A 144,179-nucleotide genomic window follows, 5' to 3' on the forward strand; every position below is an offset into this window, starting at 1 on the left:
AGATGGGGTATGTAGTCCCCCTAGGGGTGTTTCCCTTCTCCAGGAGTGGCTTCTCTCTTCATCCACAAACAGGAACAGCAGCTACACACACCATGGGACAGCTTTGCACTTTTTAGTGTGTGGAGCTCAATGTAGGGGGAGATGGGGTTTGTAGTCCACTCAGCTGTGCTTCTCCAGGCAGGGCTTCTCTCTTCATCTGCAAACAGGAACAGTGCTAAACATGCTACTGAACATCGTTGTGCTTCTGAAAGCATGGAGCGCAATGCATGGGGAGATTGGGATAGTAGTCCCCCAGTGGTGCATCCCTTCTCCAGGCATGGCTTTTCCCATTCTCCACAAACTGGAACAGTTTTTTTTAAGTCAATATGTTATTTTAAACTAATTCTTTTTTTATGACACCATTTTTTACTATTAAGTTTATTTATGTTTTTCTTCTTCGGTATTCAACTGTTGTCAATGAAGATAGCAGTTAGGGGACTGGAGCTCTGCGTTTCAAGTAAAGGCTTTTCTTTTTCAGTTTTAAACTAATAGTATTAGGTCAACCACTTCTAAGGTGAGGTTAGTGAAGTTTAGTAGATTCATTTATATAGCTTTTTGGTTAGTCAAGTTTAGTAAATCCTTAAATTAAGTTTTATAAGTATGTTACAGCTTACAGTATTGTCTAGTGAGCATTTTAAGGTATTTTATTATGGTTACATAATTCTAGTTATGTTATTGAGGATGTGAATACATGTATTTCTGACTTTGGACATTATTTGTTTTATGAGTGGGAATTTATGTTTTTTGGTTACAAGTGAAGTTTTGCTATTATAATTCTTTTGGTTGAGTAGGTTCAGAGGAAAATCGTTTGGAGCATAATTTACCCTATGTTTTCAAATACATTATTTTTCGTTCCCTACAGCTTTTTGTTTTAATCTATTTTCAGGTTTTGACGGAATTCCTAGAATTTCATATTCTTTTTTCCAATGGATTGTTTTTATTTTAAGCTGGAGTACATTTTAGCATTTTTGCAGATTTTTTCATTTTGTATGTCTGCAAGTGGATTAGGATTTGTGCTTAAGTATTATCATTTTTTTAAATTTGATATCTGGTGTGTGTATGGTAGTTTCTAATTCAGATATTTCTGTGTGTTAAATTATATGTTGCCATAGTGTGGTAGAATCAAGCAGTTATTTGTATTATGTATATTGCATTTTAGACTGATGGTAGTCTTATGTTTTTAATATTTGAATATGATCTAATTTTACCCATTAAAATGTTTATTGCTCTTTGATATTATGTGTATGTTTGTGGATTGCAGAGGAATATAATATTTTTAGGAGTTAGAAAATCTTACTTTATTTGATAAAATTCTGAATTATTATTTGGTGTTGTTTTTTTGATGTTTAAATGTTTTTAGAATGGTAAAAATAAAAAGAATTATAATTTTAATTACTTTGACAAATATTAGTTGTAGAGATATTCATTATGACTGCTTCATTGTTTAAAAAAATATTTTTATATGGTTTTCCAATATGTTAACGGTGGAATAGGCTACAGTAATGTTAGAGCTATGATTTCTAGAAGCATAGTCATGGGTTGTAAGGAAAGCATAGAACTTTGGCAGCTAACATCTACATTTGAAGATTTTATTTGGAAAGTTTAGAGCACAGCTATTGGGCTTGGGCTAGCTTTTAGCACAGTTTCTGACAGCAATGCTCTTTTTTAAAAATTTCAATAAATTGATGGTGGGTAGGGTGGTGCCTTCCAAAAGAGCCCTGGGAGGAGATATGCCATCCTTCCACTGCATTATTAGTTTTTCCTTCCTGGGTTAGAGCACTCCTACCCCAGAGCCAACAACAATGACATCACACCAACACAAGACCTCTGCAACTCCCTCGCCACGTTCTTCCACCGCAAGATCGCAGATATACACGACAGCTTTGGGCCCCAGACTCCGCCTCCAGTCACCGAACCAACGATCCCGACCACCACCCTCTGCGCCTGGACCCCCATCAGCACTGAAGACACCACTCACGTCATGAACACCATCCACTCCGGCCCCCCCTCGTACCCATGCCCCCATCATATCTTCAACAAAGTCGACATCATCATCGCACCCCACCTCCGTAACATCATTAACAACTCCTTCACGTCAGCCACCTTCCCTGAGAGCTGGAAACGCGCAGAAATCAACACCCTTCTGAAGAAACCCACAGCGGACCCCAATGACCTCAAAATCTTCCGTCCCATCTCTCTTCTTCCCTTCCCGGCGAAAGTCATCGAGAAGACCGTCAATAAGCAGCTGACTGCATTCCTCGAGACAAACAACTCGCTCGACCCGTCCCAGTCCGGATTTTGTGCCAACCACAGCACAGAGACCGCCCTCATCGCAGCCACCGACGACATCAGGACCATGATGGACAACGGAGAAACAACCGCTCTCATCCTCCTAGACCTCTCGGCAGCCTTTGATACCATATGCCATCGCACCCTAATAACCCGCCACTACAACACTGGGATTCAAGGAAAGGCCCTGGACTGGATCACCTCGTTCCTCTCAGACAGAACCCAGAGAGTCCCCCTCCCTCCCTTCCACTCAGCGGCCATCGAGATCATCTGCGGCGTACCCCAAGGCTCCTCGCTCAGCCCAACCCTCTTTAATATCTACATGAGCCCCCTCGCCGCCATCGCATGCAAACACAACATCAAACTCATCTCCTACGCCAACGACACCCAGCTGATACTCTCTCTCACCAAAGACCCAGCCACCGCCAACACCAACCTCCAAGAAGGAATGAAAGACGTTTCAGAATGGATGAAGCTCAGCTGCCTGAAGCTGAACTCAGACAAAACAGAGGTCCTCATCCTCGGACAATCCCCTTCCGCCTGGGATGACTCCTGGTGGCCCGCAGCGCTTGACTCCGCGCCGACACCCTCGGACCACGCCCGCAATCTGGGATTCATCCTGGACTCCTCCCTCATGATGACCAAGCAAGTCAACGACGTCTCGTCCTCTTGCTTCAACACCCTGTGCATGCTCCAAAAGATCTTCAGATGGATCCCCATCGAAACCAGAAAGACCGTCACCCAGACCCTCGTCACCAGCCGACTGGACTACGAAAACGCCCTATACGCTGGAACCACCGCCAAACTCCAGAAACGACTACAATGCATACAGAACGCCTCCGCACGACTCATCCTCGACATCCCTCGCCACAACCACATATCGGCCCACCGGAGAAACCTGCACTGGCTCCCCGTCAACAAGAGGATCATGTTCAAGCTCCTCACCCATGCACACAAGGCACTCCACAACATGGGCCCCGAATACCTCAACAACCGCCTCTCGTTCTACACTCCCACCCGCCAGCTCCGCTCCGCCAGCCTCACCCTCGCCTTTCAAAATCCATAACAATTGTTCTGTGTAATTAGTAATATGTGTTTTTGTTTATTTGGCAAGAGGGCTGTGAGAAGTTGGCCTGATAGGTAGTGTTTCCAATTCTGGAACCACTGGTTATCAGTCCAAACAAACCCCAAAGATGTCAGGTTGTAAGTCAACCTTGTAGACAAGCTATCCTAATGGTAGCATGGACTAAGCAGCCTAAAAGGCTTAACTTAAGAGGTCGTGTTAAGCGAGCTTGTTTTACCACATACAATCCTGTAATCAAATGAAAGGACACCACACAAGTATATATTATAAAAATATATGTATTTATTTCTAAATTACTCCCCAGTACTCTTTATGAGGAAAGGGGCACAAGCGTTAAATCAAAAGCACTGTTACACATATAAAGTTGCACGTTTATGGATGAGGGCGGGTGGCCACTCAGACCATATATTAAAAAAGTGGTATAAGTAACACTTATCGAACAATGGTTAGGCCTAGGGCCTAGAGATTCGCTGGGAGCAGTCAGGACAAGCAATGAAGAAGTCGGGAGTAGCCCACAGGAGACGGGTGCAGCACGGAAAGTGCGGCGCGCACCAATGCACTGTCAATGGTGCGTAAAAGTCAGTTAAAGTGAATTAAAAGATACTTCCGCTGAACCTAGGAACACAAAACTTTAGACACAGACCCTAGAGGTGTGTACCAGTGTAAAGACACCGGCGTTGCAAAGTTACCTCACCCACAGGCCGTGGGTGCACAGGGTCGAAGTGGCGTCGGGTTCTGTCACGCAGGTTCTTGGTGCTTGGAGCTGTTGCAGCTGCAGGCGCTGTGAAGCAGAAGTGTCCGGTGCGATCCAAGGGTGGATCGATGTAGAAAAGTACCTGAAAGCAGAGGGGACAGAGTCTGGGTCACTCAGCAGTGACCAGGGTGGAACCAGGACGGAACCAGGCAATGTCGGGCGCAATCAGGCGGTTGTCGATAGGCTTCTCTCCGCTGTCACGTGGGCTCTGGGGCATCTGCGACGTCCAGGAGCAGGTCACGATCTGTCCCACGTAGGCTCTCGCCGTCAGCACCGTCGGCTTGAAGATTGTAGCAAACAGCACTTGGCAAAAGCAATCCACGCGGAACCGGGAGATTGCTTATCACTCGAACCAGGAGGGTCAGAGTGGGTGCTCCTTTTCACAGGAGCTGGTGCAGATCTGGAGCAACCAGAAAAGCAAGTCGGATTTCAAAGTTCGTCGGCACAGGGGCCACAAGCCAGCTGGCAAGTGACCGGGCCAACGCGTCGAGTGCACACAAGCAGAAGGGCCCCACGCAGCACTCAGCGAGTGTGGAGGGGTGAGCTTTGGTGCCAGTGGAGCTCGGGTCTGGGGCTTCTCAAACCCCGGTGTACAGCTTCGAGGGTCACTCGTGGGCCGCACGGTCAGCGTCTCGTGGCCTTTTCAAGATGGCGTGCCCCACGCTTCCGGTCGCCTCCACGGGTCTCAGCTCTGCAGGGACTGTGGATCGGGCAGGTAGAAGGCAGGCAAGCTTGATCTCGTCGATCTCTGTCGCTCGAGTTCCGGCGGGAACTGCAACAAAGCAAGGGTCGAGGGCTGGATGGTGCCTGTTTGCACAGGGTGGTCACTCCTTGACCACAAGGGAGATTCTTCAGTCTTCTCACGTCGTGTAGAAAGTCGAAGGGTCCAGATTTCGTTTCTTATGTTTCTTCAGGATGATCTGAGGTCCGTTGGGACTGCTCCCCCTCTTATTCGAATCTAGGGGGTTGGACATCCTGCTAGGTCCCCTCCTATGGGTGGGACCCAGGAAGGGGGTGGTTACACCCCTCTCCTTTGATCCTGGCCGCGCTGGGACAGGGGCTGGGAGGCCCCAGAACCGGTTTGGCCGGATCCTGCAAGGGGCAGCCTTGTGCTCCCCAGGCAGTGTCTGGTTTCATTGAAACCTCCCTACTCCAATCCACTATCTCCTGTCTGGGGTGGTTTGACACCGCCCTGTGACAGGAAACTCTTTGTCCAGGCCTCCTCTGCCGGGTTTCGGTCAGCAGCAGGAGGTCAGACCCGTGTCTGTGGCAGGGGCATCCATTTTGTGGATCTGAGGCTCATTTTAAATCAACCGCGTTTCAGTAAAGTAACATGTCTTCTCCCTCTAGGAGGGTGGAATGCTACCCCCGTCGCCAGAACTGGCGAGGGGGTAGTATTCCAATTCGTATGACACCTTACACGACATGTTTTGATAAAGCCAAACCAAAGTTGCTATATAACCGCGAGGATTATAAGGCGCTTAAGAGTATATGGTATGGCGTTATCCCGGATCAGCTTAGGGAGTTGTTCCCGACAGCTGCAGACAGGCTCAGCTCATGCCAGAGCACCATCTCACATAAAACCACGCACTCTGCCTCCAGGATTGATGAGGCCTTCCATAGGAGTGGCTTACAGGCTATATATGTGTCCAGATATAGGTTTAGATATAGGTATACTATATCTAAGCAAGGGGTGATTACACCCACTTGCCCCAGCTGAGTGATCAGCCAGTTGTGTCAATTTAAGAACCAGCCAGGGGTGGCAAAAGCTATGCTTCAGCCCCTGGTAGGCCTTGGTGGCACCTATGCCCTGGGCACCTATAGTGCATGGTACAGGGGCTGACAAGGAGTCCATTTCCAATTGTGGTATGTACCTATAGCACATGTATTACAAATTTAGAGAGAGAACAGCAGGCTGGGGGTCTGATTAGCAGGCCCACAGCCTCAGTAAGTCGAAAACCAGTGAAGCAAAAAGCAAAAATTGGGGTGACCATAGGATAGCAGACCCTACTCTCCTACATAACCCCCCCCCCCAAACGCAGGGACATTAAACTTAGCCTTGACCAGATAAGTCTTCATGTTCTAAGTGGAAGTACCTGGAGAGACCATCTGCATTACCATGGTCAGTCCCTGGGCGGTGCTCCACTGTAAAGTCCATCCCCTGTAGGGAAATGGACCACCTGAGCAGTTTGGGATTTTCACCCTTCATCTGATTTAGCCACAAGAGGGGCTTATGGTCTGTCTGAATTAGGAAGTGAGTGCCAAACAAGTATGGCCTCAACTTCTTCAGGGCCCAAACCACAGCAAAGGCCTCCCTCTCAATAGCTGACCAACGTTTCTCCCTGGGGGTCAGCCTTCTGCTAATAAAAGCAATGGGCTGGTCTTGACCATCTTGACTAAGTTGTGAAAGCACAGCTCCCACCCCCAACTCAGAAGCATCTGTCTGTACAATGAACTGTTTGGAGTAGTCAGGACTCTTCAGGATAGGTGCAGAGCACATGGCCTTCTTCAGGTCATCAAATGCCTTTTGACAGCTAACTGTCCACTGAACCTTTTTGGGCATCTTCTTGGATGTCAAGTCATTCAATGGTGTCACAATGGACCCATAGTTCTTTACAAATTTTCTGTAATACCCAGTCAGGCCCAAGAAGGCTCTGACTTGTGTCTGGGTAGTTGGAGGAGCCCAGTCCTGTATGGTCTGGATCTTGCTCTCCAGTGGTTGAACTTGACCCCCACCTACTAGGTGGCCCAAGTACACAACCTTGCTCTGCCCTATCTGGCACTTAGTAGCCTTGATAGTCAGGCCTGCCTTTTGCAGGGCCTCCAGAACCTTCTTCAGGTGGATCAGGTGATCCTCCCAGGTGGAGCTAAAGACAGCAATATCATCTAGATATGCTGCGCAAAAGTCATCCAACCCAGCAAGGACTTGGTTCACCAACCTTTGGAAAGTGGCAGGTGCATTCTTCAAACCAAAGGGCATTACCACAAACTGATAATGTCCACTAGGGGTAGAGAATGCTGTTTTGGCTTTTGACTCTTCAGCTAGTCTGATTTGCCAGTAGCCAGCTGTCAAATCAAATGTGCTCAGAAACTTGGCAGAAGCCAATTTATCAATGAGCTCATCTGCTCTTGGAATGGGATGAGCATCTGTCCTAGTGACAGCATTGAGACCTCTGTAGTCCACACAAAACCTCATTTCTCTCTTCCCATCTTTGGTATGAGGTTTTGGCACAAGGACCACTGGGCTAGCCCATGGGCTCTCTGATGGCTCAATCACTCCAAGCTCCAACATCTTTTGCACCTCAGCCTTTATACAATCCCTGACATGGTCAGGTTGCCTGTAGATCTTATTCTTCACAGGCAGATGGTCACCAGTATCCACCTCATGGGTGCACCAGTTAGTCTGACTGGGTGTGAGTGAAAACAAATGTCTGTGGGCCTGCAACACCTGTCTGCAGTCCACCTGTTGCTGCTCAGTGAGGCTGCCTGCCAAGGCTACTCCATCAACTGAACCATCATCAGGGTTCTGGGAAAGCAGGTCTGGGAGAGGGTCACTCTCTTCCTCCTGTTCCCCATCTGTGGCCATGAGGAGACTCATGTCCTCCCTGTCAACAAATGCTTTCAAACGATTGACATGGAGCACCCTGTGGGGGCTCCTAGGGGTGCCAAAGTCAACCAAGTAGGTGACTTCTCCCTTCTTTTCAATGATAGGGTAGGGTCCAGTCCATTGGTCCTGGAGAGCTGCTGGCCCCACTGGGTCCAACACCCACACCTTCTGCCCTGGCTGGTACTCAACCAGAACAGCCTTTTGGTCATGCCAGGCTTTCTGTAATTCCTGACTTGCCTCAAGGTTTTTGGATGCTCTCTCCATGTATTCAGCCATCCTGGAGCGGAGACCAAGTACATAGTCCACAACGTCTAGTTTAGGCTTTTTGAGAGGTAACTCCCATCCTTCCTTCACCAAACTCAATGGACCTCTTACAGGGTGGCCAAACAAAAGTTCAAAAGGGCTGTAGCCAACCCCCTTCTGTGGGACCTCTCTGTAAGCAAAGAGCAAGCAGGGTAAAAGGATGTCCCATTTCCGCCTAAGCTTCTCTGGTAAACCTTTTATCATTCCCTTTAGGGTCTTGTTGAACCTTTCCACAAGCCCATTGCACTGTGGATGGTAGGGTGTGGTAAACTTATAGTTTACTCCACACTCTTTCCACATTGCTTTTAAGTATCCAGACATAAAGTTGGTACCTCTGTCTGAAAGAACCTCCTTTGGAAAGCCCACTCTTGAGAAAACTGCAATGAGGGCTTTTGCCACCACAGGAGCTGTGGTGGTCCTCAGGGGAATTGCATGATCCACTACCACCAGTATAAATCTGTGCCCAGATGCTGTTGGAGGATCCATGGGACCCACAATGTCTATTCCAACCCTTTCAAAGGGTACCCCCACCACAGGTAGTGGTATCAGGGGGGCCTTTGTTGTGCCACCTGACTTACCACTGGCTTGGCAAGTGACACAGGAGCGACAAAACTCCTTGACATTTTCTGACATGTGAGGCCAGTGAAAGTGTGGAACAAGCCTGTCCCAAGTCTTATTCTGGCCTAAGTGTCCTGCAAGGGGAATATCATGGGCCAAGGTAAGAAGGAAGCCCCTAAACTTCAAAGGTATAACCAACCTCCTGGTTGTGCCAGGCTTGGGGTCTCTAGCCTCTGAATAAAGGAGTCCTTCATCCCAATACACTTTATGGGTACCTTGAGCATTCCCTGCAGCCTCAGCAGCAGCTTGCTGTCTGAGGGGTTCAAGTGAAGGGCAATCTAATTGGGCCTGCCCCAGGTCTGCCCTTGAGGGTCCCCCTGTCCCCAGAAACTCAACCTGATCAGGTTCAAGCTCCTCTGAGACAGTCTCCTCTTGGACTGCAGAATCAGTTTCCTGTGAAACCTGATCCTCAACCTGGGGCAAGTGGGAAGGCACAGCCTTAACCCTCTTGCTCCTTCTCTTGGGTTGTGGTTGGTCTATTGTTTCAAGATCCACCACTGGTTCAGGAAGGCACTTCTTAGCCTGAGACCTTGTCACTGCAAGGACATGAGCTGAAATCCCTAGCATTTCTGCATGAGTCCTGTACTCCACTTCTGACCAAACTGAGCTTTCAAGATCATTGCCTAACAGACAGTCTACTGGGAGGTCTGCACTCACAACAACTTTCTTTAGGCCATCTACCCCTCCCCAGGAGAAGTTCACAACAGCCACACTATGGGAAGTAGTGGAGTTGCTTGCATTGGTCACTAGGTAACTTTCACCTAGTACAATTTGTCCAGGGTCCACAAAGCCAGGTGCCACCATTGTGACACTGGCACAAGTGTCCCTGTAGGCCTGAGCCAGTTTCTCATTAATTAAGGGAGTCTGCCTATATTTGCCCAGGTTACTGGGGCTTACTGCAGTGGGCAAAGATATGTCCACATCATATAGGAGAACTGCCTGTGTGGGGATTCTGACTAGGCCAGATTCCACCTCAGTACCCAGGGTCAACCCTACTAAACCCTTTGGCTGTGTACCACCACTGCTGACTGTACTAGGGGGTGCAGTTGCTTTAGGAGCTGCAGTGGTGGGGACTGGATTTTTCTTAGTGCATTCACTGCCCCAGTGTGAAACTGATTTGCAGGTATTACACCAAGGTTTCTTTGGGCCATCGTTCTTCTTTTTCTTGTTTCCATTTTGGGAACCCCCCTCCTTATTGCTAGTTTGGGGGCCTGAAGACTTCTGGTCCTTTTCTTTATCTTTCTGATTCCCACCCTTCTGGTCTGTTTTCTTCTGGTCACCTTGGTTCTGGTTTTTCTGCTTAATCCTTGTTCTGACCCATTTGTCTGCCTTCTTTCCCAATTCTTGGGGAGAGGTCAAATCAGAGTCAACAAGGTATTGATGCAACAGCTGGTTCTGACAGTTATTAAGGATCTGTTCTCTCATCATAAGATTGTACAATCCTGTATAGTCTGAAACTTTACTTCCCTGCAGCCAACCCTCCAGAGCCTTAGTGGCACAATCTACAAAATCAGTCCAGTCCTGAGTCTGTGCTTTTTGGGTGTCTCTGAACAACAACCTGTATTGCTCAGTGGTTAGGCCAAACCCTTCAATAAGAGCACTCTTCAGAACAGAGTAGTTTTTGGCATCCTCAGGTCTAACAGTGAGGAGCCTGTCCCTCCCTTTCTCAGAAAAGGAGTACCATAAAATTGCTGCCCACTGATCCTCAGGGACCTGCTGTACCATGCAGGCCCTCTCAAGAGCAGTCATCCATTTGTGGATATCATCCCCTTCCTTGTAGGGGGGCACAATTTTTGTCAGGTTTCTATTGTCATAGGCCCTGTCTTTTTCTTTAGAAACTTTGCTGCCACCAGTGGCATCTAAGCCACACAATTTTCTCTCTCTTGCTAAAGCAAGTTTAGCTTGAGCCAAGGCTACCTCTTCCCTTTCTATTTGGAGTTGGACAGCCCTCATCCTGGCCCTATGCTCTTTTCTCTGGGAGGAAGTCATTCCTCTTTGAGATTCTCTTGAGGCACTAGAAAGGTGAGAGTCCCTTGACAGAGATCTCTCCCTTCTATTACCTGGGAGAATTTGGTTATGAGATCTGGAGTGGTGCTGGCCCTCTCCATTCCCATGTAGGTCCAAGTTGGCCTGGTTAAGCCTGGCAACCTGTACCTGGTTTCCCCCCTGATCCTGATCTTCAGGCTCATCTAAATCAGAGCCTTCTTCTTCTTCTTCCTCCACTACATCATCTTGAAGATCCTCATTCTCAGGGGAGTTTATCCCTTCCTCTGTTTCTAAGGGAGTCTGACTCACCTTATCTAGGTCATCCTTTTCTAGGAGAGCTACTAGGGAAGGAATGGTAGGGCCTCTGCCCTTTTTTAGCCCCCTGGCTGTGCACAAGGCACTCAGGTCTTTGTGGCTAAGGTTGTCATATCTGGATGTTGTCCCTATAGGATCAACTATTACAGGAGCAGAGCCTGAAGCTCTACCTGTATCAGACATGACTGCTAGTGAGGTGTAAGTGGTGCACTTACCTACACTAAGTGGTTTCCTACTGTACCTTGCTAGTGAGTTGTAGTCAGGGTGTGCTAATCCCTTTAATCTACAACTACTAAGTTCAGTAGAACTTAATATGCTAAGCTTTTGATTTATATGTACCTAGAGGTACTTGATGTGATCTTTCAATTTGATAAAGATTGCAATGGTAAAACAAACAGCAAGCTCAAATCCGCACCGCTGCACACCAATGTGAGAAGTTGGCCTGATAGGTAGTGTTTCCAATTCTGGAACCACTGGTTATCAGTCCAAACAAACCCCAAAGATGTCAGGTTGTAAGTCAACCTTGTAGACAAGCTATCCTAATGGTAGCATGGACTAAGCAGCCTAAAAGGCTTAACTTAAGAGGTCGTGTTAAGCGAGCTTGTTTTACCACATACAATCCTGTAATCAAATGAAAGGACACCACACAAGTATATATTATAAAAATATATGTATTTATTTCTAAATTACTCCCCAGTACTCTTTATGAGGAAAGGGGCACAAGCGTTAAATCAAAAGCACTGTTACACATATAAAGTTGCACGTTTATGGATGAGGGCGGGTGGCCACTCAGACCATATATTAAAAAAGTGGTATAAGTAACACTTATCGAACAATGGTTAGGCCTAGGGCCTAGAGATTCGCTGGGAGCAGTCAGGACAAGCAATGAAGAAGTCGGGAGTAGCCCACAGGAGACGGGTGCAGCACGGAAAGTGCGGCGCGCACCAATGCACTGTCAATGGTGCGTAAAAGTCAGTTAAAGTGAATTAAAAGATACTTCCGCTGAACCTAGGAACACAAAACTTTAGAAACAGACCCTAGAGGTGTGTACCAGTGTAAAGACACCGGCGTTGCAAAGTTACCTCACCCACAGGCCGTGGGTGCACAGGGTCGAAGTGGCGTCGGGTTCTGTCACGCAGGTTCTTGGTGCTTGGAGCTGTTGCAGCTGCAGGCGCTGTGAAGCAGAAGTGTCCGGTGCGATCCAAGGGTGGATCGATGTAGAAAAGTACCTGAAAGCAGAGGGGACAGAGTCTGGGTCACTCAGCAGTGACCAGGGTGGAACCAGGACGGAACCAGGCAATGTCGGGCGCAATCAGGCGGTTGTCGATAGGCTTCTCTCCGCTGTCACGTGGGCTCTGGGGCATCTGCGACGTCCAGGAGCAGGTCACGATCTGTCCCACGTAGGCTCTCGCCGTCAGCACCGTCGGCTTGAAGATTGTAGCAAACAGCACTTGGCAAAAGCAATCCACGCGGAACCGGGAGATTGCTTATCACTCGAACCAGGAGGGTCAGAGTGGGTGCTCCTTTTCACAGGAGCTGGTGCAGATCTGGAGCAACCAGAAAAGCAAGTCGGATTTCAAAGTTCGTCGGCACAGGGGCCACAAGCCAGCTGGCAAGTGACCGGGCCAACGCGTCGAGCGCACACAAGCAGAAGGGCCCCACGCAGCACTCAGCGAGTGTGGAGGGGTGAGCTTTGGTGCCAGTGGAGCTCGGGTCTGGGGCTTCTCAAACCCCGGTGTACAGCTTCGAGGGTCACTCGTGGGCCGCACGGTCAGCGTCTCGTGGCCTTTTCAAGATGGCGTGCCCCACGCTTCCGGTCGCCTCCACGGGTCTCAGCTCTGCAGGGACTGTGGATCGGGCAGGTAGAAGGCAGGCAAGCTTGATCTCGTCGATCTCTGTCGCTCGAGTTCCGGCGGGAACTGCAACAAAGCAAGGGTCGAGGGCTGGATGGTGCCTGTTTGCACAGGGTGGTCACTCCTTGACCACAAGGGAGATTCTTCAGTCTTCTCACGTCGTGTAGAAAGTCGAAGGGTCCAGATTTCGTTTCTTATGTTTCTTCAGGATGATCTGAGGTCCGTTGGGACTGCTCCCCCTCTTATTCGAATCTAGGGGGTTGGACATCCTGCTAGGTCCCCTCCTATGGGTGGGACCCAGGAAGGGGGTGGTTACACCCCTCTCCTTTGATCCTGGCCGCGCTGGGACAGGGGCTGGGAGGCCCCAGAACCGGTTTGGCCGGATCCTGCAAGGGGCAGCCTTGTGCTCCCCAGGCAGTGTCTGGTTTCATTGAAACCTCCCTACTCCAATCCACTATCTCCTGTCTGGGGTGGTTTGACACCGCCCTGTGACAGGAAACTCTTTGTCCAGGCCTCCTCTGCCGGGTTTCGGTCAGCAGCAGGAGGTCAGACCCGTGTCTGTGGCAGGGGCATCCATTTTGTGGATCTGAGGCTCATTTTAAATCAACCGCGTTTCAGTAAAGTAACATGTCTTCTCCCTCTAGGAGGGTGGAATGCTACCCCCGTCGCCAGAACTGGCGAGGGGGTAGTATTCCAATTCGTATGACACCTTACACGACATGTTTTGATAAAGCCAAACCAAAGTTGCTATATAACCGCGAGGATTATAAGGCGCTTAAGAGTATATGGTATGGCGTTATCCCGGATCAGCTTAGGGAGTTGTTCCCGACAGCTGCAGACAGGCTCAGCTCATGCCAGAGCACCATCTCACATAAAACCACGCACTCTGCCTCCAGGATTGATGAGGCCTTCCATAGGAGTGGCTTACAGGCTATATATGTGTCCAGATATAGGTTTAGATATAGGTATACTATATCTAAGCAAGGGGTGATTACACCCACTTGCCCCAGCTGAGTGATCAGCCAGTTGTGTCAATTTAAGAACCAGCCAGGGGTGGCAAAAGCTATGCTTCAGCCCCTGGTAGGCCTTGGTGGCACCTATGCCCTGGGCACCTATAGTGCATGGTACAGGGGCTGACAAGGAGTCCATTTCCAATTGTGGTATGTACCTATAGCACATGTATTACAAATTTAGAGAGAGAACAGCAGGCTGGGGGTCTGATTAGCAGGCCCACAGCCTCAGTAAGTCGAAAACCAGTGAAGCAAAAAGCAAAAATTGGGGTGACCATAGGATAGCAGACCCTACTCTCCTACAAGGGCATAAATTAGTGGAAAGTTTGTTTTTTGGTCCTGGCCGTGGATAGTGTATAACTTCATTAACAAGAGAGTGCATTGTGTTAGTGATAGTACATTCTTAATTGTGCTGAAAACTATAATCCTGTTTTCACAGCTTTCCTTATCATATACAAATGAAGTTCTCTTTTTTGTGAGTTTCTTTTAGTTGGTCATGAATATTTATTCAATAAAATCTTTTTGGTGCAATCATGGCTTGTGTTTTGGTTCTCTGGGTTCTATTAATCTCTTGGAGGACAATAGTCCCATTATTACTACATTAGTATAACGTTTGTTAGGATTGTTTTTTTTATGTTGATGTTGCTGCTCACAAAACAGCCTTTAAGATCATTAATTTTGTTTCTTAAGTTGTTTTATGAAAACATATATATGAATAAGAAGTATGTTGTTATGTATTTTACACCATCTAAAAACTGTTTAAAAGTTTTTGGATCCATAAAATACTTTCATTTCATACATGACCTGTGTATTGTCTTAAACACCTCCGGTAAATATATACTAGAAATGTGTTTGTAGACTATATTATCCATGTCACTTGCTACCTTTTATGTTTTTAGGTCGAGTTATTTATAACTCAAGACCTATTACTACTGAACGAGAGTCTCTTGAACCAAGCGGATTTCGTTAAATGCATGTTGATCACTCATGCATGAAGCTTCCCCAGGCGCGCGCTTGGCCTCGCACACCACCATCAAAGGCTTCTGCTCCCCCTCACTCCCTTTCCTCCCTCCCACTCGCTGGCCACATTGAGAGCTTTTGTAAAAGGGGCTTGCTTAAAGCTTGAAGGCAATCTGCTTCCCAGCCCCCCTTCCTTTGATGTCCGCCGCTCGTGGCCTCTGCCTGTAGCCTCTCCGTCCTTCACAGCTGGTTAACACTGCAACTTTGAGATATTTGGTTTTGGGTTACCCTGTCCTCTTTGGCTACACCCAGCATTATGTACACCCCTTTCACCACCCTCTTGTTTTCAAAGCTTTGTAAAGACACAAACCTGATATGCTGTCACTTTGCAAAATAAGAAAAGATTACTACAACATTCTTTGTTTCATAAGTCCGAAGTGACCATTTAAGATCAAATAAAGACTTCCAAATAGTGAAACAAGACAGTTCATCAAGGTTTATGGGAATTTGTGTTGAGGTGATCCTGTGTTCAGTGATTTTTCAGATGGAGAGATTTTTTCCAGTAGCTCGCAGGAAATTAATTGTCACGAGAATAGGCCCTCATAACTAAAAACTGGTATTCCAGTCTTACCTCAGAGTTGCTGATATCACTTGATTGTGTCTTCCACGTCAGCTGTCCGCTTGCAGCAGACATACATTGTGTAAACATTTTCCTATGAAAAGTTTTCCTTTGACGACTTTCAATTTAATGGTACTCACGTGAGTATGATCTTTAGAATGTATACTGTTCAGTTTTTCAGTTTTCATGTACTGTGTTATGACCAGCTTTGCAGCATGAGTAGTCCGAAAAAAACATTATTTAATGTGACATACACAAGAAGAAACGTGTCCAGCATCAGTCCTTGACATCGCACCCTGTGGTATTTTTTGTGCCTTTCGGTCATAATGGAGGGCATTGGCATAGGTTTATCAGCATGAACCAAGACTGAAGATCACATCTTGCAATTCGAACAGTTTGTGGGACAGTTATTTTGTGAATTCATACTGTCTGGAGTTCTGAGACAGTGTTAAAATGACTAAACCTGTTTAATTCCACTCGCGGCTTTAGTTCAGGGTAAAATAAAAGCACTATGTTTACGTTATGCTCCAAATGGCACACTGAGTATGCCACCAGTGTTTGTCTATGGGCCATCCTAAACAAAGAGCGCAAGGTTACAATAAATTCCGCGAGAGCTTTAAAGGGGCTTGCTTAAAATTTGAAGGCAATTTGCTTCCCCGCCCCCCTGGTGTTTCTGGCTTTTTTCGCTCTCTAATCAGTTTTTTTTCCACTGCCACCCTTCCTTTGATGTCCGCCGCGCGTGGCCTCTGCCTGTCGCCTCTCCGTCCTTCACAGCCCCTCTCTGTAGTGGAATCTCAAACCCCTCCTTCGTGAGCTACAAAAGGCAATTAAAATATCTTCTCAATCAGCACATCAGGCTTTAAAGTCCATCATACAACCTGAATCCCAACTGAAACCTCCACCTTGAGTTTCACTACATTGTTTATCCCTCTCCAGGAATTGCAGTGATTTGACTTTGAAAATACTCTATTCTATAACTTTTAATCTGTAACTAATGTGACTTCAAAAAAGACTGCACTCTGTAACCAATTTTTATCCAACACTACCTTTGACAATATTTGAAAATCAAATGTTTTTAAAGCGCTCTGATACACTCGGGTCTTGCCAGCGCTATATGAAAAACTCTTTAAATAAAGAAGTTTGATACCCATAGGAAGGTCTATGTTCAAAACCAGAGGTAGTTTCAAAGCCTTGGGGACTTCATTCAGGCAGACAAAGTGCTCCTTAGGCTTCAGATAATACAGTCCAAATGAACATCTGACAGTGCTAAGGTAACACTACAATACTACCAAATGGTTAACCACCACAGCATCACTCAGCGCCACCCCAGCATCACTCAATAACAGAAAAACAGTGTTCCTTAGGCAAATTATTTCAACTAAACTTCTCAGTTAAAGACTTGTCACAAAAGTGACCATCAATTATGTTTTTTCAAGAGAACATACAAATAGTATATCATTTGTCTTTATTCAATCATATTCATCTTAAATCATAGGAATATGTATGTACTACATCATATTACCATCCACTTACGGCAACACAATAGTGTACTGTTTACTCAATTTTTTGAAAATATACAGTACCATAGGACACTTTTGTAAAGAAAATGGACAGTATTTACATATCTTCCGTATATACAATAATTTTGCACAAAATACATATACAAAATTACAACTCAATCAATGTTGATGCTATTTACAAAAAAGTGTTGTTGCGTCGACGTTTCGGTCTCATATAAAACAATATAACGAGACCATCATCAGGACAAAGGTTGCACCATGGACCTATAGTGAAACAATGTAAATAGAAATATAACTCTTTCTGTACATACTCTTGAAAACAAAGTCTAGGTTGTCTGCCCACACCAAACCAAGTGGTGAACATATAAATCAATAAAAAGTGCCAACAACTTGTGCCAAGGGACTAAAATGTCCTATTTACAGATATATATATATATTTACATAGTGGCAATGTCCCAAAACGACATGCGCCCACACTTTTAGTAACACAGTGAGAAAGAATATATAAAAAAGATATATATCAGGAAAATACTCACAACAGATCAAAAGCAATGGCGCTAGTTCTATTGGGAATAGAGCAAAACAAAAATAATTTTAAAATGTCTGAATTGTCTAGAACAGGTATGCATAGAAGTAACCACAAGGTAAGTTTACTAAGGAATGGCATTATTGAAAACTACCAATTCGTACCTTGAATGGACGCGAGGAAAGCAACAGGCTCAAAGGCAGTTTGCAATGAATCTTAATCTGCTCCGGCTAAACTGTACCAAGACAGAACAACGAGGAACAGTGAGACACGTGTTGTAGCGGTAATATTGCCATATAAGAATCAAAAGGAACCAGAATAGAACTTACTTGTGCATGAATCATTCGCCACTCGTACTCCAGCAATGGTCGGCAAAACGCGAGCAGATTGCAGCGTTTTCCCAGAATACCTAGTATAGACCCGCGATCATGTGATGAGACGTGCAGCGTCAAGTCGCCATATTGGGTCGGCGGGTACTGCCTGACTCTCCATAGGGATCTTATTGAGAGTCAGGCAAGTTGTCAGAAGGTCAGAAAAAAGACCACTATTAACAGCAGGAAACCTCTATTAAGAAAGTACTTATGGTCAAATGTAGTCGACATTAGTTGGCACAAAGAAACAATAACAAAGGTTGTTAGACCAAAGCTAACTGAGAGTAGGTAAGCCAAAGGTCAAAGAGGCTGACCGTGCAGTAAACAATGTACAACCAATGTACAGAAAATGTAACTAGCATCCCATATCTCTTCTAGGATTCATCACATTAAAGCAGAACATTAACGGAAAGTTGCCAAGACTTGCCATTCCACAAAAGAATTTAGTCCCTTAACCACAGTGTTAGCTGACCAAATCCGCCTATTTTCTTTCTGTGTGAGCAGGCGGTCAACGCACATCTGCGTTTTGATTTTTTTACACTTTCCAGAACAAACCATTGCATATCAGATGGAGAGTGTTGTTTCGGTAAATAGTGTTCAACCAAAGGCGCTGTTTCTATTTTACATCTGATTCTTGATTGATGTTGTGTAATTCTCTTCCTTACCTCTTGTGTGGTTTTTCCTATATAAAACAGGGAACACGGACATTTAATGCAGTATATGACATTTTTTGTTAGGCAATTGGTGTGATTTCTCAGAGTCCAGTTTTTTCCGTTTATGCAACAGGTCTTAGTTATTGTTGTTGTTTGGCAAGTGACACATGTGCCACAGGGATAATGTCCCACTATAGGTGGTAGACCCCAGATGTTTTGAATGGTATTTACAGTTGGTTCTTTATAGGCTTTGACTTAGTGATCCCTCAGGTTACGTGCCCTTTTGAATGCAAACCGTGGTAGTGGTAGTTGTGGTTCAATCTTTTGGATGAGATGCCAATTTTTTGTTATAATTTTCTTGATGCGGTTTGATTCCGATCCAAAAGTAGTGACACATGTTACTATTCCATTCACAGGATCATGTTTGGTATTTTCTTCTAGTAATGCCTGTCTGTCATAGTACCACGCTCTTTTCATTGAGCGCTTTATTAGTCTGGAGGGGTAGCCTCTCAATGATAGTTTGGTTTGTAACACCTTGGCTTCTGTAAAGTAATGACTGCGTTTGGTGCAGTTACGTTTTGTCCTTAAAAACTGTCCGAACGGCAGATTATCACGTAAGTTACGTGGGTGATGGCTAGTGTATTTTAGCAACGTATTACACGCTGTAGGTTTAGTAAAGAGACTAGTTGCTAGTTGTCCCTCATCATCCCATATTTTTAGATCTAGAAAGTGAATCGATTCCTTATCATATTCTATGGTGAATTGTAAATTACTGTTTTGTAAATTCAACCACATATGAAAATCCTGTAGCTTAGATAACGGACCATCCCAGATCAGGCAAACGTCATCTATATAACTTAGATACTCTAAAATATGATTCTCAAATGGGTTATTGTTGTAGATAACCTTTTCCTCAAATGCAGCGACAAATAGATTGGCTTTATCAGGGGCAAAAATTGCCCCCATTGAAACGCCCTTTATTTGTCCATAAAAAGAGCCATTGAAGATGAAATAATTATCATTAAGTGCAATTTTGGCACACTCAGTTATGAATTCGGTCGGGACTTGGTGTGGGCATGGCCTGTTATTTAGCATATCTGTGATTACATCAAGAGCCTCTGTTTGTGGTATGTTGAGACACAGACTTCCGATGTCCATGGTAACTAGGACATTGGTTTCTCTGTCATATTTTTTGCCCTCTAGACGATTAATTACACTTGTACTGTCTCTAGTGTAGGATTTGGTAAGTAATACGTCAGATTTTATAAAATTTTCAACGTATTCAGCATCACTCAGCACCACCACAGCACCACTCAGCATCACCACAGCACCACTCAGCACCACCACAACATCACTCAGCGCCACCCCAGCATCACTCAGCATCACCACAACCACTCAGCATCACCACATCATCACTCAGCGCTACCCCAGCATCACTCAGCACCACCACATTATCACTCAGCACCACCACATTATCACTCAGCACCACCACAGCACCACTCAACACCACCACATCATCACTCAGCACCACCACAGCATCACTCGGCACCACCACAGCACCATACAGCACCACCACAGCATCACTCAGTGCCACCCCAGCATCACTCAGCACCACCACAGCACCACTCAGCATCACCACATCATCACTCAGCGCTACCCCAGCATCACTCAGCGCCACCCTAGGATCACCCAGCACCACCCCAGCACCACTCAGCACCACCACAGCACCACTCAGCGCCACCCCAGCATCACTCAGCACCACCACAGCACCACTCAGCATCACCACATCATCACTCAGTGTCACCCCAGCATCACTAAGCACCACTCAGCACCACCGCAGCACCACTCAGCACCACCACCGTATCACTCACTGCCACTCCAGCATCACTCAGCACCACAACAGCACCACTCAGGACCACCATAGCATCACTCAGCACCAACACAGCACCACTCAGCATCACCACATCATCACTCAGCGCTACCCCAGCATCACTCAGCACCACCACATTATCACTCAGCACCACCACAGCACCACTCAGCATCACTCAGCACTACCACAGCACCACCACAGCACCACTCAGCACCACCACAGCACCACTTAGCACCACCATAGCAACACTCAGCACCACCACAGCACCACTCAGCACCACCCAAGCATCACTCAGCGCCACCCCAGCATCACTCAGCACCAGTACAGCACCACTCAGCACCACCACAGCACCACTCAGCACCACCACAGCATCAGTCAGAGCCACCCCAGCATCACTCAGCACCACCACAGCACCACTCAGCATCACCACATCATCACTCAGCGCTACCCCAGCATCACTCAGCGCCACCACATTATCACTCAGCACCACCACATTATCACTCAGCACCACCACAGCACCACTCAGCATCACCACAGCATCACTCAGCACCACCACAGCATCACTCAGCACCACCACAGCATCACTCTGGATCACCACAACCACTCAGCATCACCACATCATCACTCAGCGCTACCCCAGCATCACTCAGCACCACCACATTATCACTCAGCACCACTACATTATCACTCAGCACTACCACAGCACCACTCAGCATCACTCAGCACCACCACAGCACCACCACAGCACCACTCAGCACCACCACAGCACCACTTAGCACCACCACAGCAACACTCAGCACCACCACAACACCACTCAGCACCACCCCAGCATCACTCAGCGCCACCCCAGCATCACTCAGCACCAGCACAGCACCACTCAGCACCACCACAGCACCACTCAGCACCACCACAGCACCACTCAGCACCACCACAGCATCACTCAGCACCACCACAGCAACACTCAGCACCACCACAGCACCACTCAGCACCAGACCAGCATCACTCAGCGCCACCCCAGCATCACTCAGCACCAGCACAGTACACTCAGCACCACCACAGCACCACTCAGCACCACCACAGCCTCAGTCAGCGCCACCCCAGCATCACTCAGCACCACCACAGCACCACTCAGCATCACCACATTATCACTCAGCACTACCACAGCACCACTCAGCATCACTCAGCACCACCACAGCACCACCACAGCACCACTCAGCACCACCACAGCACCACTTAGCACCACCACAGCAACACTCAGCACCACCACAGCACCACTCAGCACCACCCCAGCATCACTCAGCGCCACCCCAGCATCACTCAGCACCAGCACAGCACCACTCAGCACCATCACAGCACCACTCAGCACCACCACAGCACCACTCAGCACCACCACAGCATCACTCAGCACCACCACAGCAACACTCAGCACCACCACAGCACCACTCAGCACCAGACCAGCATCACTCAGCGCCACCCCAGCATCACTCAGCACCAGCACAGTACACTCAGCACCACCACAGCACCACTCAGCACCACCACAGCCTCAGTCAGCGCCACCCCAGCATCACTCAGCACCACCACAGCACCACTCAGCATCACCACATCATCACTCAGCGCTACCCCAGCATCACTCAGCGCCACCACATTATCACTCAGCACCACCACATTATCACTCAGCACCACCACAGCACCGCTCAGCATCACCACAGCATCACTCAGCACCACCACAGCATCACTCAGCACCACCACAGCATCACTCTGGAACACTACAGCATCACTCTGGAACACCACAGCATCACTATGCGCCACCACAGCATTATTATGCGTCACCACAGCATCCCTCAGGGCCTCCACAGCATCACTCAGGGCCTCCACAGCATCACTCAGGGCCTCCACAGCATCACTCAGGGCCTCCACAGCATCACTCACGGCCTCCACAGCATCACTCAGGGCCACCACAGCATCACTCAGGGGCACCACAACATCACTATGCGCTACCACCGCATCACTGAACGCCACAGCTTCACTCGTTGCCACCACAACATCACTCCGCTCCATCACAGCATCAATCTGTGCAACCATTCAACAACAACTGGTATGTCCTCTCAATGTTTCAAGCTTTATTACAAATATCACAAAAAGATGTTAATATTTCACTTCTGTTCTTGCATTTTCGTCACAATAAAATACACTGAACATAATCTTTACAAAAGTTATTTACAAAAGTTTAAGCTATTGCCATTATAAATTACAATCACTTTTATTCAAGTATTCATTGTTTAAAAAAAATTAAAAGCCATTGTTATTTGTAATATCAATACATCTAAGTCACATAAATACAACACATGTTGCATTACAAATGCTATAGGTGTCACATTTGCGAAAGTTATAACTATTGGCATTGTAAATGACAAAGCTATTAATTTAGCTATTTTCAAAACCAACACATAAATAATCAATTAGAGTTGATTTAGAATGATCAATTACATAATGCCAATCCAATTCTACAGAGGATGTCAACCACATCCTGTTTTTTTGTACTGCGTATGAGTTGGCAAGGAAACGATGGATAAAGCCTTTGTGTAATGCTTTGGGTATACGATCATATGTTGATGCACATAGGATTATCAAAACAGATACTAGACAACCTGTTGTGTTCTGTGTCAGTAGGTTCTGATTGTCAGTCAGTTTTTCCCGTAAGAGATTGGGTCTGGACTTATAAATAACTTGGCCTTGTGTATTTATTATGTATTTGTTAGGGTTGTTCTGACCGCTATTGATTGTACATTGATGAGTTGCTTCAGTAGATTAATATCTTCTGGATTTGTATACAACAGCCTTTTATACTAACATTTTTATGTGCCTTTTTAAATAACTTATGAATTTTATTGCATCTCCTGTAAACCCCATTGGTTACCTTGTATTTAATCTGTTTTTCACCATTGTAATATGAGTTCTTTTTTGTTGTATGTATCTTTTATGGCTATAATGTGCCGAAACAAAGATTAAAATAAATAAATAAATAAATAAATAAATAATGGCATTTTCATGGCAGTTCTCGCTTGAAATAGTACTGCTTATTGGGGAATGGATTATTTCTACTTATCCTTGTGTAGACATGATAAGTAGGCATTTGTTAACGGCATATCCTGCAAGTGTGTACATTAAATATTCTGTACAAGCATGAGTATAGGAACGTGTGTGCAAATATTTCACAACTCTGTAGAGGTAGATTACGGAAGGACATACTTAAATAAAGGGATCCTGTTGAATCAAAATACATTTCTTCTTCATCGTCAACAAAATGTCCGGTCTAGAGGCAGAGGGACTAGAAGAAACAGTTGCCTGGAGAAAGTTAAATTGCCACCCATTTTTAAATTGGAGGGAGGAGGTAAAGGTGCTAACCCAGGGAATACTTGAAAATTGTGGGTCTTTGTTATTTGTCTCAGGTTGGAAGCTGGCACGCCAGGCCCGAACACAAAAGTGGTCATTGACTGTACAAAAGATATCCACAATTCCTCATTCAAAATAACATGAAATGAGCTCAAACAGCAAGCTGAAGGTCTCTTCAAATGAGCTACTGCATCAGAAACTGCTTTTAGATCCTGAAATAATACCAACACACTGTATACCAATGTTTTAAAAGCAGCAAATCCTGATTTTCATGGAAAACATTATTTATTTATTCAGTGTTTTGCATAGCGGGAATTTGACCTCATACGGTATTAGAGCGCTTCACAGTAAAAACGTGAATACTTTTTCTTTAGTACATTCCTATGAAAAACCCTACCACAATTAGTACAATGAACATACTACATTGGTCAAATTATTTGTACAAGATTATGTTCCAGAGACCATGGATTGGTCACTAACACAATGTTTATGTTTAATTAGGAATACAGGCATCACAATTTCCTGATACTCTTACAAGGGTCAGATTGAGTAGTCTTGAATAATTTTCTGATTAAAATCAATGGAGAAAAGACATGTATTAACAGTTGCAACCAAAAATAAAATGTTACTGCAAGGATTTAATATTTCTGGTCTTGAATGTGATCGATATTTCATGGAGTCGGACACCCAATCAGTGCTAGTAAAGACATATTGAAATATGTTAAACTGACTGAGAAGCATATGTATGTACATAGACATGTGAGTGACCCATAAAAGGACCTCATAATGATCTGAACTGAGGCAAATGATAATAGGATTTAGCCATTGCCATTGTTCTAAAGCAATATGTGAAATGCTTCTCTACACATCCAGAAAGAGTATTCCCATTATTTGAACACAAAAACAACAGGTCAATGTAGCAATTTGTACAATTGTAAATCTGAGCAATAACAAATGTAAAATATCTTCAACATCAACATATGTTTATGTGAACTTTTACCCTCCAAACATGATCCATTCAAAAATGCATTTTTCTAAAGAAATAGGAGCAGGCAAATTTAGACATAAAGACATTTTTCCAGCTAATGCAGAAAAAATTATGATACAGACATCTGCTGAAAGTCATATGACAACACAACGGAAGACTGGGGCAGACACACCAGAGCGAGCACAACTCCAGCGCAAAATAATTCAGCAATATATTTGAAGCAAAAATACATTCAGTGAAGAAGAGGGTGGCACACAACTCTCACCACAAAATAGAGCAAGGGACCAATCCAATGTCACCTGTACAGAGCAAGATGAGGCTGAGGATGAAGTGTCCTACAGACTGCATGAGATCAGTAGCGGCCGGTGGTGGGAGTGCTGCGGGGCGGTGAGGCTGACTGGCGGTGGAGCAGGGTGGGGGGTAGTAAACTATGGAATACATCCCAACTGAGGTATGTAAACAAATAAATAAATAAAACGAATTTCATTGCGCACGCTGCATTGCCAAATGTCATACAGCACACACAACAAAATTAATTTTTTTGCTTACTAACCTCCATTGAGCCGTATTCCATAGTTTACTACCCCCCACCCTGCTCCTACCCTTCCGCAACCCACCACCCCCGCAGCACTCCACCACAGGCCGCTACTGCAAGCTCACTTGTGTTATCAACAGCCACTCAGACAGCAAGACCTAGCCAGGTCATCCCAATACCAATCAATACTATGCTAAGGCTATGTACAGCCCAGCACAACTGTAATAGAGGGTGAGTTTTGGGTGTATAGAAGGTAAAATGCTTGACCAATTTGCAGATATGCACACTGGCTTGTAGACATTAATTCAAGTGGCACAAAGCCAAACCACATTGTTCTTACAGCAACATAAATAGCACAGGGTGGTCTTAAAAAATAATCACAAAACCACAGAAAGAGGTTGCTCAAAAATGTATTCTAGTTGCCCCATGAAATTACTCCACACTCAGAGTATGAAGAAAGAATGTTTTCATCCAGCCCAGAGGTCAGCACACCTTAAATTCTACCCTGGTATACGAGTACTCCAGGGACACAGGAGGACATTGCTACATTCATGGTTGGGGGACAGTACTGATGATGACTCAGAAAGAGACACAGAAAGAAAAGTATCTGTTCACATTGTCCGGTGGTTTAAGGGGAGTGGGAGTGTGCTTACCTGTCTGCAAAAAGGGAATATCTATGTTATAGGTTGTTTTATAACGCGCTCAATTACTCAGGAGTATCCTGGCGAGGGGTGGAGTTATGAAGAGGCAAAACTACAGAAGTAGAAAGAAAATTACAACACCATTTTGAAAAGATGGATCTTAATTGCTTTTTTAAAGAGATTAAAGTCCTGATTAGCACGAAGAGCCAAAGGTAGAGAATTCCAGGCAGCTGCTGCTTTCACAGCAATAGACTGTCCACCAAGACAGGCCCGTTCGAATCATGGAAAAGCCAGCCTATATTGTGTGGCAGAGCGGAGGGTGTGGGTAGGGAGGTATAACGACAAACGTTTCCTCAGGTAAAGTGGGCCCTGCTCATAAACAGCTCTGTGTGCAAAGGTAAGTGACTTAAATATAATCCGTTGAGAGACTGGAAGCCAATGCAGGCTATGCAGATGGCAACGGATGCTAGTCTTTTTTGAGATGTTAAAAAGGAGTCTGGCAGCCAAATTTTTTATTATCTGAAGGCGATTAGTCAGGTATGCCGGGATGCCGATGAACAGGGCATTAGCATAATCGAGGCGAGAGAGAATAAGAGCTCTCGTCACTGTTTCTTTCGCCACTCTGGGGAGAAGAGGAAAAAATTTGAGAGTGCCAAAGCAACCGCATGTGAGTTTCTTATAATGTTCCTCAAATTTTAAGTCTTCCCCGAACCATACCCCCAAGTTTTTAGCCGGATTGCCCACAGAGCTGGGACATGGAATATCCAAAGGCCACAGGGATTCTCTAAAATGTGGGGGGAACTACCCATAGAGTAGAATTTCAGATTTGTCTTCCTTACATTTTATCTGGGCAGATGCCAGCCAATTGAAGACTGAGGAAAGACAGGTCTGGGCGGATGAAGTGTCCAAATCCGTGGCCGACCAAGTGAACAGCAACTGTCTGTCATCAGCGTAGGCATGAGAGGTTTCCACAAAAGTGTTCAGTTGCCGGAAAGCAATCTTCTCTCACACCATGGCCAATACAGGCAACAGAGTGATTGGCCGGTAGTTAGCAGGAACTGCCGGGTCCAAGCCTGGTTTCTTCAGCAGAGGCAGAAGTTTGGCCTGCTTCCAGCAGTCGGGGACTGTCGCCGTCCTAAAGGAGAGACTAATGATTTCAGTTACCTCGTGACAGAGCACCTCCGCCACCCCTCCAAGAACACGAGCGGGGCAGGGATCAGTAGATGATCCAGATTTCATGGTTTTTAGAACTGCAACTGCAGATGGTGGGGAAAAATCCCTAAGGTATTGAATAGTGGAAGAAGAAGGTGGAGAATGTGCTAAGGCTAAAAATCTGTGACTGAGACAGGTGGTGCGCAGACTAGCCTGGATCCCTGTGCTATTTTATTTTCAAAGAATAAGGACAAATCCTCGCACCAATCCGCAGAGGATGGCACTATTGGTTGCTCAGCACAGGGGGAAAGGAAGCTGTTGACAATAGCGAAAATTTCCCTACTGTTATTGTTGGCCTTAGAGATCCTACCCGCATAGTATTTACTCTTAGCCATCCTAATGCTGGCATAATACTCCCTTTGAGCTGTACGTAATATCCCCTTAGCAGTAGGGCAATAAGAGCCCGCCAGCATTTTTCCAGTTTCTTACAGCCGAGCTTCAGCTCTCTTAGAGCATGCGAGAACCAGGGCTTAAAGGGGACGGAACGTTTTTAGAGCTAACGCTCCGTTTAGCGGAGGTCTCCACCCCGAGCAAATCCAGGTGTTAACGAGCTGCACCGCAGTGGTCAGCTCAGGGCCTAACGCCGAGCGACCCAGATGAAGAGCATTAGACAGGGCAGGCAGATTGATCTTCTGATGGCAGGTGTTAGACATACTATTAGAAGGGGTTTTTTCTAAAGACCAGGAAAACCTGATCAGCATATGATCGGACCAGGTAAGTATTTCAGGGTCAGATATTGTTAGAGGAAAATTGGAGCACACCACATCCAAGATATGATCCCCCGAGTGTGTGGGCAACAAGACTCATTGAGTTAGTTGGGCTAATCTAAAAGATTTTGACAGATTTATTGAATCAGGTAGCTCACCCGCATCCACGTGGATATTAAAATTGCTCAGAAGAAGAAATCTAGAGAACCTCAGGGCTCGGGGCACAATAACATCCGCCAGTGCCTTGAGGAACGGTCCAGAAGGGCCTGGGGGCCAGTAAACCAGTGTGCCTCCCAGCGTGAAATAAGGTGAGAGGGTGAGAGAGAGAAATGAAGAACCTCCCCATCACCTAGCTCAGTGGAGGATTCGCTGTGAAAGGACCAAATGTCTTTAAAAAGGATAGCTGCCCCCCCTCTCCCCGTTGTTCGATCAGCCCTGATGATTTTGAAACCCCTTGGGATGGCGAGCTCTATGATGGGGGCACTGGTGTTATTAAGCCATGTTTCTGTTATAAACAAAATATCAATGTGGCCATCGGACAGGAGTTCAAAAATATCAGCGGCATGTTTACTCATAGAGCGCGCATTTCCGAGAGCAGCTCTAATTGTTAATGAAGTATTTAAATCGTGAGTAAGAGCAGCCCAAGTTTGTGGAGAGCCAAAATCATATGCAGGTCAGAAGCTAGGGACACCATCTGAAACATCCCATGAGCCAGTGTCCCTGCACTCAGTAATTTTGAGAGCTAATAGCTCCTCTCGAGAATACTTTATAGCATCATCCATCAAGACAGGGATAATTTGGGCAGCATGGCCGGGGCTAAACGCGCCCGGAGCACGGACGGGCGCAGACGGGCAGACCTTTGGCTTACCTTCGGCGCGCCAGCGGCGCGACCGCTGCTCGTTCGTCGGGGCATGGTCAATTTATGGGTGCACCTACCTTCCCCAGCTAGAACGCTGCCACTGGTCCAGCTGGGGTCCCGGACTACACACAAGATGGCCACCCACCGACCACTCAATCGGCACAACAGCCTTGGTGGAACAGGACAGGGAAGGCACACCTCAGCACCACAAATGTAAAAACAGGTAAGCGTTTTACAAATTTAAAGATTTATCAGAGCAGTGAGCTAAAAAAAAAAGCGAAGGCACCTCTGCGCAAGACTTAGGCACAGGAAGATTAAAATGCAATTTTAAATTGATCAAAGTGATAAAAACGTAAATGCAGCCTCAGCACAACCAACGGGTCCGTGTGGGACCTGCCACCACCCACACTAGCCGCAAGTGTCTCAAAGTGAGGCTCAATTTATGGGTGCACCTCCCTCCCCCAGCTAGAACGCTGCCACTGGTCCAGCTGGGGTACAGGACTACACACAAGATGGCCGCCCGCCCTCCACTCAATCGGCACAACAGCCGAGGTGGAACGGGGCAGGGAAGGCACACCTCAAAACCACAAATGTAAAAACAGGTAAGCATTTTACAAATCCAAAGATTTATCAGAGTAGTGAGCTAAAAAATAAGCGAAGGTGCCTCTGCGCAGGACTTAGGCACAGGAAGATTAAAATGCAATTTTAAGTTGATCAAAGTGAATGTAAATGCAGCCTCAGCATAACAAACGGGTCCGCGTGGGAGCTGCCACCACCCACTCTAGCCGCAAGTGTCTCAAAGTGAGGCTCTATTTATGGGTGCATCTCTCACCCCCAGCTAGAACGCTGCCACTGGTCCAGCCAGGATCCGGGACTACACACAAGATGGCCACCCGCCCTCCACTCAATCGGCACAACAGCCGAGGTGGAACGGGGCAGGGAAGGCACACCTCAGAACCACAAATGTAAAAACAGGTAAGCGTTTTACAAATCCAAAGATTTGTCAGAGCAGTGAGCTAAATAATAAGCCAAGGTGCCTCTGCGCAGGACTTAGGCACAGGAAGATTAAAATGCAATTTTAAATTGATCAAAGTGATAAGAATGTAAATGCAGCCTCAGCACAACAAATGGGTCCGCGTGGGAGCTGCCACCACCCACTCTAGCCGCAAGTCTCTCAAAGTGAGGCTCAAATTATGGGTGCATCTCTCACCCCCAGCTAGAACGCTGCCACTGGTCCAGCCGGGATCCGGGACTACACACAAGATGGCCACCCGCCCTCCACTCAATCGGCACAACAGCCGAGGTGGAACGGGGCAGGGAAGGCACACCTCAAAACCACAAATGTAAAAACAGGTAAGCATTTAACAAATCCAAAGATTTATCAGAGTAGTGAGCTAAAAAATAAGTGAAGGTGCCTCTGCGCAGGACTTAGGCACAGGAAGATTAAAATGCAATTTTAAATCGATCAAAGTGATAAGAATGTAAATGCAGCCTCAGCACAACAAATGGGTCCGCGTGGGAGTTGCCACCACCCACACTAGCCGTCTATGTAAATCAGGCAAACCAGAAGAGGGTGAGGTGACTGCATAACCCAAAAAAGTTAGCACTGAAATATAATGCCTCAACCAAATTAATTTAACAGTGGTTCCTGTGGATGATCAACATGCAATAAACAGTAATAAACAGCACAATGGCAATAAATAATACACTTACTGAAGATGTGTTCTATGTCTTGTGAAAGGGCAAAAGGGGGGAGTAACACAAGATGAAGGAGGACCAATATACTTAATTAGTAAAAACTTGTACAAAGTGATCAGGTTCATACAGTAATGATGAACAATAGTTGTTACGGAGTATGTATGTTGGTCCTCCTTGATCTTATGTTACTCCCCCCTTTTGCCCTTTCACAAAGACATAGAAACATCCAAAGGAGTATTTCCTGTGTCCACCTTAAAATTATGTCTATATTGTTTAGCTGCGCGAATCCACTTTTAACATCTATCATTTTGGTCACCTCTGATCTTGTGAAAAATCCCCCCTTTTGCCTCTCCACATAGACATTGAAAACATCTTCCGATGTATGTCCTTTGTTTACCTTGCAATTTTGTCCATAATGTTTAGTTGCGCAATTTTGTTTTTAATATCTCTCATTATTATCCACCATTCATTGGCCTTTGACACTAATTTAGAATGCCGCCATACTCCATAGTAGTGGGCATTACCAGGCCTCTCAGACCGGATCACAGAGCAGCACTACACTTGTGCGCTCTTCTGGTATCTCTAGAGATGTCTTCCATGCTGCACCCATCTTGTCCGGCAGAGCGTGCTTTAAGTCTACATATCACAACCGAAGCATGTGGACCTGCCTTGTCATTCCACAAGGGTAGACAGATGGAAGAGGTTCTCTATCATCGCCAGCGCTTGCATCTTTAAAGCTGACCTAGGAGGCTTTCTACATTGATGAGTAATTCCTCACTCACCCGAATTGGGTAAGAGATCAACTGCAATTCTAACCACAGGGCTGCCACTTGCAGCTTCATTTAGTGTACTTACCTGATATCATCACTTTCAGATAATGTACCTTCGGACATGGATTGCTGTCCGTCCACAATTTGAATAAGGCACTATAGCAGCAAGCCTAACAGACTGTAAGTACCCCTCCCCTCACTAGGGTAAGTCTTAAATTCACCGGGAATGGTCCCAATGTATTTTACAACATTGTGCTCTGGCTCAATTATAACATTTTCCTATTTTTCCACTTCTCTTCCATACAGTGTGGCTAGGCCCTATGTGAGTACCCTCCTCTTTATTTCACTTCAGTAAGGTGTACACTGCACACTCTGACAGTGATTCCCCTTCTCAGGTAACAGCACCTACCATATAGGAGCATTTTTATCCCCTCTTTTAGCCTTCTTTTATGTTTTCTCCATAACCTCTGTACTGATGCTTTGGTTATCATTTTTTCAGGTGTCCTGCCATTGTTTGGTTCTGAAGAGACCCCCTATTGACAGTTGGGTTGAAACGTCGACAACAACCTAAAGCAAACCATTTCCCAGCCCCTATCATTGTATTAGGAGGCTGTGATCACTCATTGTATATTATTGCTATGGTTGCCTTTGTAAATTTTCTTGAAACCTTGTTCTATTTAACAAAAAGTCATTACCTTGATATGTAGGTTCCACTTTCACTTGGGACACCATGCAATGGATTTTGAATAATATGAATATGCATTTACATAAACAACTTTATTTCATTAAATAATACGTGATATATGTTCTTTTTTTCTCTCTCTGAAATCTCTCTTGCCTTCATTTATTACCATTGTGCTGTTTATTACTGTTTATTGCATGTTGATTGTCCACTGAAACCACTGTTCCTTTGTAAAACTATTTTTACCCTGGTTTTATGTTAGTAGGGTGGCCATTGTGTCCTTATACACGACTCAACAAAACTAACATCTCACCAAACATGTTTCATATTTTTCTTTATTTGTGATTTACCAATGTCACGTTTAGGTACACATTGGATACTAATAAAGATATCTTTGAAATTAAAAATTAAAGAGCCTGGTTACATACTCACGCCTAGTAATTTGTTTCTAATATTGATTCTTTAAATGGTTGAAAACATTTGGATTCTAATGGCTAACAAATTACACTATGTATTGGCAACACATCCTGGTGTCCAATTTTCTATATATGGCTTAGTTCTTCAAAAGCATTTCCGTTTTGTACAAACAATATACAATGATGTATTCCTAATACTTGATTAATTTTATTACAGTAAATATAACATCTTATTTCCTTATATGCGGTGACTGTTAACACATTGTAATTACATTAACATTACTTTTCACAGTAAGGTGGAGTGGTGTGGCTCACTGGTTAGAGGCGACAGACCCGAGAGCAGAGGATGGCCTGGGACCAGGGTTCAATTCCCGACGCAGCAGGGTTGTGGATCAGGATCAACGGACTCGAAAATTCTCATCTTGGTGCCTACTCTAACCAGGGATCACACTCTGCAACTCTAGGCATTAGCTTGCCTCATCTCCACAACGGCCCCCCACATACGCCGGGGATGCCTGGTTTCACCTTGGAGATACCCAGTAGGGACCTTCTCACAGGGAAAGCCAGGACGGGTTCCCCAGCGGTCTACTGAGATACTCCTTCGGGAGTCGATTCTAGCGCATTACAAAACCACAATTAATTAATTAATTAATCTTCTATAGCTCAGTATGGCTGAGGTAATTAATTTAGTTATCCTGAAAGCTGGCGCATCTCATGATATAACCTACACTGTGCAACTATTGTTTTTTCAAGTCAAGTCAAGAAAACATTACTTGGTTAATGAAGACCATACAACTTACAGACACGATAAAACAACATACATTTATTAAAACATGACACATAAAAACAATGAAAAAGCCATCTCTTTAAAATATGTTCAAATGATTACAGCCAGTGTTAGTGTCCCACCCCCCAATGTCAATTCAAGTAGTTTTTTTCTGCTTCTTTCTGCTTCTTACAGCTCCTATTAAAAATCTAGCCACATTAAATGTTAGGCAATGTTTGCAAATATAAAAAAGCCAAACTTACTTGTGCAAATTGGTCTTAGGTCTCTATAGTGATCACAAAGCATGATAAAGTGCATACAGTCTTGCGCCGAAAAGCAGTCACAACTAAACCGGCCTGTGTTGCTAACTTTATTCCACCCCTGGGTGTCAGTGAATAGGCAGTGCACTAGATTTAACCTGAATCTTGTTAGTAAAAAGCGACTATTATTTATTAGATTCTACTATTTGTCATGACCTATGTTCCCTTAAGGATGCGCGTGTGCGCATGCGCTCAACCTTGCCTATTCTTGCACCCAGACTGTTTCTGAAAACACCCTGGCTGGTCACTTCCAGCAGCAAAAGGGAAAATAAAAACACATTCTGCCGTCGCCATGTGGCAAGTGTTTTCACACCTGCCGTGTGGCATCTACGAAATGTCCTTTTATTGTCCCTTTCAGCAGGTGTGAAAACCCCTCTTTCTTGTGTGGCAGCTGCACTGCATGAGGCCCAGGACATGCACCAAAGTGAAAGGGGCTGTTGCTTCATTTAATTTAAGAATGGAGCATTTCAGGAGGCCAATCCAGGGCCATGTGAAATAAACTTGTTGAACTAGATTATTTTGTTTACAGACCTGTCAAATACATTTTTACTTAGCTTCTTTTTCGTTCATTTTCGTATAGGAGACCTCATTCAAATACATGATTTCGGGATGCCTATGGAGCAAGTCTGGTTTTAGGGTTATGCTGTGTGTTCAGCAGTTTTCAGGCAACAATAAAATGTCAAGATAACTCTGGTGATTAATGTTCCTGCTGGAGAGAGATGTATCTTTATCTAGTGGCAGTTTTGACTTATCATAAAGTAGTGTAGAGGGTTAATATGCCTGCTGCAAAGAACGTGTACCATGCAAATCTCAGAACTGTATTTATATGAATAGCTCAAATGGTTACTGCTTTTGTCACAGAGATCCTTTTGTTACTTCCAGTTCATAAGTTACAATCATAATGTAGTACAGTGACCCATGAATTGTTATCAAATAGCTGCCAGAAAACTGCTATAGGTTAGAACGTTAGGCTTTTTCCCCGGGGTTTCTTTATCCTAATGCTACTAAAAAGGGTTTATTTGGGCAGAAATGTACTTATTGGTAATTCTAACCCCAACCACTGGGGCCAATCCCAACAACTAGATATGTTTTAAATCCTGAATTTGTCCTTCTCCAGACCAAATACTCTTAAAATATACTGGCTACTAGTATCGATGACATGTGATTCCTATATCCTTTTCTCCTGGTTGTCTTATGTAACATTTTCTAGACTGATTTTCACACATATGATTAATTGTCTATGTATAATGTATGTGTGTGATGTAAAGTGCTCTGATACCACACACTGGTATGAGTAGTGCTATACAATAAAGTGTGTGTGGTAGAGGGGCACTTGAGAGATGAAAAACACTGTTGGACGGTGGTAGTGAGGGAATCCACAGAGAAGGAGGTCATTTGGAGGTCGCTAAAAAAGAGTGCTGCATGTGCACCACCACAGGCGCTATGGTAGTAGTGTGTTGCTCATCGTGGAGACATACCTTATATATCAGTAGCTCAATGTTTGATAGTGATGCTTTTTAAAGATTATTGTTTGGTTTGCCTCATTCCCATTAATAAGTCAATTGGTGATTTCTTTTTTTTACCAAAATGTACGTAAACCCTTTGCAAATGGTTTAATAGTGGCCCCTTAATGATATGTGAATTATTTGAATATATGATTTTTTTAAAACAAAATATGTGAATTTTTTTATTTTAAAATGTAATCACTTTTTTTTATATCAATGTAACATAATTACTGTACTTGGCATTGATCCAGGCCAGGCCCTGCACTAGGGCTGGAAAAGCAGAGCTCCAAGATCTGTTTGTGCTGTGTGCCTCTGTTTGGAAGGGGAGGGAGGTGTGATCAGTCAATGTTGAAAAATGTGTGTTCGGCCTGGAAGCTGAATCTTGTTTCCCAAAGCTGTCGCCCAGAAGAACAGGAGTCTAGTCCATGTCAGTCAAGAACTCCTGATTCCTGCCCTAGTCCTGCTTTTAGCTGATATCACCAATGAGCAAATAAAGACAGTTGTACAGTATTTAAGGCCACATGGCAATAGTTGAGTAGGTCTGATAAGGCAGGGCAAGCTTAGAGCACCCCTACTATGGCTAATCCCCTGTCTATGCTCTGGTCCCAGCCTCTCTTGAGTCCCCCCCCCCCCCTCACCCAGTTACTCCCTTCTCCCACTGCCAGGAGCATCTCATTCATGCACTACCTTCCCTCCACTCCTTGGAGTCCATCATACTCAAGGGCATCATAGAGGGGGTAGGGAGAGTATTCATGTGTGTGGTCTTCGAAAGAGCTTCAGTGTCTTGTGGCAGCACCAGACCTGCAGAGGGCATGCTGGAGAGATCTCTATTCTCAGAATAGTGAGCTGTATTAAGGAGAATTTGGAACTCAGGATATTAAGCAAGCCTACCATCCTTCTGAGGTCGATAGACTGAGCACCAAAGAGTTGGGTAACAGTTCCACATGATGTAACTTTTAGCTGTATGCTTTTCTTTGTGTCATAGAAATGAATAGCCAGGCATATTCATGTGAAATAGAGTTCTGATAATCAGTCTGCTCTCACTAGATGGCGGGTGTCAGCACCGGACGTAGAGTTTGGAAGGCTGAGGCGCAGTGAGGGGCATGTCAGCCCAGGGGCAAGAGTATAAGTACTTATAGAATGGCTTGCAGGGATCACAGAGAAGATCATGTCAGTACAGTGGAGAACTCAGAGTGAATTGGGACATCTGACCTGGGCGCTGGAGGGCCCAGTGAAGGAACATTAGCACAGTTGGAGGGAGTTACAGTTCTATGAAGAGGGGAAACTCAGTACATGGACCCTGAAGGCTGATTTGCACTCCGACACACTGCCTTTCAAGTATTCCATCTCGTGAAATGCAGGGCATGCATATCTCCACAGGGAGGCTTACTCGGGTAGAGGTACATTCCGAGGCCTGGCACATGCTGAGGGTGCCTGCAGGTGCATTGTGGCCAACGGGAACAGGATTGCAACCTAGGCCCCACATACCTACAATGTTTGAAAGCTGGCAACCTAGGGTCAGGAGGTGGAAGAGTCTAGGCCATGCCGTTATAAGAGCAGCTACTCAGACTGGAGGGAGGTCATCAGAAACGTTCACTCACTGGGTTTGTGTAGGGGCATGTCATGAGGTAGAAAAGAAAAGAGGACAAGGAGACAGGGTGGAAGTTGATAGATGAGATGAAAAGGCAATGGAAATCAAAACAAACAGAAGTTTGGAACACAATAAAGCTGGATAGAAAGAGGTTGGGAGTAGTAAAAGGTTGGGAGGAATGAAAGTAAAGATGGGAGAGTAAAGCAAAGGAGAAAAGATAAGAACAGGACTGGAAAGAAAGAAAAGGTGCAGGATAGAAAAGTGGAATAATAGGAAGGACAGAACAATTGAAAGATGGAGAGAGAGGATTTGGAGGTGAGGGCGATGGAAAGGGGAGATTTGAGTGCAGAGCGAAAAGGACTAATGGAGAAGATGAACTAAGTTAGTGACACAGTAAAAAGGAAGAAGTGAATATGGAACAAATGCTGTGGAACAGAAAGAAAGAAAAGGGTGTGAAACACAGAAAGGAGAGGAAAAGGAAAGGAAGGATGATAAGAACAAACAAACGACGATAGGTAAAAAGAGGGGAGGGAAAAAAATTAAAGGCACAATTAGAAGACTATCAGGGCAACACCAGACCCTCTAGGCCAATTGGTTAATCCCATGGGGAACGAAATTACTTAGTACAATAGTTAAGTGGCTTTGCACATGATTGCTGGGTAAGAGCTGTCATCCGAGTGGGGGTAGGGGGGTTGTTTTGTAGTTGTGTTCTTCTAATGCAACAAATTGAAAACTTGAGTAAAACAGATGAAAACAAAAAGGGGGATAGGTAGACAAAGGTCAAAACTAAGGCGGTCAGAAATAATGAACGAGATGAGTAAGAGAGAACAGTCATGATTTAGATTTGATAGATAAAGGGTAGAATGAGAGATAGAGGACAGTGAGATTAGAGAGAGTTTGGGGAGAGTGAATGGTACAATATAGATTGAAGAGAGGAGGCAGGATGTGGGAGAAGTAGAGGAGAGCGGATAGGGAGAAAGAAAATCGGGGAAGATAAAGAGGCGCAATGAGACAAGAAAAAAACTTTAAAAAAGGGAGAAACAAAGTAAGGACAAGCAAGATAGAGTGGAAGTGAATAGGGATAAGAAAAGGTGCACTGAGAAGATACAAGATTTAATGGTGAGAGTATAAGATTTAGTGTCACCAGGGTTCAGAGATGCAAGGAGCCCACTGAGCCCCTGTAATGGGTGTCTTTTAATACAAACTCAAAAGTGAGGGGAGGTAACTTTTTTTCTGGCTTGGATTGGGCCCATGGTACCCTTGCTATGCCACTGATTTTGGTAGCTGACATGCAGCACATACATGGATATTAAGTTGTTGCTTGTCTTCAGTGCACGCAACCTTAATAGTTGTGCACGAAGCACCTTTATTGCTGCATCTAAAGGAAAACAGTTAGAGGAAACATTGATCATGACACACATGCACAGGAGCATGATTCATTGTGTTATCATTACGGCGCCTTTGGTACCACACTATACGGTGACACAAGATACCGCTGCTGACATCAAGTGGAAAGTTCTTGAAAGTGCTAAGATTCTTTTTCGTGGTGGGAACCTCTTTCTGATCCTCCAGAGACTTGAATGAAAATGGATTAGTACATGTAATTCGACCACTGTAGAACAGAACTCTACGGAAGAGTGGGGAAGCTTTATTTCTCATCACCATTAAATGGACCACATCCATTAAGAATATTAACCCCTGCACATGCACAAAGTCCAGATGCCTCCTGCCCCTATATATTCACCTATAGGCATTTGTTGCTCTGAGTTCGCCCCCATTGGTGGGGCGTAACACACCCCATTCGTCTCTTCCGTAGTGTTCCTTCACAGCCACACCCCCGACAGCTTTTTTAGATGCACTGGGTTGGCATGCAACATTATTCTCCCTGGCCCAGGAGTCAGCATCCCGCACGCCCGTCCCAGCAGTGTGGATCGAGCACTTGCTGGCTTAAGCACAAAGCACAGAGGAGCGATCCTTGGCCTTGCTCCCCCATCCTTGACGGCTTCATGCCTAGGAAGTGTTGAGTTAGAATGCACCTCCGTGCCAGATACAGAGGAGTATTTCTACCTCCCACGACCCTCCACGCATTGCACTTCGGCACAGGACTATCGTGGCCCAACTTGCAAGCGCCCAATGGTGCTGACACCCCTCCTTGCATATATTTCCGGTAAGTTACCCAGGGGTGGCTGACTAATTGTACTGGTGTTTGCTCATTGCTGCAGATATAATTACACAAGAATCTGCTTATTTCTTTCTCCTTCCCTGCAGTTTTGTTCATTGGCATGCTCTGACGTGCAAGTCCTTAAAGAAGAGTATAATTAGGTGATCATATTCCTCCATGAGTAGCATGCTCCCCATGCATGCATTGCCCATCTGATTCAGGCTCCTTCTTAGAGCCTATTCCTCTGTGGTGAGCATGATCACTTTGCATGCCTTGCCCATTCATTAGGGTTCACTCCAACTGCAATTTGCTTTCATGTTTGTTAACCCCTGCCCCCTCATTGGTCATTAGTTTTTTTCTGTTTCACACAGGATGCCCCATTATTCTCAGTCCTGATGAGACCCCTACTTCCGGTTGTGGGTCGAAGCGCCATCCAGAGCATACACTGACAAACTTGCTTATTTCCTGCTCACTATTGACATTATTTATCAATCGGAGGAGTTGCCTGTTGGTTAACAACAATTTTCTTTCTTTCTGTATATATAATTTACTTTTTTGTGTTTTCTTTATTTGTTTGTTTGTGTTCTGTTCCTTACCACTTGTAGCTTAATTATATGTATCTGTATGAAGACTAGATCGACCAATGACATTAAATGGGGTTCTAGGTTGACTATGATTTACACTTAAAAAACAATAGAAAAATAACTTAATTTCTTTTGTGTTCATTGTGATAATTTTTTTGTGTGTGGCTTGTCTCTGCCAGTGTTTAATTCAGTTTTGGTGAGTGTCTTTTCCAAATCTTTTTTTTTCATATTTATCATAATTTAATTTACTGTCGAAACGGCCCAAACAATGCCACCTCAGCAACATGTGTTCCTGAACAATGCAAGCACTACCTCGCTTGAATATGCGTGGTTAAGGCATATGCACAGTCTAGGGGGCACATTAGGATGGCGGGCCCTGACGCAAAAAGGGACCGCCCACCATAATGGCGGGGGTCCCGTAGGGACCATTAGGATGCACCCGCCACACTGGTGGGCGCATGCTACATTTTTAAAATTGCGGCGGGCAGTGCTGAAAACACCGCCCCCGCAATGCTAAAAATGCACATCATGCAGTTCAATGCACAACGTGACAGGCACTGCGTGGTGCCTGCCACGTTGCATATTGAAATGCAAGGGGGTACCATAGGTACCCCCCCATGTTCACCCCCCACCCTCCAGAATCCCTGGGGGCCCGCAACAGGCCCCGCAAGTGATTCCCGCCTGCCTTTCCATGGGGGCAGGCATATCCCCTCCATAATGCTAATATGGATGGTGGTGTCTCCCGGACACCACCACCATGTTAGCACCTTTTCCGCCTGGTCGACTCTTCGACTGGGCGGGGGGAGCCCAGCAGACGGAAAGACCGTCTGCCGGGCTCTCCCCGCCATGGTAATGTGGCAGGGGGAGAATTCAGAGTGGGCGGAGGTTTTCTGCGGGTGGATTGCCACCGCCATACGGGCGGTGGCGATCCGCCCATAATCATAATGGACCCCTAAATGTCCGAAATGGGACGGCCCAATAAGGGAAAGAATCGGGAGAGGATGCAATGAGGTAAGTGGGGCTGGGGTCGTATTTTGGGGGGTAGTTTTCATGCTTAAAGTAGTTTTTAGGGCTTAGGGGGTCAGGGTAATTTTTATGGCTCAGTGGGTAGGGGTAGTTTTTAGGGCTGGGGGGCTGGAAAGTTTTTAGGGCGAGAGGTGGTTGGTTTTAAGGAGGCAGGGGGTAGTTTTAGGTCTCAGGAAGAGGAGGCGGGATTATTTATTTGGCCTGGGGGCAATTTTAGCGTTGCATAGGAAAAAGACTTTTAGCAATTGATTCTCTTTTTCTGCCAAAAACGTGCACGCATGGCATTGCTTTTAATGGCGCCACGTACACGTTTGCGATTCCCTTGAGGGAGCGAGCTTTGAAACCATCTGTTTGTAATTAACAGATGGTACGTGCTCACTCCCTCAAGGGAAACAGGCGCAGGCCCCCTCCGGCGCAGGCCCCCTCCTCTCTCACCTCCCCCTGCTGCCTCCCCATGACCTCTCCTCAGCACAAGGCGCACATGCTAGTATTTCTCTGTATCAGGCCAGACTGGGATATAAACAAAAACTGTTTTAGAGACTCCTCTTGATTTAAGAGATTGATATTCCTGACCCTCGCTCTGACTTTTCTGATCTGTAGGCTTGTCGCTCATCTTCGGGCACGATGACGTAGCAAGGGAGCCGAGATCGTAAATCAAACAAGGAACATGGCTTTCCACCTCCTGTTTTTGTATTTAGTAAAAAGCAGCTATAATTGGGAGTTTGGCTAAAGTTCTGGAGAAGAATATCAAAAACTGTTCTGAAATATCTGACCCTGTTTGTGAGAGAACAACCGCTGTTCCACGCGCCAAGTTTCAGACAGATCTTAAAGGGAATTTTGATTTAAGCTCAACATCTGCGGAATGCCCCTACAATTGCCCTACGGCGGGAACTTAGGGGCCGATTAGGATCGCGGACGGACCTGCGTCCGTCCGCGACTCCTGAGGTGGAGGGAACGTCCGCAGGGGCTGCGGCGTTCCCTCCAGTGCAATTAGGATGTGACCGCCACCCTGGTGGTCACATCCTCAATATTTAACATTGCGGACACTTCCACCGGTCCGGAGGATGCAGAAAAAATGCAATCCTAATCGGCCCCTTAATTTGATCAAATTCGGTACACATCATAAGACATATCTGTTTCTGGGCTGACAGATTCTTTACTTTTGCTTTCCAGGTTGTTGGCTTTTGTCTGCGATGTCTGGCTAAATATCACGCTCCCCTAAATGCGCGTGGTATCAGCCATTGAACATTATATTTTGTATTCTGCACCTGCTTTGAATTCAATTTCAGAGTGATGAATCTTCTCCATTGCCCCTTCCTTGTATGTGCTTCCACAGACTCCAAAATTGTGCAGAAATCTAATCCCATTTACAACATTTACCATAAGTAAAACCAAAAAAACGTTGCAACGTCATAAACCTGCGAAGTTTGCCAACCTGACCAAATTACCTAGTGAAAAGAAAATGTTTTTACGGTATTTTATTACCACAAAACCTACATGGATGGTAGAAATTGTCCATAAAAAGTAGGAGGCATATTATCAAGGACCGATGTTAAAATTATCGCCGGTTTATCGGCAGGAAACTGCTGATAAAACGGCGATAATGAGCTTGATAATACGCCCTTGTTAATTTCCATAGAAGCCCATGTTAACATCAGAACATGGGCTTCTATGGGAATTAACAAGGGCGTATAATCAATCCCATTATCGACGTTTTATCAGCAGTTTCCTGCCGATAAAACGGCGATAATTTTAACACCAGTCCTTGATAATATGCCCCTAGGTATGTTGTTTTTTTCGTGTACCAAAATCACTTTTGCAGTATTTTGCACCTTCTAGTTTGTATTTCGCATAGTTTGCACAGGGGCCGAACTTTGACAATTGTCACTTCTGAAATCCCACCAATGTGCGTCAGAGATTTCCACCCCCTAGTTTTCAGTTCAGGAGATTTTGCATTTTTTAGTCATACAAATAGGCGACAGATTTGTACTGCTTTTGCAGACAGCTGCTGTTCTAAAACCTGTGCTGACTCTGCCCTGTCATCAGAGAGTCATCTACATAAACAGTTATCTAATTCATTACTTTTAATAAAGAGACCACGTCAGATGTCCTGGAATGCACTCTCGTGAGACGCTCTTTAATGGCGTGTTCAGACTACTCACCATCCTGTCCTCGTGCAAATTCTTTACTTTCTGAATAAAATGTGTCTTATTATTTTTATTTTTATTTATGCGATTTTATATAGCGTGAACTTTACCCGAAGGTGTCAGAGCGCTTTACATAAGAACCAGTTGAGAAACATAAGGATTTAGGATTACATGTGTTACATAAAGGATACAAACAGAAAAAATTGCAAATGTACAAGACGTGAATTCAGTGTATACATCTAGTTTGAGATGTACAACGATGCTTCATAGTTTACAATGCAATGTGTATTTAGTAAATATATTTACCCCCTTTTTTTACTTTTAAAAGTTGCTTAATTTGGAATTTAGAGCTAAAGAGCACGCACTTTATTTAAACTACGTTAAACATGGCTTGCGGAATGCTTGCATTCTGATATAGTTTGTACAATTCTTGAAGGTATATTTAAGGACCAAGAGTGGATGAGAAATAATTTGGATTTTGGGTCTTTTACAGGTGTGTGTTGTGGTTATGGATGACTTATGTCTGGGTGAGGGTGTGGTTATGGGCTCTGAAGCCCTTGAGAGGGGAAACATCCTTTACAACGTAACTGGTACAACGCGGTACCGTTACGACGCTGCTTTAACAACGAAAGTCGTTACAACGACTTTCGATGGAGGGCGCTCTAGGATAGGGGATAGCTTAATTTACTATCCAACACCTTCCCTACTATCCACGGGGATTGGTGTTGGAATAGTAAATTAAAATATTCACTATCAGCGCCCCCCCAACGCAAGTCGTTGTAACGACTTGCGTTGTTAAAACTGCGTCGTAAAGGGACGCGTTGTAACGGTACGCGTTGTACCGTCATACATCCCTTGAGAGAGAGTTAAAGGGGGTAGTGTGAGGCACACCTGATTTTCAGGATTCCATGACGATTGTGGGAATGCTTTAGGAGGGGAGTTGCTAAAGTAAGGGTAACATAAGCATGTGGTGGTGTTTTGTCTACTTTTCTGTGGGGGATTGTCACAGTTTTTCAGTCTGTAACTTAGGGTTAGGGGCATACTTAAAGGACATTTTGCCACTGACAATCAGCATCTTTGTTGTCAATAATGTTTATCCACTTGACTTTAAAAAAACCATAACGGAGTCAGCATAGCCAATAGGTCCTGCCTTTGGGACCTTATAAGTATTTAGTTATGCAGCACAATATCCTTGGTGCAACAACACCAACTGTTGCATGGATAAACACTTATAAGCTCCCAAAGGCGAGACCTATTGGCTATGCCAATGCTTGCTTAGCATAGCATCGTCATGTGTCAAACGTGATGATAGTAGTGTTGCGGTTAAGACACAGAAAGAACATACTGAGACATATTTTACTTTGCATACACTATTGACTTTACTGGATGAGAGAAGTGGCTATTATGAGGGTGGTTTTTGTTGACTATGGTACCTGCATTAGCTACATAATGTGATTTACATTTTTTGAGTGTTCAACAAAATACTTCACACGTAACTAATAAACAATACACTTTAATGGCACATGTGTATGATCAAAAGCACCGCCAGTTGTTGTTTCAATCTTCACTGTGAGAATATCAATTACAAAATATAAAAATTTCCAGATATAGATTCTTTTTTTTATCCAGTCATAAGCACTATACTTTGTGACCTCACTGACAGTACTGGTAGAGTATACACATGGAAACCACGAATAAAGTTATACATCAGTGAATATCACGTGTGTACATGTGTGTGTGTGTTTGCGTGTGCTCGTGTGTGTGGGTGTGTGTGTGTAAATGCTTCCTCGTATTTATATATCTAGATATATCTATACCTCTTGCTAGCTATATGCACACACACAACCACAGACTCTATATTATTAGAAATAATATTTTGTGGAAATGCAGTGTGTTCTAACCGATTTTCTTGATTGAAAACAGCATTGGAGACGCTTTCATCACTTCATGGGCGAGCTTGCTGAACGGCGAAGGCACAGACCCGCGTGTAAGCAAAGTTTATAATTAGAAGGCGCTTTCAAAACTATTTATCAAGAGATCAAGGGTTTCCTGTGAGATTCCTTGCAAAACGTCTGCCACAGACCTGCAATTTGTCAAAAGCGGATGAGGGACCAACCCTTCTGCATTTGCGGGCATTTGGTTTTAGCCCAGGGTGAAGCCAAACAAAAGGATATTGTTGGTCTGTATGCATAGCGTAGACTTATTGTGTCTCAGCCAATCTATTTTATGACATCAAGTAACCATTTGGTGCTGTCTATTCGCGAATAAAGTGCAGTGATAAATCATTTTCAATATTTATTTAAATTGAAAATCACATTTTGGGCAATTTCTTGCATTTGTCTGCTTTCTGAAGGGCTTGTGATGATGGATTGCAATAGAAGTGCAGTTTGTTTTCAAACTTTAATGTCAGCTAAATGAACAAATGCATGTCAAGTGATGGGCGCAATACCAAATACACAATTTTATCATATTTAGGGCGCTGTATGCAAAAACTGTGAATATTTTTTCATAAGCCAAGATTCTCAGGGGGCTACCTAATGAAAAGTGTGTATATACTGCGAGGTTTATCTAAGATAGAGATTGTACTAGTGAAATATTAGTCACCCCAAGTTATTATTGTATGAAAGCTTCCAAACATCTTCGACAGAGTTCAATACACACTGCACAAATATATCGATTTTCAGTAATATGTTTTGCACATAGAAGCTTCTCACAATGTTCTATTGTGTACTGATTTACATGTTTATTTTTTTATTTCTTTAAAATCAGTCTGTATTTCTGCCTCCCCGAAGCCTTCAAGTGCCAGCAAAGTAATGCATTCCTCAGTGTAACTGAGGGATGGAAAGATTGATCTTCCCTTTCCTCATTTCTAAGTGTAGATTTAGAAGAAGTCCAGAGGTTGATTTATCTAGAACCAGTCCCCAAGTAATTTAGCCTCATGCTTGCACCACGTATCACAGACATTTGGAAATCTATGAGACAGGCAACACTCACCTTTCCTCACTCCCACAGGGAAAACTCCCTAGTGCATGTCCATAGACCCAGGCCAGCTTTAGGTCTAGGAAAAATAGGGAGCTGCTTAAAGCACCAAAAGCAAAGTGCTAGATTACACCTAGAAGCCACTAGTGGGGCCTCTATTCCACGAGGAGGTGAGGCCAGATATCACTTTGCTCTGGGCGGCTAACACAATTGCACTGGTTTTGCGAAGATCTTATCAACCACTGCCTCATCTCACATTTACCATAGCCCAGCAAGAGCTAGGTGAGAGGAATTACTAGGCATCTTTAGAAATATGTTGAACAGTACGACTCAGACCACTCTCAAAGAGGACACCACATTTCCTTGCGCAGAGACCAACCAGCAGTGCTGATATTTCCTGATCTCCCAGTAGTTTATGATATGGTAATGAAATGTTTGCAACATTGGATGTGAATTTCAGGGACCTCACTCAAGAGGATCGTAATCTTCTTACTTTATCATCAGCAACAATTAAGGATAGAGACCTTCCTGTCTGCCACTAATAAAGGTGTGCTGCAGTTACCCTGGTTCTTCATTATCCCCATTAGGTTTTAACATACTTTGTGGGTCTGGCACCAATGATTGATGAGGATTTAATGTAATTCAATATGTCTACTGGCAACGCCCAGTGACATCCAAATATATTGCTGATTACATTTGAGAATGTTCAAGGCTGTCAAAAAACTGCAAAGTAATCACTGATTACATTGAGGGGCCGATTCCGATTCGGGAGAAAAAAACGGCGTACGACTCGTATTCGTAGCCGTCTCCGTATGAATGGAAAAAGACCGTCCGAACTGCGTAGTGCGATCTGTATCCCGAAAATACGTCCGAATATCAGCGAACCGTACGAACCATAATGTGTGGTTCCGTAGTTTGAGGGTCCGAGGTTTGGTGGTTCCGAACCCGTTCAGTAAAGGTCGTCGGAAATAGACGATTTCGGTATCAGCGGACCGCAAATCACGAGTGCAGTATGTACGAGTGTTTTCGCATTAATCGATCAAAGAGAACACTATGTATTTAGGGATTTCGTTTGAACCTTCAGGTTCCATTTTGTGAACGGCAGCCATTTTGTGTGGTTGCCCTCACATAGGCCAATGACTACGTCTGAACGAGTCCTTGGGACACGTACACCTTAGCTGACTTTTGAGTGACCTGGCCGAACTGACTCCCTTGCCCGAGGCTGACCTCGCTGAGCCAGTTCCTTGTTAAGCAGCTGGTCAGATAAAGATCAAAGAGCAGGACATGCTGAAGTTTATAGTACACTGCACCCACTTTCTATCTTGCTTCCAATCTGTTTCTTCTCCTTCCTTTATGACATAATCACTGATTTGGGTTGAGGTTTTATGATGGGTTTGTCCGGCCTGATCGAACAGGAAAATGGAATGTGCTTGGTCATTTCTGGTGGGCTGGACCACGGAAAAGGGGATTGTCATCATACGATATGTTTGAAATGTCGCTCTATGATTGGTCAGTTTTTATGTAACCAATGCTAGTCTGGAATGTTGCCTGATGCCTGATTTTTGGCATAAAAGACCATGCTCCGCTCATTGAATTTGTGCAGTCTCTAGCGAACCACCCGTGTTGTGCTTCGTAGATCTCTGTTCCTGGTTGCAGCCAATAAACGTTGGTCTTTGACGTCATCAAGAAGCGTCCCGTGTCTCTGTTTGCCAAGGCAGGGGAACTCGAAGGCATCAGGCGTTTTCCCTGGCGCCACTGGGTTCTAAAAACCCAGTCCTTCAAATGAAAGACCCGTACCAAATGGCGCGGAACCCAAACCGTACGATTTGTAAACATGCCGTACGACCAAACAAGTACGATCCAGACCGGGGACCGAGTACGCAATTTGTACGGGCAAACGTAGTCGTGCTTGAAGCATGATTCATATGGAAAACATTGCGAATGAGCGAGCCTCACAAACAAATACGAACCTCACACCAATCAATAAAGCGTACGTGAACCCCCCACCCCGAAAACGGCACATATGAGCGAGTCGCACCAACAAATACGAACCGCACACCAAACAATAAAGCGTACACGAACCCCCACCCCGAAAACGGCATGTATGAGCGAGCTGCACCAACAAATACGAACCGCACACCCCTCAATAAAGCATACGCAAACCCCCACCCCGAAAACGGAGCGTATGAGCGAGCCGCACCAACAAATACGAACCGCACACCAAACAATAAAGCGTACACGAACCCCCACCCCGAAAACAGCACGTATGAGCGAGCCGCACCAACTAATACGAACCGCACACCCCTCAATAAAGCGTACATGAACCCCCACCCCGAAAACGTCACATATCAGCCAGCCACACCAACAAATATGTTCCGCACACCAATCAATAAAGCGTACATGAGCCCCCACCCCGAAAACGGCACGTATGAGCGAGCCGCACCAACAAATACGAACGCACACCCCTCAAAAAAGCGTACGCAAACCCCCACCCGAAAACGTCACGTATCAGCCAGCCGCACCAACAAATACGAACCGCACACCAATCAATAAAGCGTACACGAACCCCCACCCCAAAAACAGCACGTATGAGCTTGCCGCACCAACAAATACGAACCGCACACCACTCAATGAAGCTTACGCGAACACCCCACAAACGTCCCGTATGAGCCAGCAGCACCAACAAATATGAAACGCTCACCCCCCACTAATAAAGCACGCAAACCCCTAAATTAGCACAAGGAGGGTGCAAACGAGTCACACAACACCACAAAACATGTCTCCTGTGTATACACCATTTTAAAACAATGTCCTGGCCACATCCAAACAGGCAAACAGAGGGCCCAAGTCACACCCACCCCTTATAACACACCCACCAAAAATTCAAAACAAGCCACACCCACAAATGGACCAATAAAAGGGCCCACACATACAACCCATCATCCATTGCAACATACCGATTTGCGCAAAGACGCTGACAGGACACCAACAACTGCACCCATACACCTTCACACATACACCCTATCTTATTCACACCCACACCACCCCCTACACAATCAGACCCACACACCCTCATCCATACACACCATCACCCCCTCAATCACGTACACCCCACACCATGACCACACCAAAGAATCCAAAGTTCACTAATCCGGAGATGGAGATCCTTACAGATGAAGTCATCAGAATTGAGCCACAGCTGTTTGGTGCATTGGTCAGCCAGACCAGCATTGCAGATAAAACACGCCTGTGGGAGAAGATCGTCGATAAGGTCAATGCTGTTGCACCCATCAGGCACACCAGGAGGGATTGCCAGACCAGGTGGTACGATCTGCGGAGGATGTTCAAGAGGAAGATGGACGAAGACTATGACAATCCACACTACACTGGAGGTGGTGGTCCCCGTAGACCTGCACAATACCATCCCTGGGAGGAGAAAGTCATGGCCCTGCTACCACCGGTGGTAGTACACAGAATCGAAGGAGCTGTGGAGCCTGGTGAGTATACAAACAACTTATTTAACATGGGGGGACTCCCAGCAGTGCCTAACAGTATAGGGGTGGTAAGTGGGTGTGTGGCTATGTCTCCCAGCAGTGCCTAGCAGTATGGGGGTGGTATGTGGGTGGGTGCAGAGGACTCCCAGCAGTGCCTAACAGTATGGGGGTGGTATGTGGGTGGGTGCAGAGGACTCCAAGCCGTGCCTAACAGTAAGGGGGTGGTATGTGGGTGGGTGCTGAAGACTCCCAACAGTGCCTAAGAGTATGGGGGTGGTATGTGGATGGGTGCAAAGGACTCCCAGCAGTGCCTAACAGTATAGGGGCGGTATGTGGGTGTGTGGCTATGACTCACAGTAGTGCCTAACAGTATGGGGGTGGGTGCAAGAGGAGTGCCAGAAGGCTGAAAGGGGGAGGGTGAGAGAGTGCAAGGTGTAGGGTAGGAGGCTGCAATCATCCCATATGGCCCAGGTACACACCAATGCACCATGCCAATGCACAGGGAGTGTGAAAGTACTGACAAGATAGCTGACACTGGGCCCTGGTGTAGGCAGCACAAGGCCCTCCTGTGACCAGTGCAAACACTAACACCAGGACAAGGTCAGATATCCTGCACAGCAACTCACAACCAACATCATTGCAGCATGCTTCATGGGGGGACCGACACACCACGGGGGACGTCCACTTGCAAATCACACTCAAACTACTAGCATGGCCTGTCACACACACCCCTTTGTAGTGTAGTTCTTCTATTCCCAATAGGCTCTGGAATAATATATCCTGTAGCTTAGACGTAGGACTGAGGTCTACTAGGTCTCTACCGGCTATATTAGACTTAATTGTGAGTGCCAGCTAGCTCAGAGGTCACTGGAAACTTTCTCGAATAAACAAGAAGGGATTAGTTTCTGACAACCGCATAAAACATGACAACTTTGTTTGCCAAGAATAAGAAATCAAATCTCTAGAGTCATGGAAACCATAGATAACTATTTCATTCAGTCAATCGTGCATGCTTAGTTTCACCAGAGATGCAAGATAAATAGAGAGACTGGCGTTTTCAATAAAAAGGTATTTATTGAACAGTCTTCTTTCTCAAGCATTGAAAATTAACTGCTACAATAGTAAGGCTTACTATGAAGTACAATGCATATAATACGAACAGTCTTATGAAGTAGTACTGTAAAAGCATGATATGGTTTCTAAGCCATAAAAGTGCATAAAATGTATAAAATACATAAAATACATAAAATACATTCAGTGATAAAAGGATGACTAAAATACTCAACTGGTGTTTCTAGAATACGCCTACCCCGGTGTACCTAACTTAAGTCTGGTAAGAGGGAGGGATTATAAGAGGAGGAGTTTAAGTCTATGAGTTCTCTGCCAGAGGTCTAATCAGCTCCGTACCTTTGTTATAGAATGAAGGGGGTCTTGTATCTCGTTCTCGGGACTCGATTTCCCAGATACCCGCAAGGGTAGCCTGGGAACACTGGAGCTGGATTTCTCGGCCGGAGAAATGACAGAGTCTCGCAGTGCATCTGCTGGAGGGTCGACTTCCTTCTGCACTTGCTGCTGCAGGGCGTCGGGCAAGTAGATAGTCGATCTGCTCCAAACCACTGTGTGTTTGTTTAGGCAAATCAAGGCATATTTATACTTTGAAGGTGCAGAGTTTGACGCATGTTTGGACTTAATAACGTCACTCAAAGGCTCATTTCTAGGAAAACGCAGGGAGTTCTAGGAGAACTTAATATTCAAGCAGGGGGAAGTCCCGAACTGCTGAAGGCGGGTTTTTCCAAGAAAACGTTGTTAATTCTTGGAGTTTAGTGGAAGTATCCATGCCGTATTTGGGCTGCATGGTCTAGGCCAAATATGGTAATAATTTATATGCCTATATAAGGGAATGATAAAGTATACCTATATAAGGGCATGAATCGGGAAATTCATACTAGGGTCCGAGATTCATTTACAACACCCACTCCAAGGATATTAAGTTCAATAAAGCTAACCTAGCAAGCACTGAACATATCTAAAGCTAGTGTTTACAATCTGTCAGACGACGTCTTCCTCAGGGTCTGTCGTGAAGTAATAAGGGCCCACCTCTCGATACCTCCAATTCCGAATGTAATTATTACACAGAATCTTGGAGTGATCAAGCGGGGGGAAAAGGGAATTGGGAAGGGGACTGCAGGGAAGGAGATCTGAAAAGGAAAAATTAGTAACAAAATATTCCGAAATCCAAAGTTGACTAAAGACCTTTGAACCAAGACTGAGAATTTTCTAGAACACAAGCTTATAATCAAACTCTCTAAGAATCCAATAAACTTCTTGCACATATGTATTCATGAATCACATTCTTATTCACTATGTTGTTTATTCTCATTCTCTTGTGAATTGCGACAGATTCTTCTTCAAAAGAAATAACACCACACTTTAGTAAATAAACTCCTTTACCAAAGTTTGAAGAGCAACCTAATAAAATATCACAATGTTGTCTTTCACATAAGCTCCAGCAAAAATCACCTTTTGGCCTTTTCGCCAAAAATCCCAAGAAAGAATTGCGCCTAGATAATTTGCGATTGAAATGAATTTACGCGCCTTCAAATAGCTTTGCGCTCCTCAGAAAACATTTAACAACCATTGCCAGCAATGAGATGCTTTTCACAATTTTAAAGAAAAAACGTAAAGAGATTTAGACTTTCTGTGCTTTTAATCATCTATTGTAAATTAGCAGCTTTAATTGTCACCTTTAAAACAAGAAAGTAAACTTTTAACATTTTGCGCTATGAACTCTGATTTCTTATTCCCTACCTGTAGAGTACGACCTACTCTACTTCTCTGAAGGACTAGACGTCCCCTCAGAATGCTCAAAACGACTCTTCTGCTCTGGAATCCTGAAAACGGAGCAAGCTGGAAACTGCCACGCCCCCTGGGACGAACTCCGAAAGCCTCCGGTGATCTCCCACTCCAAAAGGCTGGATCTGCCAAAAACAAGAAGGGGAGCAAGAAGAACCCACAGCCACTCCCTAGAAACGACCAGAATAGTGAGCGCAGGAGACAGGGCGCGGTCACGTAGGTTAGCGTGCCTACGGCGCTTACGCATGCGACCAGGCTACAAAAGCTCGCGCATTAGGCGGACGCTTTCCACATGCCAAACCTCACGCATTAGGCGGAACAGCATTAGACAGCAGTTAAAGGACAGGCAGCCTGCACAGATCTTCTAACATGGATGCAAGACAGATGTACAAGCAGGTCTAAAACACATCAACCACCAACGCCCTCCCAAGGATGACTGATGCATTTTGCCACACGGGTACCCCCGAATGCTGAGTGGGGCGGGCCCTAGACCACAAGCCACCCTAGCCCTGACAGTACTCCCCCCTCCCAAGAGTGGTCTAGGGCCCGGCTTCAGAGGGTGAAGGAGGTGAAAACGGCGTAACAAGCGAGGGGCATGAACATTGTCAGCCGGCTCCCAGGAATCATTTTCAGCACCGTACCCCTTCCAGGAGACAAGATACCACAACTTGGAGCCCCGACGTTTAGAATCCAAAATGTTCTGCACCTCATATTCCCAACTACCATGAACTAAAATCGGTGCTGGACGGGGAGCCAGGTTCTGATTAGCAGGTTTAAGAAGGGAAGTATGAAACACCGGATGAATGCGTAGAGACCTGGGCAACAACAGTTTGAATGTCACAGGGTTCACCTGACGCAGAACTGGATAAGGACCGATGAACTTAGGTTGAAACATACTCTTGTGTTTAAAGTTCAAGTTCTTTGTGGACAGCCAAACTTTGTCTCCAGGGGCATACCTTGGACCTGAACGATGTCTTTTATCATACTGCTCTTTATATTTCCTTTTGCTTTGTAACAAGCGATCTTGAATCTGACGATGGATAGTTTGCATAAGTTGTACAGAGTCTCTAACTGCCGGCACACCATTCCCATCATTGGGTAGAGTCAACGGAATGGTGTTAGGTACATAGCCATAAAGCGCCTCAAACGGAGAGGATCCGGTTGATGAATGAGGCGAAGTATTGTATGCAAATTCAGCAATCCAAAGTAAATCTAACCAGGATTTCTTAGAGTCCGTAACATAACATCTCAAGTATTGTTTCAAAGTTTGATTCAGTCTTTCAGTCTGCCCATCAGTTTGAGGGTGATAACTGGTGGACATATTGGAAGTGATCTGTAGATTTTTACACCATTGTTGCCAGAACTTGGAAGAGAACTGAGAACCACGATCTGAAAGCAAAACTGAAGGCAGGCCATGTAAGCGCACCACATGTTGCAAGAATAACTGTGCTAATTGTCCAGCAGAAGGTAATTGCTTACAAGCAATGAAATGTGCATATTTGGTTAAACTGTCCACAACTACTAGAATCACAGTATGCTGATTGATTGGTGGCAAGTCAGTAATGAAATCCAACGAAATATGCTTCCATGGTTCAGTTGGTGTTGGTAGAACCTGCAGAAAACCTTTTGGTTTAGTGTGATCGGATTTAAATCTTGCGCAGACTTCACAATCATTAGCCATCTTCATTACATCTTTTTGCAGCGTTGGCCACCAAAACATCTTTTGTATTTTCTCCACAGTTTTTCTGGGGCCTGGATGTCCTGCCATAGGATGTGAATGTAACCAGTTGAACACAGTTTCCTGTAATTGCAAAGAGGGCAGATATACTTGTTTTCCATGGAAAGGTATCCCTTCTTTGATAGTTTGATCAACGTTGGGGTTCAACCATGATTTCCACTGAGAAGGAGGAAAACTTTCATGAATATTCTCCAGAAATTGGTCTGCCGAGAGCACACTGATTACTTTGCCAGGATCGATTATAGGTTGAGGTGTTCCTTCAAAGCGATGCAAAGAAGAGTCTTTTCTGGACAAGGCATCAGCTTTCTTATTGTCTTGACCTGGACGAAAAGTTATTATGAAATCATACTCGGCAAAGAACATCATCCACCTGAGTTGTCGCGGGGTTAACATTCTAGCTGAACTCATGAACTGTAGATTTCTATGATCAGTATAAACTGTCACAGTAAATTTTGCTCCCATTATGTAATGTCTCCATTCTTTGAAGGCTTCTAGTATAGCAAGTAGTTCTTTTTCAGCTATAACATAGTTTTGCTCTGCGGGATTTAATTTTCGAGACATGTAAGCAACCGGATGCATTTGACCAGTAGTGTGATGCCTTTGAGAAAGAATGGCTGCAATGGCTACATCAGAGGCGTCAGCTTCAATGATAAAAGGTTCTTCTACGTTGGGATGCATGAGAACGGGTGCTTCAGTAAAGGCCTTTTTTAGCTTCTGGAAAGCATTTTCAGCTTCTGAGGACCATTCAAATTTCACCTTCTTCCTCAACAAACGTGTGATGGGAGCTACCACAGCAGAAAAGTGATCAATGAAGCGACGGTAAAAATTCGCAAAGCCCAAGAAGCATTGTATGTCTCGAACTGATGTCGGAGTGGGCCAATCAGCAACGGCTTTAATCTTCCTGTCAGTCATTTTCATTCCAGTTGGAGTGAGGAGAACTCCCAAAAATTCAACTTCTCGGACATGAAAATCACATTTAGATAGTTTACAATACAAGTTATGCGACTGAAGAGTACTCAAAACCTTTTTGACGTGACCTTCATGTTCAGCTTCAGAATCGTAATAGATCAAAATATCGTCTATATAGACAATAACAAAAAGATCCAAAAATTCTTTCAAGGCATCATTCAGAAAAAACTGCAAAGCCGCTGGTGCATTGCACAGCCCGAATGGCATTACCAAGTACTCAAATAGTCCATATCGAGTTTTGAAAGCAGTCTTCCATTCATCACCTTGCCTGATACGAACCAAATGGTAGGCCCCTCTAAGATCCAATTTAGTGTAAATTTCAGCCTTTTTAACTTGGTCCAACAGAACAGGGATGAGTGGTAATGGATATTTATTTTTGACAGTGATTTTATTCAATGCCATATAGTCGATACAGGTCCTTAATTCCCCATTTGCTTTTGGAATGAAGAACAACGGAGATGCTGCCGGAGACTTGGAGGGGCGGATGAAACCATTCTCTAAATATTGATCAAGATACTGTCTTAAATGTTGGTTTTCTTTTTCAGACAGAGCATAGATGCGGCAATTTGGGACACTAGAACCTGGTACGAGATCAATTTGACAGTCATAGCTACGATGAGGAGGAAGGAGGGCTGCCTTAACTTCACTGAAGACCTCTGCGTATTCCTTGTACATTTTAGGTAAAAGTGTTTCTTTTTCTTCTGCTGTGGCCAATTGACTTAGAGTTGGTTTTGAGGTGTTTAAACAGGAAGTATGGCAAAAGTCAGACAGGAAAACCAGTTCTCTCTTCCGCCAATCTATGGTTGGGTTATGTAAACAAAGCCAAGGCATTCCAAGAATAAAACCATATTGAGGTGCTTGGATAACGTCAAATTGAAGCTCTTCCTTATGTATTTGTTGCTTAGCATCTTCACAGAACATAACGACCTTAGAAGTTTGCATGGTTACTGGTCCTCCAGCTAATATTTTTCCATCCACTGCTTGGACAATTTCTGGAGTCTCTTTTTGTTCACAGATGATTCCTAGGCGTTGGGCAGTTTCTAAATCTACAAAATTACCTGTAGCTCCAGAATCAACTAAAACTTCCATTTGGCATGTTTCACGAATTAACCTGATTTGCACGGCTAATCTAAAATGTGCTTTGTAGTTAGAGACACATGAGTTCACAGAAGGGAAGGCAATGGTTCCCAAGAGATCTCCCTTCAAACATCTTGGGCCAGTTAGTTTTCCGATTTTTGATCTGTTTTTTCCAGAGCTGCTGACTTACTAGGGTTAGGAAATCTTCCTTTAGGCTTAGTCAAACAGTCCTTCACGAAATGACCTTTTCGACCACAATAAAGGCATTGTCCATTCTTCCGACGATTGTCTTTTTCTTCTTTTGACAAAGGTTGTCTTAAAGTTCCAATTTCCATTGGCTCAGAACTAGTTTCAGAGTTTGTGAATTGAGGTCTAGATTTGACTTCAGATCTCCAATTAGGTTTGTCTGTCCTTTTTTTATCTGATCTTCGTTCAGAGAGTCTGTGATCTAAACGCAGAGTTAGATTAATCAATTCAGAACAAATAGTTGGTTGAGGATCAATTTGCGCCAAAACATCTTTTAGATCATCTTTTAAACCTTGATAAAAGAGAGCTGCTCTTTTTTCCTCTGGCCAAGAAGTTTCGGCGATCAATCTGTTGAAGTGAGACAAATAAGAAACTAGGTCCCTATTACCTTGTTTTAACTGAAGTAGTTCTCGATCTGCAGATAAAGTTACAGTACGTCGATCGAAAACCTTTTCAAATTCTTCCACAAACCGTTTCCAGTTGTATAACAGGGTGTCATCTTGTCTGACCAAAGGAACTGCCCAGTTTGCGGCATCTCCGGTCAAATAAGAAATTAAAAATGCAATTTTAGACTGTGGGGTTGGAAACGCAGCTGGTCTACAAGCAAAATGCAATTCAATCTGGGTCAAAAAGATTTGCACCTTGGAAGAGTCCCCAGAAAAACGTTCAGGAGCTGCTAAAGGAATCTGGGGGGGCACTGTAACGGCTATGTTCGTAGTTCCCCTACTAGCACCAGTATCTTGAACCTCTTCAGGAAGAGGAGTACTCTGTAATTGAATATTATCTACCTTAGCTGCTAACAAAGCAGTTGCATTCATGGTTTCCTTTAAGTCTGCTTGCATACGCATGATTGCTGACATTATGTCATTGATGGTGGTCATTATGACTTCACGTACAGACCAGGAGGAAAATAATTTGTGGGCTCACTATTCTGTCAGACGACGTCTTCCTCAGGGTCTGTCGTGAAGTAATAAGGGCCCACCTCTCGATACCTCCAATTCCGAATGTAATTATTACACAGAATCTTGGAGTGATCAAGCGGGGGGAAAAGGGAATTGGGAAGGGGACTGCAGGGAAGGAGATCTGAAAAGGAAAAATTAGTAACAAAATATTCCGAAATCCAAAGTTGACTAAAGACCTTTGAACCAAGACTGAGAATTTTCTAGAACACAAGCTTATAATCAAACTCTCTAAGAATCCAATAAACTTCTTGCACATATGTATTCATGAATCACATTCTTATTCACTATGTTGTTTATTCTCATTCTCTTGTGAATTGCGACAGATTCTTCTTCAAAAGAAATAACACCACACTTTAGTAAATAAACTCCTTTACCAAAGTTTGAAGAGCAACCTAATAAAATATCACAATGTTGTCTTTCACATAAGCTCCAGCAAAAATCACCTTTTGGCCTTTTCGCCAAAAATCCCAAGAAAGAATTGCGCCTAGATAATTTGCGATTGAAATTAATTTACGCGCCTTCAAATAGCTTTGCGCTCCTCAGAAAACATTTAACAACCATTGCCAGCAATGAGATGCTTTTCACAATTTTAAAGAAAAAACGTAAAGAGATTTAGACTTTCTGTGCTTTTAATCATCTATTGTAAATTAGCAGCTTTAATTGTCACCTTTAAAACAAGAAAGTAAACTTTTAACATTTTGCGCTATGAACTCTGATTTCTTATTCCCTACCTGTAGAGTACGACCTACTCTACTTCTCTGAAGGACTAGACGTCCCCTCAGAATGCTCAAAACGACTCTTCTGCTCTGGAATCCTGAAAACGGAGCAAGCTGGAAACTGCCACGCCCCCTGGGACGAACTCCGAAAGCCTCCGGTGATCTCCCACTCCAAAAGGCTGGATCTGCCAAAAACAAGAAGGGGAGCAAGAAGAACCCACAGCCACTCCCTAGAAACGACCAGAATAGTGAGCGCAGGAGACAGGGCGCGGTCACGTAGGTTAGCGTGCCTACGGCGCTTACGCATGCGACCAGGCTACAAAAGCTCACGCATTAGGCGGACGCTTTCCACATGCCAAACCTCACGCATTAGGCGGAACAGCATTAGACAGCAGTTAAAGGACAGGCAGCCTGCACAGATCTTCTAACATGGATGCAAGACAGATGTACAAGCAGGTCTAAAACACATCAACCACCAACGCCCTCCCAAGGATGACTGATGCATTTTGCCACACGGGTACCCCCGAATGCTGAGTGGGGCGGGCCCTAGACCACAAGCCACCCTAGCCCTGACACAATCCCACCCCAATACAAAGAATGCATTTTAACTGGGTATGCAGAAAAAATATTTTTTTCATTTCTACAGTACACAATATACTTAAGGGAAACATTTCTAAGCATACAGTCTATTAGTCGAATTTATGCAATTTGAAAAGAATCATGGGATTACATTTATAAAAACGTCTCTTAAATACAGAAAAGTCGAGATCATTTCATAACATAACATGTCATAGCAATCTTTCTATTAATAGGGATGAGGCCTAAATAATTCTTTTAGTCAGTTTTCAAAGATAACTTGTTCTCTAGGAATAGTTCTACTTTAAGCAGATTAGTCTGTCCAAAAGTTCAATATTTTGAAAAGAGAGAAAAACTACAACTTTGTTGTGAAAATAGAGTTCCAAAAGTTAGAAGTCATTGTTTTGAAAAAACGAAGGCCGAATTTCAGAGTTCAGAGAACACTGTGTGCATGACTCAAAAGTTATTCTCGGTGTCAGGAGAAAACATCAAGCCGTCTAGGCTGGCAAAGAAATCGTCTACCGCAGTAGGTGAAAGTGGAACCACTTGATTCAGCAGATCAAATGCGCTTAGATGAGAGGCATTGCCATCAGCTCTTGTTGCCGCGTTAGCAATGGTCATATCAGATGGTACCTGTGTGCCTGGTGTTTCTCGTACCTCACCCCCAGTTAGACTTACTGGTGAGATCTCAATGAATGCCGTCATCAGGATCTGTAGCCGTTGGGGGCAACACAATGCATGAGCCGTTACAGGACCTAGCAAGGTGTCGACATCCGATGGCAGGACTGATGGAAGTGTAAGACAAATGTCTAACACACATTCCTCTCCGCAAAGCAGGCATCGTAGAACAGGTAAGATGCAATCTTGCCAGATTGGTCTGAACGATAGAAGCCATGTCGTATTCAGATCTCTTAAACGAGCCAAGCCGAGAATCTGTGTTATCCTCTCACTATACCTCTGGGCACGGACCGTCTGTTCCACGAGGTTCTGGGTATCACCGGTTACTGGACTTGCCATATTGGAGCAGAAGAAATCAAAACAGTGTTCCTCCTATGAATCCCAAGATGAGAGGCAGGCCGCCGAACACAGAGTGCACAAAATTTGGGAAAATGCCGAGGACTGCTTCAAATAGTGCTAACAGTCCCAGGAAAAATTGTCTTAAATACATGTGCGATGCCACTGGTATCATACATGTTTAAGATTTGACTTAACATTTCTGCGAAACGTACAGGGCAGTTTGTTGATAATAATGCATGTATCTCTGCAGATGTCCTTGCAACTTGCAGATCATATGTTTCTTTTGATGATGTCAGTGGCACAGATTTTTGCAAAAGAATAGACTTTAGTCTGCTTAAAGTATCAATTTGTATAGAAGAGATATTCAAGGAAGGACATATAGCCGTCTGACTGTCTGACTTGGGAGCTGGATACAATACTTGCATGCAACAAGTGACCATGGACGACACACTAACCAGATAAACTTTTCCTGGCACCATTCCATAGCAGCTGTGATCATGTGAAAGATAAAAAAAGTTGGCCTTTGCTGAATGACAATATTAAATTGAACCGTAGTTTATATTAATTTCTGTCTGTAACCTGCTTGCAAATAAACAGATCCCACTAGTCATAATGAAATGTTGCTCCATGGTGCACGGCTGGTGCACAGAGGGTTAAATTAAGTTGTCTGAAATTCAGCTGAAACCAGGAAAGAAAGGCTGGTGAACTTGTGCGTGCCCATTCTGCTGAAGCTCCAAATTGTTTAATGATTCACTAGCTTTTACCTATGTACCAGAGGCAGTTCAGTCAGTTCAGCGAGCCTTTTCCAGGAATCGCTCGCTGACCTAGAATGTGACAAGTTTGGCCTGTCCTTGCCTTGTTGTCCTAAAGAGGCAAAGTGTGTGCCCAGCACAGATAGCAAGTGCGTCATTGTGTGGGAAAACAGAAAACACGGGCCTCTGTATGTACATTTCAAGATAACCGGTCAAGGCAAGGCTGACACGGGCCTCTGCCGATAGTAGATCAACATTGCATATGTACATTTCAAGATAACCGGCCAAGGCAAGGCTGAAAGGTCAGGAGATGGTGGTTTAAAGATTAACCTGTAGCTGCATGGTCAGATGTGTCGCAAATAATGTAAAATGTGAACGTAGACATATTTTTGAAATGCACCTTGATACTGTAATGTACACGTGGATCTAATTCTAGCATGGTCACACCATGATGTAATAGTTAATGAACAACCTGTCAAGAGATTGTGAACATATATAAAGGCTGAATTCTCTCTGTGAAAAGCAGATCACTTTGCACTCCTGCAAATTGTCTCAAGCTGCAGCTTTATTGGCAATAAAGCCACTATTCTTTGAAACCTTGTATGTGCCCTTCTTCATTGTCCCTATTAATAAATTTTGAACTTTTACAGATGGTGCCAGTGACTCGTGGGAAACTGATGGTCTCTGCAGGGGATACAGAACTGCTGTCTTTGGAGTCTTCAGGAGCCTTAAGGTCTCGGTGCATTCTGCGCAGCTACTGAGAGGACTTGTTTCCTGACACGCCCAGATGACAAGGCTCCCGTTGATAAGCCTTTGACAAAAGACACCACCAGCTTCCCTTGAGCCATCAGGTGATTTTGTTGCCACAGCAAAGAAGGACGCATACAACGGCATACTGAATGGTCTAATGATCAGGTAGGCAGTGCTTAATTGCACTGAACTCAATATTATCAATTGAATAGTGTTTTTTTCTAAAATACATCAGAAAGTACAAACTGAGATTCATTAGGGATCTCTAGGGGAGGTCTGAGGGCGCCTTTAAGATAGGTGCCTGAGGAGGACTGTCCAACCTGTGAAAGATCATAAGGGTCCCAAGGACAGGGGAGGGACCGTGGGAGGTTGCCTCAAAGGGACCGTGGGTGGTTACCTTAAATAAGAGCATGCTTCTGAAAAGACGTCTAAAAAAATAAAAGTACATATGCATATTGGTAAAATAGGTTGTACAATTGTATATTGCAAAAGTGTTAAAATAGAGTGTAAAATAGTGTATTTTTAGAAAAGAAATAAAAAGTGATAAAGGAAGAACAATAATTAAAGTTAGTAAATAAATAAAATTAAAAATGTTTAGCAAATTATTTCTGAGCACAACTAAAGGCCGCAGGGCAGCCTTAGATGTCACTCAACCAACACCTCCTCGTGGCACACCAGCATGGTATGTGTCACGGAAAAAAGGGTACCATACAGCTATTCATCTAGATCAATGGACTCATTATACTAGGAAGAATCCTGATCTACAGTGGCCAGAATATGGGACATTTAACAGAGATAAAATGCTTTATTTAGAAGATTGTTTAAGGGAACGTGAAAAGAAAGGGAAGAAGGTACGTTTATTACAATGGGATGCATTTCATGCATGGCGGTCATATGCCGCTAACAGATGGCCAGGGGAACCTAGGACAACGAAAGGGAAAGCTTTGGCACATGATAGGGAGAAGGCAAAAGAAAGATGTGTAACAAGTTGTAGGGAAAAAGAAATGGAAATGGACAAATGCCTTACAGTTCACAAGCCTATACCAGATGTGTACCCCACTCTACCTAATGCTCCCTTAGAACAGGAAGATACTGAAGATCCTGTAATAGAGGCATTATTAACAACTCCACCACCATACAGCCCACAAACAATGCAAATTACATCAGCACCACAGACACACACACCTCAATATACATCACCAACTAGTAAGACAGTACCTATATCACTACAAGAAACGCCTCTCTCTACCTCTGGTAGACAAGGGTTAAGGCCAAAAATAACAGAAAAAGAACAGAAAATGATACACGAGTGGGTGATAGACATTATGAAAAATGGTACTTCTACATGGCGTACTGCAAAAAGTCGCTTCCCCACAGATTTCACGCCTGCGCTTCAACGCAGTGCTTTGGAAAAATTAGACAAGAAAAGTTACAACTGGTTTAAAGACTGGGAAAAATATTGGCCTGAGGAAGACGGCTACCCCCAACCTGACAGATTGTCCCGTGCTCATAGCAACACAATATCAGCAGCAATAGATGATGTAGGGGCATCAAGCACAGATATATTAGAGGCTGTCCAGATATTAGCTGAATGGATAGATACTCTTCTGATACTACAACAAAAATGTACAAAAAGGAAAAAAAGTAAAGAGGAGGAAGATAGTACTCTTTCCACTTCTATAGCCATGCCATTAAGAGAAGTACCAGGAAGTCAGGTAGGGAAGCCCACTATTAAAGTTCACACACCATGGTCAAATGTTGAGTTACATAGATTTGCACTTCAGTTTCCAGACATTAGACAAGACAGAGAAGAATGGTACAGACAGACAGAAATAATACTAAGAGTTGGCACTCTCACATTGGATGACATAGAACAAATGTTTTCTATAATATTGCCACCAGACATTTGGGGAAAAATAAGGAGAGAGGATGATGAAGTCTTAAAAATACAATGGGAAAATATTACTAAAGCAAAAAGGGAACAAGGACAGGACATATCGGATGATATTAGAGACTTACCAGCAAAAATAATGGCTAAAGTAAATACACTGGTACCCAGAAAACAAATAGACTGGTCAAAATTAAATGCATGCATTCAAGACACTGAAGAAACAGTATCTGGGTTTTTCGCTAGAATACAGAAAGTCTTCACAGCTTCAAGTGGTTTAGATACTGAAAAGGAAGCAACACAAAGTGCACTTGTCTCTTGTTTTGTAAATAATTTAAAACCATCAATTAAAAAAGGGATTCTAGAGTACAACCCTACTTGATCATGCAAACCACTAACAGAAGTTTTACAATTGGCACAGTATTACGAAATGCTAGGTAAAAAGGAGTTGGAAAGTAAAAATAATAAATTAAAAGAGTTAAAAACTAAAGTTTTGATTCAACAGGCAAACCAATATAGCGGCAGAGGACAAAGAGGCAGGGGTAGAGCAAGAGGCCGTGGGGGCCCACAAAGGTCATTTTCTACTCCCCCTACACAGCATACCACCACAAATGAACAAGCACACACACAAGGATGCTTTAATTGTGGGGGTCAGGATCACTGGAGAGCTCAATGCCCACACCCCGTCAAGCAGTCACAAAGAGGGGGTGGGATGGGAAGATCAAGAGGCCGGGGAAGGAGCATGGGAAGAGCTGGATATCAACAGCAAGGACGTGACTCACAACATGGCCCTACAGAGTATTCCCCCAACACAAATTTCTTTGATAATGAACAAATACCAAAAATGCAGGTGCATCACCCTTATGATGGAATATATCAGGAAGGGCCCCAAGGGGACTGGGACTATTATGCACAATAGGGGGGCCCGAGAGAGTTAATACAGAGGATGGTAATCCCTGTAGATCCCACTGGACCATATGTGAGGGGTAAGATTGAAGGTACACCTGTGGAATTACTAATAGATACAGGGGCCACCAATTCCTCCTTAACCAAGAAAAAGTTTCCAGATGTTCCTCTCTCGGGAAAAATAAATAAGTCAGTGGGATTCACCAACATACTTGTAACAAGCCCAATTTCAGCACCCTTGAAATACAGTATAGGCCCAATTCAGGACACGCATTCATTCCTTATATCAGACAAATGTGCATTTAATTTGTTGGGATTGGATTTGTTAAAAAAGATGAATGCCACTATTAAGTGCACTGCAGACGGAGTTTTCTTGGAAGTAGATGGACCAATGACAGAAGAAATGGGCAACTGTTTCCTATCAATAGGAATACAAAATATTGCCGCACAAATAATGGATCAAATAGATTCAAGGATATGGGCAAAAGACAAAAATGACACAGGGAAAATGAACATCACACCTGTCACTATTACAGTCAAACAGAATGTAAAATTACCAAGAATACCACAGTACAAAATTGCTCCAGAGGGTCTAAAGGGATTGCAGGATATAATAGCTGACTTACTAAAAGAAGGGATTGTTAAAGAAATATCAGGCAGTCCTTGTAACAGCCCTATTCTTCCGGTCTTAAAAAAGAGTGATGGAAATACTAATGAAAAAAGTTACAGATTAATAGTTGATCTAAGAGAAATTAATAAAATAGTGGTGCCACAGTTCCCGGTTGTCCCAAATGTAGTATCAATATTGTCAACACTGTCACCAGAAATGGCGTATTTTTCTGTAGTGGATTTGAAGAATGCCTTCTTCTCAATCCCAATAGATGAGGGTAGCATGTACCTCTTTTCATTCTCTATAGGCGGGAGAAGTTTTTGCTTCTGTAGGGCCCCTCAAGGGTTCACAGAAAGCCCAAGCATTTACAACCAGGCCTTAAAGAGAGAACTAGACACATTCAATTTATCACCTAACTCTGTGCTAATACAATATATTGATGACCTGCTACTTGGTAGCATCTCTGAGGCACAATGTACAACTGACACCATTAATTTGTTAAATTTCTTAGCTGAACGTGGTCACAAAGTTTCACCAGAAAAGATTCAATTTGTTCAACAGGAAGTATCCTACCTAGGACACATCCTGTCGAAAGGGCAGAGAAGATTGGATGATAAGCGCATTAAATTGATTCTACAGACACCAGTGCCACGCACCCAAAAACAGGTGCGAGCCTTTTTAGGTATGGCCAGTTATTGTCGACATTGGATTGCTAACTTCTCCTTGATTTCGAAACCTTTATTGGCCCTGACCCACAAGGACACGCCCGAACCCCTTCAGTGGTTGCCAGAACATGAACAAAGCTTCCTTGCCATTCGGCAAGCTCTCTGCTCTGCTCCTGCTTTAGGCCTACCAGACTATTCTAAGTCTTTCCAACTCTATGTTCATGAGTCTGACGGGAGTGCTCTTGGGGTTCTATGCCAGCAGTTTGGTGACCACAAAAGACCATGCGCATATTTCTCTGCCACCTTGGATACTGTAGCCAAGGCTTTACCTTCCTGTATACGTTCTGTTGCAGCAACCGCCTTAGCACTACAACGTGCAGAAAGCATAATTATGGGACATGAAGTTGATGTCTATGTTCCACATGCCGTAGAGCTGATACTAAATAAGACACGTACGCAGCACCTCACAAATGCCAGGCTCACGCAGTATGAGATCTGTTTATTTGCAGCACATGTGACACTTCACAAATGCAATGTGCTTAACCCTGCCACTCTGTTACCTATTCCCACTGATGATCTAGTGGACTCAGACCATGATTGTATTTTGTTAACTGAAGAGCAAACAAAAGGGAGAATAGACATGACGGACATAGCCTATGCAGATGCAGAGGGAGAATTGTGGGTGGATGGTTCCTGCCTTAGAACAGAGGATGGAAATACATCAGCAGCCTATGCAGTTGTAACAAATAAAACTGTAGTTGAGTCCTGTAAGATACCTGAGTTGTCTGCACAAGCAGCAGAACTTGTGGCACTCACACGAGCTTGTGAATTATCTGAAGGAAGGTGTGTTAACATATATACAGACAGCCAATATGCCTTTAATGTGGCACATTCCTTTGGAAGACTCTGGAAGGAAAGAGGTTTCATTACCTCACAAGGCACAAAGATACAGCACGGAGTGCTTATCACCAAATTACTTAACTCCCTGGCACTTCCAAGGAAATTGGCCATAGTTAAATGCAGCGCTCACAGAAAGGTTACAGATAAGGTAGGCCAGGGAAATGCATTTGCTGACATAACAGCAAAACAAACAGCAAGAAATAATTCAGCACTAGTACTAACTGTCCAAGAATTACCAGATGAAGTGAAGTCACTAGATCTAACAAGTGAAGGTATAAGACTAATGCAACAAGGAGCAACCACAGAAGAACAGATGAGTTGGTCAAAGAACGGGGCATTTGTCCAAGGATGTTGGATGAATGGCGCCAAGGATAAATATATGTTACCAGACAGGATGGTCTACTCTATGTGTTTGGCCATGCATGGCCCAGCACATATATGCAGGGATGCAATTGTTAATTGCATGGACAAGTTCTGGGTGAACAAGAACATAAGAAAAATAGCACAGGAGATATGTCAAACATGTATGGTATGTGCACAGTACAATGTGGGTAAGACTGCTCCAGTGCCCAAAGGCCACTTTCAGAAGCCAACAATGCCATTTGAAGCCCTGCAAATAGACTATGTGGAGATGCCCCCTACAAATAAGTATAGGTATATCCTGGTGGTGGTGTGCATGTATTCAAAGTGGATAGAGGCATATCCGGTGAAACACAATGATGCCATCTCAACAGCCAAGTGCTTGATAAAGGAACTGATCCCACGTTTTGGGGTCCCAAAAACAATATTTTCAGACAATGGCAGTCACTTCTGTAATGAACTAATAAAGGTTACATGCAAAGCCTTGGGAATACAGCAGAAGCTACACTGCGCCTACCATCCAGAGGCCGCTGGCGCAGTGGAAAGAAAAAATGGCGTGCTCAAAGCCAAAATAGCAAAAATATGTGCTGACACAAAATTGACCTGGATGGATGCCTTACCTATTGCCCTAATGAGCATGAGGAGCACACCAGATGCCAAGACCAAGCTCAGCGCGCACAAAATAGTCACTGGGTTGCCAATGGTGGCTTGGGGAGTTCCAGACAAAAATGCTCTGCCTATGATGACAAATGAACTGTTGAATGATTACTGCATGTCACTTACACGTACTCTTGCTTCTATCAACCAGCACGTGAAGGGAGCCCTTCCAGAGCCGCTGCAGGTCGAGGGGCACAAGTTCAAGCCCGGTGACTGGGTGCTAATTAAAGCATTCCAGAGGTCCAACTGTCTCCAAGCTCGCTGGAAGGGACCACAACAGGTGCTGCTCGCAACAAAGACAGCGGTGAAGTGCACAAACAACAAATCTTGGATTCACGCCAGCCACGTCAAGAGGGCACCTCCTGAGACTGCATCCAGCCAAGACCCAGGTCAGCAGCACATGCCAACACCAGAACTGATCAAAGAAGAAAAAAGGTACAATTTGAGATCTACAAAGAAGAAGGAGATGAAATGTCAGTAATTCTGGTACCTGATCTTCTGCAGGAAATAGATGAAGTACTACTATTAGATATTATCCTAACAGATATTTTGAAGACGATTTTTGACTTTGAGAATAGCAGTGAAGAAGACAACGAAGTCGCACTCAGTTACCTTGAGGAAGTATTTAGTCAGCTAGAATACCAACTAATGCAAGATTTGAATCGTCTAGCATTACAAGAAGCCTTGAATAGAGTACTTGCTGACTGAGAAAAATAAACTAGGGTATATTGCACACTACCACCAGGAATAACAGCCTGTCTGCATAACAGGAAGAGACTACAATAATTCATCAGGGAAGTTCTTAGTAAAAAGTGGGCCAGTACAACGTTGAGTAGATGAACTGATCCAGGAGGTATTTGCGAGTCCTCCTGTAACTGCATAGTGCCCGTGCCACTGCAGTAATTAGTAGATGAACTGATCCAGAAGGTATTTGCGGGTCCTTCTGTCACTGCGAGCACCCGTGCAGCTGCAGCAACCAGCAAAGGACTTGAACGGATCCAGAAGGAATTTGCGGGTCCTTCTGTCACTGCGAGCACCCGTGCTGCTGCAGCAACCAGCAAAAGACTTTTTCCAGATCATCAGGACAACCAGCTTCAGAAAGATACATTTGGAGTGAGGTATAGTGGACACTCCTGCAAAAAAAAATGTGGTTGCACTAACAAGTGATATCTATGATCAAAGGGTCGTGTTTTACAAGAATTACATGCATATCTTTGGGAGGAGAGAAGTACAAAGAAATACTCAGAGACCATCTGAAATATTAATGAATAGCTGTTCGCAATATATTTTATACTACAGCCTCACCTTATATGTGTTTATGCTTTTTGTGTGTTTAGCCTATACTATAGTAAAGATTCATAGTGATAATTCACAACATAGTGTCATCAATAGCACTACATCCAATTAAAGAAAGTATAAGAATAGATAGATAGATATGGATAGGGAAGATACAGTTCTAAAAATGAAGAAAAAATGGTACAAGTCTAAAATGTGCATATCTGGGGTGATATTATGTCTGTTATTATTAGCATTAATTACTGTATATCTATTAGATGTGTTCTATCCCATGGAAAAGTTGATCTCAACACCAACAACACCTGCTACAATACCTGCATACACTTTGTCACCTGAAGAAATAGCCCACAGAGAAGATATGCACCACAATTCCTTTGTGACTTTGATGCATCATACCAATAAGATATTAACAAGGGGAGATTGCTGGATATGTTTGCAATTCCCAGCTTCTGTAGACCAAAGTTTGCCCCTGGTTCAAGTCCCACTACCGTTTGCAGCATCCTGTTATGCCATTTACATAACAATAGTAAAAATAGAACTGATAGCTGTTTTGCAGAACTTAAAGAAAAGTACTGCTGGTGCAGGGGCAACTATGGCCCCACCTGCAGGAACATTATATAACAAATATATGGCAGATATTCTGACACTAGGGAACTGCACAGAAGTGATAGAACAAAATGTAACATTTCCCCTGTCTGACATCTTTACTCCGCTCTTTCCAAATAAGAATACAAGCATTAAGATAGCAGGCCCATCAAAAGAGGCAAATAAGAATATACCATTTTTAAAGTTAAAATTAAGAAAACACAACGCAATAGGGAGTATATGTATTAAGAGTAATGGGACCTATCAGGTGGGAAATAGCACAAATTGTAACATGACATTTGAAATGACGGCCGGAAATATTAGCATTCCACTTTACGTAGGTGACTCAATTTATTTCATTTGTGGAGAGAAGGCTTATACATGGCTTCCAACAAACTGGGGTGGTTGTTGTCACCTAGGTTTTGTATTACCTGCTATAGCAATAAAAGACACAAAAGAAGTTCGAAGGGACATGCAAAGACATGCACCACGGCGAGGCAGGAGAAGTGTGGATGTGGATCAAAGAGATACAGCATCACAGATAGCGGTTGACATATTTAAAGGAGTGATACCATGGATTGGTCCAGCTATCAAGTCCAGGGATATACGTAGATTATCCAGGCTACTAGAAGCAACAATAAATGAAACAACAAGTATACTTGAAAATATTACAGTAGAGCTTCAAGCTGTGAGATTAGTTTCGTTACAAAATAGAATGATTCTCGACATGATGCTAGCAGAAAGGGGAGGAGTCTGTGCAATTATAGGGGCGTCCTGTTGCACCTATGTCCCGGACTCCTCTGTTACTGTCAGGGAAGCAATAAAAAGATTGCATCATATAGGTGTAGAAGCACATCAGGATTCTGGTACATGGGATATAGGAGGTTCACTTTGGAGTTGGTTGAGCGCATGGGGTTGGAAGATAGGAATGGTGTTCATAACAATTTTCCTACTAATAATAGGCTGTTGTCTATTAGTTAATTGCCTGCCAATGTGCTGTCAACTATTGGGACAGCTGACAAAATGCCAAGTGAGGAAATTAAAGGAAAAAGAAAGAATGCTGATGCAAACAGTCACTACTGAGTTAATGAACATAGACATTTCTGACAGTGATAAGAACGAACAATATAATTATTAAATTGTGATATGCTGCGTGATGAAATTATTTTAAACTGAGGTTCAAAGGGTTGGTTTGTAAAAGATAAAAAAAGTTGGCCTTTGCTGAATGACAATATTAAATTGAACCGTAGTTTATATTAATTTCTGTCTGTAACCTGCTTGCAAATAAACAGATCCCACTAGTCATAATGAAATGTTGCTCCATGGTGCACGGCTGGTGCACAGAGGGTAAATTAAGTTGTCTGAAATTCAGCTGAAACCAGGAAAGAAAGGCAGGTGAACTTGTGCGTGCCCATTCTGCTGAAGCTCCAAATTGTTTAATGATTCACTAGCTTTTACCTATGTACCAGAGGCAGTTCAGTCAGTTCAGCGAGCCTTTTCCAGGAATCGCTCGCTGACCTAGAATGTGACAAGTTTGGCCTGTCCTTGCCTTGTTGTCCTAAAGAGGCAAAGTGTGTGCCCAGCACAGATAGCAAGTGCGTCATTGTGTGGGAAAACAGAAAACACGGGCCTCTGTATGTACATTTCAAGATAACCAGTCAAGGCAAGGCTGACACGGGCCTCTGCCGATAGTAGATCAACATTGCATATGTACATTTCAAGATAACCGACCAAGGCAAGGCTGAAAAGTCAGGAGATGGTGGTTTAAAGATTAACCTGTAGCTGCATGGTCAGATGTGTTGCAAATAATGTAAAATGTGAACGTAGACATATTTTTGAAATGCACCTTGATACTGTAATGTACACGTGGATCTAATTCTAGCATGGTCACACCATGATGTAATAGTTAATGAACAACCTGTCAAGAGATTGTGAGCATATATAAAGGCTGAATTCTCTCTGTGAAAAGCAGATCACTTTGCACTCCTGCAAATTGTCTCAAGCTGCAGCTTTATTGGCAATAAAGCCACTATTCTTTGAAACCTTGTATGTGCCCTTCTTCATTGTCCCTATTAATAAATTTTGAACTTTTACAGGTCTGAACGATAGAAGCCATGTCGTATTCAGATCTCTTAAACGAGCCAAGCCGAGAATCTGTGTTATCCTCTCACTATACCTCTGGGCACGGACCGTCTGTTCCACGAGGTTCTGGGTATCACCGGTTACTGGACTTGCCATATTGGAGCAGAAGAAATCAAAACAGTGTTCCTCCTATGAGTCCCAAGATGAGAGGCAGGCCGCCGAACACAGAGTGCACGAAATTTGGGAAAATGCCGAGGACTGCTTCAAATAGTGCTAACAGTCCCAGGAAAAATTGTCTTAAATACATGTGCGATGCCACTGGTATCATACATGTTTAAGATTTGACTTAACATTTCTGCGAAACGTACAGGGCAGTTTGTTGATAATAATGCATGTATCTCTGCAGATGTCCTTGCAACTTGCAGATCATATGTTTCTTTTGATGATGTCAGTGGCACAGATTTTTGCAAAAGAATAGACTTTAGTCTGCTTAAAGTATCAATTTGTATAGAAGAGATATTCAAGGAAGGACATATAGCCGTCTGACTGTCTGACTTGGGAGCTGGATACAATACTTGCATGCAACAAGTGACCATGGACGACACACTAACCAGATAAACTTTTCCTGGCACCATTCCACAGCAGCTGTGATAATTTAACATAACGTAACTGTCATTGGATAGCTGCCTGGAAACGGGTTCTATCAGTGTGGAGGAAGTACCGTGCAGGCGACATGAAAGGTTATTCACAGAACCATTGCAGGCTCCGTGTAAATTAATACCCTGGCACATAAGTATACCACTTAGTGAATTTTTACAATTTTTCCCACTAAGGAAAACTTCTTTCCCCTTATTCCAACAACTGTGTGTATATGGTAAAGTCCATGTTGACTTAATGTATTCTTTACCCAACCTTTCATACAGGCCTTCTGGTAGACAATACTGAAACTGGAAAATCGTCACTTGAATCATGATGGTGCCATGAATTATCCATTCTATTACAGGTTTCTCAGAAACTGTCAATGGTAATCTTTCCAGTTTTTCAATGCTCAGCACCGTATAGTCTGCTCCTCATTGTGCCAAAGAGATTTGTTTATCTGTAAGGTTAAACCCACTAAACAAAGAAGTTGTGTTGATAAGCCTCCATGGCACGTAGCCTGAATGCAGATTTTGCAATGTCCAGCCTAACTGCATTATAGAACGTAATTGAGACTGGCCATGTTGTAACATTAGCAAGTCTTTTTCCATTATGTCAATTGCAGAGGATACAATGCTGTCCAATGCATAGGACAGAGTAGTTAACCCATTGTCCACTACAGAGAGAGCATTCTCCAAGTTAATACGATCAATTTCTCATATTCTTTCTTCAGTTTCTAATTGTGTATTTTCCGAGCCTCGTTGTACGCAGCATATATACTTGTGTATATGAAACATTTGTGCTGTGATTTGCGAGGTCCCAATAAGAAATCTCGCAAATCATTGCTTTCTTTAAGTAAAGTCAAGTGTTGTTTAATTTCTGGAAGTGTAGAAGTTTTCAGCCATTCAAGGCATAGTTTCTCTACACTATATGTTGTTACTATCCCTGGATGTTGTCTCTGGGAGTATCTTGGATCTGGCCTGTTAAGAATTAAATCCTGTGTTTTGTTCAGGAATCTATCTTTACAGTTATTGGTGTCTGTGGGCCAGTTTAACCATTTTTTCCAATTAGGACTAGTTCTGTTCAATTTGAAAACATATTGTACGTCTATCTCTCCTTCTGTAGTTTTGTTTAGTTTTCCCGGCTTTAAGATGGTAACCAGGAGTGCCTCTCTCATTGAGTGCGGCATGCAGCCCTCCACACATATGTCGTCAAAGAGGGCCGAAAGGTGTGGTAGCAGTTGATCCTTGAAGGCTTTGTAGAAGCCTGCCGTTAGGCCGTCAGCTCCTGGAGCACTGTCCGATTTCATACTGGCTAGCGCGTCTAAAATTTCGTCCTTCTCAATCGGTTGCATAAGAAATTACCTGTCATGGTCGGCCAGTGAAGGGATGTCTATATGACTTAGGTAGTCATCTATTTCCTCTTCCATATCCTCCACTTTCGAGGAATACAAATCCGAGTAGTAAGACCTGAAAGTCTCAGCAATTCCTCGCTCATCTGTGGTGGGAAGTCCCGCAGCGGTGTGAACCATAGTAATGTGTTGGCGCCGCCGCGACCCCTTGATAAGGTTGGCCAACACTGCGCTCGGTCGCTCCCCCTCCCCATACACCCGAGCCGTGGAGTACTTGCTCATGTGGCAGATCTCTCTGTCCGCTACCTCGTGATACTCCTCTAGTAATGTCTTAATTTCAGCGCTCACAGCGTCGTCTGTGAAGAGGCATTGTCTGCGCTCCAATTCTTGTAGCTTTTCCTCCAGGTCAGCCAGTTTCTTCCTAATTGCTTTAAGTATGCCCGAGTGCTTTGACATCGCTATTCCTCTAATATAAACCTTAAAGGCCTCCCACACTACTTGGAAGCTCTCAACTGAGCCTATATTCTTCTAAAAAAACAAGTCTATGGCCTCGGCCAGCTCTCCCTTAAATACTGGGTCTAGTAATGAGTTTGGTGGGAACCTCCAGATAAAGGGTGGTATGAGTTTGCCTGGTATGTTAATTTCCGTAAGAACCGGTGAGTGATCAAACAGGGTTCTAGGCAGGACCCTGCAGTCCCTCACTCGGCTTAGGAGGGGGGAGGAAGCCAGCAGGTAATCTATCCTAGTGTGGATATTATGGTATGCAGAGAAGTGCGTGTACCCTCCCTGTTGCGGCTTTCTGGACCGCCATACGTCTGCCAGATCGAGGCAGGTGATTGCGCTCTGCAGCTCTAAGGCAGCAGCCGCAGGTTGTCGGGGGCCAGATGATCTGTCTAATGTCGGGTCCATAGTGAGGTTGATATCGCCTCCCCACAACAGCTGATTACCCTGGTCCAATCGCCTAATCTTGACCGTGAGAGTCTAGTAGAAGTCTGGAGAGTCAAAATTAGGCCCATATGTGTTGACAACTATAAAGTCCGTAGCTGGGCCATGACATCTAGATATGACAAACCTCCCATCGGGGTCCGCTTCAAGCGTATGGATCTGCAGTTTGGATTTCGGGTTAACCCACGTCAAGACCCCTCTAGCGTTAGTGGTGAACCCCGCCACTGAGATGTTGCCCTCCAATCCTCTGCAACGGAGCATGCGGTTATGTGTCGGAAGGTGTGTCTCCTGAAGCAAAGCTACGTCAACATGCTCGCGCTGCAGATAGCTGACGACCTTTCTGACCGTGCGGTGGTCGTTCAGGCCGCAAACATTCCAAGTAAGGACAGTCAGTCTAGGTGTGTGTATTAGTCTCCCGTGCATGCTGGTGTCAGCCATTACGCCTTGCGGTTGGATAGGTAGCGAGCATATGTATAACTATGTAAGACATGGTAAAAATGTGCAAAGTCATATTAGGCAATTCCCCCAACATAACAATACAAACTTCTGCAAAACGCAATATCCCTGTTAGAGAACTACTCAAAGCCCCACCACCCCCCTCCCACAGCAGACCAACCCCAACTTGGTCCAGCATGCTAACGTCCTCCTCCCAATTCTTCCAATTTCCCGAGAAGGGATCAACAGTGCACACAGCACGGGGGCTGAGGTTGGCTGAGGTTGGCAGATGGGACGGCCGTTACTCCCGGCAGTGGCTACGCAGGTACCACCCCTGCCACCAACGCCAAAAGAGGTGGGGCCGGTGTAAGCCATCAGGGCACTTATAGGTCACTATAATGAGTTTACCGATCTGCGCACCTCCCATTCAAAACCCTTCAAGTTCGGGCGAATACCAGAGCTGCACTGGGCCTCTGCTCACATATGAAAGTTAACCTGGCGTGCATGCTCTAAGCGCAGCAGGAACATGCTAATCAAAACAGTCTCCCCAATATCTCGAAACCTCGGGATTCCTCAGCATTTCTCTCAGAGGTGTAGGCTGGAAAGACACGTGTGTCAGAGTGTTCCATGTGTCCGCGCCAGGTCCCAAGATTACGGCGTGGCACGCCGCTAACAGCCTAGTGTTCCATAAGCAGCAAATCCACTGGTCAGTGCAACCATTCTAGTCCTGCTTTCCAGCTGCCCGCCGGTGTCCTCCTCGCCATTCTGACTCCTAGGGCTACCCCTGCGTTCCTTTGTCAATACTTTCAATGCCTTGTGTAGGTAGGATCCATAAAAATATGAGAGTTTCCTTGTCGATAGATTCTCAGTTTCGCTGGATAAAGCATGGCATAGTCCAAGCCTAGGTCACGGAGCTGTCTCTTATACGGGGCAAAGTGTCTGCGTTCTTCTTGCACCTTCACAGTAAAGTCCGGGTACAGAGAGATGTCGGAGCCCTCGTATTGCAGTGTCCCTTTCTCACGGGCTATCCGCAAGGCCGTGTCTCTATCTCTGTAATTTATGAGCTTGGCTATGATTGGCCTCGGGGTGCTCCCAGCTTCAGGCACGGGCCCAGCGTGCTGTGTGCCCGTTCCACTATGAACATTGGTGAGAACGCCTCCGCTCCCAGCAGCGTTGGCAATAGCTTCTCGACGAACAGCTCCATCTTACCTGTTTGTGTGGTCTCCTGCACCCCGTGATTTGTATGTTCGATCTTCGAGAGCGGGCCTCCAAGTCCTCCGACTTGTCTTGTATGACCTGCAGTATCCTGTCGTGCTGCTTTTGGACTTTGTCCTGTTCCGTTTTTGCCTCTTCGACCTCAGTTATGCGCCTCTCCGCCATGTCTATTCTCTCAGCATGCTTGTCAACTCTTTCGGTCATACGGTCCATCCGATAAGATACAGCATCTATTTTGGAGCCTAACGATGCTATGCTATCTTGGAGGCCCTTTTACATCGATACCAACAGTGTTTTAATGTCTGCATAGAACGTGCCATCAGCACCTCTCGTCTGTGGGTCCGGCTACATTACCTGCACCTCCGGGGCTCTAGTACGTCGCTGCTCGAATGGTAACTTGGTTTGGGTTTTATCGCCCTTGCCCATTCTGCTCCCAGGTCCCAGTGTGGCCCCCTCCACACCCTTTCGCTACATTTCGGTGATGTATCGCTGAGGGACCTGGCCGCCCGCACTCCCAGTACTCAGCCGCCGCTGTCCGGGACCTGAACTCCAGTACCGGCTCCAGAGCAATGGGCATAGGCCAACCTTTCTCCCTGGGCCGCAGACACCACAAGAGCTGCACCGCTAGTTTCCAACACCGTCCCGCCACTTAGTTCGCAACAGCGTTCGCCACTGCTGAATATGGAGGCAGGCCCCACTCCCCGCCCATGTGCGTGCACTGCCGAAGGTGCACACCGCCTAGCCACCACAGCGACCGCTCCGGGAGGGCGTCCCAAGTCGCCACCGGTATCCAGGCTCCAATGGGCTTCAAAGTCTCTCTCCTCGTGTTTGGCGTCTTATATGGGGGCTTGTCAGGCTGAAATCCGCCTGGTCTCTCGGTGCGTGGAGCCACTGCAGGGACTTTGAGATCCCGGATCTTAGGGCCCCAAAATGTCTTCACAGGAATGGGCTAGCTGGGGTCTCTGCAAGCAGGTATGTGGCCGCGCAGGTTGTGTTGTTGCTGCTCGCCTCACCGCAGGGGGGGTCTTGGTATCTTTCCCGCCTTCCGCGGCTCTCCACCCCCCTACCGGGCCGACGTCACTGTGGCCTGCCGCACGTCCTAGCACGTACCGCGGCCGTCGTGGAAACTTTAGGACGGGGATGAGCGGCCTAGGTTCCGAGCCCTCTCTCACCCATCCCACAAGTCGCCGCGTCTCGTAGCGGCTCCGTACTCTCTTGATTCCAGCCGTGGAGGCTTCCGATCGTGTATGGTCACCTCCGTGTCCCTTCTAGGCTATTACCAGCAGGATAATTGTCGGATTTTTGAGGCGTTTTTTGAGGCGTTAGCGTGGAGCGTCTCGATCACGCGTCCGCCATCGGCCGTGGCAAGCTCCGCCCCCCATGGGAATGGAAATTTAACATCAACTCAAAGAGCAGGCTAGCGAAGCAGGGTTCTCCACCGGCACTGAGGTAACGACATGACAGTGACATGACATACTGGCACAAGGGGCAATGCATCCATGCAAACAGACTCACTGGACAGTTGAATGAACATGTGGGACATACACTAGTCCACACCTACACAAAATGGTTTTTGGTAAATCAAACTGTACTGGACCACAAGGTTGAGTGGATGATCCAGACACATCCTGCTGCACACAGTGAGGCTGCAATTCCCCACAGAGGCTGTGGTTGTGCTGTCCCACACAATGTCAAACCGTGGTATTTGCTATGTGTCAGGGTCAAGGTTTGCACACATCGATGCATTCACCAGAGTCAAAACTCAACTACAGGTGACTGTCAAGAAGGGTGACTGTCCTGTCATGGGTGTAGGGCAACATGAAATTTGAGACATGGTAATGTTACATGTATGTATGTTCCGACAACATGCACATGAACATTTACCACACATTTGAAACCATACCAACACAAAACAGCCTGTTTGTAATCCTTACCCAAACTGACATTTCAACATGTCTGTGCATGTACCGCTGATTCGGCTGACGTTGCTATCTTCATGAGGAATAGCAGGAGGACTAATATGACACCAACGGACAACAGGCAGGGCGACCTGGGAATGACAGTAACACAAGGGGTCACGTTCAGATTAATTCCATTCAGACATGGTCATTTTTAATACACTAAGAATGTATTACACTTTTACATTCCATGTTCACACATTGCACGTATGTGTATTGCATAACATCGACACTTGTGTGACACTGCACAACAAAGTGACATTGCATACACTCAGCTGGACACACAGTATGCTATACAGGCCACTCTATGGTACAAGCTTGCACAATATTTTACTAGTACTCACCATCATGAGAAGAAGTTGCGTATGAGCTGACTCCGGAGATCATCCTCCTCCTCATCTTCACTTGCATCCTGGCCAAGGCCTTCATCCTCAACGGGTGGATGTTCCAGCTCATCAGGATCCAGGATGAGTGGCACGGCCTTCTCAACTGCCATGTTGTGCAGCATGCAGCATGCAGCACACAATGAAGATGTTACACACCTTGAGTGGGGCGTATGGGAGGGATCCACGAGTCTTGTCGAGGCACCTGAACCAGCTCTTCAGGAGTCCAAACGTTCTCTCTATCACTCGCCTGGTCTGCCCGTGTGCATTGTTGTACCGCTGGTCTGCAGCTGTTCTGGGGTTGCGGAGCGGAGACATGAGCCACGGCATGTAGGGATATCCTGCGTCTCCTACAAATTGACATCATGGCAATGAGTGTGTAATGTGATGCAGTGAGAGAGATAAACATAAAATTGAGAAATACATGAGAAACAGAGTTTACCCACCAACAAGACATGCCCGATGGTTGCGCAGCTGCAGCATCATCTGTGGTACCCGGCTACGCCTCATGATGAATGCATCATGGCACGATCCTGGAAAACGTGCACAAACATGTGAAATCAGCATGTTAGCAAGACACATCACCAGGGCATTTATGGAGTGGTAATGTTTCCTGTTGCAGTAGGCCTGCTCCTGAGCTTGTGGAGGCACCAAAGAAACATGTGTTCCATCAATGGACCCAATTACATGTAGCATCCCAGCCAGGGCATAGAAATCACCCTTGACACCTGTCAACTCTTCTGGAGTAGGGAATTTGATGAATTCATCAATGTAACTCAACATAGCAGCTAACACTTCATGTAGTACACGGCTGAACATGGTCTGTGTTATCCCCCCACATCGGCTATGGTAAATTGGAACGTACCTGTGGCAAAGAAATGTAGGGCTGCCATCACCTTTACCTTGGGTGTCAGCGCAGTTGAATACCTGTGTCGTGGTAGGAGATGTGGTTCCAGCCTGTCCGTCAAGTCCTGAATCAACTGTTGAGTGAATCTGTAACGACGGATGTAATCATGTTCCCTCATGGCATCTAAGTCTGGCAACGGCCTTGGCAGAGGGGGTACCCTGCACGACGTGTTTGTGGAAAAAGGTGTACAACTGTCAGCCAACAACTATTACAATGTACATAGCACAAGCAACAATGCTTCAACACATCAAATCACCATTGAGTCTGGCATGGGCTGTACATCAAGGACACATATGCCAGCTGACTGACACTCCTCCATTAGAACGTATATACCTGTTGTCTGTGAAACGGATATGACATGCACACAAATGATCGTCTGGGCTGCTCTGAGTGAGCAGGACAGTGTATCACGTCCGTGACACACGTCACGTGACCTGCATGAGAAGGTTGTCAACACATCCAGACAGCTGACTGCAAGGCGCACACCCACGTCACATTTGCTATCGATTGCACAAATCTGTAATATTGTGAATGAGATGTGCATTTGACTAAACTATACCACAGCCATTATCAGAATGCAGACCTGTATGTTTGGGGACAAAAGTTCGATGATGCCATCACACACATGAGCAGTTGAAATGCCCCTGTGGCATGGTGTGCGTACATGGGAAACCCTTGCAATCACAGCACAGACCTATCATAGAGGCACCTACAGCAGATTAAGTTTACGGGATACAAACAGCATGCCTAATCTTTCACATGGCACACACATTAAATTGTCACACAGGGTCATGCTGGGCATCAAATTTACAAGTGAGAAAGTGCCCCTGTCCCTGGCATCACATGACAGATGCCCGTACTGAATAGTGTCCTATCCCAGTGTTGATGTGCATCACAACATGTTTACGAGGTTACTTATGTGACAAGTGTAAAGGTTATGTGAACCACATAGTACCCCATCACAAATTACATGTCTCAACAGCTCATCACACATCAACTGTGCCACATGATCACATGTCCTGTGCTATATCACTGTCTGCCACACCTAGGGCCTGCTGATGTAAGGATGCCATGCCAATATATACATCAACATCCTCATTATGAGCTTACACCTACATCCCTGCCATGTGTTTTCCTGGTATCACTATTGTAATGGTACCATGCTTGAGCTCATAAAATGCACTGTACACATGCATTCACTAGAGCGTGTCAAACGCCCAGTACCCCAATAGTACGTGCGTGTGTACGGGTCGATTCACTATTGCATTCGAGCCATACGCGAGCGGACCTTACCCCAATAGTACGTGCATGTGTACGGGTCATTTCACTATTGCATTCGAGCCTTACGCAAATGGACCGTACCCCAATAGTACATGCGTGTGTACGGGTTGTTTCACTATTGTATTCGAGCCATACGCGAGCGGACCGTACCCCGCCATTGCGTGTGTGTGTGCGGAACGTTTCACTATTGAAAAAGTTGCATTCGCGACGGAAAACACACCGTACTTGTCTGGGGATCCCAGAAAATACAAAGGGAACATCTAGGGGAGGAGTAGAATGTCCAGAATGCAGGCTAGTTGTCAAGGAAACAGAAATTTGAGTGTGTTCTACAGGTGTTCTGAAAAATTCAGTTGGCCAAAACTATACAATGTTGCAAAATTTGTTGTGGTACTCAAGCTCAATTTTTAAACCATGCAAATGTGTGTCATGGCCTTATGTGTAATGGGATTGGATGAAACATAGGATGCAAACTAATCTGGCCTATCACACTATACTCCTTGGACTGACAGCCCCTCAGCAGCACTGATTTAAGGCTGCACGTGGCTGTGAGAGGTCACTTGCCTGCACAACATTGGAGTTGACAACACTGCTGCTGTCTCTGCATTCCCTGGACCCTGATTTTGCTGAGCATGGAGTGGGCACCTGCATTCAGTTAGGAGGAGATTCAGGCCCTGCTGGATGCCCTCCTGCCAAACTACAGCAAGCTGTATGGGAAACCAAGGGATCAGGTGAGTGATGAATGTGTGAGTGACACTACAGCCATTGTGTATTTATGGAACAGAGATGCAATGTTGTTTGGAGTGAGTGCCGGGTGTGTACATTTTGGTATCTCCCATGCAGTGAATGATGTGGTTAAATAGTGTTTACTGCTTACCTGCATTGTGCTTACTGTGACATTCAATGCAATGTGAATCACACTATTTGCTGTGCCACACCTTGCATGTTTTTTTGGCATGATTTACTGAGGTGTAACAGTGTCCTCCCCAGAGTGACAAATGAATGTACTCACTGTTGATGATTGTTTTTCATGACCTGTGTGGATGTTGGACAAATGCATGCTTTGAAGTCATGGACATTGAAGAGTGTGAATATTCTTTGTCACCTGGCTAATTGTGTATGGTACGTTTTGCAACACTGATGCATGGCCTAGGCCACAGCTCTGCTCATCTGATGTGACAAGTATGCAGTGCCGTGTGCATGACTTGGACAGTTAGCATGACGCCTGTGTCACATCTTTCTAAAGTGTGACATGTGCAAAGTGATGTTGTATACACTGTTGACAATGACAAGCAAATGATCTGTGCCAGGGTGTGCATGTGTGATCTGCTGAGGCTTCTTAGGTATAGTGGGATATGTTGGTCAGGGGTGGCACCCGTTGGGTGTCTTAAGAAAGCCCTCACCCACCAACCTAGTTGGTGGCATGCTTCATCATCGGGCCCACCCAGTGACACCTAGCGTGTCCCGGGTGTGCTACGACGCCTGAATACAGCGGAGCAGGTATGTCACTGTGTGTGCGGTGAGGGATGTTAAGAAGGTGGGTTTAAAACAAAGGAGGCACACTAGGTCCACAGCCGGCATCGGCCAGTAATCCTGGTCTAACCTTTGCCACTTCAAAGTAACCTTGAAGAGGACACCACTTAAAACTAGCGTGATCTTGAGAAGGGAATCCCCCCCTCTCACAGTTAGATACACTTTAGGGCGTGTAGGCACATAGTCCACACTACACACCCACTAGTTTTAATCACACCCACACCCATTTTAACTGTCCTGAAGGAAGCCAGCATATCAATAAGGCACTGGCTGAAACATGTTGACACTCTATAGGACGTGAGAGGTCGTAACTCGCCTCTTACGTCCCACAGCCTTATTTTTAACCGCTGACGGAGGCCCTATTAATAAAGTCTTTTACCCTCTGGGTATAGGGACCCCCGCCAAGCCGTTTTAAACCCACCTTCTTAACATCCCTCACCGCACACACAGTGACATACCTGCTCCGCTGTATTCAGGCGTCGTAGCACACCCGGGACACGCTAGGTGTCACTGGGTGGGCCCGATGATGAAGCATGCCACCAACTAGGTTGGTGGGTGAGGGCTTTCTTAAGACACCCAACGGGTGCCACCCCTGACCAACAAAACTTACCTGAGTCACCATGATCTTTACAATGTAAACATCATACCATCCCAACCCATAGCTAGTCTCTTTTTGATTAATCTACATATAAACCGGGGATCTGGACTAGCTATCTGGCCCTCTCTCTCCCTCTTGATACACGCACATAGTGGGATATGTGACAGCATGTCACGTGCTGTCCACCACCCTGAAGTAGCATATCTTGTTCAGTGTGTGCCATGCTCAGTGAGTGGTTTGCACCCCTTATGGCATCTGTTGCCTTTCAAAGGCATGTAGTGCATTGGTGTTTGCTCACAGGCCACATTCACATGGACAATGATGCAAGTCCGGTCAGCATTCTATGCCCTGTTGTCATCGTCAATGTGGTGCAAGTGTGTGTCTTTGGGACATGGACCAGGTGTACTGATGTTGTTTAACTTTATCTTCCTGACAGGTATCTGCCTATGAGAAGGGAGAGATCTTCCTGGACATAGCCAGGGCTGTCAGGTCTGTGGGGGGCCCACGCCGAAGGGTCCGTAACATCAGGAAGAGGTGGCAGGACATCCGGTGCTGGACACGCCGTATCGCCCGGGTCCAACTGAAGCTTGAAGCGCCACGCAGGCATGGCGGTACCCATCACCTCACACCCCACATGCTCTGGGTCCTGGAAGTGGTCTTTACTGGCCTCCATAGGCAATTGCAGGAGGGACAGCAGCAAGGAGGGGGTAGGTACATGTCTGTTTGTTGTCATGTGTGTCACATGCTACCTGCAGTGCTCAGAAGCCTGGTAACACTCCCACAGTTGGGGTGGTCTGGTCAGACAGGCAATTTATGCATTGTCATTTCAATTACCCATATTCAGCTGATGCTCTTTTACATCCCTTCCCCTCCTCCACATGTGTCACCTGCTTTGGGTATTTCATTTTTGCGCATGTACTCCTAGGGTGCAATGTATTAGTATGCCTATTGCTTAGCACATCATCATGTTGGAGGGAGGTCTGTGACACGTGTTGGTACCTTACCTGTTCCACGACCTTTGCATTGTGTTTGCCCTTCATGATTTTTGGGCACTGGTCATGAGTCTCAACATGGAGTTCAGCACGGGTCTGCCTCAGTGGCCTTTGTCCCTGGTACACTTTGTATTTATCATGTGTTAGCTACATGTGCACACTGTCCATGTATACAATGTTTGGCTTGTGCTTACTCACACTGGGCAGTGCATGTGTGCATAATCAGAAGAATTTGTTTCTGTTTGTTTGTGACTAATATGGATAGGCAGCCACACGAGGTGACCTTGGGTTAATTTAAATCACTGCACAGTTATTGATACCCTGATACTGACTTTTCACTACTTGAGCTGTATCACTCACATTGACGGGGCGATGGGGGTGTTGTGCAAGGGAGGTGTGATGGGCCAGCCTGTTTTGCCTTGTCAGTGGTGAGCTGTGTATGTAATTTCTGATGTGAACTCATCACCATGCACTTACCCTGTGATGCTGGACAATGCTGCCATTGTTGGATTTAGAGGCTATGTTGTTGGCTCACAGAGATGATTGTTCCACAATCCACATAGATTTGTGCAACATGTATGTATTGGTGGTGCAATGCAGTTTTGTCTTGGTGTGCACACTACTGTATTCACATTTCACATGTGGTTGAGGGTGTGTCAACAATGCCGCTCATAGAGGTTGCTGTCTGCTCCTGACCTTGGACTCTTGACCGTCTTGTTGGGATCGTGTTTTCCTGCATTTCATCTGCACAGTGAGGCTCAACGGGTTGGGACTGCGAGGACCAGCAGCCCGGCAACACCGTTCAGCTGCGGTCCTCTTCCCGCCCCCTGCCTGATTACCTGGGAGAGTACTTTACCTCTCGCGGCCCCTCCTAGAGGTTGCTGCCTGCTCCCGACCTTGGACTCTTGGCCGTCTCGCTGGGCTCGTGTTTTTCTGCATTTCATCTGCACTGTGAGGTTCAACGGGTTGGGACTGCGAGGACCAGCAGCCCGGCAACACCGTTCAGCTGCGGTCCTCTTCCCGCCCCCTGCCTCATTACCTGGGAGAGTATTTTACCTCTTGCTGCCCCCGCTCCACAGGTGCCGCTCGTAGAGGTTGCTGCCTGCTCCTGACCTTGGACTCTTGACCATCTTGCTGGGCTCGTGTTTTCCTGCATTTCATCTGCACTGTGAGGCTCAACGGGTTGGGACTGCGAGGACCAGCAGCCCGGCAACACCGTTCAGCTGCGGTCCTCTTCCCGCCCCCTGCCTCATTACCTGGGAGAGTACTTTACCTCTTGCGGCCCCCACTCCACGGGAGCCGCTCGTAGAGGTTGCTGCCTGCTCCTGACCTTGGACTCTTGACCGTCTTGCTGGGTTCGGGTTTTCCTGCGTTTCATCTGCACTGTGAGGCTCAACGGGTTGGGACTGCGAGGACCAGCAGCCTGGCAACACCGTTCAGCTGCGGTCCTCTTCCCGCCCCCTGCCTGATTACCTGGGAGAGTACTTTACCTCTCGCGGCCCCCGCTCCGCGGGAGCCGCTCGTAGAGGTTGCTGCCTGCTCCTGACCTTGGACTCTTGACTGTCTTGCTGGGCTTGTGTTTTCCTGCATTTCATCTGCACTGTGAGGCTCAACGGGTTGGGACTGCGAGGACCAGCAGCCCGGCAACCCCATTCAGCTGCGGTCCTCTTCCCACCCCCTGCCTGATTACCTGGGAGAGTACTTTACCTCTCGTCGCCCCCGCGCCGCCGGAGCCGCTCGTAGAGGTTGCTGCCTGCTCCTGACCTTGGACTCTTTTTTAAAAAAAATATTTTATTGAACAAAAGCAGAGGCAGTAAGAAGTTGACAAGCATGAATTTACAATTATGGTATAAAGTGCTTACGTTACAGCAGTGCATCACAAGTACGATTACGGGGGGGACCAGTTCTAGCCATCGCCATGTCAGTTGAAGGGGAAGTACAAAGTTCACCTCTATAAACATTCCAATGTCCCCATTTCCTATCCCAAGCTCCAGGACACCCCCTAACCTTGTAGACCGTTTTTCGGATAGCATACAGACATCCATCACAGCAACCCACCGGATCAAGAGCGGTTTAGATGGTGAACCCCATTGCATTGCTATTTCACGTTTCAGTGGAAACCCAGAGCCGCCCATTGTCGTTCCATTACAGTGAGATCTGTGGGGTCCCACACATTTAGAAGTTCACTTTTGGGAGTCAGAGGGACGGGTTTCCCTAGGGCATCAGTCATTTTGCGAACAGAACGCTCCCCTGACCTTGGACTCTTGACCGTCTTGCTGGGCTCGTGCTTGCCTGCGTTTCATCTGTACTGTGAGGCTCAACGGGTTGGGACTGCGAGGACCAGCAGCCCGGCAACACCATTCAGCTGCGGTCCCCTTCCTGCCCCCTGACTGTCTGTATATAACTGGACCATACTCCCGCCACGCGGTACGCGCGCGGGTGCGCGCCGGGAGAAGCCCGGGACAAGGGCGGGACCGTTTGTGACCGTTAGTGGCCGGGAGAGGCTGGGCTGGGCCACCCCTCTTGGTCTCTTGGTCTCGCGAATTTGTGCTATTGTAGCCTTTTATTCATTAAGCTTTAAAGCACATAGTATCTCTTGTGGTAATAGCGCTATTCTTTAGTGTCTCGCACTGTGGTATATTTTGTGTGATATTTGTTAGCGCCACTTGACTGCATAGCATTTGTATTCATACTATTCCTCCCTGCATCCATAGCGATAAAGAATGGTGAAGCACAATCCTGCCATATTTGCTCCTGCCCCCAAGCAGAAGGCGGGTGCGAATCTCCAGCTCCCTAGCCTGACAGCAATAGATCGTATGTTGCAGAAAACAATCGGGGTGGTGGCTAATGCTATAGAAAGCACAGAACGCCGCCTTTCGCTCCCTGCTGGTTCCCTTCCCCCTTTGCCCTCTACTAATATTTCGATGTTCACTATTAATTCCCAGGACTTGATTTTAGCACCATCTTTTTTTGCTCTCCCAAGGGTTGACCATATCCCAATATCCCAGGATATAGTTCCTATGGTGGACAACGTATCTCCTAAGACTCTCCCTTTATCTGTAAGGCTATCATTGTCCCCCTCCATCTTCCAAAATGAGGTCACTGCCGATTTCCATTCCCAGATATTGGCTTCTAACGATAATGGGTGCTGCGATATGTCCTTAAATTCCAACTCGACCTCTGATCTGCAGCTAAGCTTAAGCAGTAATGGACCACGAGTAACAACTAGAGGCCAGCTGGCTAGGCGTAAGTCTAAATACACTATCAAGGAATGCCCAACTGCAAAAAGTTGTAAGGGGAATGCGGGTGGTATTAAGCAAAATAAATTGACTGCTAAATACAACACAATGAAGGGGAAGAATACTAATAGTGACGTAGTTGATATTGTAAATACTCAAACAAATAACAGAGGTCCTTCACCCGATGCACGCTTTTGGGAAAGGATGGAGACCCTCTTGGAGAAATCCTATAATGTTCCAACAAGCAGCGGACTAGCCAGTGATAATATTGCCCCGTCACTCCATACCTCCCAAACATAGTGTGCTCTTCAAACCCTGCAAAAGAAACCTCTCTTATTGCTCAAATAGAGCAAATTGTGAAGTCTCTCGTACTCCCAGTACTTGAGAGGGTAAAAGTTCTAGGAGAAAGACTTGACCGCTTTGAACAAGGGACCCTTGACAATTTCTTCTCTGTTAAGGCTTTAATTAAGTGACACTCTAAAAATAGCCCTGACCCAGCTGCACAAAAGCAAATCCCATCAGTTGATTCCTCACAAATGGGTAAACATGCTTCTCCAAATCATCAAGGTGCTCTAGGGCCCGCGAGTGGAACTAATCCTTTAGTGACAGTTGTTACAACTAATAAGACTAGTGAACCATTAAGCAAAACATCGACTAAAGGGGATAAGAGAATCTGTGATAGTGTATCTACACAGAGCAAGGAAGGGGAACATATTCGTAGCAATGCTGTGAGGCAGAGAAAAGATCCATCCTTAAAGCCTGATTTGGTCGATAGTACTAAAATCAGACTTCCTCATATTAATTTGCCTCCAGCTTGTTTGCCTTATGTAGTCGTTCTGGCTGGAGTCCCACAGCTAATGCCAGATAAATCAGAATCATACACTGAACTAAAAAACAAAACTATATTCTGACTAAATAACAACAGGCCTCTCCCGAGGCAACTTGATGGCCAGGTCCTCTCTGTCAGAAGAGTTAGCTGGGTGGGAAGCAGGACTAAGGATATCCCAGGTGACTGCATCCTAGTTAACTTTAGGGATGTGCAAGCTGCGAGCTTTATTTGCAACCAGCAGAACATGCATGATGATTCTGGAATTAGCACACATGATCTGGGTTACTTTCATTCAAGGCCAGCATATAGGTACCAGGGACAGAGCAATGGAAACCAATCTTGTGGAGGGTTCGCGGGCGATTGTCATGCTCATTATAACTCTGCTTTTTGCAGAGGTTCGATCACTATGAAACCAATATTGGCTATTGACATGGCAACCATCCGCTTACTAATATCTCCTTTTCCCCTGTTGACAACAAAATGCGTTATGGGTGCAGGTCTCCAACAATACTCTCTGGCATTTCTCTTAACTCTCCTAATCCATCCCCCCCGGAAGTTATATACCCGGGGGAAAGGCATGGGTTGGTATCCCAAGCTGAGAAGGCTAACTGCTGGAGTATTGATGTAGAAAGACCAGCCAATAAACCAATGACTAGGTTCGGCTTGCACAATGACCAGGTTACACATGCTGTTCCTAATGGCACCTGCATGACCCCAGCAGCTCTACCTACTGATCAGATTAATGCTTCTTTGTTGCATCCTATTTTGTCATCGTGTTTGCCAATTGAGAATGCTGGGAGCAATTGATCCTATCTAGTGTACGACCAAATTGTTCTCAGGATCAAGTAGTGGCAGATAGTCCGATGCTGAAGATCGCAAGTTGGAATATAGCAGGTATTGCCAGTAAGCTAGACCTCCCAGACTGGAATAATTTGGTAGAATCATATCAGATTTGTATTTTTCAGGAGACCTGGAGCCTGGAACCTAACCATAGAGTGGGCTACACTACTTATTTTTTACCTGCAGTACTCCCAACATCAGGGAGGGGTCGACCCTCGGGTGGGCTTCTTATTTGGGTGAGTATTTGTTTGGGTTGTAGTATTACACAAAAGCAATGCAATTTGCTTGATATTCTCAGGCTCTCGTTAAAAGGCTCAAGTAGGGGGAGAACTCTGGACATATTTAATATATATGCCAGGGGTACTAAAGGTGGTTCCATATCTCCTATTGTAGCACTGCTTGAAGAAGCACTCAGAGATTGTCGTGATGACACGCAAGTACTGATCGTGGGGGACTTTAATTGTACAATTGAGCCCCTTGCGACAGAGGACATCCTAGAACTCACCGAGGATGACACAAGGAGGAGTATACCCACGTTAGCAATTCAACCAATAAAAAGATGGTCACAAAGGGCGATCCAGCTGAATGCTCTGACTTTGGAGTTTGGCCTAGGAGCAACCAATGGCAGAACTGCTTCAGACTCCCTAGGTGCTCACACGTATAACAGGGCCAACCACACGTCAAGGATTGATTATATTCTCCTTGACTTAACTCATTCGCAATCAGTTCTGGATATGATAATAGTACCCACTGTAGACAGCGACCACAATTTGCTTTCTTTAAGTTTAAAACATTTGTGGCCAAGCCAAAATGGCGTAGTGGTTCCAAGTAAGGTAAAGTCCACTTCAAAATGTTTTCCATCTGCCTGTGGAAGACGCCTTAAGTGGTGTAAAGTCGCCCTAGATGAGGAGAAAGTCCAGACCATAGGAACATTATTGGTAGCCTTACAAAGCGATTTAGACATGACCCTTTTAGAACACTCTAACCCTTCTAGAGCAACTGTGATATTTCAGGATACCATCAAGTCGGTAGGAAATTTATTTCTGATACCCACACGAGGGGCCAGGGAAAAAGGCCACCAGAGGCTGAAGAGTAAGCAGGGGTGGTATACACCTAAATGCAGGCAAATGAAGTCTGCTCTAATCAAGGCAGTTAAGGCGAAATCTCAATCTTTGATGCAGCACGCTAGAAAAGAGTATACATTTGTCATAGCAAATGCTAAAAAAGAGTGGGAGGACTTGTATTGGCAATCGTTAAAAGAGGCAAGTTCTGGGAGGGATGCGGGTCGCTTTTGGAGCACTATAAGAGCTAGGAAAAGGCCTACTAGTGACCTCATTACATGTAATATAACCGGTCAGGCATGGTTCGACTATTTTTCCAAACTGTATACCATCCAGCAAGGAGCTGCTAGTGATCCTGTTCCATGTAGTACCCGTATACCATTAGAAGAAAACACCCTGTCCTCATTTACAATTAAGGAAGTTGAATATGCGATTAGCTGTATTGTGCCCCAAAAGGCAGCTGGCCCGGATGGCATCCCCTGCGATCTGCTTCGTTTCGGTTCATCGAAATGGGGGAAGCTTATCCATACTCTACTTATCGCTATTGATTATTGATAAAGATGACGCCATTCCCGAATCGTGGAAGGGGGCGGAGGTCGTTCCTATTTTCAAAAAGGGGCACAGGGACGACCACTCTAATTATCGCCCAATAAGCCTAATAGATTCCACTCAGAAGGTCGTCGGGAAGGTGGTACTAGAGAGAATCCTGCAATGGGCTAAAGAAAATGAGATTCTCTCTGATTATCAAGCGGGCTTCAGGGTAGGCACCGGGACAATAGAGCAGGCTTTCAGATTATTGTTAATTTATTGGAAGGTGGTTATTATAGGCAAAGGCAGTCTTTATTTGGCGTTTATCGATCTAATGACTGCCTTTGACCTCGTGCCTAGAAAACGACTCTGGGGAGTGTTGTCCGATATGGGGTTGCCATCCAATATTTTGTCCATTCTAGTGAGGCTTCATGAAGGAAATTTTGCGCAAGTGAGGTGGGGCACAGTGAGGAAATAGAAATTTTACGTGGCCAGTGTGTCCCCTACACACACCCTATGTATGTACCTACGCCCCATGTATGTCTGTGTCATCATGTAATTCCCTTCTCCTGCCTGTAATAATAATGTCTCTGCATTCCCGTCCAATGTTAGCATGTCAGAAATTAGACCGTCCATGAATGAAACGTTAATTCTGCACTGAGGCCTATGTTGCCAATGCATTTACATGGTACACGTTTTAAAAGTCGAGATGAACGTTTTTGTGGCACAGCCGAGCCAGGACCCGAATTTAGGCTCCGAGCTTCCTCTGACTCTGAAAGCTGCAGAATAGTTATGTATCCCTGACCTCTCCCTTACTTCCTGCTCAGCCGAGAGGTGCCCAGCCTGGCCTGCCAAGACGGTATTTTACCTACAGTTATCTGCTCTGCTCCACAGAAAACACATTCCAGTCTAGTGAAGGGGTAAACAAATTCCGCCTGCAGAAGATAGGGCCTAGCCTTTCTGTCTCCGTTCAAGTGATTTACAGAATCCGTTTCCATAGAAGGCCCATGACCCCCACGCAATGCACGAAGAAATATATGCACACACTAGCATTTAGTGATGAGCAGCCTTTGCTCGAGCGACCTTTACTTCAGACAATACCTCCTCCAAACACAAGATATCAGATATGCCAAAGGTGCAGGTCGTTCTGACATCCCAGACTCCTCTACTAGTGCTAAAGTCAGCTCCCCCCAGCTTCCCCCAGTTACACGTCAATCTCACGTCATGACCAGTTTTGCGCGCACAAGTAGGGTAAAGGTTCCTGCTGACCATGCAGACCCCCTCTATGCATCCACCCACCTATGACACACCTACGACCCATCAAGTGAACACCCACGTGTACGCCTCCTTACACGCCTCTTTTACGCCCATGTGCTCTTATCTCTCTCTTTCACTTGCTCCACCTGGAGCGCTCCGCCTTCTCTATTCAATGCAATGTATTTTTTAACTATATATAATGTGTTATGTGAATAAAGATCCAGATGACGATCCTTTCTGAACCTTAGTGGTGATGGAACCCGATTCTCCAGTAGCTCGAGCTATTGCATTAAAGCCCTTCTGAATCGGACACCACGGACTCTGCCTCTCATTTTATGAGCAATCCTTATTAATGTATAGAAATTATGACAGGGTAATCAATTATTTACCACATTAATCTGGTGCCCGAACAGGGACCAGTCCCCTTCCCCACGCGCCGGCGATGTAGGTCCAGCCCCCTGACCCCTTCTATAGCCGTGACGGACTTCAAGTGTACACGACAGCGGGACTTCCTGCCTACTCCCTCAGGCCCACAGAGGAGACGGAGACTGCGACCAGGCATCCACACGAGGCGGTGAGGATTGCGGACCATCCCCACCAGAGCCCAAGCCGAGAGAGCAAGGTCCGAGGTATCCTGAGGCCCACCTGTTCCGAGGCGCATGCGCAGCAGTAGAAGCAGCAGCAGTCCAGTCCAGTATCGAGTTTCCGAGGCCTTCAGTTTTGCTTCCCGGTGAGTACTGTTATTGGGAACGCATGGAGACGGGTTCATTTATTTGAGCCCGGTAAAGACGGGTCTGGGTACACAGACCCGGTAAAGACGCGTCCATTTAGGTGGATGCGGTAAAGACGTGTCTCTTTACGAGACCGGTATGGTTGTACTGTTTTACAGTGCATAAAGTAAACTGTTTTTCAGGATTATGTTTTTCTCTATGTACTAGTTAGGATGTATCTGTTTTAATGTTTTAATGTTGTAGTATGAATGGTTGTTTTCAGTCTATTTTTGTGTATATTGTGTTTTCGTTCAAGTTAGTTCCAACATGCCACTGTTTTCGAAATTACGTCAGATAGGGACCAGGAAAGGGATACTCGAAGAGGCAGTCCCCGTCCCGCCCAGAGACATGCCTGGCCATTTCATGTACCAAAAACACGGGCTAGATGCCATACTGTTTTTAGACTTATGGGTAGATTACACGAAGGATCTGGAAGAGAAATATAGATGGCCTGCGTCAGGGACATGGGATGCTGATTGCATCATGAGAGTAGAGGAAGCGCTATGGAAAAAGAAAGTTAGACAGTCCCAGAAAGATGCCATTGAGTTATGGCGTAAAGAAGCGCATAGGAGAGCAGAGAAAGAATTCCACAAAGCAGAGAGAAGTAAAGAAGCAGCAGAAAAAGCCAGACAAAACGAGCTAAAGGAAGAAGGTGAACGGGTTAAGGCAGAGCAAACAGAAAGACAAAGAAATGCCCTTATTAAAAGCATGTGTCCCGTCCTCGCTGAAGGACTACCTAAAGTGATCCCGGAAGTACCCAGTAATTTGCCGCCACCACTGATCCCGACCAAAGTATGTAATCATAAACAGACAGCAGCGGACATTTTTCTTTCCTCCTATTTGGAAGAGGCCGCTCCGGATTATGTTAATGCAGGTTTTCCTCCTCCTCCTGGCAACAATCCTAACAATCCTTTTCTCGCTCTGCCCATATCACAGGATGAACCCGCACCAGTAGTGACTATGACAGTGAAAGACGATTCAAGCCAAGGGGCAATGGGAGGGGGACCTGTCACAGACGCACCGCAAACACCGCCATCATCACGAGCATTACAAGAATTAGCATTACAACGAACGCCAAAAATGACAGCCACACCTCTTAAACAAAATGTAACGATTTCACATTGTATATATGATCCAGTACCAGGTGTAGGTTCAATGCTCATGTACTCACTACGATTAAGACGCGTTGCAGAATATCTGATTGCATTACCAGGTATGAAGGACAATTTAGACCGAATATACCATTTCATTAGAACGGGGGAGGGACCCGAGAGTATTCATGAGGCCATGGCACAAAGAAAAGTGGAGGTTCAACGTGCACTTTTACGTTTTGTAATTAATTGTCTGATCAGGGAACAAGACCAGCCGAGTAAAAGAGTAACTAAAGGTATGATTGATTGGAGTGACAACATAGCTGCCGGTAAACATGATACACTGGCAAAAATAGAATACATTTACAGAAAAATTTGTAAAGAAATTCTAAACTTACACAGGAAAGAGCAAGACGAGAAAGAGGACGACTTAGCATCAGATGATGTTGAATCCGACACAGAAGAAGTGAATAAAATGAATTATGTAGGCAGGGCAAGACAGTTTGACAGGCCCAAAGGCCTCAATTACAGCAAACATGGACCTCCTATACCAGAAAGATATTCTCTCGAACATCTTTTCCAAGCTACTGAAAACGCACTAAAAAGACGAGTAAAGTACGATAGACCACACACTATGCATGAACAGGAATTAGCTCGGTCAGCCGTTCAATGGGCTTGTAATTCTAACATATATAATGATGACGTAGTGGCGCAAACTTTTTTGAGCCTTCCTCCGGAAGAACAATTCTAATTTTTTCCAATTTTAAAACATTTATAGAGCGCAACTTGCACCGTACGGTTTCTTGGCGCTAGTGGGTGGTTCGGCAACCGAGGCAGAATAAACCTGTCATAAAGCAAGAAGGGGAAGTTACACGGAGAAGGCCTGTTTGAAGAGGAACGTTTTCAGGTCTTTACGGAACGAGACATACTGAGTGGCAGAACGAAGGTGGTCGGGGAGGGAGTTCCAAAAAGTGGGAGCTAAGGTGGAAAAGTTGGTCCCACCCCACTTTTTACGTTTGAAGCGTGGGATTTGAAGGAGAGACTTTGAAGAAGAGCGAAGATCTCTGGTGGGAACATATTCATTTATTAGCGAGGAAATGAAGGCAGGGGTGGTGCCTTGGCGGGCCTGGAAAACCATGCATCCGGTCTTAAACAGGGAACGTTCCTTAACAGGAAGCCAATGAAGCTCCCTGAGGAGAGGTGTAGAGTGGTGGTAACGTGGGAGACCATAGACCAACCGGGCCGCCTGGTTCTGGACCAACTGGAGCCTCCGCAGGCTGTATGCTGGGATGCCGTTGTAGAGGGCATTGGCATAGTCCAGCCGCGATATCACCAGTGCGGCCATGATCAACTTAAGTGCCTGGGGGGAAAAGAAGCAGGAGACAGTGCGGATGGTTCGGAGGGTGAGGAAGCAGAAGGAGACTACAGAACTGACTTGTGAATGGAGAGTGAGCTGATTGTTCATTTTGACACCCAGTGTTTTGACCGTGGTGGAAGGAGTGGGGGCGGGACCAAGGGAGGAGGGCCAGAAGAGAGAGTTCCAGGGACTGGAGGAACCACCGGTGAGAACCAACTCGGTTTTATCCGGGTTCAACTTGAGATGGTTGTGGTTCATCCAGTCCCTGATAAATATCATAGTGGACTGGAAGTTAGAGACAGCAGGGGGAGAGGAAGATAGGTCGAAGATGAGCTGGAGGTCATCCGCATAATTATACACGGTGACCTCCAGCTGCTGTAGTGCGAAAATGAGAGGAAAGATATAAAGGTTGAACAGTAAGGGGGAAAGAGAGGAGCCCTGGGGAACACCACAGGTGACGGGGAGTGAGGTGGTCGTGAAGTCTCCTAGCCGGACCGCTTGGGTGCGGTCCCTCAGGAAGGAGGAAAGCCAGACCAGGGCTGATCCCTCAATTCCAGCCGCCTTGACACGGGACAGTAAGATGGTGTGGTCCACCGTGTCAAAGGCGGCGGTGAGATCGAGGAGTACCAGCGACTGGTGTTGGTTATGGTCCATACCCTTCCTGAGGTTATCTAGGACCGATACCACAACTGATTCGGTCGAGTGCCGAGGGCGGAAGCCGGCCTGGCGGGAAGCCAGGCCCCCATTAACCTCTACGTGGGCGCTGAGTACCGCAGTGACATGGCGCTCCAGCACCTTGCCCAAATAGGGCAGAAGGGAAATGGGGCGGTAGTTGGCTGAGATGGACGGGTCAGCGCCAGGTTTCTTTAAAATAGGCACTATGGTGGCTGATTTGAGCGCATGGGTCACTACTCCCTGCGCTAGGGAGCTATTGAGGAAAGTAATGGGGGGTTCGGGACAAGAGGAGTAGATTTGTTGCAGGATTCGTGCCGGGCAAATATCTGCCGGGGAACCCGACTTTACTTTGGGGAGTATCTCCAGGAATACTTCCTGAGTGAGGGGGGGAATGGAGGTAAGATGACATTGAACGGTAGGAGGGGAAGGATCGACAAAGGCAGACGAGGGGGGGGGAATGTTGGACTTGATGGTTACGATCTTATCTAAAAAGTAGGTGTTAAGTTGGTCGCATAGGGGCTGGGATAGGGGAATTTGGGATGAAGCTCTGTCGGAATAGGCCAGGTCATTCACTATACCGAAGATTTCCCTAGATTTATTTTCGGCTGACATTATTTTTGTTGAAAAATAGGTGGTTTTGGCGGCGAGGATTGCTGTTTTGTATTCGGCAAGTGATGTGAGATAAAGGGTTTTTAGTGAGGGGCAATAGTTTTTTCTCCAATGCCTCTCTGCCCGTCGAACGGTCAGTTTTAGCTCTTTTAGGTGGTCGTTGAACCACCTGTTGGAGTCCTTGGGTCGCCGGATGGAAATGCGACGCAGGGGAGCCACTGAGTCACAACCTCCAGCCAGCCAGGCGTTAATAGCGTTGGCTTGAGAGTCGGATGAAAGACCAGAGAGGGTCGGAGCGGAGTTCCGAAGCAGGGAGGTCAAGGAGGGAAAATCAACTCTGTTCCAATTCCGCGCCCAGGTGTTTTTGGGGTGCGGGACTTTGGGTATCGGGTTGAGAGAGATGGAAAAAGAGATAAGGGCATGGTCGGACCAGGGACAGGGAGATACGGTCACTGGGGAAACTGGAAGGTTAAGGGACCAAACCTGGTCAAGTATGTGACCGTGAGAGTGAATGGGAACAGATATGTGCGGGACAAAATTCAGAGAGAGAAGAGATTCAGTGAATTCTTTCGAAGCTGTACACTCAGAAGGGTCCGAGGGCCAGTAGTTAAAATCCCCAAGCACCAAGACCGATGCGTAGTTGACCACCAAGTTGGCCAGCAAGTCTTGAAATGCCGGTAAGAACAGAGACGAAGACTGGGGTGGGCGATACATTAGGAGGCAAGTGATAGGGGGGGAGAAAAAGAGGGAGCGGACTACAAGGAACTCAGTGAGGGGGATGGGGGGAGAGGGAAGGGTTTGAAAGTTCAGTTCGGACCGAGCGATTAACGCCACACCACCACCAACCCTGCCCGCCGGGCGATCAGTGCGTAAGGCAACGTTGGAAGGAGGGAGGGTAGCCAAGAGAACAGGAAGGGAAGAATCACAGAACCAGGTTTCGGTCAAGAGCAGTAAGTCAGGTTTCTCAGAATAGAGCAGGACAAACAGCTCATGATGGTGTTTGACCGCTGACCTGGTATTGAGTAAAAGAGCAGATAATGACGGATTAGGGGGTGGGGGGTCAGACGGGGAAGAGCAATGCGGCGGAGAGGCCGGCATAGAAGGCGGCGATGTTGAAGTAGAAGGAGGGGCAAGCCCTAAAGAGGCAATGTGCCTACGGACGGATTCTGAGAGTGGCCAGTGGCCTTGGAGGGTGGTAATCTCCTCAGCAGAGTATGATGTAAGTTTGGCATGATGTCGTGCCCCTAGCCCCGTCCGGCCGCGGACGGGTGCAGACGGGCTTGCCTTAGGCGCGCCTTCGGCACGCAAACGGCGCGCCCGCTGCGCACGTCCGCTGCACGTTCTGAAGTTGCACATTGATATAGGAGGCCTTAAGGGCGGGAAGGGGGCGTGGCCTACAGGTGGGCGTGGCCAGCGCGATGGAAGCCGGTAGCCGTGAGCGCTAGGTCCGCTGCACAGCGCCCTCGAAGTGCAATGTGCTTGAAGAACAAAGTAATAGTATAAAAACACAACAAATTCACTTTAAAAATGCTGCAACTCCCGGCTTTCCGCCTCAGGAGCAAGAACCAACTGTGCGCTAGCGTTCTCAGCGCTTAAGAAGGGGGGGAAGGGGGCGTGGCCTACAGGTGGGCGTGGCCAGCGGTGATGGAAGCCGGAAGAGGGGGTCACGTGAGCGCTAGGTCGGCTGCACGGCGCCCTCGAAGTGCAATGTGTTTGAAGAACAAAGTAATAGTATAAAAACACAACAAATTCACTTTAAAAATGCTGCAACTCCCGGCTTTCCGCCTCAGGAGCAAGAACCAACTGTGCGCTAGCGTTCTCAGCGCTTAAGAAGGGCGGGAAGGGGGCGTGGCCTACAGGTGGGCGTGGCCAGCGGCGATGGAAGCCGGTAGAGGGGGTCACGTGAGCGCTAGGTCCGCTGCACGGCGCCCTCGAAGTGCAATGTGCTTGAAGAACAAAGTAATAGTATAAAAACACAACAAATTCACTTTAAAAATGCTGCAACTCCCGGCTTTCCGCCTCAGGAGCAAGAACCAACAGCGTTTAGCTGGTATTTACATGGTTCAACATCTGATCACGTTGTACGAGAGTCAACATTCTGATCCAGGTCCCTTGTATAAATTACTGGACGACCTACTTCTAGAGAGATGGAGAGGCCTAGGTACCGAATTAATTAATGTCATTCTAGACCAACGACATAGGCACTTGACTTTTCTGACCACGCATGTAATTCCTACCCCACACCACGACAGAAAGATTTTCCACATAGACAGACAGAACCCCCTACGAGAGGTACATCCCGTTAAAAATGCAGCGAATGAGCTACAACGAGTATATGTTTATACACCCTTAACGAAAATAGAAATACTGGAAATTAAAAAATTACTGCCTTGCCATGATAAAGACCCAGGGGGATTCCACCGTGAATTAAAGGACATTCTCCGCATAGGGTATTACACATATGCAGACATCATTAAACTATTAAAAGTACTGTTGCCAGCAGGCATTTACGAAAAGCTTAAAGAAAAAGACTGGGAGGTAGGAGAGAAAAAGATAAGTTGGGCAGAATTGGAAGATGAGGATAAACTCCGAGGCCCTGGTGTTGGTCTTGGGGAAAAAGTTAAAGCACTACCCGAACTATTAATACAGGTCCTGCCGAGAATATTGGTTACTAAAAAGGAAGATTGGGATGCTATATCAGCCTGTAAACAGAAACCTGATGAAGACACTAGTGATTTTTATTCTAGATTCGAAAAATGTTTTACTATTACTAGTGGCCTTAAGACAAGTAGTGAATCGTACCCACATCTTTTTGTGAGCAAATTAGTAGAGAATTCCTTACCCCCGATCAAAAATAGAGTACTGAAGGTTGAGAGTACTGGCAAGCAAATAGCCCTTCCCAAATGTTGCAAATGTTACAGTACCACCAGAACAGAATTAGAGAGGAACAGGAACATGGAAAGAGACGCATGAAAGATACGAAAATGAAAGTACTAGTTGCACAATCAGTACCAGCTAATGGGAATAAAAAGGGCATGGCACCTGTTAAGGAACTGTAATTATTGCAAGCAACCAGGTCACTATGTAAATGAATGTGCTGTCCTGAAACACAATATAGCTACAGGCAAGACGAAAGAAAGACTGCGTCCTCCTAGACAGGATAACACCCCGCATAACACGCAAACGCCACAGAATACGCAACAGACAGTAGCTGTACCCCAACCAATAGCGGCCACACAACATGTCACGCAACAAATGTACCAGTACGCACAGTCAGACTATCCAGAATATCAACAGTACTCATGAAACAGCCTAGAGAGGGAGGTTGGCTTGCCCCTTATTGAGGTTCCTGTAGATCAAGAGGGTCCCTATGTACATAGTCGTGTATTGGGAAAAGACAGAAAATTTCTGATTAACACAGGGGCGAGCAGAACTACCATCAGTCATGACGAGGTTCCAGGGGCACCCCTCTCAGGCTCACAGAATATTTCCCTGGGATTTTCAGGAAAGCCTATTGTTAATGAAGTGTCAAAGCCAGTTTCCTTAGGAGTTGGTCCATTGTCTCGTACTACAGACTTGTTACTTACTAAGTCATGTCCAGAAAATTTGCTTGGTATAAACACATTGAAAGAACTAGGAGCAGTGATTTGTTGTTCTCCAGAAGGAGTGAGATTGTTTTTACGTGATTTTAAAGGACATTATGTGTTGAGAGATTTTGATCCCAGACTCCAGAATGTACCACAGCATTTATGGGCGCAAGGTCCGACTGATGTAGGTTGCATGCACATTACGCCACACCGTGTCACTCTCAAACAAGGAGTAGAACTGCCACGAATCCGACAATACAAGTTACCACCTGATGCTGTAGTAGCGTTACTGAAAATTGTTGACGAACTCATTGCACAAGGAGTGGTTGTAGAAACTGACTCAAATATATGTAATTCCCCTATCATTCCTATTCTCAAACGAACTGACCCAAATGCACCACCAGTCTACAGACTAGTGATTGATCTCCGAGAACTGAACAAGTGCATAATACCCCAGTACCCAGTGGTCCCAGACATTTCTTCATTATTGACTGCCATTGATTCCGAAGCGACGTTCTTTACTGAAATCGATCTCAAGAACGCCTTCTTTAGTGTCCCAATACATCCAGAGAGCCAATACCTCTTCGGATTCTGTTTAAATGGACGCAGCTTCAAATTTACGAGGGCTCCTCAAGGATTCACAGAAAGTCCTAGTATTTACAGTCAAGCATTGAAAAGACAATTAGACAGTATTCACATGCCTACCGATACCACACTGCTCCAATACGTGGACGATCTCTTGATTACAGCACAAACAGAACGAGACTACGAATGTGCATCACTGACAGTCTTATACTTCCTGGCGGACAAGGGGCACAAGGTGTCCCCTTCAAAGTTGCAATTCTGTGCACAGCAAGTGGTGTACCTTGGACACTTGCTGTCCAAGAGGGGTAGACAGCTGACACCAGACCGCATTCAGTTAATTACACATCTTCCACAGCCCAAGACACAAAAGGAGGTACGGGCCTTCATTGGCCTCACTTCTTACTGCAGACAATGGATTCCCCAGTATGCCTATCTAGCCAAACCACTCATACAGTTAACAACACAGGAGGCAGCGACTTCTACTGTCCTCCCTTGGACTCAAGAACATACACTTGCATTTGATGAACTGAAAAAAGCTCTATGTCAAGCACCAGTTTTAGCGACTCCATGTTACAGCAAACCTTTTACACTTTTTGTCACTGAACGCGAAGGTACAGCATTATCTGTCCTTACACAAGATTAAGCAGGAAACACACAAGCCTTGTGCTTACTTTTCTAGTACATTGGATCCAGTGGCCCAAGCTCTGCCTGCATGCCTAAAATCAGTTGCAGCAACAGCCCTAGCAATAAGACAGAGTGATTCTATAGTGTTAGGACACCCCCTTACAGTACAGGTTCCACACTCAGTGGAAGTTCTCCTGAACAGGACACAGACACAACATCTGACTATAGCGAGACTGACAGGATATGAACTGACATTGTTCCAGCCACACATAGAGATCAAACGTTGCAATACCCTGAACCCTGCTACACTTTTACCCTCAGGCACCACAGACACTCCACCACATGACTGTGTGGAAGTAATTCATACAGTGACGAAGCAAAGACAAGACTTGACAGACATTGCACTACCAGACCCAGACTTGACACTTTATGTGGATGGTTCATGCATGAGAACAAGCACAGGAGAGTTAGTGGCCGCATATGCAGTGACCACTGATACTGAAGTTATAGAGACACATCGAATTGACACATTGTCAGCCCAAGCAGCAGAGCTCATCGCTCTGACACAAACATGCATACGAGCCAAGAACTTGAAAGTAAACATATACACAGATTCACAGTATGCCTTCAGAGTCGTTCACGACTTCGGAGTCCTGTGGCAGGAGAGAGGTTTCTTGACCTCTCATGGGGCCAAAATTCAGCATGGTCCCCTCATTCAGGCTCTGTTAGATGCAATACACTTGCCTACAGCCATAGCTATTATGAAGTGCAAAGCACATACGAAAGTCACTGACACCATTTCCCAGGGTAACGACCTGGCAGATTGAACAGCTAAACTTACAGCCCAGACTCCAACAGAAACTCCAACTGACATGACAAAGACAGAACCACCATCACTGACAAATTGCATGACAGTCAGGGATCCCTCACAAGATGTACTCGACATACAGACACATGCCACTCCAGACGAAATAAAGAAATGGACTGAACAAGGAGGGGTCCAGACAGACCAGGGTTGGATGACAAAAGGCAAAGCTACATGGTTTCTCCCTGACTCCATGGTTCAAGTTCTCATAAATACAGCACATAGTCCAGCACACTTAGGAGAAAAGGCTATGTTAGACAGTATACAGAATATTTGGTTCAACAAGCACCTGCGTGCAGCAGCAAAACAGAAAGTGCGTACCTGCATGATCTGTTGCCAGTTCAATCCAGGCAAAGGCATTCCCGTGGAACAAGGTGGATTTCATCCTCCTGACCACCCTTTTGAAGTCCTCCAGATGGATTATATTCAGATGGACAGATGTCGAGGATACAACTACTTCCTGGTAGTTGTATGTGCACTATCTAGATGGACAGAGGCGTACCCAGTCCCAGATTACACTGCCGTGACCACTGCCAGGCAGTTGGTCCGAGAATTCTTTCCGCGATACGGCTTGCCCCGTGTCGTGTACTCAGATAACGGTCAGCCATTCTCCTCTGAACTAATGAAACAAGTATCTCTTCTGTTAGGGTACCAGTGGAGATTCCATTGCGTACGACACCCAGAGGCAGCAGGCCTCGTCGAGAGACACAATCAGACACTTAAAACGAAATTAGCGAAAGTTTGTGCAGAAAAAGGCGTGGATTGGATGGTAGCCTTGCCGGTTGCCCTCTTTTACATGCGAATGGTAGCCCATTCCAGAACAGGACTGTCCCCGTACGAAGTGGTTTTTGGTAGACCACCGAATATGTGGGGTACGCCTATGCCAAAAAGAATAACCGATGTTGATAGTAATATGCTGACAGATTACCTGGCTTCCTTGATGTCTGCACTCCTTTCTTGTCGTTCACAGGTTGCAGCCGCCTTCCCCGACAACACTCAAGTGAAGGAACATTCAATTGTCCCTGGGGATACCGTGTTCATTAGGAACTTTGATCGTTCAAGTCCTCTCGAGCCCCGCTGGCGCGCACCGAAGCTGGTACTATTAACAACGAGGACTGCCGTCAAGGTCGAGGGGAGAAAGGGCTGGATCCATGCCTACCACGTTAAACGCTTCCATGGACTCGGATCAGTAAACGAAACTAAGGACTGCCCAGATATCAGTGACTTGAAACTCCCTTTGCTAGAAAAGACTCCGCAACAGGAGTACAAATTAAAGCTACGGTCTAGTAAGTCAGACAGCTTTTAATTGTTTAAGTCCCCCTTGGGTGAAGCGGTTAGACAGGTTCCTGACATGTATAAGATCGTAGGCCCGAATAGACAGAGAGATAGGCAGAGAGATAAAAAGGAGAAATACTGTAAGAACCTACGCAGAAGATGCATAGTAACTCTGATCATAATGTTTTTTCTAAGTATATCGATTATATGTATAAGCTTGGCGCTACATGTTTTCTTTCCTCCTCTTGGTTCACATATACATTCTTTCTTCAATGACACTGTAGAGCACACATTCAGTGATCTGCCACCCCATGAATTGTCATATCGACTAGCACTACGCAACAATACTTTTATTAGCATGTTACACCATTCACATCAGACCAGCAATGTAACGAATTGCTGGGTATGTGGCCGACTCCCACCTTATCAGAAAATGAAGGGAGTTCTGCCCCTCTTTCCTTATCCGTTTTCGCACAATGGTTCGTGCGGAGCATGGTTTGCTTTAATGTCATCATTACAAGACAGAAAGTTCACAGATTCCCAGAGTGAATGGATTTGGGGTGACTTGAATATAGTAATGAATAAGGCATGTTTCCCCGACAAAGATGGTTTTCCCCAAAGGAAAGGAACAGATCTAGAAAATGAAGTGTACCAACTAGGAAATGTTTCCCTTAACCTTATGATTCTGAATGTCCAATCCGAGACAAATACAGGTTCACCGTACATAACAGTTTTACCAGTAAAAGGTGAATTATGCGTTAGAAAGAATGGTTCGGTACGCTTGGGACACAGTGATTGTAATACTGTGGTCGAGTTCAATGAGAAAGGAAAGTCTACTTTCAAAGCGTCCCGCCATTCTTATTTTTATTTGCGGTCAGACAGCCTATGTACGTCTGCCCTTAGACTGGGGTGGGACGTGTTATATAGCGTTTCTATTGCCACCAGTTTTCTTAGCCCCATCCCATTATCATCGAGATTCACGACTAGTACATGTTAGACACAAGAGGGAGACCGATTCCCCAGTTGTCGATCAGACTGAGACAGCGTGGGAACAATATAAACATTTCATTAAAGGATATTTCTGGTTCATAGGTCCCGTCCAAAACAGTAAATTAATACGCAGGTTAACAAGAACACTGGAAGCAGTAGTAAATGAGACTACTTCCGCTTTAGGTAACTTGACGGAGGAGCAGTCTGCTATGAGACTTGTTGTTCTTCAGAACCGCCTTGTTCTTGACGTCATCCTGGCCGATAGGGGCGGGGCTTGTAGAGTGATCGGCTCCAGTTGCTGCGTGTTTATTCCTAATAACGCGCCATCCGTGTATGCAGCTATAACAAGACTCCATAAGATAGCTCATGAATTGCATCAAGACCCATGGTCTTGGTCCGGTTGGCGATGGAGTGTAATAGTGGGATGGGGTTGGACAGTGTTGTCCTTCCTGGGAATAATACTGCTCGTAGTATTCAGTTGCTGTCTCTGTCTGCAATGTGGCCCAGCGATTTGCGGCTTGTGTGCCACTGCCTGTATTCCCCGTCCACGTTCACGTACACGAATGAAAAAGGACGAACAAATGATGCTGTATGAACAAATAGATGGTCTCATGAATATAGTAAGCATGGGCGGAAAATCCGTTACGCTCGCGGATTTTCGGTAAATTTGCAATCCGCGAACTCCCGCGAATTTACCGAAAATCTGCAAATCCGCGAGCGGCGGATTTTTCCGGGGGCAAAAGTTCAAAACTTGAAGCCTGGCCTGTTGTAACTATTTTAGGATGGCGCCGGCAAGCTGCCAGCGCCATCCTAAAATAGTTACTAAGTTAGCTTCAACAGGAAGCTCTAATAGATAAAATAAAGCAGGTGCTCGATTTTATCTATTAGAGCTTCCTGTTGAAGCTAACGTAGTAACTATTTTAGGATGGCGCTGGCAGCTTGCCGGCGCCATCCTAAAATAGTTACAACAGGCCAGGCTGCTGAACTGATCTTTCTCTGACCTTTTATGCACACAAGAGGCATGTGAACTCGCATGGAAGCCCCGCACGTTTGGCCCCGCGCACACACTCGCGGTTTGCACCGTCTTCCCGCCATTCACCCACTATGATGGACAGCTCACTCAAGGGACCCCTGCGCCCTTCGGGGCGATTGCATAGTAACACACACATGGTCGCTCGAACTAGTTGATGCTCAAAGTCAGTGACTCATTCATTAGCCCAAAAACAATCATGAGCGTCTTCGAGGCTGGACAGGTGTGCCTCTTCCCAAATCTACCGTGGAAAGTCAGCTGTGATGCTGGGTAGAGGTCTTTGCATCCTTGACTTTCATGAGCGCAATCCCCGTGCTGTTCCTGTGACCAGGAGCTTCTTTCTCTTCATATTATTGTGTTCGCACGGGTTGCTGCAAGTTCGCAAGCGTTTTGTACAATTTCGCAATTTGCGAAATTGTACAAAACCCTCGCGAACTTGCAGAAACCCGTGCGAACATAAAAAAAAAATCCGCAAATTCGCGAGAATTCGCGGATTTTGCGGATTGCGAGTTCGCAAATCCGCAAAATCCGCGAACGCGAGATCCGCAAAATTCGCCCATGCTTAGAATATAGATGTGTCCTGAAGGGCACAGTAGGGGACAAGGAGGGAATGAGGAAATAGAAATTTTACGTGGCCAGTGTGTCCCCTACACGCACCCTATGTATGTACCTATGCCCCATGTATGTCTGTGTCATCATGTAATTCCCTTCTCCTGTCTGTAATAATAATGTCTCTGCATTCCCGTCCAATGTTAGCATGTCAGTTATTAGACCCTCCATGAATGAAACGCTAATTCTGCACTGAGGCCTATGTTGCCAATGCATTTACATGGTACACTTTTTAAAAGTCAAGATGAACGTTTTTGTGGCACAGCCGAGCCAGGACCCGAATTCAGGCTCCGAGCCTCCTCTGACTCTGAAAGCTGCAGAATAGTTATGTATCCCTGACCTCTCCCTTACTTCCTGCTCAGCCGAGAGGTGCCCAGCCTGGCCTGCCAAGACGGTATTTTACCTACAGTTATCTGCTCTGCTCCACAGAAAACACATTCCAGTCTAGTGAAGGGGTAAACATATTCCGCCTGCAGAAGATAGGGCCTAGCCTTTCTGTCTCCGTTCAAGTGATTTACAGAATCCGTTTCCATAGAAGGCCCATGACCCCCACGCAATGCACGAAGAAATATATGCACACACTAGCATTTAGTGATGAGCAGCCTTTGCTCGAGCGACCTTTACTTCAGACAATACCTCCTCCAAACACAAGATATCAGATATGCCAAAGGTGCAGGTCGTTCTGACATCCCAGACTCCTCTACTAGTGCTAAAGTCAGCTCCCCCCAGCTTCCCCCAGTTACACGTCAATCTCACGTCATGACCAGTTTTGTGCGCACAAGTAGGGTAAAGGTTCCTGCTGACCATGCAGACCCCCTCTATGCATCCACCCACCTATGACACACCTATGACCCATCAAGTGAACACCCACGTGTACGCCTCCTTACACGCCTCTTTTACGCCCATGTGCTCTTATCTCTCTCTTTCACTTGCTCCACCTGGAGCGCTCCGCCTTCTCTATTCAATGCAATGTATGTTTTAACTATATATAATGTGTTATGTGAATAAAGATCCAGATGACGATCCTTCCTAAACCTTAGTGGTGATGGAACCCGATTCTCCAGTAGCTCGAGCTATTGCATTAAAGCCCTTCTGAATCGGACACCACGGACTCTGCCTCTCATTTTATGAGCAATCCTTATTAATGTATAGAAATTATGACAGGGTAATCAATTATTTACCACAACAGAGGGCCAGAAAACCAATAGAATTCCGGTGGAGAGAGGGGTCCGCCAGGGATGTGTTCTTGCTCCCACACTTTTCTCATTATATATGAATGGTGTGGTAGAGCATCTGCTAGAAAAACCATCAGATGCCCTATCCCTGGCGGGGGAGCGAATTCCCACCCTCTTATTCGCCGACGATACGCTCATAATATCTAAGACCCCAGTGGGCCTCCAAAGCCTACTAGATAATTTCCAGGCTTTTTGTATTCAACGAGGCCTAGTAATAAATACAGATAAAACAAAGTATTTGGTGCTGAACCCCAGAAAAAACTTGGGCGACCCATGGTACTAAACCATATATCCTTGGAAAGGGTGACTGTATTTGATTACCTAGGTATCCGTATCTCTGATACCATGCAGTGGACCCCACATCTTTGTAAAATGCTGTTAAGCCATAAGAGGGTTACCGGGGCACTCCTCAAGGAACATCGCTCTTCCTCGATTAGACCTATTGCTCCCGTCATTGACATTTATAAAGCGAAGGGGGTCAGTTCTGCCCTTCATGGGGCAGAGTTGAGGGGCATTTCCAACATAGACCAATTGACGAGGTCTGAAAATAAATTCTTAAGGGACCGGACCTCATGTCACTCCCGCAGAGTACCCCTATGTTACCTTTGATTCTTGACTTGGGATGTCATTCTATCAATGATCTGGCTAAAGTCCGGCCGTTGCTCTTATGGGCCCGGTTGTGGCGAGTGCCAGAACTTGCCAACTACGCGAAGGGGTTAGCTGCAGTAATGTCAATGGCGGGATGACATAAAATAAAATGGCTAAAAGATGTAAAATTTCTTCTTGGCGAGTTAGGCCTTAAAGAAGCCTGGGATAGTAGGTCCTCTCCCCTGAAGGCAACCTTAAAGACCGTTTATTGGAAATGAGTCATCTCTAGAACTAACGTTGATTCAACTCTTGGCAGGTTAACAGAACATTTTCTAAGGTATAAGGACGTGCCATTTCGGGAACCCTACCTAGATATTGTTTGGAAATCTCCTTATAGGGCATTGTATTTTAGATTCAGGGTCGAGGCTCTTCCAGTGCGCGTCTTAACTGCTCGCTGGAAACCCCCGTCCCAAACAACACCCTTCTGCCCTACTTTGCCAAACCAGAATGGAATCTGTGGCCCACATTTTATTTGCCTGCCCGGCATACGTGCAGCCGAGGAAAAGGTGGCTTAAACCTATATGTCGGATGCTGGGCACTAGACAATCCAATGAGGCACTCCGTATTTTAATGTCAGGCACTCGGACATTGTATGTCTGCGGTCTTTCAAAGTTTTTATCATGGGCATGGTCCATTAGAGCAAAAAGGCTTATAAATAGTGTTTAATTTGTATTTTAGAGAACATGGTTTAATTACAATTTGTAACCTTAAAATTTGGTGTAAATTGAATTTTTTACCTATGTGTAAATGTGTTTTATAAAATGTGATGCTTTTATGAAATGTTTTTATCGAAATAAAGCCTTATTGACTAACAATGCAGCAATGTTTTTAATATTCACAATTGCAGGCAGATTAGCTTAGGCATTTTCAGGATTTTGGACATGTGGGCCACTTCACTTGACAGCCCGTTTGTGTTATGTGCTAGGAACTGTATGATCTGGTGATAGATGCCCCTGTGAGGCATGTCACAATAGTGTGTGGTGATGGAGGGTGCCTCTGTACCAATTATATACTCACACCCAGTCAACAGGTCAGGGTTTTATCCATCACCTTTCTGTTGCACACTCTGCCCCCCCAAGTTCAAACATGGACATGTGCAAATCTGTCTGTCCATGTGCCTAATGGGAACAGTCCAGTCAAAAATGTCAAGCCATGTCTTCCCTAGACTGGAAACAAGGTTCCTGGGACCACTTTCTGGCAATAGAGCCATCTTCAGCCATGCTTGTTTCTCTACACATCTGTGTTTCACGCAGGCCTGGCTGTAGACTGCTGTGATTCCAGTGAGAGGTGATGGAAAGCTTGTTTCAGGTCCAGGGATGGCATTACATGGCAGTTTGAGTAGGACTGTTCCCATGTGGAACAGGGTCAGACAGATTTGAACATGACCATGTCTGGACTGGGGTGGCAGAGTGGGCAACAGAATGGTGATGGATCAACACCTGAGCTGTTGACTTACAGTTGCTCATCATTGTGACTCTCATTAAAATTGTGGCCTGGTCTGTTACTTGTATCTTTGTATACAAGGAGCGTTGTGTCTATTACAATTGCGCAGTACTGGACTTAAATATGTGCTGAGTTATCTGGCATGTGACTCATGATGCATGCCATGATTAGAAATGTCCCCAAATGATTTGTTGATCATATGTCTGATGTGTACAGGTGACTGATATATATTTTTCATTCTCCTTGCCAACAGCATCAAAACCTGAAAGTGGAGGAGACACAAGCACGGACCAGGCAGAGGGACCCAGCCACAGAGCCACCAGCTTTGAGGTGTCGGAGGGAGGCAGTGGCACAGAGGGTGAAGGGAGTCAGGCGGCCGTACCTCATGCAAGACACCTCATACCATGCGGACGGCTCAGCTTCGGACTCCCAGGAGGATGGGAAATATGCAGCAACAGCAGCTGCACCCACTATGTCTGTCCCCTCCTCCCCCAGACCCATCTTCACCCTCCCAGTTGCTAGGGCCCCTTTGGTCCCTGCTGCCCCCCGTGTCTCCTTCGTCCCCGGCACCGCAGCCCCTGCCCCTGTCTCCCCTGCTGCCCTCAGTGCTGAGTCTGTGGACATATCCATCAGATTCAAGTTGGTCAGGCGTCAGAGCTGACTGTCCTCTATGGCCAAACCAAAATCATGACACAGTTGTTATCATTCATGGAGGGCATGTCATTTGACATGTCTGACCAACATTGGAGTTTGTCATCCATAGACTCAACACTGACGGCAGCACTTGCCATCCTGCAGCGTCAACCCCCCTCCTTCCGACCCATCCACATACCCCTCTCCCATACCTGTCCACCATACACGCAGATGCACCAGATCACACATCCCAACAGGGACACCAGCACATCCACACGTAATTCAAAATGCAGACCTCCAGGCACCCAATCTCAGGGGGATGTACGCAAACCCATAGGGACAGGGGGCAGACATCACACACCCACCCACAGACCCACTATACCTGACTCACAGCCCTCTACCTCCACTCCCATTGTGTCCCCGGGTTCAGGTGGTAGCCTGTCAGAACTGGCAGCAGTGTGAAGCGCTGAATATGTTCCATCATTTTGCGCTGCACCTGCCACTGTGGAGGAATCCTCCCCACCTGCACCCACTACACATATCCTTCCCTCTACTGTCCCTATGGTGCCAGACACTGACTCCGATGATGCCCCCCATGTGTCCACAGACCTCTAACTTCACCATGTGCAGGCAAGTTTTGGGGTGACAACCTCCACAAAGTCACCACTGTTGTGGACAGTATTTTGGACTGGCCATTGGCCTTTTGTGAGCCTGGACTCATTTATTTATTATTTTACATGATGGTGCAGAATAATGCATTTTATTTTTCTTTCTCAACTATTGCATTTCAGGGAATTGCTTTAGGTGCTCTGTGCCTACAAGGTGGGGTAATGTTAATGTTTTGGTATTGTGAAAGATGTCTATTTTTCTGATGGGAATGAGGTGGACCATGGTATCTCTGTGCTATTCCAATGTAGCAGCACATTACCTAGATTGGTGTGTGTGCAGTTTGCATACAGACATTATCCAAAAGAGTGTCCTTTCCTCAGTGTCACCTGAGATCTTCACTACAGACAGTTGCACAATTGTTGTGGTGACTTTTGTATGGATTTCCCCTAGGAATGTACATTCCCTTCGGCAATGGCCATGGGTGCTCACAAATGAAATCAGATGATTGGTCAGTGCCATCCAAGCTACTCCCTGTGCTTGAGTTTATAATGTGTAGTACTGCCTTCAGGGGGTCCATCATAATGTTTCACACTATGCATGACAATGTTATCCGCCTTGACCTCATGATTCAGATTGTAAACTTAGAAATTTGTGCACACAAAACATATTTGGGTGCTTTGTATCTAGGGGTTTTGTAGCCTTTTCCTTCCATGTGGGAGTACATGTTTTACCACCTAGACATTCACATCATGTCCGGGATGTATATGAAAATGTTTTAGTCCATTTGTGCTTCATTTGTTTGTTGGTCTGTTACATGACTACATACTATTGAGTCATGATGGAGGGTGGGGTGTGGCAGCAAACTTCATTGGTGGATATGCATGTGGGATCTGACAGGAAAAAACACATATGGTGTGTTACCCTGTTTGTGACAGGATACCATTCTACATGGAGTAGGTCACTGCTGTGAGTGATGTGTTGATATGCAACTATCATGAGTGTTACAGGTTAGGGATGTACACATACAGGCATGTAGTTTTTGTATGATGTTGGAAATGCACACCCCTATTACTGAGCACTGCTGGGAGTCCTATTCAGCCTCCCCTCCTATGTCTGGGCACTGCTGGGAGTCCTATCCAGCCACCCCCCTTATGTCTGGGCACTGCGGGGAGTCCTGTGCACATCCCGTCCTATGTTTGGGCACTGCTGGGAGTCCTGTTTACACCCCCCTCCTATGTCTGGGCACTGCTGGGAGTCCTATCCAGCCACCCCTCCTATGTTTGGGCACTGCTGGGAGTCCTGTGCACCCCCCCTCCTATGTCTATGCACTGCTGGGAGTCCTATCCAGCCACCCTCCTATGTCTGGGCACTGCTGGGAGTCCTATCTACACTCCCCTCCTATGTCTAGGCACTGCTGAAAGTCCTGTGCACCCACCCCCTATTCTGTCTGGCACTGTTGGGAGTCCTATCCAGCCACCAATCCTATGTCTGGGCACTGCTGGGAGTCCTGTGCACATCCCACTCCAATGTCTGGGCACTGGTGGGAGTTCTATCCAGCCACCCCTCCTATGTCTGGGTACTGCTGGGAGTCCTATCTACACCTCCTCCTATGTCTGGGCACTGCTGGGAGTCATGTGTGCACCCACCCCCTATACTGTCTGGGCACTGCTGGGAGTCCTGTGCACCCACCCCCTATACTGTCTCCAGCCACCCCTCCTATGTCTGGGCACTGCTGGGAGTCCTACGCACACCCCCTCCTATGTCTGGGCACTGCTGGGAGTCCCTTCCAGCCACCCCTCCTATGTTTGGGCACTGCTGGGAGTCCTGTGCACACCCCCGCCTATGTCTGGGCACTGCTGGGAGTCCTATCCAGCCTCCCCTCCTATGTCTAGGCACTGCTGGGAGTCCTATCAAGCCACCCCTCCTATGTCTGGGCACTGCTGGGAGTCCTATCCAGCCACCCCTCCCATGCCTGGGCACTGCTGGGAGTCCTGTGCACACACACCCTCCTATGTCTGGGCACGTCTTGTAGTCCTATCCAGCCACCCCTCCTATGTCTGGGCACTGCCGGGAGTCCCATCCAGCCACTCCTCCTAAGTCTGGACACTCCTGGGAGTCCTGTGCACACCACCCTCCTATGTCTGGGAACTGCTCGGAGTCTTTCCAGCCACCCCTCCCATGTCTGGGCACTGCTGGGAGTCCTATCTACACCACCCTCCTATGTCTGGGCACTGCTGGAAGTCCTCTACACCCGCCCCCTATACTGTCTGGGCACTGATGGGAGTCCTATCCAGCCACCCCTCCTATGTCTGGGTACTGCTGGGAGTTCTATGCACACCCCCTCCTATATCTGGGCACTGCTGGGAGTCCTATCCAGCCACCCCTCCTATGTCTGGGCACTGCTGGGAGTCCTGTGCACACACCCTCCTATGTCTGGGCACTGCTGGGAGTCCTGTGCACCCCCCTCCTATGTCTGGGCACTGCTGGGAGTCCTATCCAGCCACCCCTCCTATGTCTGGGCACTACTGGGAGTCCTGTGGACCCACCCCTATACTGTCTGGGCATTGCTGGGAGTCCTATCCAGCCACTCCTCCTATGTGTGGGCACTGCTGGGAGTCCTATCCAGCCACCCCTCCTATGTCTAGGCACTACTGGGAGTCCTGTGCACACCCCCCTCCTATGTCTGGGCACTGCTGGGAATCCTATCCAGTCGCCCTCCTTTGTCTGGGCACTGCTGGGAAGCCTATCCAGGCACCCCTCCTATGTCTGGGCACTGCTGGGAGTCCAGTGCACCCCCCTCCTATGTCTGGGCACTACTGGGAGTCCTATCTACACCCCCTCCTATGTCTGGACACTGCTGGGAGTCCTGTGCACCCACCCCCTATACTGTCTGGGAACTGCTGGGAGTCCTGTGCACCCACCCCTATACTGTCTGGGCGCTGCTAGAAGTCCTACCCAGCCACCCCTCCTGTGTCTGGGCACGGCTGGGAGTCCTACGCACACACCCCTCCTGTGTCTGGGCACTGCTGGGAGTCCTATCCAGCCAACCCCTCCTATGTCTGGGCACTGCTGGGAGTCCTGTGCACACCCCTCCTATGTCTGGGCACTGCTGGGAGTCCTATCCAGTCTTCCATCCTATGTTTGGGCACTGCTGGGAGCCCTGTGCACCTACCCCCTATACTGTCTGGGCACTGCTGGGAGTCCTGTGCACCGACCCCCTATACTGTCTGGGCACTGCTGGGAGTCCTATCCAGCCACCCCTTCTATGTCTGGGCACTACTGGCAGTCCTATCCAGCCACCCCTCCTATGTCTGGGCACTGCTGGGAGTCCTGTGCACACACCCCTCCTATGTCTGGGCACTGCTGGGAGTCCTATCCAGCCACCCCTCCTATGTCTGGGCACTGCTGGGAGTCCTATCTACACCCCCTCCTATGTCTGGGCACTGCTGGGAGTCATGTGTGCACCCACCCCCTATACTGTCTGGGCACTGCTGGGAGTCCTGTGCACCCACCCCCTATACTGTCTCCAGCCACCCCTCCTATGTCTGGGCACTGCTGGGAGTCCTACGCACACCCCCCTCCTATGTCTGGGCACTGCTGGAGTCCTATCCAGCCACCCCTCCTAAGTTTGGGCACTGCTGAGAGTCCTGTGCACACCCCCTCCTATGTCTGGGCACTGCTGGGAGTCCTATCCAGCCTCCCCTCCTAAGTCTGGGCACTGGTGGGAGTCCTATCAAGCCACCCCTCCTATGCCTGGGCACTGCTGGGAGTCCTATCCAGCCACCTCTCCCATGCCTGGGCATTGCTGGGAGTCCTGTGCACACACACCCTCCTATGTCTGGGTGCACCTTGTAGACCTATCCAGCCACCCCTCCTATGTCTGGGCACTGCTGGGAGTCCCATCCAGCCACCCCTCCTATGTCTGGGAACTCGTGGGAGTACTGTGCACACCCCTCTCCTATGTCTGGGCACTGCTCGGAGTCCTATCCAGCCACCCCTCCTATGTCTGGGCACTGCTGGGAGTCCTATCTACACCACCCTCCTATGTCTGGGCACTGCTTGGAGTCCTCTACACCCGCCCCCTATACTGTCTGGGCACTGATGGGAGTCCTATCCAGCCACCCCTCCTATGTCTGGGCACTGCTGGGAGTTCTACGCACACCCCCCTCCTATGTCTGGGCACTGCTGGGAGTCCTATCCAGCCACCCCTCCTATGTAGTTATATATAATATAGTTTGACCAGAATATCGACAGACAGGTAAGTAATATCGATAACAATAATATAGTTGTAATAAATATTGTTTACAAAAACATAGTTTACAAAAATATCGATTTTTTAATAATTATAAGTAATTTAGTGTTTTTAATGAGTATTGTTTGTCAATTTAGTATATTTTGTAGCATTTTATTAGTTAATAATGTATTTTATGTTGAATTTAGTGTTAATAGTTCCGTAGCTGGTTGTGGGTTTATAGGGGAATAGGGTGGGAAGTAATTTAAATATATTAAAATAATTGATTAATTAATGTGTTAATTTAATATAAATAGTTTAATAATCATTAGTTAATTAATTTCAATTAGTTAATTGATGTTAATTAATTATGTTAGTTGTTTAATTAATTTTAGGTGTGTGTACTGGAATTTTTAAGTGAAAATGTAGTGAAGTAATTACATTTTTATCGAATAATTAATTAATTAATGAATAATTAATTATAATTAAATAATTTTATTTTTAAACGAGTAAATACATTTTAGTTTGTGTTGTGGTGTTTATAAGTGTATATGGTGTGAAAGCTGTCAATGAATTAATTATGTAAATATTTTGAAAATACAATACTAATCAATAATTAATTAGTAAATATTAAATGTAATTGAGTAATTAATTTTAGGTGTGTAGGTGTTTGCTAATAATAATATATTTAAATGTATATATTAAATATGTTTATAATCTACATTAAATTTTATAATAAATTTGACAGATGGTTTACGATTTTTTTTGAAATCCTGCGCTTTCCCTACTGTTGTACCCTGTGGAGTGGGAATAGTAATTGTTATGCCTACGCTATCCAACGCTTTCCCCACTGTTGCACCCTTTGGAGTGGGAATAGTAATTTTTACCCCTACGCTATCCAACGCTTTCCCTACTGTTGCACCCTTTGGAGTGGGAATAGTAATTTTTACCCCTACGCTATCCAACGCTTTCCCTACTGTTGCACCCTCTGGAGTGGGAATAGTAATTTTTACCCCTACGCTATCCAGCGCTTTCCCTACTGTTGTACTCACTGGAGTGGGAATAGTAATTTTTACCACTACGCTATCCAACGCTTTCCCTACTGTTACACCCTCTGGAGTGGGAATAGTAATTTTTACCACTACTCTATCCAACGTTTTCCTCACTGGTGCACCCTTTGGAGTGGGAATAGTAATTTTTACCCCTACGCTATCCAACGCTTTCCCTACTGTTGCACCCTTTGGAGTGGGAATAGTAATTTTTACCCCTACGCTATCCAACGCTTTCCCTACTGTTGCACCCTCTGGAGTGTAAATAGTAATTTTTACCCCTACGCTATCCAGCGCTTTCCCTACTGTTGCACCCTTTGGAGTGGGAATAGTAATTTTTACCCCTACGCTATCCAACGCTTTCCCTACTGTTGCACCCTCTGGAGTGGGAATAGTAATTTTTACCCCTACGCTATCCAACGCTTTCCCTACTGTTGCACCCTCTGGAGTGGGAATAGTAATACTTACCCCTATTCTATCTAGCGCTTTCCCTACTGTTGCACCCTTTGGAGTGGGAATAGTAATTTTTACCCCTATGCTATCCAACGCTTTCCCTACTGTTGCACCCTCTGGAGTGGGAATAGTAAGTTTTTACCCCTACGCTATCCAACGCTTTCCCTACTGTTGCACCCTCTGGAGTGGGAATAGTAAGCTTTTACCACTACGCTATCCAGCGCTTTCCCTACTGTTGCACTTAGTGGAGTGGGAATAGTAATTTTTACCCCTTCGCTATCAAATGTTTTAACTAATAATATTTTTTATATTTTTATTAAATGTATGTATTATTGTTGTTATATAATTTTATGTGTTAAATACATGTATATGTACACATTTATTAAGTTCATAATGAAAACATTTAGTTAATTTGTTATAAATAGTTAAAATATAAAAGTAATGTAATGTATTTTGTTAATAGTACTTATATTTTTTAATTATTTAATGTAATTTTAATTAATTTAAAAAGTCGATATTTTTAACATCTATATTTATTACATCGATATTTTTGAGTAGCTATTTATGTACTTACCTGTTTAGGTATAGGGAGCCGATATTTTTGTAAACGATATTTATACAACTATATTTTTGTCAACTATATATTTGTAATCGATATTTAAACACCCTACCCTGCTGGGAGTCCTATCCAGCCACCCTCCTATGTCTGGGCACTGCTGGGAGTCCTATATACACCCCCTCCTATGTCTGGGCACTGCTGGGAGTCCTGTGCACCCACCCCCTATACTGTCTGGGCCCTGCTGGGAGTCCAATACAGCCACCCCTCCTATGTCTGGGCACTGCTGGGAGTCCTATCCAGCCACCCCTCCTATGTCTGGTCACTGCTGGGAGTCCTATCTACACGCCCCTCCTATGTCTTGCCACTGCTGGGAGTCCTATCTACACCCCCCTCCTATGTCTGGGCACAGCTGGGAGTCCTAGCCAGCCAACCCTCCTATGTCTGGGTACTGCTGGGAGTCCTGTGCACCCACCCCCTATACTGTCTGGGCACTGCTGGGAGTCCTGTGCACCCACCACTCAGATGTGACGCACTGTACACATACTTTTCAGACGTGTGCGTGGCACTTATCACTATTGCAATGGTGATATGCACTAGCGTGTGGCGCACCGTACCCCGACATTAATGGTGTCTGTGCGGCATGTATCACTATTGCAATGGTGATATGCGCGTGCGTGTGGCGCACCGTACCCCGACATTAATGACGTATGTGCGGCACGTATCACTATTGCAATGGTGAAATGCGCGTGCATGTGGCGCAACGTATCCTGACATTAATGGCGTATGTGCGGCACGAATCACTATTGCAATGGTGATGTGGGCATGTGGCTCACCGTACAGGTATACTTAGGTTGTTGTGGTACGTTGTACTCACCATCTGCTCCGTCGTCATTTTCGATGTACGAGGTCGTAGGCGTACAGGACTGGGATGACACGGATGATGGGGTTCATATTGTGTATGTCGCGTACCGGGGTGCGTTTCCGGCCAGACTCTGCTTTTACGGCAGTTTTCAGCTCTCTTATCAATAGGGCCGTACAGAGTGTAATCGACACGGATCGTACTTCCTGGGCCGGAAAGAGCGGCCTATTTATGTTCGGACGTAGCGTACCGCGTCAGCGGAATACAATCCGTATGTACTTTCTAGTTGAATGGTGTTCGGTACGAGTCGTACGGAGTGGCGCTTTGGGTTCGGATCGTACTTGCTCGTTCGTACAGGGACGTTGTAAGTGCACAAATCGTACGGGAAAAACGCTCCGTGCAGCTAATTGGAGCGCTTTTTCCCGATTCGGAATCAACCCCTGAGTGTATGATGGAGAGGTACTGTAAAGTCCTCATGCTCCATGGTAACTCGATTTAGTTGATGTCCCAGAGTTTATGAAAAGTATGAGAGAATTGCCACTTTTATCTCACCCCAGGGCTGGTATTATCACAAGTGCTGCAGGGGTGCAATGATGAATGCACCCACTTTTTGTGCCTCTGGCTTTTTGATACCACAAAAGGGCTGCAGATGTTTATGCAGCCCATCTGTAATACAGAAGGTGCTGGAGCTATTTGTGCATCAGTGCAATCTCACAGGGATGTTCCTGAGGAAATCCTTTGTGTATGTGCCAGCACCATAATACAGACACAGGACAAAAGTAAAGAGTTTGTTAGGGGATACAGAAAATGAATGCCACATAGTCTCAGCACACAGCCAGTTCACCCACTGTAGGCTCTAATTAGAAGGGGGAGAAAAGTTACAAAGGATCCCTCAGCACAGCTCCATGCTGGTGGGTGTTGTCACTCAATCCTACCATATGCAGAGGGATCTGTGGCCGCTTTTGAATTGCAGGCCATGTTCTTATCTTCACTTTGAAAGGCAGACAGGCAACTTCCAGCGTCAGGTCTACCTTTCGCTTGTACTCTGCCGGAGGGCAGGCAAGAGTTTGCGGTTGCACTGGTGCGGATAGTGCATTCATTGTGACAGGGCACGCATAGCTAGTCTGCATCCAGTGCACCCAGTTAAATGTGTGTCACAGTACAGATAAGGCACTCGCACTCTATCCAGAATATTGACCCCGGGCCGGTGGCTTTACTTTTGGGCTTACCTGTCCCCAAAGTCTATGGGGCAGATTTACTAACTTTTGATGCAACCAAAGTTGCACAGGATGAAGCAGCTGCTGGACACAGGTGGGCTTCACAATGTATGTCTGGACATATATGTTACCCCTACAGTGCCACTCCTTGATATGTCCCTACTAAGGGTTGGCGACCACCCCACACTCTCAGAATAGGAATCCACTACCAAGGATGTCTTTCTGGGGGCTGTCGACGACCACTGTCAATTGGACAGACCCCATTGGGGACAAATTAACTTGCTAATCATTGTATTCTCATTTTCTGCTTATCTCGTGCACACTTATCAGAATTCTCAGTGAATAAACATTTCTATTAGAACCTCTGCATTCTACGTAGCACACATTTGAGAAAAAAAGTTTTAGATAAGAACAAGACATGGCATCTCATTGGATGACGGCTGTCTAGGCATTAAGTCAAATAACAGAGGAGAACTTTGAGGCTGGTTCTGAAACTGAGAATTCCTCTGAAGAAGAGGATCAAGGATTAGAATCTGTAAGTGATTTTTTTTCTGGGGAAGTTCCATTGGATGATGACTCCTGTTCCACTGATGCTGAAGGACATGGCCATGTAGCACAGAAAGCCAGTCATGAAGCACAACCTGTACCACTGAGAGACACTAGCAATGCAGCACAATCTCGAGTGCCAACAAGTACAGTGTGGAGCACAGGAAGAGGGCGAATTTGGCAACCCCTTAATAGGTTCCAGCCTCTTATTCCTCCTTTCACTGATGAAGCTGGATGTAAAGTCTGTACTGCATTTTGTTTGTCTATTGACTATTTCCAACTTGTTTTGTATTTATGTTCCTTGAGGAAATTGTGCAGCAAACAGATATGTGTGTGCTAAACATTTGGTGAGGGGCATAAATGTAGTTGGTGCCTCATTCTACGGCACTCCTGTTGACTTCCACTTCAATTGGGGAGTAGAAAAAGTTGGAGCTTACATTGCCCGTGGAAATATTATGCAAACCATCAGAACAGCCTTACTCTTCCTCTCTTATGGTTTGAACAACACCCAGTTTCCCATCTGTTATGGCAGAGATAATTTTCCTTTTCATTGATAACTTTGCAGTATTGCTACAACACCATTCTGACAATGACTTATTGTTTTTCTTTACCAAGTATCCTGCGATTTATACTTAAGGGAAAATGTGTAGCAATTGATAAGTCTTTGAGCCTTTACAAAGGACGGCTACTGTTTATGTAATATCTGCCAAGCAGGAGCACTTGCTATTGGTAAGCTTTATGCGTTGTATGAGAGTTCTATTGCATATGTTTACAGACTCAGAGTATATACTAGGACAGTATACATCTTGCTGGTTGCCCCTCTAAATTAGAAAGTAGTGAAAAGATTGTCTGGGACCTTGCTCAGTCACTCTTTCCTAAGGGTTATAACCTTTTTTTTTTTTTTTTTTTTTGGTGTAAGACATTTACACTGCGTCACGCCAACAACCCGGAGGCAGGCCGCTATCAGGTATACAATGTACAAGGTTCAGTAAAACAGTTCGGGGGCCTTGATCCGGCCGGGTCTAGTACTCCCAGAGAGATATATAATACAGTAGTAACTTGGATGTGAGCAGTACAACTTCAGCGCATAAATGATCTTACTTTTCTCTCAGTGTCGTAGACACGCAGATGTATCAGAAAGCAACTAGGCCGCCTCGGAGCGAGCAGCGCTCCACAACCTGCCGCAGCACGAAGTTGAAAGGATACGTCTAACAGCACTGTTTTCTCCCAACATGTCCCGCCAACAAACAGAAAACGAAAACAGCAAGCTTCGGTGCAAGTACATAGAAACTGCTACACAACATATCATTCATCCATTGGGCTGCGCGGACCTGTGCTGGATCGTCATGAGTAAAGACGAGCCACGGTGAGGGTGGGGGTGTGGCGATTTCCACACTTTTCACGTGTAGGCGAAAAAAGGGGGGGGAGGGGGAGGGGGGGAGGAGGGGGGGAGGGGAGGATGTTGAGTGGGGCCATCCACAGAGGTCCAAGGTCGCAGGAGGGTCAGCGGGGACAGGGCCAGCGGCATACACAGGATCAGTGGGGCCGCAGGTTCGGAACGGGTGACAGGGCAGGGCAGGTCCGCACAAGCGCAGGTTCACTGAGCAGCAAGCACTCAACCACGTAATGAACACAGTCAGCCCATATCATTCGAAACACCTGTATCAGGTGACCCCCCCGAGGTTTCCGAGCCCTCACGTTCTCTAGCCCACTGTATGAATGGGTCCCAGATATCAGTAGGTCTGGAAGCGGTGGGCATGGTCTCCCAGTAGTGCGTCAGTTGTGCATGGCCATATGTTACATCCCTAATCCACCCCGTGAATGAGGGGAGAGCCCTTCTGCCCCAATGCAGTGCGATCTGTCTTTTGGCATAGAGAAGGAGTAGTGCATGTAGCTTCCTGTCGCAGGGTTCAGTATCCTTAACATAGCCTAGCAATCCCAGGAGTGGTGTCGGTGCATCATTTCTATGTGTGATTTGATTAATGGCTGTAAAGACCTCCGACCAGTATGCATCCAGCTTGGGGCAGCTCCATGCTACGTGAATAAAGGACGCATCGTCCCCTCCACATTTCCAGCAGGAGGCATCCGCGCGGATGCCCATTCGGTGTAACAGTGTCGGCGTACGGTAATATCGGTGCAGGAATTTGAAGTGGATGAGCCGCAGCCGATAGTTCGGAGACAGTGCCGTGAGTTGCTTACAGCAGTACTCCCATATGTCATCTGTTAACGGGTCTGCCAGGTCCGCAGCCCAAGCCTGTTTGGCCGTGGCCACTGTTAGCGGGGCCTGCTCCTGCATGCAGTTATACAATCTCGATACCAGCTTTTTGGGGGAAGGCCGTGAAAGCAAATTTTGGAGGGCGTCCAGGGTGCATGGCTCCTCCGGGAATTGGGGCCCTATCTTTTTGCAGGATTCCCGAAGGGAATGGTACAACAACGCGTCCGCGAAGGATTCAGGCTGGACATCCTCGCTCGCGCTCATCTCGACAAAGGTACCGTCCGGATATATATCAGCAAAGGTGTGTAGTCTTTTCCCTCGGATCACGAGGACGTCCCCCCTGGCGGTCAAACAAGGCAGCATCGGGTTACCCCGTAGGGGGATGGCCGGTGCATAAAGCAAGGAGAGTCCCGCCCTTCTCTGAAGTTCGCGCCAGGCCCAGCGAATCATCTCCACGGTATCCACCTCTCGCGACGGGCATGAAACCTTCCCGTATAGTGCCACACGCAGCGGCAAAGGGGCGACCAGGGCCAGTTCCACCACCACATGCGGTTGATAGGGAGTAGGGAAGGCCCAGAAGTGTAGGAATTGCGCTTGTGCGCAGAGGGAGTAAAGCTTCAAATCAGGAGCCCCAAGGCCCCCTTGTCGGAGCGGTAGTCTGAGCAGGTCCCAGGAGACTCTCGCCTGCCCACCAGCCCACACCAATTTCAGCAACAGCGAGCGAACTCGAGCGTGAAAGTGTGCTGTCATTGGCAGCGGAACGTTCACAAACAAATACAAGAATTTGGGGAGAACCACCATTTTCGCTAAGGCTATCCTTGCAACCAGGGATAGAGGTAGTTTGTTCCAAACCTCGATTTTCCCTTCCAGCCAGTCCACCGCCCTCCCGAAGTTGAGTGACCACAGCTCTTGCACATCCCGACTGACCCAGACTCCCAAATATTTGACAGCGTCCGTCTCCCACCTCAAAGGGTAGTCCGGAGCCGGGCGACCAGTCTCTTCCGTCAAGGGGAAGGCAACCAACTTAGACCAGTTGATGGACACTCCCGCCAGGCCTTCAAACCTCACGAATTCCCGGAGTAGCGGATTCATGTTGTCTTTGGGATTGATGATGTATAAGGTGACATCATCCGCGTATAACGAGATTAGTAAGCTCCGAGAGCTGAATCCGATGCCCCTTGCAGTGTGGTGCTGCCTTATCCGAGCCGCAAGCGGCTCCATTGCAATGGCAAAAAGGAGGGGGGACAGAGGACACCCTTGTCTGGTCCCCCTGGAGATACTGAAGGGCTGAGACACGAGTCCATTCACACTCACCCTAGCTCTAGGTTCCGTGTACAGTAGTTTGATCAAGGTCATGAAGTTTTGACTGAAGCCCATCCGTTCCAAAACCTTAAATAGGTAAGGCCACTCTAAGGAGTCAAAGGCTTTGGTGGCGTCCAGGAACACCACCGCCGCCTGTACAGATGGGTGCAAGTAGTGGAGGACAGAGAAAATGGTTCTGAGGTTATGTGATGTTGCGCGGCCAGGGATAAACCCTGACTGGTCAGGGAGTGCAATCATAGGTAACATTGGCTGTAATCTATCTGCAATTACTTTTGCGTAAATCTTAGTATCTACGTTTATCAGAGAAAGGGGCCTATAGGAATCCAGGCGCAGCTCGTCTTTATCAGGTTTTAGGAGTGTGATTATTAAGGCCTCCCGCATGGAGTCTGGTAGGGAATTCAATTCAAGGGCCTCGACAAACACAGAGTGTAGTTTCGGCGCCAGTTCATCAACATAAGTTTTATAGAAGGATGTTGTCAGGCCATCAGGGCCAGGGGCTTTGTTGGCCGGCATGCTTTTAATCACCTGAGCGATATCCTGGACAGTTACAGTAAGGTCCATGTATTGTCTATGGTTGCTGTTAAACCATACGAGGGCAATGGAGTCAAGAAAGTCTTGCAAGGAGGTCGGTGTCGTGGGCTGCTTGGAGGTGTAGAGGGATGCATAGAAATCCGCGAAGGCGCCTAACACTGCCTCCTGACCTACTGCTAGGTTCCCTGCCCTGTCATATATGGTGTGGATGTAGTTGGACTGTGTGCGAGGAGCTATCAACCTAGCCAGGGTTCTGCTCGGCCTGTCTCCCTCCCCATATCTGCGTGCCTCTGTCTGTTTCCCCAGGAATCGCACTTCCCGCTCCGCTTCCTCATTAAAGGCTAGCAGCTTGGTTTTCAGAGTCCCAGCAATCTCTAACGACGGGTCAGCGCTAAAGGCAGTATCTAGTTCTCTCAGTTCTCCCTCCAGTTTAGCTAACGTGTCTCTGATGGCGCGTAGGACTCCCGCCTTCCGTGCTATGCACTGACCCCTGATCACAGCCTTAAAGGCGTCCCATTGGATGGCCTCAGATGATACTGACCCGGCATTTTCGGCAAAATATTTGATGATGTCTTCTCTAATCTCCTCTACAAATACTGGGTCCGTGAGCGCGTGTGGCGGAAGGCGCCATGTGAACGCCCTGTGAATAGTGTCTGGGGGGCGCAACTCCAACATGCATGGGGCGTGATCCGACAGTGATCTAGCTAGTATATCAACATTCGACACCCACGTTGCAACCTCAGGAGACACCAGCCAGAAGTCTAATCTGGACCAAGCAGCTTTGTGGCAAGTGTAGCAGGTACCCACTTTGACATCCGGATGTCTAACCCTCCACACATCAGAAAGCATACCCTCATTCATTACATCCAAGACTGCCCGACGTGCTCTAGCATGCGGTGGTCTGCTCACACCACTTCGATCCATGTCATCATTTAGTACAACGTTGAAATCACCTCCCAACACGACCGACTGGCAGTCCAGCAACGCAATTTCCGCCCAAACACCCCTGAAGAAGTCTGGATCGTCCACATTTGGACCATAGACGGCAGCTAGCACAATAGGCCGCCCCTGCAAGGAACCATGTAGTATAACATATCTCCCTCCACATCTTGCACGCGTGAGTTTTCCCGCCAATCCAGCCCCCTGCGTATGAGTATGGCTACACCTCTCGCATAGTTGGAATATATGGCAGAGTATACATGTGCCCATCGGGAATTCTTCAATCTGGGTGAAGGGGTCGTGTTAAGATGAGTTTCTTGCAAGAAGCAAATGTCTACATTATGCCTGGACAATATACCATGCATCAAGCGGGCTTTCTTGTAATCTCCAAGGCCTCTAATGTTCCAAGTCCAAAGCTTAATCCCCCCCATCGAATAGGTGTTGTAGAGTCGGATCCATCCCCAGTTGTCCCCATCCCCCAAAGCAATAAGGTCGCCCATACATTACGACTATCAACACAATGCGCAAACAGGTAGTCCGTTGTAGCAGTACATTGCACCAGAATAGAACTAGAACTTGCAACTTCATAAACACCCCCCACCACCCTCCACCCTCAGCAACCCCCCAATCAGGTCGTGACATAACCCAAAAGCAGGCACGCAGGGCGTGCAAAAACCCCAACATCAGTAACAATGGGAAGCACCCCATGAGGCGTGGTGCGCCCAGCGTACACCCCCGTATGGACGGGGTGGCTACATACAAATGTTAAATCTCCTGGGTCCCAACGGTGCCCCCATCCCAGGGTCCACGAAACCCGTATTTAACCATAGTCACAAAGAGAGCATGGAGTCAGTAGCTTCAGCTTGGCGCCCGAGGGCGCATCAGCGACTTACCCCCCACTTACTCAGTTCAGATGCAACAGCCGTGTGCCCAAGGAGAACTCAGACATCCATTCGAGACTCGAAGGGGGCGAAGGTGCAGTTGTACAGATTCACAGCAGTAGCCCCTTCAGTCATTGTCACTAAGGTGTTCCGAAGCGTCCTCCAGTCGTGGCGATTTTCTTCTGGCCCCAGCGCAGATATGTTTAGCGAACTTGAGCGCAGATTTAGCGTCTGTGAAGAAGTGCGAAGTGTTGTCATGCTGTACCTTCAGTTTCGCCGGGTATAGTAGAGAGTATGGCACTCCAGCCTGCAGCAGCACTTTCTTTGCCGGCAGAAATTCTTTACGGGCCGCTTGCACTAGGGGGGTGAAGTCCGGGTAAAAGGAGATGTTATTCCCTTGGTGCGTGATCTTACCCTTCTCTCTCGCCAATCGCAGGATGAGGTCTCTATCCTGGTAGTTGAGCAATTTAGTTAGGATGGGACGAGGTGTGGCACCAGGCGGGGGTTTCTTCCCAAGTGATCTGTGCGCTCTCTCGACTGTGAAGACTGGAGACAGATTCGGGTCGAATAGTTCATGTAGGAGGTCTGACACAAACGTCTCCATCTTGCCAATGTTTGTTGTCTCCGGAATACCCGTAATGCGGATGTTGGACCTCCTGGAACGTGCTTCCAAATCGTCTGACTTGGCGCGTAGATTATCTATTTCCCGCTCCAGGGATGTGATATGTTGCTTGGCCTGTTACTGGAATTCGCAGCATTCAGTCTGTCTGTTTTCTAGGCAGTCCAGTCTGGTTTCGTGGGCGTCCACTTTAGTTTTCACAGATTCTAGCTGCGAGGCCATGGTATCAAGTTTAGCGTCAATACTCTTTAAGCTGGACCTCACCTCCATAATAAGCCCCCCAAAGTCTATGTCCGGTGGTGTTCCATGCGACGACGACTCGCCGCCCTCCATCTCTGTCGCCTGGTTTTTCGGGGGCCTCTTGTTATCAAAGCTGATTTTGGGCTGCCTGGCCTCGTTTTTCCCCATCGCTGAAGCCTGGAGGTCTCCGCTAGCGTCGCGAAGGAGCAGCGCCTCTTTGCGTCTCTCTCAGCATTTTTTCCGTGCAATGGATCTCGTGGTGTCAAGGTGCGCCGGTTTTATCCGAGGGATATCGATGCATCGGCCAGGTATTGTGCACAAATGGCGAAGCTGTCCAGTGATACTGTGAAGCTGCAGCGCGGAAAACGGGGCAGCACCAATTCTCAAAATGGCGGGCGCCGGAATCTCAGCAGCGAGGTCGCGTGTCGGCCAATTAGTCTGTATTAGCGGAGGTTTAATTGAAGCCCCGGGGATCCGGTCAGCAGGGTGCATAAACGTTCAAGTGGCGCTCCGTTCTCCACAACGGTCGGCAGCCGATAGGTCCCGGTGTAATGGCGCGGCGGGTGGATTTCCGATCGGTCCCCGCCTCGCCACAGCTCCGCTTTGCACCGTTCCCAATCTGTTTGGGATGTTCACAATTGTAGACACCGCCTCCCAGCCGAGCCCCGGGGCATCCCACAGCTCTCCCCTGCTCCGGGTGTATGCCCGAGCTCTGCGCGGCGCCCCGGCTGGAGTCTTGGTCAGAGAAGAAGCGTTGGTCTTCCTCCGCAATGCCCAGAGCCACAGCAGCCAGACCTCCACAGAGGCACAACCGGGACTCACCAGTAGCCTATACGGCAGCAGCCCCTCTGCAGGCGATGTCCTCCTCTGCAGTACGTCGGGTCTCCGGAGGCCCACGAAGCCGCGGTCCGCGGTACTCCGCAACGCCCAGAGACCGGCACTTCCGGCGAGGGGCAGAGCGGGCGCGCAGGTCGGCAAATGTCTGGACTGCCGCCGCTCCTCAGGATTGTTGGCGATGCGCCCCAAACTCAAGCCGAAGGAGCACCTGGGTGGTTGACGTCGACCCCGGGGATATCTAGGGTCCGCAGGCACCAGGAGTAGGATAAACACAGGATTAATCAACGTAGCCGGCAGAGCTCACTCAGAGAGCGGCCATCTCGCTGCTCGGCTAGCCATGCCCCCCCCAAGGGTTATAACCTTTAAGTGGGCTGGAGTATAGGTATTCAGGGACCTGTACTAGATTGATCCTGTGGATTGTGGCAGAATTCAAAGGCACACAAAGGATTTGCTCAGGAGCTTGTTAGTAAGAAGGTCAGTGCAGTGTGTTGCTTTGGTAAACAAATAATAAGGGAAGGTGTATCTAGCATCTAAAATGTGTAATGTTTTTTCTAGTCGCACAGACGACCAGAGTGGAGCAAGCGCTTGCAGAGCAGATGTGGCTGCGGTTGAAGGAGTTCCAGCTGTGGCAGGGACTGGTGGTAGGAAGTCACATTGTATGCTTATTGACAATTACTAGTATACCAATACTCACTGCAAGGGCTTCGTATATCCCCAGCTTTAGCAGTTACAGCGGGTTGAGTTAATGGCCTCTTCTATCCTCAACTCAACAAAAGCTCAAAATGAGCGTAATGAATGATGGAAAATGGAAAAAAGGATGGAAGAAGAAAGGATGGGTGAAATGTTATATGAGTGAAAGGATGGGTGGTTGTGTGAAGGTGAGTGAGTGAGTGCGTGCGTGAAAGTGAAAGGGCGCATAGGTGGGTGATAGGAAGCATCGGTGGGTGAAGGATGGGTGAAAGGGTATATGGGTGAAAGGATACCTGCCTCAGTGTGTGAAACAATTAATGGGTGAAAGAAATTCTGCTGGGTGGGTGAATGAGTGAAAGTATGCATTGCTGGGTAAATGGGTGTTGGTGAAAGGATGATTGAGAGCCGTGGATATTTGAATGAAATAATGGATGGATGAATATGGATGGATGGTTTACAATGGTGAAAGACTGGATAAGACAATGTAAAGCTTAAATGGTGGGTATCAAAGGGGTGCCCTTGCGATGCTTGCTGACCACACCGCCTGCCCTGATTGAACTCCTGGCCACCCGGACACCGGCTGCAACACAGAGCGCTTCGACCACTACCAAGCGCGTGGTATCGTTCGCATTGCACTTATTGCTGCTCTTTGGCCCTGCATAGCGGTGATTTATTTACAGGCTGATTATTGTTTGTTGTGTGTCACTGTACCTTTGCTCTCCCTCCGTCTGTGCCCCTGCTTCGTTCACGCGACCATAATGCCATTTTGTTGTTCTGTTTACCTGCGGCCCCTGTCTCCTCCCCGCTCCCGCCTCCCGGCAGCCCCTCCCACACACTGGTATAACTATCTAGCCCCGTCCTCCATCCCACCGTGACCGTCTGGACTTGTTCCACAGCGGTTGCTCCCCTGACCCACTGCCTGCCCTTGCGACGCTTGCTGACCACACCGCCTGCCCTGATTGAACTCCTGGCCACCCGGACACCGGCTGCAACACAGAGCGCTTCGACCACTACCAAGCGCGTGGTATCGTTCGCATTGCACTTATTGCTGCTCATTGGCCCTGCATAGCGGTGATTTATTTACAGGCTGATTATTGTTTGTTGTGTGTCACTGTACCTTTGCTCTCCCTCCGGCTGTGCCCCTGCTTCGTTCACGCGACCATAACGCCATTTTGTTGTTCTGTTTACCTGCGGCCCCTGTCTCCTCCCCGCTCCCGCCTCCCGGCAGCCCCTCCCACGCTCCGCCCCCTCCACTATCCATATATGACAGATGTTTTTACGCGCAGCGTTCGGGCCCCAGTCGCGCCGAATGTGCGCCAAAGGTAAGCCCGTCTACGCCCGTCCACGCCTGGACCGCGCCCAGCACTAGACACCCTGGCCCTCGCAATGCCCAGCCCTCCCGCATTATTTACGACGCCTCCACCCTCCTAGCCCTTAACCCCGGCCGCTCCCCCAACTGCGTCCAAGCCGCTCCTGGACTCACCCATGGACCCTTCTCTTGCAACTCCTGCAAGTTCGACGGCACCAAAACCAGCTCCTCATCCACCAACACCAATCAGAGACCTGACACCAACCACCTAAAATGCATCCTGCTCAACACCCGCTCGGTCCACAGACACGCCATCGACCTCTGGAATCTATTCGACACCATCTCACCGGACGTCGCCTTCCTAAGAGAAACATGGATGAATACCTATTGATACACTGGGAGGGTTTGAGGTATTCCAGACTAGGACAGGCGCACTCCCTAGTGGCCGCACGGTATCGTGTCACTGAGTGTCAGACTCCAGGCAAAAGGGCGGGCGGTAATCCCTCGTAACCGCTCAATGGTGGATCAAAAATCCACACTAATTTGTACACAAACACAACAATTGCCCCTGCTCTAGGAAAATATCACAATGCTCGGTGAGTCCTGGTTATGGTTTAGTAGTGAGTTACGCACATCAATAATGTTTCAGAATCAACAGAAAGAAAGTTCAATGAGATAGAATCCTTGTTATAGAAAACAGATTTATTGTTCCTCTTGTTCTGGCCAACACGTGTTTCATCGCAGGGAAACAGACTGCGAATCTTCAGGGCTGGGTATAGATACAAAAGTTACATTTGTATGATTGAATTTACATGAGTGAAATAGTGATGGGTGACCCTTGGTGACATAGGGCGGGCATGCTAATGGGTGACATTCTGGCATAAAAGTGTGACTTGATATCAATGTTGTTCGTGACTGTGGATGGTGGTAAACTTTTATCGTGGCTATACAGATTGTGTGGATGTGATTTAGGGATCTAAAGTTTATTTATATTTTTAAAAGCAAACACATTAACTAGTATGCGTAGATGATGTATTCAAACAGCATGAAAAGAAGACACGGGAAGACATATAACAAGTTGGTGAAGAACGAGTGAGAAGGTGTCCGTGCTTGTGGGCAGTTACATGCTTCATTGTGACTTGTAGTGACTTTTTAGTTTCTTTAATTCGGTCAAATTCATGAAGGAAGGTTTTATAGTTAAATATATTGACAATTACATAGAATATACTTGGCAGGAGCGAATCATGTTGTCATATGTACAAAAGGAAATTATTAAGACTGTTTGAATCTTAGATAGTGAGTTTTAAGGATACGCATGGTAAAGACAACAAATGGTGAAAATTTACTGTTCTTTCCCATGTAATTGATATACTGCGTGTTTGTTACGATGATATTCTGGGACTCAAATGTAAAAAATGTAAAAAACGCCACTGGTTAATGTGAACGCCAGACACGGAGAAAGGAGGTATCAATTTGGGAGAGTGTGCTAAAATCCACAAAGATCTCCCCTTCCCACCAGGCAGACCAATTGTCTCTGGCATAGGGGGTCCAACCGAGAGATTGGCTGAGTATGTGGATTTGTTTCTAGGCCCACTGGTCAAAAATCTACCCTCATTCATCCAGGACTCCAAGCATATACTAAGTGTACTTAATGACCTAGAATGGCAACCAAACACCACCATCGTGACTATGGATGTAGTTGCCCTTTACACTAGTATCAACCCTGTCCTAGGCATAGAGGCTATTACACGAGTTCTATCCAACAGACCAGCTTCCTTGTGGGCGCATACCGATATGTTAATAACCATGATGACTCTGATTCTCAACAACAACTTCTTTATGTTCCATAAAAATTGGTACCGGCAAAAACGTGGAGTAGCCATGGGCTCCAAATTCTCGCCATCTTTTGCCAATTTGTTTATGGGTTCCTTTGAAACAAACCATATTTGGGGTACTAAGGGCAGCCAGTACACCGACTCCATATTATTCTGGGGTCGGTATATAGACGACTGTATCCTACTGTGGACAGGCTCAGACGAACTTCTCCAAAGTTTCTTTGAACACCTTAACCATAACGATTGGGAACTGAGATTCACGATGAAGTCCAGCAAAACCAAGATTGAGTTTCTGGACTTGGAGTTTTACATTCACAACAACAAGTTACACAGTAAACTTTACAGGAAGCCCACCTCCTGTAACGCTATACTTCGAGCGGATAGTCACCACCCACCACACCAAATCAGATCAATACCATTTGGGGAATTCGTCAGAGCCAGAAGAAACTGCAGCAATGACAGCGATCTGGTCGATACTGTACAAGACATGGAACGGAGATTCAAAAAACGTGGATATCCCCAAACTATCCTGTCCACAGCAAAAAAGAGACTGAATACAATCACGAGACCAGAGACACTTAGATGTACCAACTCGAAAAAGACAAAGGATTCCACAGTGAGGATGATCACAGAATTTAACAGTCTACACAGATCAATTCGTACCAGCATGATCAAACACTGGAATCTGCTTAAAAGTGATCCAGTACTTAGGGATCTTATTCCACCTACTCCACAAATAACTTTCCGCAGAGGAAGAACCCTGAAGAACAGACTCAGTCCAACTGTTCCAAGAATAGACACAGCTCCGGACTGGTTGACTCAACGCAATAAAGGTTTCTTCAAATGCGGCTTCTGTGTAATGTGTAAATGGGCTAAACACAAGACAACGAAATTTACTGGTCCCAACGGAGACTCATATGACATCAAAGCTAACATCAATTGCACTACCAAATATGTCATATACATAATTGAGTGCCATTGCGGAAAACAATATGTGGGCAGCACAATAAGAAGCCTGAAAGACAGGATCTCTGAGCATATGAGAGCGATACAAAAACAAGACCCCAAATATCCTGTTGCCCTACATGTTGCCAAATGCCAGTCAACCACTGAAGACTTCCGCATTAGCTTCTATGGCATTGAAACAGTACCCACTCACATTAGGGGTGGTAACCGAGAGCTAACTTTGAGAAGAAAAGAAGCGACCTGGATTATGCGTCTCCATAGTATTGAACTGGGCCTGAACTACGACCCTGAGATGCAATATTTTCTAGGGAACTAAATTAAATTAAACCGAAACAGACTCCACAAAGAACCAGAACATCTCCCTACACCCAAAACCACATTACCAGAGGGATACTAATTGTCTCAAACTAAACCTATATTATCTTACTCAACAAGACTTATGTTTATATTTATGTTTATATTTATATTTACACAACAATATATGTGCCTAATATGTGGTCTAACATGCCTTTCTTCCTTCTTTTTTCTTTTTTGTTGTCTGTCAAAAATCATGTAACTGTACATACTCACTGGATTCCCTCGTCTTATATCTGTAAATATGTACTCTATTGTTGATTCGTCTGCTCAACGTCACATCGAATAACATCAAACTAAACCGAGAATCAGTAGAACCAAGGCAATTTTCGTTTCAACACTCTCATTTAACCGGACATCTACCGGGTTCTTTCACAACTAAATGAATACGCCGTTATTTTTGGCTCTTTTGGTGATTTAATTTCGCCTAAACTAAACACCAACTGAATTTTGGGTTTTATAATTTTGACTCCGTGTATCAGAACGCCAAATTTTAGATTTAAATCTTAAACCACCTTTTCCGATTGACTCAGCCAACCCGACTAGATTATAGTAGTATTTTTTCTAATTTGGTCCGACGTTTCATCCAACTAAACGAAACGTTACCGCTCTAGTGTTTTGTAAAAATGACAGGGCGAACACCGGAAGTAGGCTTAAATAGGGACCCCGACTTCCTGTCAGGTGACCGCTTTCGGACAACGGCACCGGGAACTACAGGAGGGAGATTGAATATTTTCAGGTAAAATACCTCGCTTCGCATACTTACCTTTCCCCTCTCTTAAACAAGCCGCCTTATATTGAGAAAAGATTACACCATCGTGTGTTTCCATTACTTACCTTATAGGTGCACCCGCCTAAATACCGGATTTCTAGCGCTACAGCTTTAATCTTTTCTCCTCCCGGGGATGTTTTCCCATGAACCTTTCAAGGTATGAATTTTCAATTTTCATTTATGGTTTGTTTATATGTAGCACCTACTCCCATAATGACTTTACGGGACCTGATGCATATCAACATCTCGTCTCTCAACGTTTCTGAAGTATACTATTTTTACCTGTAGGTTTTACCCGACTACGCTTTCTAGCGCAACAATATTACTTGTGGCCATATCGCTACTTCCGGCTTTCTTTCCTAAAGGGTGAGTCACGTTCTAATGCTTAGATCCCCTTATGGGAACATAATTACAGTTAACCTGACAATCAATATATCCCACTTTTCAACTTCTATAACCACAAAAATGCGTGTACTATTCAAACACCTAGTTAATGTTATATCCGGCGTTCTGAGGTAAAATATACAAGTGCATTTCCAAGCACACTCTCCCAAATTGATACCTCCTTTCTCCGTGTCTGGCGTTCACATTAACCAGTGGCGTTTTTTACATTTTTTACATTTGAGTCCCAGAATATCATCGTAACAAACACGCAGTATATCAATTACATGGGAAAGAACAGTAAATTTTCACCATTTGTTGTCTTTACCATGCGTATCCTTAAAACTCACTATCTAAGATTCAAACAGTCTTAATAATTTCCTTTTGTACATATGACAACATGATTCGCTCCTGCCAAGTATATTCTATGTAATTGTCAATATATTTAACTATAAAACCTTCCTTCATGAATTTGACCGAATTAAAGAAACTAAAAAGTCACTACACGTCACAATGAAGCATGTAACTGCCCACAAGCACGGACACCTTCTCACTCGTTCTTCACCAACTTGTTATATGTCTTCCCGTGTCTTCTTTTCATGCTGTTTGAATACATCATCTACGCATACTAGTTAATGTGTTTGCTTTTAAAAATATAAATAAACTTTAGATCCCTAAATCACATCCACACAATCTGTATAGCCACGATAAAAGTTTACCACCATCCACAGTCACGAACAACATTGATATCAAGTCACACTTTTATGCCAGAATGTCACCCATTAGCATGCCCGCCCTATGTCACCAAGGGTCACCCATCACTATTTCACTCATGTAAATTCAATCATACAAATGTAACTTTTGTATCTATACCCAGCCCTGAAGATTCGCAGTCTGTTTCCCTGCGATGAAACACGTGTTGGCCAGAACAAGAGGAACAATAAATCTGTTTTCTATAACAAGGATTCTATCTCATTGAACTTTCTTTCTGTTGATTCTGAAACATTATTGATGTGCGTAACTCACTACTAAACCATAACCAGGACTCACCGAGCATTGTGATATTTTCCTAGAGCAGGGGCAATTGTTGTGTTTATGGATGAATACCTCTTCAGCCCCAAACATCACCATTGCCATCCCGGAAGGATACAAGATCATCCGTAAGGACCGCATCGAGCAAACAGGAGGAGGCATCGCTATCGTCCATAAGAACTCCATCCGCATCTCAACCAGCTCTGACGTCAACCTTGCCAGCGCCGAACACCTCCACTTCCAGATCCACACCGACCCCAAGACCACACTCAGAGGCACCTTCCTCTACCGGCCTCCAGGACCCCGTGCACAATTCAGTGACGACATCACTGACTTTATCACCCCACACGCCCTCCCCTCCGAGGACTACATTCTATTGGGAGACCTCAACTTTCACCTGGAAAAGAACAACGACCGCAGCGCCACCACCCTTCTGGACAATCTTGCCAACCTCGGACTCAAACAACTGGTCACTACCCCCACCCACATTGCAGGTCACACACTCGACCCTATCTTCACTTCCAGCAAACATGTCTCCTTCAGTCACACCACAGCTCTTCACTGGACGGACCACAGCTGCGTTCACTTCACATACAATAAGACCACAATCCACAACCATCCTCAACCCACCATGCGAAGAAACTGGAACAAAATCACCATCGACCAGATCTCCTCATCGCTTCTTCAAAACCTCCCTGTCCACTCCTCAAACCCCGACCAAGCAGCCATTAACCTCACCCAATGGATATCCAACAGCGCCGACATCCTAGCACCGTTGAAAAAACGTCAAAGTAAACCAAGCAGCAAAAACGCCTCCTGGTTCAACGATGATCTTAAGAAATCAAAGAAACACTGTCGCTCCCTCGAGAAGGCCTGGAAAAAAGACCCAAATACCAGCACAAGGGACGCCTTCAAAAACGCCACCCGCATACACCACCAACTAATCCGGTCTGCCAAGAAAGCCGCATTCAAAGACCGTCTAGATAACAACGCCCACAACAGCAAGGAATTATTCAACATCGTCAAAGAATTTACCAACCCATCAGCCAACTCCAACGACATCACTCCCACTCAAGCCCTCTGCGACTCCCTAGCTTCCTTCTTCCACATCAAAATCGCAGACATCCACAACAGCTTCGACAACTGATCCGAAGACCAACCCACCCAACCTTCTGCAGGACCTTCATCCCCCTTGAACATCCTTAATGACTGGAACCCAATCTCCACTGAGGACACCATCCGCCTGATGAACTCCATCCACTCAGGATCCCCAACTGACCCATGCCCTCACCACATCTTCAACAAAGCAGACTCCATCATAGCACCACACCTCCGAGATGTCATCAACTGCTCCCTCAACTCCGCCACCTTCCCGGAAAGCTGGAAACACGCAGAACTCAGCGCCCTTCTGAAAAAACCCACAGCTGACCCCACCGAACTCAAAAACTACCGCCCCATCTCGCTTCTTCCATTCCCGGCCAAAGTCATCGAGAAAGCTGTCAACAACCAACTCGCCTCCTTCCTCGAAGCCAACAAATCCCTCGACCCCTCACAGTCCGGCTTCCGAGCCAAACACAGCACTGAGACCGCACTTATCGCAGCAACAGACGACATTCGAACTCTACTGGACAATGGAGACACAGTCGCCCTCATCCTCCTCGACCTCTCCGCTGCCTTCGACACAGTCTGCCATAGCACCCTTCTACAGCGCCTCAGAAACGTAGGTATCCAAGGAACAGCACTGGAATGGATCACCTCGTTCCTCACCGGAAGAACCCAGAGAGTCCGCCTCCCACCATTCAAGTCAGAGGCCTCTGAAGTCATCTGCGGCGTGCCACAAGGATCGTCACTCAGCCCCACCCTCTTCAACGTATACATGAGCCCCCTTGCGGCCATCGCTCGCCAACACAATCTCAACATCATCTCCTACGCGGATGACACTCAACTGATCCTATCTCTCACCAAAGACCCTAATACCGCCAAAACCAACTTACATGAAGGAATGAAAGAAGTAGCCGAGTGGATGAAGCACAGCCGTCTGAAACTGAACTCAGACAAAACAGAAGTCCTCATCTTAGGCACCTCCCCCTCCGCCTGGGATGACTCTTGGTGGCCAGAAGCCCTTGGAAAAGCACCCATCCCGACGGACCACGCACCGAACCTGGGTGTCATCTTGGACTCCTCACTCTCGATGACCAGACAAGTCAACGCCGTTTCATCATCTTGCTTCAACATCCTTCGCATGCTCAAAAAAACATTTCGCTGGATCCCCACCGAAACTAGAAAAACGGTCACCCACGCACTGGTTACGAGCCGCCTGGACTACGGAAACACACTATACGCCGGTACCACCGCAAAACTCCAGAAAAAACTCCAACGCATCCAGAACGCTTCAGCCAGGCTCATACTAGACATCCCGCGTAAAGAACACATCTCTGGTCACCTGAAAAACCTCCACTGGCTCCCCGTAAATTAGAGGATTACCTTCCGCCTCCTAACCCACGCACACAAAGCACTTTACGAACTTGGACCCGAATGCCTCAACACACGACTGTCCTTCTACACCCCCTCCCGTCAACTACGATCCTCCAACCAAGCCCTTGCCACTGTACCTCGCATCAACAAAACCACCATGGGAGGTAGATCCTTCTCCTACCTGGCAGCTAAAACCTGGAACTCACTTCCCACTCACCTTCGCCTTACTCAGAACCACCTAGCATACAGAAAACAACTTAAAACTTGGATATTCGACAAGTAATTCCCCACCCTTCCTTTAGCGCCTTGAGACCCTATGGGTATGTAGCGCGCTATATAAATCTCTTGCCTTGACTTGACTTGACTAGAATACTAGAACATTGAAATGATGAATGGATACTTGCTTGGAGGAAGAAACAAGGGAGTTCTTCTGGATAGGGGCATGCACACCTACTTCACTTGTTTTGAATGGTATTATCCTAAATCCCTCTAATTTACCCTGCAGTCAACTAATTTAAGTTTCCTTTCCATTCTACCAAGCAAATGTATTTCTTAGAAACAAATAATTATAAATTGTGGTGGAGGACGAGGCCAGGGAGTAAAGTGGGACTGAGTGGCATGAGTTTTTGTGGATGGGATAGTCTGTGATGAACGTGGCAAATACAATTTATGTACCCGGTTCCTTAATCCTTTTCCTGAACTGCAGTGCTTTGTTTTTTCCCCCTATCTACTTACCGCATAGGATATCTGCATTTTTTACTGAACGTGGTGGCATTGTATTGTTACTTTTCATCTGCCTTAGAGTCACGGTAAAATTGGAAAAGAGCATGGCCGTTGGGATAAGTTGATTGTCCATTAGAGCTACCCCAGCTGCAGAGGGCAGAGTAGCAAAGTAGTGACTACTGACGCACTGGCTAGCATTCCTTCATTAATTTAGCGCAACACTTGCGCTAAATTACACTCGCAACATTAGCAATACTTGTGCTCCATAGTGCATGTCTTACTCATTAATGAGGGTAACTTATTTTAGTTTTCCACACAAATTGTCTGTTTATTTGTTTACTTGGAAATCCATTAAAAGAAAAAATAACAGTTTATAAAAAATCTAGTGTGCTGTTATTCTGCCTTAATGTGAGACATATGTGGGTAAACAATGGCTGTGTCTCTAATAACATCAACTTCAACTGGCCTTAATAGACCAGCAATGCACTGCTACTGTGCTACTATATACTTTGAAAGTAGTGCTTTGCACAGAGCATTGTTTACATTTTGTTCTTGCTATGGCTGCTCCTGATGATCAGTAACCTACTACGCAGGAGATAGGAGCCTGGTTACAACAGCAGAGGCAGGAGGCCATAAAAGCCAAATTTCAACACTTGGTGGGGAGGAGGAGGCAGCTGCTGCCGCTGCGGAGGGACCCCAGCCAGCCGCCAGAGCCTTCAGCCTCCACGCAACAACACTATTGACACTGTCAGCTGTCCATTACACCACCACTGCTGCCCCCTTGCACTCAGAATGTACTTTCAAACACTGCGTCATGCTGATGCACGCATGGAGGCATGCATGTAGGGGTTCTTCAAGCACCTTCTGGTCCACATGTAGTGTCCTTTTCATTAGCTCTTTTTTAATATTTGTTTTGGTGGATGGGACTTGTTGTGGGTGGAGAAGGTGGGAATGATGTGAGTTGGGACCAGGGCCATTTATTGGACTTTTTTGTTAGACATTTTGGACATTGGTTGGAGATGGGGAAATTTGTTTGGGAACGGGTGGGACAATTGTGGGTGGAAGGGGTGGGTTTTATTGTCAAAACGGTAAATAAATATTTATTTTACTTTATTTATGCCTCAAATATTTTGTGGGGTGTTTTACTTTGCACTGCTGCCTTTTATCGCAGACTGGTTTTTAAACCTGTTTAAGAATGTGTATACCATATGGTACCTTTGTCCTACTACCTTCTGTAACTATATTGACTACTAGACTACTAGGGTGTATTGCCCTTGCCTATATTACAATGACGCTCCACAGTTCTCTAACTGCAATAGATGAAGCATGGGCTGCTACCTCTCTCAGTGTTTCTACTGTGGGGTTTCCCAAGGTGTCATCCTATAGTGGTGGTAGTAGTAACAGGCTAGCATGTTAATGGAAGGGATCACAAGCAAAGTCCCTCTCTCACCTTGGAGAACTCTAACTGTAGAATCAATCAAAGTATTATCCATCACAGGCAACTAGATTGAAAGAAAAGACAGAGTTAGTGGATTTTTATATTACTATAACATCATCATAACTTTAGAAAGACTGAGAACCAGACTACCACCTGTCATATGGCTGTTGGGGTCATTGTCAACATTGCTAAGTTAGCATGAGCTTTAATACCATGCTCCAGCTTTTGCACATGTTACTACATGACTTTATTTTGCAAGACTCTGTTTTTGCCTTTCACATGAGAACCGTCTGCTTTCTGTGTTCTCTGCCTGTTCCTGGAGTTTAGTCTGAACACAGAGTGCAATGCCGATAGGCAGTGCCCCTTGTTGTTCTGTTCTGGTCATTCCCTAGCACCTAGGCAAAACATGCTACACAGCTGTGGCTGCTGGATACTCGTGCTTTGATATTATGGGGATGCATGTTAGTTTAACAAACACTTGGCGAGGGTCCTTTCCAAGGAGAAGGGCTATGCTGGTCCTATGATGTAAAACTACCATCTAGGCACTAAGGTATGGGGTCCACTGACAAAGTCCAGAGATCTTACTTTATATAATAAAACGTATTCCTTCCAAGGGGATTGTGGTTAGGCATTATAGTCCTTTATCCACTGTCTGTTTACGATGACATCCCCCTTTATAGTCTATGGACTTGCTACAATGCTAACTGTTTTAGGTTTATGCGTTTTGCTTCTGGTAGTGCCTTGTATGCTGCATTTTAGAGCACTATTATTAACATAAACCTTTTGAACTTTAACAGTCACTCTGTTAATTCTTATTTTGGGCAAGTACTAGTGTGTGAGTGAAAGGGTATGTCTTGCTACACCGATTCCTGAGAGATTCGCGAGTGTTGTGTTCTAGCTTGTCTAATTATTTGTAGCTTTGTGATTATGTAGGAGAATGAATGAGACACTATAGCTAGTCGGTTCTGGGATTTTGGGTACTGAGGCGGTAAGAAGGCTTAGCCCCTACACACCAAGGTCCTGTTTTCCTGTGCATAATTCTGTGTATGTGCAGAATCTCCGCAAAATGGTGCCGCCAACGTTTGGTCTGGTCCTCATCTGCGAGTCTCCTGAATAGTGCTTGAGTTTGTCCTCGATCCCCTCACTTCTGTTTCCAGAGACCGTTGTGACGGTGTAGCCTCCTATTTTGTGATATTATAGGTTTTTCAAGCTTGAATTTTAAAAGGTCGATCTCTTTCTTTTTCTTTACCCGTTATTGCCCTGCTGCCATATTGGCTCCTAACCGCGCTCCAGTTACTGCTTATATGGCTCAACATGGAGTCCCTAATTCTGGTGCTGCTCTTATTTTTGTTGTAGAGGCGGATGCAGTTCACTGCTTGGGGGTATTTTATTTATGAGTCATCTTTCCGGCAGTGAATGGATGTGATAATTACATTCACGAATATACTGCCACTCCGGTTCCGCAGGATTATCAACCCTATCGAACTCTTGAAGCTCCGTTAACAGCTTGGCAACACACCATATGGTTTAATGGGGCCCTTCCACACCCTTTAACAGTAGTCCAATTAGGCCCATTGTCAATTGATGGGGCAACGTGGCCCATTCTGTCTGGGTATACCCCACATCCAAATTATCTTAAGGTTCCAGTCACAGAGCTACTTGTATTACATACTATGTTAATACATGTGCATAGAGCTATAAAACAGTTCATGTCACGCAACATACAGGTGGGATCACCTGGAGTTGCTGCATAACCGGTGGTGTAGTAATCAGTCCTGTCATGATTAATTTGGTGACGGGCAAGCGTCCGCAAAATAAGGACCAACTTCCTTATTGGCTTGCTGAAAAATATGGGCAGCTCGAAGCTGTTTTTCCTAATACCACACCTGTGGAGAAACACAGGATCCTGACCAAGAGTTTACCTAAAGGACTTGTTCTGAGTTAGTTTATATTAACACTTGGGGTAGAGTGTTTGTAGTGGTAAATTTTATGTGTTTCAGCACTCCCTCCATGACTGTTCTCCCTCCCATGATAAAACGTGTTCAGGATGAACATGGGGCCGAGGCAGCCGTGGAGTTGGGGATGAGACTGGTGGGCGTGTTCGATATTGTTTGCCATATGAACCTTGCTAATGTGAAAGGAGATGCAGTAAACTTGCAAGTGGCGCAACGCTTGGAGGTTGTTGCTGACTCAGACAAACAGCACGAATTGCCAAAGATTTTTGCTAAATCCTAAAAAACCTTAGGGCGCAATAGTCTGGGAATTAAGCCTTTTACTCAACCTCAAACTCAACAAAAACCAAGAGTGATAACGATTGGTGCCTGTTCTTTCCTAAAAAGAACTGGAAAAATAAAAACCTGTGGGCAGCAACAACAGAAGTAGGGTTCGCCTGCTGGTTCAACAACACCTGAAACCTCTGAGCGAATTCATGATTTGCGCGATCGTGTGAAAATTAAGCCTCCTGATAGATTTCAAGTACTCGTTCTTTACAGGTCACATCGTACTCTTGAGTCAATGCAGGGGAGTGCCAGGATTGCGGCAGAGGTGCAGCGACTCAACAGGGACAGGATCAACCTTGCCAGTATGACATGAAGGCCAAACAAGAGGAACTGCCTTGTTTTTGACCCTTGTATTAAAGGAAGAATGTTGTCACTTTAACAGTGAAATATGCATCAGACGGTGAGGACGCTACTCCTAAACTGGCGATGGGCAGTGACTCTGTTCGACAGCTCAGAGGAGGTTACAATAGTGCTGGAGGCACTGCGTCCCTGTCTGGAGGAGAGAGCAACTGATACATTTATTACAGTAGAAACAGCAGATACTCGAGTTGCTGCCCCGGATAGACTCTTTGAAATAGTCCTCCAAATTGAGGGTGATGTACAACGTACAATTAAAGCGGTTTTCTGGGAAAATCTCACTTCTTCATATGACATTTTGTTGGCAGAGTCAGATTGGCCTCCACCATTTGTTTAAGCCGCTTCTAGAGAGGAAAATGTGATACTTCCAAGTTTTTCACCATATGTCTAAAGACTAAACAGGCATAAGCATCGGAGTGGGCTTCGGCCCTTGCCCCAGGAGTGTACTATAATCAAGTGGGCTGGGAGAGAGATTCACCAGCACATGAGATTTCATTATGGTCTATGCCGCAGCCACCACCGCAATATCCAATCAGGTGGGAAGCTAAAGCTCCTGTTTGTGACATTCTGACTCAATTGGAATCAAGGTGTAATTAAATCCTGTGTGTCACCGATGAATAATCCTATTTTTCTGGTATCAAAACCAGTATCAAAACTGGACAGTTCATATCCCATTGCATTAGATTATCGAAATGTGAATAGTCATTGTCATACATTTGCAGTACAGAACACACACAGCTCTGCACTTGTGAACAGCATTGTTCATATAAAATATAAAACAACACTAGATATATATCCAATGGCTTCTATATTCACAACTTGGCTCCTGAGAGCCATGACTTCACAGCATTTACTGCCTTCGGAAATCAGAAAAACTTTACGTGTTTGCCTATGGGGTATAAGAACAGCCCCGGGGCCTTCGCTGCATGTGTTGTGTCCTTTTTACACAATGCAAAACAACAGCTGATGGACAGAATGCAGACCAATGTCATACATTCCCCCCAGTACAGAGATCTGGGCCTAAATCCATCTTTTTTTTGCACTCCACACCACCCCAATTCAGACATGGCCATATGCAAATCAGCCTTGACCCTGTGCCTCATGGGAACAGTCTAGCCCGAACTGTCAAGCCATGTCTTTCCTGGACCGGAATCAAGCATCCTAGGACCGGTTTCTGGCTATCAGCCGTCTTCAGCCAGGATAGCTTGACTCCAGTGGTGTGGAGAGCATGGGATTCACATCTGAGCATACCCATCCCACTCGGGGTGACAAAATGCAAAACAACAGCTGATGGACAGAATGCAGAACAATGTCATACATTCACCCCAGTACAGCGATCTGGGCCTAAATCCGTCGTTTTTTGTCACTCCACACCACCCAAGTTCAGACATTGGCATATGCAAATCAGCCTTGACCCTGTGCCTGATGGGAACAGTCCAGCTCGAACTGCCAAGCCATGTTTTTCCTGGACCGGAATCAAGCATCCTAGGACCGGTTTCTGGCTATCAGCCATCTTCAGCCAGGATAGCTTGACTCCAGTGGTGTGGAGGGCATGAGACTCATGTCTGAGCATACCCATCCCACTCGGGGTCACAAAATGCAAAACAACAGCTGATGGACAGAATGCAGAACAATGTCATACATTCACCCCAGTACAGAGATCTGGGCTTAAATCCATCGTTTTTTTGCACTCCACACCACCCCAGTTCAGACATGGCCATATGCAAATCAGCCTTGACCATGTGCCTCATGGGAACAGTCCAGCCCGAACTGCCAAGCCATGTCTTTCCTGGACCGGAATCAAGCATCCTAGGGCCGGTTTCTGGCTATCAGCTGTCTTCAGCCAGGATAGCTTGACTCCAGTGGTGTGGAGAGCAAGGGACTCACGTCTGAGCATACCCATCCCACTCGAGGTGACAAAATGCAAAACAACAGCTGATGGACAGAATGCAGAACAATGCCATACTTTCACCTCAGTACAGAGATCTGGGCCTCAATCCATCATTTTTTGCACTCCACACCACCCCAGTTCAGACATGGCCATATGCAAATCAGCCTTGACCCTGTGCCTCATGGGAACATTCCAGCCCGAACTGCCAAGCAATGTCTTTCCTGGACCGGAATCAAGCATCCTAGGACCGGTTTCTGGCTATCTGCCATCTTCAGCCAGGATAGCTTGACTCCAGTGGTGTGGAGAGCAAGGGACTCACGTCTGAGCATACCCATCCCACTCGAGGTGACAAAATTCAAAACAACAGCTGATGGACAGAATGCAGAACAATGTCATACATTCACCCCAGTACAGAGATCTGGGCCTAAATCCATCGTTTTTTGCACTGCACACCACCCCAGTTCAGACATGGCCATATACAAATCAGCCTTGACCCTGTGCCTCATAGGAACAGTCCAGCCCGAACTGCCAAGCCATGTCTTTCCTGGACCGGAATCAAGCATCCTAGGACCGGTTTCTGGCTATCAGCCGTCTTCAGCCAGGACAGCTTGACTCTTAACATGGGCGAAATTTGCGAATTCGCGATCCGCGAATTGGTGCGAATTGTGAACTCGCAATCCGCAAAATCTGCGAATTTGCGAATTTGCTGTTTTTGCCAGTTCGCGAGGGTTTTGTACAAGTTCGGGAACGCGAACTCACTTGTGTGGTCGCAACGGTCGTGACCATGTTGTTTCTACGTGTCCAGCCTGTTTGCGACCCTCCGGTTCATCACTGCCACCCTCTGGTTCACCAATTCCACCCTCTGGATCATCACTGCCCCCCTCTGGTTTATGACAGCACCCTCTGGTTCATCACTGCCACCCTGTGGTTGATCACTGCCATCCTCTGGTTCATCCCTGCCACCCTCTGGTTCATCACTGCCACCCTCTGGTTTGCCAATGCCACCCTCTGGATCATCACTGCCCCCCTCTGGTTTATCACAGCACCCTCTGGTTCATCACTGCCACCCTCTGGTTCATCACTGCCACCCTCTGGTTTGCCACTGCCACCCTCTGATTCATCACTGTCCCCCTCTGGTTTATCACAGCACCCTCTGGTTCATCACTGCCACCCTCTGGTTCATCACTGCCACCCTCTGGTTTGCCACTGCCACCCTCTGGTTCATCACTGTCCCCCTCTGGTTTATCTCAGCACCCTCTGGTTCATCACTGCCACCCTCTGGTTGATCACTGCCATCCTCTGGTTCATCCCTGCCACCCTCTGGTTCATCCCTGCCATCCTCTGGTTTGCCACTGCCACCCTCTGGATCATCACTGTCCCCCTCTGGTTTATCACAGAACCCTCTGGTTCATCACTGCCACCCTCTGGTTGATCACTGCCATCCTCTGGTTTAAGGCTGTGGATTGGGGCAGGGAGGTTGAATGAAACTAGACACTGCCTGGGGCACACAAGGTGTCCCATGCAAAGTCCAGTTCAAACCGGTGCTGGGGCTCTCCAGCCCCAGCTCTGGCGTGAAACTGGACAAAGGGAAAGGGGTGTAACCACCCCCTTTCTGGGTCCCACCCAAAGGAAGGACCTAGCAGGAGATCCAGACCCTACATTTGGAATAAAGGTAGGAGCTGTTCCAATGCAAACCAGATCATCCTGACTGAAACTTTGAAATGAAACTCTGGACCCTTCGACATCCCACTCGACGTGGAAGACTGAAGAATCTCCTTTGTGGTCAAGGAGTGGCCACCCTGTGCAAGCAGGCACCATCAGCGCATCAAGACTTTCTTTGCCGTTGCTCCTGCCAGAGCTCGAACAACAGAGATCGACAAGACCAAGACTCCCAGATATACAACAGCCCGATCCACATTCCTGGCAAAGCTGAGACCCGTGGAGGCGACGAGAGACGTGGGACCGGCCATCTTGAAGAGTCGACAAAGTGCTTCCTGTGCAGCTCCCAAGGCACCCTATGCTGTGCTTTGGGGTTTGAGAAGCCCCAGCCCCAAGCAGCCTGTGCTTCAAAGATCACCCCTCCACACTCACCGAGTGCTGCG

This window comes from Lissotriton vulgaris, chromosome 4_1, assembly GCF_964263255.1.
Source record: "Lissotriton vulgaris chromosome 4_1, aLisVul1.2, whole genome shotgun sequence".
NCBI classification, from domain to species: domain Eukaryota; kingdom Metazoa; phylum Chordata; class Amphibia; order Caudata; family Salamandridae; genus Lissotriton; species Lissotriton vulgaris.